The sequence below is a fragment of the Amblyomma mixtum genome, chromosome 2 (genome assembly GCF_055824585.1).
Source record: "Amblyomma mixtum isolate Tamu chromosome 2, ASM5582458v1, whole genome shotgun sequence".
In the NCBI taxonomy this organism is placed as follows: domain Eukaryota; kingdom Metazoa; phylum Arthropoda; class Arachnida; order Ixodida; family Ixodidae; genus Amblyomma; species Amblyomma mixtum.
This window is the reverse complement of record NC_143013.1, coordinates 105,217,405-105,361,583: the sequence shown is the minus strand read 5'-3', so window position 1 is coordinate 105,361,583 and position 144,179 is coordinate 105,217,405. Positions and strand designations below refer to the sequence as shown.

The 144,179-nt window shown below is 47.8% G+C and overlaps 3 protein-coding genes and 6 pseudogenes across 3 annotated transcripts; 8 read left to right on the top strand and 1 right to left on the bottom strand.

The window, feature by feature from the left end:
* Positions 1-42,006: 42,006 nt before the first annotated feature.
* On the top strand, positions 42,007-44,429 carry LOC149360421 (uncharacterized). Its single transcript, XM_089572305.1, has one exon. The coding sequence runs from the start codon at positions 43,301-43,303 to the stop codon at positions 44,330-44,332; it is 1,032 nt and encodes a 343-aa protein (XP_089428431.1). The 5' UTR covers positions 42,007-43,300; the 3' UTR covers positions 44,333-44,429.
* A 260-nt stretch (positions 44,430-44,689) lies between these two features.
* LOC149360420 (uncharacterized) lies at positions 44,690-49,113 on the top strand (annotated as a pseudogene).
* A 1,397-nt stretch (positions 49,114-50,510) lies between these two features.
* LOC149360419 (uncharacterized) lies at positions 50,511-65,669 on the top strand. Its single transcript, XM_089572306.1, has 2 exons — positions 50,511-52,148; positions 64,951-65,669. Exons 1-2 carry the CDS (start codon positions 52,094-52,096, stop codon positions 65,310-65,312), a joined length of 417 nt encoding a protein of 138 aa, XP_089428432.1. The 5' UTR covers positions 50,511-52,093; the 3' UTR covers positions 65,313-65,669.
* Positions 65,670-77,408: 11,739 nt separating this feature from the next.
* LOC149360417 (uncharacterized) lies at positions 77,409-107,374 on the bottom strand. The gene is made up of 4 exons (XM_089572304.1): positions 95,468-107,374; positions 85,837-87,828; positions 82,339-85,682; positions 77,409-78,715 (listed from the first exon to the last, which is right to left on the bottom strand). The coding sequence occupies exons 3-4, from the start codon at positions 82,359-82,361 to the stop codon at positions 78,373-78,375; spliced, it is 366 nt and encodes a 121-aa protein (XP_089428430.1). The 5' UTR covers positions 82,362-85,682; positions 85,837-87,828; positions 95,468-107,374; the 3' UTR covers positions 77,409-78,372.
* LOC149360418 (uncharacterized) lies at positions 104,922-105,607 on the top strand (annotated as a pseudogene).
* Positions 107,375-112,955: 5,581 nt separating the features above from the next.
* LOC149360416 (uncharacterized) lies at positions 112,956-117,057 on the top strand (annotated as a pseudogene).
* Positions 117,058-120,356: 3,299 nt separating this feature from the next.
* Positions 120,357-121,897, top strand: LOC149360415 (uncharacterized; annotated as a pseudogene).
* Positions 121,898-126,612: 4,715 nt separating this feature from the next.
* Positions 126,613-127,464, top strand: LOC149360414 (uncharacterized; annotated as a pseudogene).
* Positions 127,465-129,814: 2,350 nt separating this feature from the next.
* LOC149360413 (uncharacterized) lies at positions 129,815-130,728 on the top strand (annotated as a pseudogene).
* The last annotated feature ends 13,451 nt before the right edge of the window (positions 130,729-144,179 follow it).

Genomic DNA, 144,179 nt, shown 5'->3' with positions numbered 1-144,179 from the left:
ACAAAATGCACACGGGCACCAACACAACATCACGCAAAATGCACACTTAAATACACACAGTGGCATGCCTGCCGTGCGCCGTAACACAGCGTCCAAGTTGGTGCGTTGCACCCAGTTCGCCTGCATGCACGCCGTCGTCCTGCTCGCGAATGAGCACACAGACACAGACACTCGCGACTGGAGCGTTCACAGCACTCGCCCAATGCCCACGTGAGCCTCCTTAGTCGCACTGAGCGTCCCTGTGTACATTCGAGCCACCACGTGTTGTCAGTAACACAACGCCTAAACGGTAACTCACTCATTAGGCTGGCGCCACAACGGGGCGCGAACTGAAAAGATGGTGCCCTCCAGGATCAAAAACGTCCCGGGTTTTGATGGGTCCAAACCCCTCACTACACGACGCACCTGAGGGCCCGCTCTCTCTGGCGCGCCGGTACGAACCGCGTGCTGCGTAAGGAACATCTCTCTTGCCGAGTTCAGCTGTAACAGTGCGGCCGGCTTTGCTGAACATAATTTGGCGTACCGCAGCACGGAACGTACTGTTCCACACGCCGACATTCACTGTGAAGGCTATGCGCCTGTCCCCTGGTACTTTGGAGCGTTTGGAGCTATTTGCACCGTTCCTGCACGGGCAAACATTTAAATCGCCGCTCCCTGCTTGATAGACGCTGGCCGGCTTCGTGGCATCGTCTGCTGCACGAGCTGACTCGCCGTCGCTTGACCCGAGCTTGCCTTGCGGCAAGTCGCCACTCATTTCCGGGTACTCAAATGACCTGGCCAGACACACATCGGGTGCGTTCCACAACTGTGTGGCGCTCTGCCCGGTCGGCCCAGCAAGCCCGCCTCCGTTCCCTGGCTCGCATGGAACGCTCTTTCCATCAATGACGCTACGGGGCCCTTCATGCCCTATGACCGACACAGTGTGCGGTTCCAGCAACGCTAGACTTTCTCCTGTCACTAGGTCCGCGATCTGACATCTGTCGTCGCTGGCCGTTCCCTGCTGAGCTAAATGCTCTTTTCCGCAGCTTGCTTGAGACTGCGTTTTTGGAATTGTGAGACTCACTTCCAACAATCCTGAGCACGCGTCCGCGTCCCTGGTGTCATTTGGGATTGAGCTAACCTGGGCGGCCGTGTCGTCGGCGTGCGCGTTCACCGCCTCTGATACCGCGACGCTGCGTTCCGTCAGGCTGCTTTCTTGAACTGCGACTCCAGCTTCGCAGAAATCTGGCTCACCCTTTACCTCTGCCCGGCTGTCCTCTTGACCTGCGCCCGGCAGGCATATGCCGTTGCCTTCCCGCACTGGCGACCTCTCTGCTCGTGACTCGGAGCAGTTCTCCCTGGCTAGTTGGCTAGCTCTCCTAGACTCCTTGATCTTAGAAATCTCGAGCTCTACCTGCTGGCGTCTCGCTTCTAATACCCCCAAGACATACTTAACATCCTGAGGTTCTTCCTCGCGAAGCAGCGCCTTTCCGCCATTCACTTTCGCGAGTTGAGCCTGAAGGTCCGTTAAGCGCGCCTTCGCTAACTCAACCTGGTACCTCACATCGAGTGAGGGCCGGCATGGATAACACTCCATAACGCCGTCTGTACCCCTCAGCTGTCCTACCGGCTCGAACACTGGGACGTGAACAATGCGACCAAGGAAACTCACGGTTTCGATGCGTCGATCCGCATTGCCAGCTCCTTGGCGTCGGAGTACACCGCCACTTTCCCCGGACGCTGCGATGAGCTGTCGCACGCCGCTGCTCCGCCGCCGGTGACCGTCAAGTTATCGACGCGCTGCTTTTCTGGACCGTATGCAGTCCCGCGTCGCTGGACTACTGCCGTGGTCCTTGCGTCCTTGCCGCCGTCTCTCCACAGGTCCTGCCTCGAACGCTGACCTGTTGCCTGACCGTCGCCTTTCACCCTGCCTTCAAGTCTTCTTCCTGCGCCGTCTTCCGATGGCCGCAGGATCCTGTCGACTGCGCCAGTAAATTTCAGGTTCTTCTTCTTCTTTGCACTATAGGTACCCCGCCAGAGACGGGTGGTTTCAACTTGGACTTGAAGACACAGGGATAACAAAAAGGAATACTTGAAGTTTTATATACAAATATTTACAGCGTATAGAAGTTTAGACACTCGAGACAAATCAAACGGCAAAAGGACAAAACAAGAAAAGGGTGGAACTGGCTAATACTAGGGGAGGCCCCTACTCGGCGTGGCCGAAGATGCGTAGCATCTCACCTTAGCTCAGAACCCCGCTTCCGGCTCCGGGGCCCAGTTTTAAAGACCTAAAGGCCCGGCCCACATTCGGTAACTTCCAATCATGCTGCGCCCTTAACATGGTTGGTTCATCCAGGGCATGGCCAGCCCTCCAGCTTCCGCAAGGTAGAGCGCTCTCTCCACCACAAAATAAAACAAAAACACAAATATACATTCGTGCCAGAACGTGCTCTAATCGGTTCCGCGGGGCGGGTGGACACCCGTACTTCCCGGCGCGTTCGCGAGCGGCCGTGTTCCAAGAAAGGAGACGCTCCGCTTTGAGTGCCCCCAGCCGCGTTCCAATGACCCCCGCGAACGCTACCGATACCTTACAATGAGCTTGCCCCAGACGACGGCTCCAATCATTCTGCAGCAGCCCCGGGTGCCACCAACCTTCGACGCTTCGCCTGGCGCCGACCCCGAGGAATGGCTAGAGCAATTCGACCGTGTGGCTGTCTTTAACAACTGGGACGACGCCATGAAATTTAGGTACGTCTTCTTCGCCCTGGAGGGACCCGCAAGAGTCTGGTTCGAGAATGAGGAAGCCAGCCTTGCCAACTGGGAAACCTTCAAGGAGCAGCTTCTGAAGACCTTCACAAACGTCGTGCGAAAGGAGAGAGCCCAGCAGCTGCTACAGTCTCGCATACAACACCCAAACGAGACCGTTGCAGTGTATACTGAGGAGATGAAGCGCCTCTTCCGGCGTGCCGATATGAACATGAAGGAAGAAGAGAAGGTGAAGTTGCTTATGCGAGGAGTTAAAGAGCAACTCTTTGCCGGCCTTGTCCGCAACCCACCGAAAACTGTCGCGGAATTCGTAGAAGAGGCATCCACAATGGAAAAAACTCTTGATGCCCGAGCCCGCCAGTATGACCGCCAGCACGTTTTCTCAGCAAGCTGCCTCGACACCGCTGACAACAATGACCTGCGGGAGGTTATGCGTCAAGTTGTACGAGAAGAGCTCAGACGATTGCTGCCAAATGGAACGCAGCCGCATGTTACATCACTTTACTGACGTCATCCGGGACGAGATTCAACAGGCCTGTGACGCCGACCACCACGCAGCCTACGGAGCCCCCAGCCATGACTTACGCCGCAGCAGTGCGCCGTCCTGCACCTCGACGACGGGACCCAAGCCCCTATTGCCCTCAGCCAGCTGCGTTGGACCGCCGCCCACTCACCCAACCCGCCCGTCCTACGATCGACGCGCGCAGCCGAGGAAATGCGACGAGTGGAGAACTCCCGAACAGAGCCGCCCACTATGCTTCCACTGTGGTGAAGCCGGTCACGTTCTCCGGCACTGCCTATACAGAAGACTGGGCATCCGAGGGTTCTATTACGACGCTCCATGACCCCGGCCCGGCCAGCGACCAGCCGAAATCGAGGAGTTTTTGCGTCGGGAAGAATACTCATCGCCCAGCCGCCTATCACGTTCTCCGTCGCCATCGTCACCGCGCTTTGTATCTCCTAGCCGAGGATACGCCCTGCGTGGTCGCTCCCCAAACCCCCGAAGGTTAAACTGAATAAAGCAGCCTCTGGAGGTGAGGTTGCTTCTAAGCGCAAGGACAAAGATCTTCCACCGACGACACCTCCGACGACACCTACGACGACAACTTCGACGACAACACCGACGACGACGACGACGCGGCCAGACTTGACGCCTTTACCGCTGCCCATAGCAGTAACGTCGGAATACGCCCACCGCAGCCTCAATGCCCGATGTAGCCGAGATCGGAAACAACGTGCAGTACAAAAACGCGAACAAGTGACCTTGAAGTTACGGTCGACGGTCACGCGGTTACTGCCTTCATCGACACGGGAGCTGATTACTCCGTCATGAGCGGGCCATTCGCTGTTCGAATCAGGAAAGTGACAACTTGGGATGGCCCGCTGATCCGCACCTCAGGTGGTAACCTGATCACGCCGTCAGGACGCTGCACCGCGAGAGTTACAGTAAATGGGCGAACCTATGCTACAACCTTCCTGGTCCTACAGAAATGCTCGCGGACCCGCCGCGGTGGCCCAGTGGTTACGGCGCTCGGCTGCTGACCCGAAAGACGCGGGTTCGATCCCGGCCGCGGCGGCTGAATTTCGATGAAGGCGAAATTCTAGAGGCCCGTGTGCTGTGCGATGTCAGTGCACGTTAAAGAACCCCAGGTGGTCGAAATTTCCGGAGCCCTCCACTACGGCGTCTCTCATAGCCTCAGTCGCTTTGGGACGTTAAACCCCCATAAACCAAACCAAATGCTCGCGAGACGTGATTTTGGGACTGGACTTCCTGAATGAACATCGGGCGATCATCGACCTTCGATCCAAGTCGATCAAGCTTTCCACGGACAAAGCCATATCTGCAGCGACGACAGCGACTCATCGCGTTGCCTTAAACGTCCTCGACGAAGCACTGAGCGTGCCGCCCCGATCAAGTGACGTCGCCTGCATAGGTTCAGGAGACATCGAAACTGCCGAAGGCGTCGTCGAGGGAAACACCCAGTTACTCCTTGATCTAGGACTGGGCGTCGCAAGGGGAATCGCCCAAATACGAAATGGCCAAGCCCAGGTGCTGCTAACCAACTTCACCGAAGAATACCGGCATGTAAACAAAGGTACGACGATCGCTTTCCTCGACGAGCTGGCAGACATCAGAGACATATTTGCCCTACCCGACCAACCCGTAGAACCATCTGACCAAGGCCATCAACCAACGTTTGATATCAACCCGGCAGCGTATTCGCCAACTGCAGCCTGTACAGCCACATGGCTTGAAACCACGGTGAATTGATCACGGTGACTGATGATTGCCACAACGGCTTACCTAAAAGGGATAATAAATCCTCTTAAACGGCGTTATATGCCACTAAGCATCACGATTTGCGACCTAAAAGGGAAAAAATTGGAAAAGAAATGAAATTAAAAAACAATAAAATTCCAGTACAGAGAGCGGAGTCGAACGGCCGACCTTCCAAACGCAACACGTGGCTCTAATCCACTGCGCCATAGCGGCGATGTCAAGCCGTCGTTCTGAATGAATATTTATAACCAGCCTTAATGTGGCTGCTACCTGCCGGTGGGCGGCGCTGTCATCGCTGGCTGTACCGGCTGCATTTGGCGAACACGCAACCCGGCATTACCACGGAGCAGACAAGACCAAATACGCAGTCTTCTTCAAAAGTACAGCGATTGCTTCTCATCAGCATGGAATGTGCGACGAACCCGGCTTGCCAAGCACCGCTTTGTCACAGACGAACATGCCCGACCCTTGCGAAAGAGCCCCTACCGCGTATCGCCGCTAGAACGCCAAACTATTCGCAAGCAAGTTGAGGAAATGCTTCGTGACAACGTCATCCAGCCATCGAGGCGCCCTTGGGCAGCTCCAGTCGTCCTAGTGAAAAAGAAAGACGGCACCCTTCGCTTTTGTCCCCGCAGGGAGGCGTCTGCAGCATGCAGACGTTGGTGAGTGGCGACACCACGGGGTTAACCCGAGCATCCGCAGGGACATCCCCGCAGGGGGATGATGGTGAACAATACGTCACTACGGACCCGAGCATCCACGCTTAGCCGTGCGTGGCATCGCCGTGTCCGGGGAAAAGGGGATCCTGGTGGTTGAGCCGATGCAGAGCGTTTGGACCCTTAAGGCCCCTCGGCGGAGGCAACACACCACTTTGGCCCCAGCTTCCTGTAGACGGCACCTCCGGCCTGACCCAACCGGAGGAAATTGGCAGTCGCCTTTTCCTGTCCGGCCCTCTATCTTTCACTTTCCTATTTCCTTTCTAACAACTTTCCTGTATCCTCCTCTCTTCTTCGTTTTTTCCTGTCTTTCCTGGCGGCGAGGGTTAACCGTGTGTGACCAACTACCCTGAGTTGAGTCGTATTAGGTTATAGTTAAGGTGTACAGCTGGCGTGGGCAGGACTTGCTTGCAAGTTCCTGTCCCGTCCCCTTGTTGGGCTGCATGGTGGGTGGCTGGCACCATGACCGAAAAGCATCAATTTTTTATGGCTCGCCCCCTTTCAAAACCTGATCGCTCTCTCAAGAGAGGGCGGAACGAAGCAGAGAGCTTTTTTTCTAAAAAGAAACCAACATTTGCCAAATTCCATGTCGTCCACAGTGAAGTTCAAGATAAACAAGCCAGAATTCTATCCCCCTTCATGGTATCGAAATGCTTAACAGAAGCTTTGGGCCCTGGCTACAAAGTATCCAAAATGACCAGTGGCGATTTATTGCTGGAACTCCGAGACAATGTCCAGACCACAAAACTCTTTAACATAGTGTCTATTGGGGACACGCCTGTCTCCATCACTGCACACCGATCACTCAATACTGTCCGTGGCGTCATCTCAGAAAATGATTTTCTACACCTTACCGAGAAAGAAATGCTGGAAGGGCTTTCCGAGCAAAATGTCATTGATGTATATCGAATCAAGATCCGCAAGGACAACAACGAAATAGATACCAAACATCTGGTTCTGACTTTCAACACAAGCACTTTGCCTGAAACAATCGACGTTGGATATCTTAAAGTAAATGTAAGGCACTACATCCCTATCCCCGAAGGTGCTTTAACTGTCAGAGGTTTGGCCACGGCTCACAGAGTTGCCGCGGCCGCAAAACTTGCGCGAAATGCGCGTCAAAGGACCACCATTCTGAGGAATGCGACGCAGCTCTACGCTGCGCTAACTGCGAAGGCGACCACGCTGCGTACTCCAGGGCGTGTCCGTCCTGAAAAAAGGAGAAAGAAATCATCACCATTAAGACCAAAGAAAACATTTCATTCAAAGAAGCCAGAAGGCGTTTTGCACTGACAAATACATTCTCTTTCACAGCCAAACCAAACTTTGCTGACGTGGCGCGCAGGGGCGGTGCACCACGCAGCACTCCGGCATCTGCCGCGGCCACTCCCACCGCGCCTGTGGCAGTGCCATCAACGCCCCAGTCAGAGACAGCGAAGGCTGCTCTGCCAACTCCAAGCCAGGCAGTGCCGGCCCACGGGTCAGCATCCCGCAGGACTTCCCCCCGTCGGGGGAGGCCCGACATCAACACATCCGCGGTTTCGCGGTCCTCCAGCACCCCTGGTGAGGTGATGGATACAACTACCACTCCGCCCGCTTTGCAGCGTCGGACCGGCTCGCACGAGCGAAGAAAAGATAGAACCCCGGTAACGGGCCCAGAACAGTAAAGTCCTTCCGTTCCATTCCCACCCCAAAAAAAACAAACATGACATTTGTGGTTCAATGGAACTGTAGAGGAATGTTGAGGAACTACAGTGATATAACTCATATTCTAGGGTCAGTGATGCCTCTAGCTCTATGTCTCCAGGAGACCAATCTTGGTCCACAACATTCAAATATCTTAAAACATTATGCACCTTTTAGGCGTGATCGCGAACATGCAAATAGACTCTCGGGAGGCGTCGCAATCATCATCCAAAGCGGCGTCCCGGCTCAAGAAATCAAACTGAAAACAAAACTTGAGGCGGTTGCGGTTAGCGTCATCAGCTACAAAACCATAACAATATGTTCTGTATATCTTCCCCCACACATCACATTAACATGCCAAGATCTAGAAGGCCTGATCGATGAACTGCCGGAGCCATTTCTGGTAGTTGGTGATTTTAACGCTCACTCTCCGTTTTGGGGAAGCGAACGCTGTGACTCTAGAGGCCAAACAATCGAAGATTTTATACTTTCGAATAATATCTGTCTTTTAAATACAGGAAAAGCCACATATTGCTGTCCAAGCTCAGCAAAAATGAGCTCTCTCGTTTTAGCTTTCGCATCACCATTACTTTTTAACGATTTTAAATGGGATGTTTTAAATGACCCCATGGGCAGCGATCAGTTACCTACCGTCATCAGGCTCTCATCATCCACTCCAATCATCCCCACAAGGCCACGGCGCTGGAAAATTCAGCTCGCCGACTGGTCACTTTTTACAAAAAGTGCTACTCTGGAAAAGGAATTTTGTGACGACCTTAGCACAGATGAAATTAATGATAAATTTACTGAATGCATAATATCGGCCGCAACACTCGCTATACCACAAACAACAGGACTTGCAGAAAAGAAACTCAAAGTGTGGTGGACAAAAGAATGCACATTAGCAAAAAAACAACAAAACAAAGCCTGGAGCGCTCTGCGTCGATATCCCACTGCAGAGAACTTACTTACCTTTAAGAAGGCAAAAGCCAGAGCGCGGTATGTGCGAAGAAATGGAGAGAAAACCTCTTGGCAGAAATATGTCTCCTCAATAAATAGTTCAATAACATCAAAGAAAAGGTGGGAAAAAGTTCGTAAATTTACTGGTGACCATACCCCTTTCACACTTCCTCTCTTGACAGCACCCGGGACACAAACATCTTTAGAAGAACAGGCCAACATATTGGGCGATCATTTTGCTGAGATCTCAAGCTCATCCAATTACACAAGCACATTTCAGAAACACAAAGCAATAGCTGAAAAACGAAAATTCCCATCCGGAGCGGGTATACATGAAGATTACAACCAGCCTCTCACACTACAAGAATTAAATAAGGTATTAACTTTTGGAAAAAAGACAGCACCAGGACCAGACAACGTGCATTACGCTATGCTTGCACATCTCTCCGAGGCGGCTGTAGAGGCACTGTCAAAATTCTTTAATAAAATCTGGATAACTGGACATATACCTGACGAGTGGAAAAAACGACACTCTTCATAGTAAAAATGAATTCCTTAGCTAAAGCAATACCCAAGTCCATAAATTCAGTTTATGTAGATGACCTACAAATAGCATGCACGTCCTCTAGCATATCAACCTGTGAGAGACAAATACAAATCACACTAAATAAACTAGGTGCTTGGGCAGACAGAAATGGGTTTAAATTTTCTCCTAAAAAAACAGTAGCTGTTGTTTTTTCATTGCGACGAGGCCTACAGGTCGATCCCAATCTATACCTGAATCACACTGCGCTACCAATTAAACAGGAACACAAATTTTTAGGCCTAACTTTCGACAAGAAACTCACATTTCTACCACACATTAACAACCTTAAAAAGAAAGCTTCTCAAACCCTCAATATCTTAACAGTGCTCTCACGGAAGCGGTGGGGGTCCGATAGAGCAAGCCTTTTACAAATATATCGCTCTCTGGTGCGCTCCAAGCTGGACTACGGGTGCATAGTATATGGCTCGGCAAGAGCATCCTACTTGAAAAGATTAGACCCCATTCATAATCTTGGTCTCCGCCTATCATCTGGAGCATACAGAACATCACCAGTAGCCAGCCTATACGTTGAAACTAATGAGCCCGCTCTTGAGGACCGAAGAATCGCACTAATATGCACATACGTCTTAAAAATCCGTTCTCTTCCGAAACATCTCTGCCATCCAGTTGTCACCAAGTGCCCATCTAAAAGATTATTCATCAACAAACCACATTCTATCAGACCATTACTACTGCGCTTTGAAGATAAATGCGAAGAGCTAACAGTACTAGATGCCCTACCGAATATTGCACAAAGGAATGAACGTTTACCACCATGGTACAGCCTGCCTTCAGTATGTGACCTCACAATGACACATTTAGATAAAAAGCAAACTCCAAATGAGTACATATTACAAAAATTCTTTGCACTACAAGAAAAATATGACACCTACATTGAATTTTATACCGATGGCTCAAAAACAGAAAGTCACGTTGGAAGTGCAGTAATCCAAGGAAAAAATAAACAGATAATGCGACTACCAGAATGCGCATCAGTTTTTACTGCTGAGTGTTATGCCATCTCTGTAGCTGTAGAAAAAATAGTAAGAGAGAACATCAAAAATAGCATCATTTACACCGACTCCCTGAGTATGCTTAAAGCACTGCACTCCAGAAATGCAGCTGAACCTATAATAGGAAACATCATACATAACATAGTTAAAATCACAGAACAAAAGCATAACATTAAATTCTGCTGGGTTCCTAGCCATGTTGGAATTGTAGGTAATGAGAAAGCAGATGTATGCGCTGCACAAGCCCGGAATGGCCAAATAAAGCAAGTGAACATACCGCACAGAGATTGTCTAAAGTTTATCTACAGTAAACTCAAAAATAAGTGGCAGGCTGCATGGCAAGAGCACGTAAACAACAAACTACATTCTGTGAAGCCAATTTTAGGGGAATGACAATCATGTAGGCATCAAGAACGTTGTACCGAAGTTATTTTATGTCGGCTCCGCATTGGACACACCCACCTCACGCACAGCTTTCTGCTAACCAAACAAAACAAACCTCTCTGTGAAATGTGTGGTGCCGAACTCACAGTGAACCACATTTTAATTTCATGTGTCAAACTAGAAGAACTAAGAAAGAAATATTTTACAACATTTTATAGGGAAAGACTCCCATTACACCCCATGTTACTTTTAGGCGATCGTGCACTGGTTGACATCTCATGTATTTTTAGGTTTCTCAAGGAAGCCAGCGTTTTAATTAAACTCTAAGTATAAAAAGCTTCACCTTTAACAAAAACTCCAACCTTGTGTTTGGCGCATCATAGCCTCAGTTGCTTTTGCGCCATTAAAATCAATATAACTAACTAACTAACCTTCGCTTTTGCGTCGATTACCGCCGCCTGAACAGCATTACGAAAAAGGATGTCTACCCGCTCCCCCGCATCGACGACACATTGGATCGGCTATGCAACGCTAAGTACTTCTCATCGATGGACCTGAAGAGCGGATACAGGCAAATTGAAGTCGACGAAAGAGATCGCGAGAAGACTGCGTTCATCACGCCAGACGGACTCTTCGAGTTCAAGGTGATGCCCTTCGGCCTCTGCTCTGCCCCAGCGACGTTCCAGCGAGTAATGGACACGGTGCTCGCAGGCTTGAAGTGGCAGATTTGCCTAGTCTACTTAGATGACGTTGTTGTCTTCTCCTCAAGCTTTGAAGGCCACCTCAGAAGGCTTCGGATGGTGCTGGAAACGATCAAGTCTTCAGGCCTGACACTGAAACCAGAAAAGTGCCACTTCGCCTAGGAGGACCAGCTGTTCCTTGGTCATGTCGTAAGCAAGGATGGAGTTCGCCCCGACCCCCAGAAGACGGCTGCGATCGCAGAGTTTCCACAGCCTAATGACAAGAAAGCTATACGCAGATTCCTTGGATTGTGCGCTTATGACCGGCGATTCGTCAAGAACTTTTCGCGCATCGCTCAACCTTTGACCCAACTTACCAAGGCTGACGTGCCTTTTAAATGGGAAAGGCCGCAAGAGGAAGCTTTCAAAGAGCTGAAGCGCCGCTTACAGTCCCCTCCTGTGCTCGAACACTTTGATGAAAACGCCGAAATCGAAATTCATACAGATGCAAGCTGTGTGGGCTTAGGAGCGGCCCTCGTTCAGAAAAATGGCAGACAGGAGAAAGTTATCGCGTACGCTAGCCGTTCATTGTCGAGAGCCGAAGCCAACTATTCGACGACCGAGAAAGAATGTCTCGCCATTATTTGGGCCACGTCCAAATTTCGACCCTACCTGTACGGACGACCATTCAAGGTTCTGAGCGACCACCATGCTCTGTGCTGGCTTGCCAATTTGAAGGATCCCTCTGGCCGCCTTGCTCGTTGGAGCTTGCGTCTTCAAGAATTTGACATAACTGTAGTCTACAAATCTGGCCGCAAGCATTCCGACGCGGACTGCTTGTCGCGAGCCCCCGTCGACGCAGCACCGGAAGAGGAAGACGACGACGCTTTCTTAGGACCGGTAAGCGCGAGCCGCGCAGCAGCAGTGCTCGGATCCTGAGTTGCAAAGCCTAGTTGCTTATCTGAAAGGAAAGACCACATCGCCTCCCCGAGGGTTCAAGCGCCAACTGTCGTCCTTCGTCGTTCACAATAATGTCCTCCTGAAGAAGAACTTCGCGCCCAACAGGACAGTGCATCTTCTTGTCGTGCCCAAAAATCTCAGGCAAGAAATTATGCAGGCATGCCATGATGAGCCGACTGCAGGGCATCTCGGGATTGCTCGCACGTTGCACCGCATCCAGGAGAAGTACTATTGGCCGCGGCTAGCCGCCGATGTTTCCCATTACGTGAAAACGTGCCGTGAGTGTCAGCGACGCAAAACGCCTCCGACAAGACCAGCTGGACTCCTGAACCCCATACCACCGCCAACTAAGCCCTTTCAGCAAATTGGGATGGACCTGCTCGGCCCCTTTCCGACTTCATCATCGGGTAAGAAATGGATCATTGTGGCCACCGACTACATGACCCGATACGCCGAAGCAAAAGCGTTGCCTAATGGTACCGCAACAGAAGTCGCTAAATTTTTTGTCGAACAAATTCTCCTGCGACACGGCGCCCCCGAAGTGCTCATCACGGACAGAGGAACGGCATTTACAGCGGAGCTGACGCAAGCCATCTTAAACTACAGCCAGACAAGCCACCGGAGGACAACTGCCTATCATCCACAAACCAACGGACTCACAGAGCGTCTGAACAAGACCATCGCAGACATGCTCTCCATGTACATCGACGCCGAACACAAGACGCGGGACTCCATTCTGCCCTACGTGATCTTCGCCTATAATACTTCCGTTCAGGAGACAACCAGGTTTACCCCATTCCAGCTGGTATACGGCAGGAAGCCCACGACAACACTCGACGCAATGCTCCCGCACGTTTCCGACGAAGACAACCTCGACGTCGCCGCCTACCTTCATCGCGCCGAGGAAGCCCGAAGACTTGCGCGGCTTCGCATTCAAGACCAGCAGCACACCGACGCCCGATGCTACAATCTGCGCCGACGAGACACGCATTACAAGCCAAGTGATCGTGTTTGGATATGGACGCCAATTCGCCGCCGTGGATTGAGTGAAAAGTTGTTGCGACGGTACTTCGGCCCGTACAGGGTTCTCCGTCGCATCGGTGACCTCGACTATGAAGTCATCCCCGACGGCACGACAGCGTCTCAGCGACGCCGCACACGCCCGGAAGTCGTACATGTCGTACGCCTGAAGCCATATTATGAGCGCTAAAGGACTTGAAGTTTGCATTCTCCGTGTTTATTTTCATTTTAAAGCATCGAGACGATGCTTCTTTGGGACGGGGGTAATGCCACGTATCTTTCTAGCGTCCGTTCGTTCGCGCAAGGCCGCAGAAAAGGGGTGTTATCATTTTTGTTCGTGAAGCGAGAAGCGACCGGTCTAATCTCGATTGTTCGCAGCCATGAACAGCTGCATCTACGTGTTTCCAGATTACTCTAGATGATCTCGACCTGTTATCTCGGTTTCCTTGCCGAGGGAAATAACTAGAGAGAAATGAGAGGGAAATAACTAGAAGAACAAGAACGAGGCGAGGCGCATATGGGAGGTTCTCTCAGATCATGAATAACAGTTTACGAATATCTCTCAAGAGGAAAGTATACAACAGCTGTATCTTGCAAGTACTCACCTATGGACTAGAAACGTGGAGGCTAACAAAGAGGGTTCAGCTTAAGCTAAGGACAATGTAGCCAGCTATGGAAAGAAAACTTATACATGTAACTTTAGGAGACAGTAGGCGGGCAGGGTGGATAAGGGAACAAACGGGGGTTAATGGCACTCTAGTCGAAATGAAGAGGAAGGAAGGGCTTTGACCGGGCATTTAATGCGAAGGCAAGATAACCGCTTGTATCTAAACAGACAGAGGAGAAATTGAAGTTGGCTTGTATAGATAGAATACTTACTCCTAAACACAAAAACACCACTCTTTTAGAAAACAAAACTCATGTAGGTAGGAAAGAGCGAGAATTAAAATGCAGGTACCGCCGCCACACGGCAATCTCGCATGTACAATTTTGATTATGAAATAGGAGAAAACACACTATGTGTTTTCTCCAGATCTCTCCAGACTACAGATCTCTGAGGCTGACAAACGTGCATGAAGGTAACGCGTTTGATCGATACTGAAGTACGTAAGTTTTGTTGTGAAACCACCAGGGTACTTTTATCACACGAGGAAGACTGAAAAAAGACAAACCTGAAAGTTCGAAGTCAAAGATAACCTGCGATTGGCGGCGCAACAGGTGGCCAGCTGATTTTCGGTATGTTTGGGGTGCTTCGCGGCTATGCGTTCTGCGTGCCCCGATGGTTTCGTTATGCGCCTCGATTTACAAGGCCAGAGCAGCAGAAGACCCCCAAGTGCCTAATTGCTCCTCTTCCGAAATTTTTGCAACGGCACGCAACTGCGACAAGGAAAAAGAGCTGTGCATGGCCAATGTTAAACGCGTCTCCACGTTCGCAAACCCACCGCTCGGCGTGTTCGCTTCGTCAACGTACCATGATGCTGGGCAGCATAACCAGCCCTACGAGGACTATTATTACATAATTTAAATATGCCCGCACGTACCAGTCACTGCACATCAGTCGTTTGGAGGCTCAGCGGTGACAGCGACGCTGCCGACTACTCGGTGCTAGGAATTTCTTGCCCGACCCGCTGCCTCAGCCACTCAAAAGCATTGTATAGTGCGTGGGGCTGAGGTCGCTGAATGCAGGAGGCCGTTCTTTGCGAGAACTTTGTTCTCGGAATCGGGAACGGGATGCACCGCAACGTTGGTGTAAACGTTTAACGGCTGATCGAGGCCTTCAACGTCCATCCGCGCGCAGCAGTTTTCATTTCTGCTGCTCCTTGGAGGCACCGCAACCCTCGGGGCAAGTAATGACGGAGTCCCGGCTTCCGCCGCTTTACGTCACTCTTCTTCTATTTCGTCATCATAGAGTCCCGAGTTCGTATCGTAGCGGCGGGAAGAAGTTTTCAACTTCGCATCCAAATCTCTTAGCAATAAATGCACCTTTCGCTGTCGGACAAGCTGCAACGAGGCCACAAACTGCGGAACTATCGGATTTTGGTGACACAAAAAATTTGATAGCGTTGCCGTCACTGTCCTTTTAAGGGTAGCGGAGTATATTCCGCGAGAAGGCAAGCGTAGCAGGGGGCGGCAGAAAGTTAGGTGGGCGGATGAGATTAAGAAGTTTGCGAGGATACGGTAGCCGCAGCTGTCAAGCGACGGGGTTAATTGGAGAGACATGTCAGAGGCCTTTGCCCTGCAGTGGGCATAGTCAGGCTCATGATGGTGATGACGACGTGTTCATTATGTGGACGCCCGCTTTTAGCTCTCATTCCCGTCAAACTGAGGCGTACCTCCCAACCGCCGCGTATGTGAAGCGAAAAATCAGCGCCGATGCTCACTCCGAAAATAGCAGCCTCGAAAACGAAATGTTCTGTATGAATGGTGTCGTTCTGTACGAAACTTTCTCAGCAATCCAAGCTAGATTCCAGCCAACGGCAGCGAAAAGACCAACACTGTTCTCCCCTGCATCAGGGCAATTGGTGACGGTCGCAAACACTAGCCACGTGTTGTAGCATGCTCTACACGTTGAGAAAAGCAATATTTTCTTTACTCGTTTTCTGCTCCACATAGACACCGAAGGATATCATGCGCAACAACGTTCTTGGCTGCCAGTGGGGACGGGTGTATTTCATACAATTTTGGCTTTCAAGAGGGGCGGTAGTTGCCATGAATCACAACAGTAGGTTTTGAGCACTCAAATATGTGGGAAATATTTGAGATTGCTGCTCACAGCGTTGCACGGATAGTTGCTTAAGCTCAATATAACGCGTTCTTTTTCTGAAGGACAAACACGAAAGCCACGTGACGCGAAACCAGGTTTGGAACTAAGTGACTTTTTGCGTGTCCTTTACGCTTACAGTGTAGGGGGCGGCAGAAAGTTAGGTGGGCGGATGAGATTAAGAAGTTTGCGAGGATACGGTAGCCACAGCTGTCAAGCGACGGGGTTAATTGGAGAGACAGTCACCTCTCGAGCAAATTCAAATTCATGCCGCGCCTAACGCTACCCTGGTGCATTTAAAGCGTGCGTGGTGTGCCACATTGTCCTGTCTTGCTTACTGATGAGCCCATCCACAGAAGGCACCTACAGACAACAAGAGGACTTTGAAGCGCTGTTACTGCGGCCTTCCTGCGTACTTTAGACAGTCGTTCAATCTATCGAGGCTATCTTCTTCTTATTGGCTTATTACTTCTTTCTCTTTTGCGTATTCTTTCGAGATTAACTTGATAGCGCAGATACCTTATTATCCTGCCAACGCGGCATTATATGCGATACACGCTATTCGCAGCCATGTGCAGAGTGTACGCGCATATGCATGTGTGCTGTGAGGGCGTTGCTGGGGCTAGAGGACCACAGGCCAGGCTTCGGTACTTTAGAAGACAGCCTTTATTGCTGCCAACACATATTTGCAATAATTACACTGGGCCTGAGCTTTGCAGCTGAGCTCGAGAAGGGCTAGGCAAGCGCACCGCATGGCGGGCAGGCTACTACCACACAACACACTACGCAATTCGTCGGTCGTCTCCCTTGCTCCGAGCGGCAGCGGGGAAGGCGTCGTCACTGGGATGGTGGCGCCATCTGTGAGGTAGTCGGCGAACTGGGTGCTTGAGAGGAGCTGGTACCTCACATCCGGCCCCACTTTTTCATCAAAGTCCCTTTTGATGAGCGCAAAAAGGAAAGTAAACTCTGGGCAATGTGGGAAATGGCAATGTGGCAAATGGCAACTAACAATAGGCCTGGCAGGTTCACAAAAGCACTACAAATTAAAGTCAAAGGCAAAGACGGGCATGAATAACACTAAACAAAGCCAAAAAAGTACAAGCACAGCACTTTCAAAGGTCCACTTCATAGTCCTGGAGATAGGTGGGCTGGGCCTGTGAAGGACGATGCGAACACGAGGATGTCGTCCAAATACACTCTGACACCCGACCTTGCAGGAGGTTGAAGGTCTTGAAAGATGAGTTGCATGGCACGTTGAAACGTTGAAGGGGCGTTCTTTAGTCCAAAGGGCATACGTGTCCACATGTATGTCCCACTATGTGTGATAAACGCTGTCTTGGAGTAGTCTGCCGGTCGTAGGCTGACTTGCCAGTAGGCAGATTTCAGATCCAAACATGCAAAATAAGATGCTCCAGCGGCGTCTTGCATGATATCATCAGCATGGGGCAACGGGTGTGCAACACTTATGGTGAGTTTGTTCAGTGGAACATAATTGACGCAGAGGCGCTTCTTTGCCCCTCTTGACACAACGATGACTGGAAAGGCCCACGGCCCAGTGGCAGGCAGGATGATGCCTTTACGCAAGAGCTTGGTTGTTTGTTCATCTAAGAACTTGCGGTCCTCTGCACAGTATCGGTATGGGCTTCTGCTGTAAGGCACAGCATTGGGCACTAGGTCGATGCAATGTTCCACACCTTGGAAATGGCCAATGTCATCCTCATCACGAGCAAATGTGAGATGATGATCAGAAAGAGCAGTAGCCAGTTATTTTCTGTGTCTCTGAGAGATCCTTTGCAACTAAGGCAGGAGGCAGGTCAGGATGAACTGTTACAGCTACTGTACCCTTCGGTGCAGTAGTACCTTGTTCTGGCAGGTTCTTGCACAAGGGTTTCCAAACTGGCTCCATTCCTGGGCGGGGCACGTCCTGGAGAGCCAGTGAAGATGGCACTTCAATGCATTGAGCCAGGCAGGACTGCCGAAGGATCACTGCACATGAGGCACGTGGATAGAGCTTCTGCTGCGCCTTTATGACAGTACCCGAGGCAGGATGGTGAAGTTCGGCTGGATTTGGAGGCTCGAACACAAGTCGTGTGTTGCTGGCACGAAACCAATCTTCACCCAGTATCACAGGCAAGACATTGTTGCTGATGACGGCGGCTTCCACTAGAGCTGTGATGGGGCCCGCTGTAATCTTCAGGCAGACTGTACCTTCAGGATACACACTTGATCCACCAACGACTGCTAAAGGCTCATGTATCCAAGGTATCAGAGGAAGATCTTTGACTGCTGACTTGGTAATTATAGTTACCTTGGACCCTGTATCCGGAAATGCATCCTAGGATCCCAAGAGTCCGATGCTAGCTGTGAAGAATGAGCATTCCAGCTGAGAGCCATAGATGTCTTCGGAAGGGCTAGCATGCAATGCAGGGGCTGCTGCGTGAAGTAATGTGGCGGCTGTGGCCGGCTGTTGTGTGACAGTCTTTTGTTTTGTGGGGCACTTTGATGCTAGGTGGCCTTTTTCATGTCACTTGAAGCAAACAGCTTCACTCAATGACTGTCCTGGACGAAAGGCTGGAACACCATAACGTTCTGACAGGGCTGAGTACCGAGCTTCCTTTTCAGAAGGCGACAGATCCGCTATACGAGGACGATTTGGAGGGCTGGCAGCACGGGATGTAGGCGCACGGCTGGGCTTGGGATTGGAGACAGCTGGAGGTGTCACTTCAGATATAAATGGCATCGAAGAGACTTGTCTGGAAGGCGGGCTGCCGTTATTGTGACTGTGAACGGTCTGCCCGGGACGATGAGCAGGGCTCCTTGCGATCTCCATATGTTGTATTGCCCGGTCAAACTGTGTGCATATGTCAATGAACGTCGCCACTGACGACGGACGTTGCGCTGCTATGCTTGTCGCTGTGCCTGGGCTCAAAATACCTTGCAAGAGATATTCAATTTTTTGAGGCTCGGTCAGCGGCGCTGGACATTTTTCGATGACGCGAAGTTTTGCGTAGGCATAGTCGCGGAGAGACTGAGGGCTGGTCTGCACCAGGGACATAACTTGCTGCTGCCATTGCAGTAGCGTCAGTTCCTCGGGAAATGCGTCGAAAAAAGCTTTACGCCACGCATCCCAAGTCGGGAAATGCGCGCCAAGAGTCAGGTGCCAATTTTTTGCTGTCCCTCTCAACTTACTTGCGGCGATGAGGCGGGTTGTTTCTGGCGACCATGAAGCAAGCTGCTGCGTTCGTTGAATTTCTTCGATCCACATACGCGCACTTTGCTTGTGGCAGTTCTCGAACAATGGCAAGGTAGACGATACGTCAGGCATGGTTGTCACGTGTATCTGCGGCATGTAAGGAACTTGGTATTGCGGTGACGACGTTGGAGAAAATGGCATTCCAAATGGCGTTTGGGAGTACTGTGGCTCCGTTGCAAGTCCAGGTGTTGCTACTAAAGGCTGCGGTTGCCGCGGCGGCGAGAAAAGTTCTTGCGCTGGCATGGCTGCGGCATTGTCAACGAGCGGCTGCGCGGAAAAGTACAATGGCGGAGGCATGACGCACGAGGCTGCATTTGGGGCTGCTTGAACCTTCGTAGTAGGAGGAGAGGCACTGAACTGCACTCCAGGCGAAGCACACATATAATGTTCATAAGACAAACTGTTCGAAGCAACTGGCGCAGAGGCAGGTCTGGGCGCTTGCATGGGCAAGGCTGCACAGGCGTCCTCCAGGCACGCTGTGAATCTTCTCTTGACCCAGTAGCGTCGATTCCACGGCGCATGAGCTCTCTCTGAATAAAGTCAGAGCTGAAGCACGCGACTGTAGCGGCGTCGACTTCGGCCCAATTGATGCCCGGCATGGCGCTATACTTCGTACGAGTAGACAAAGGCGTCGTCTAGACCAGCATGGCGAACATGGCGGGGGCCGAGAAACAAAGGCTGCGTCTATTCAGGCATGGCGGGAGCGGCGTGCTCGAATGGCGAGGCTGCAGGTTCTGTCGTCGACTGCGCCAAATGTGAGGGCGTTGCTGGGGCTAGAGGACCACAGGCCAGGCTTCGGTACTTTAGAAGACAGCCTTTATTGCTGCCAACACATATTTGCAATAATTACACTGGGCCTGAGCTTTGCAGCTGAGCTCGAGAAGGGCTAGGCAATCGCACCGCATGGCGGGCAGGCTACTACCACACAACACACTACGAAATTCGTCGGTCGTCTCCCTTGCTCCGAGCGGCAGCGGGGAAGGCGTCATCACTGGGATGGTGGCGCCATCTGTGAGGTAGTCGGCGAACTGGGTGCTTGAGAGGAGCTGGTACCTCACAGTGCTGCATCTATTGTGATCCATATGAAGTATTCGTCTGTGGATATATGAAAAAAACTTTCGGCCATAGACAAGCGGACCCGGAATAGTAACAATGCAGACGTTATATGAATTCTCTGCACTAAAATAACGCATCATGTTGCACGCTCAACGGCGACCATTTTCACGGACATGAAGCGTATTTCTGACTCACAATCGTTTGGCGCAAGCTAGCCCCGTGCGCTAATCTCCACGCTCCACTCCACTCGACGCTAATCTCCACTCATGTCCGTCATAAGACCCCTTCACTGCTACTCCAGTCATGCCACGCGCTCATCACTGCTCACCATGCTCTTCAGTGCTATGCTTTAAACGCAGCAACAATCGAAAAGCACACACAGGAAAGAAAGGAAGAAATGCAAAGAATATGACTAATGACGTGCAGCTGGCGCAGGGTTTCTGAATATTTTTCCGCAGGGGGGCGTCTGCAGCATGCAGACGTTGGTGAGTGGCGACACCACGGGGTTAACCCGAGCATCCGCAGGGACATCCCCGCAGGGGGATGATGGTGAACAATGCGTCACCACGGACCCGAGCATCCGCGCTTAGCCGTGCGTGGCATCGCCGTGTCTGGGGAAAAGGGGATCCTGGTGGTTGAGCCGATGCCGAGCGTTTGGACCTTTAAGGCCCCTCGGCGGAGGCAACACACCACTTTGGCCCCAGCTTCATGTAGACGGCACCTCCGGCCTGACCCGACCGGGGGAAATCGGCAGTCGCCTTTTCCTATCCTCCCCTCTATCTTTCACTTTCCTATCTCTTTCTTACAACTCTCCTGTCTCCTCCTCTTTTCTTCGTTTCTTTCCTCTTTTTCCTGGCGGCGAGGGTTAACCGTGTGTGACCAACTACCCTGAGTTGAGTCATATTAGGTTATAGTTAAGGTGTACAGCTGGCGTGGGCAGGACTTTCTTTCAAGTACCTGTCGCGTCCCCTTGTTGGACTCCATGGTGGGTGGCTGGCACCATGACCGAAAAACTAGAATTTTTATGGCTCCCCCTTTTTCCAAACCAGATCGCTCTCTCAAGAGAGGGCGGAACGAAGCAGAAGAGTTTTTTCAAAAAAGAAAAGTCAGTTTTCCTAAGTACCTTGTGATCCATAGTGAAGTACAAGATAAGCAAGCTAGAATCCTGTCCCCCTTCCTAGTGTCAAAGTGTTTGACAGAAGCCTTGGGCATTGGCTACAAGGTATCTAAAATGACCAGCGGTGACTTACTGCTCGAACTGCGTGACTACGTCCAACAATCAAAACTCGTAAACATTGTATCTGTTGGGGGTATTCCTGTCTCCGTGACGTCACACCGATCTCTGAACACCGTCCGAGGCGTTATATCCGAAAATGACTTTGTCCACATCACTGAAAAAGAGATGCTCGAAGGTCTGAGTGACCAAGACGTGATAGATGTTCACAGAATCAAGATCCGGAAGGATAATAAGGAAATAGACACAAAACACATGATCCTGACGTTCAACACCAGCACACTGCCCGACACAGTCGAAGTAGGATATCTGAAAGTTAACGTAAGACCATACATTCCCAACCCTCGCCGATGTTTCAACTGCCAAAGGTTCGGTCACGGCTCACAAAGTTTCCGCGGCCGGAAAACGTGCGCGAAATGCGCCTCGAAGGATCATTCTGATCAATGTGACGCAGCCCCGCACTGCGCAAACTGTGAAGGAGACCATGCAGCGTACTCCAGGGTGTAGCGCCTGTGATGCCTCCCCTCCTGCCTAAGTGGATTAAGGCATCGAGCGCGCATGCGGGAAGGCGCACATCGACAAGAGCGTTTGGTCGGAGAAGCTACTTCCTCTCCTTCCGGGCGAGGCGGCCGAAGTGGTGGCTCGTCTCTCACAGGAAGAGTGCGACGACTACGAGAAAGTAAAGAGCGCACTGCTTAGAAAGTACCGGCTTTCTGCTGAAGCCTTTCGGCAGCGATTCAGGCGGGCAAAGAAAGGCGGAGAGTCGCACACTGACTTCGCGTACCGGCTGAAGGTCAACTTAAAAGAGTGGCTTAAGACCGCTGAGGTGCACGGAAACCACGACAAGGTGCTGGAGTGCATCGCATTAGAGCAGTACTACAGCGCGATTCCAGAAGATCTGAGGGTATGGCTGCAGGATAGGCTGACGGATACGGACCTAGACAAAGCGGCGCAGCTCGCAGACGAGTATTATGTTCGCCGAAATCTCCAAAGCAAGGCAGGGCACGATAACAAGTTAGGAAAGGGAGAAACTTTTTCAAGAAGGATCCCTGACCGAAGGGTGCCGCCAGCACGCCGGGATCACCGAACAGAGGATTTGGGATCAAAAGGGGGAGATAGCGAAAAAAAGACAGAGTCGACCAAGTCTGTCGATTCTCCAAGGCAGCAGGGACATGCAACTCGCGCGTTTGAAGCGCGAAAGCCCATTGTCTGTTATAACTGCAACAAGGAGGGCCACTTATCGGTGAACTGCAAACAGCGAAGGATTGTGTTCGCGAGCATGCGAGAATCCGAGGAAAACCTGAAATTGCTGGAGCCCTACATGCAGGACGTAGTAATAAATGGGAGGAAATGTAGAGCACTGCGTGATTCAGCAGCTACCATGGATGTTGCACATCCGTCCTGTGTTTCCTCCGCGGACTATACCGGCGAATGCGCCTGGATTAGACAGGTCGCCGAGGAACAGAGCGCGTGCCTGCCAATAGCGAAGGTGACCCTAGAGGGGGCTTTTGGCAGACTAGACACAGAAGCGGCAGTTAGCGCAAACTTGCCGACACACTTGCCCTACCTTTTTTCGAATAAATCTGAGCAGCTGTTGAAAGACAAAGGCCTCTCTTTCACCACGGGTTTAGCTTGCATGGCGCTAACACGGTCTCGAGCGCGAGAGCTCTCAAAGAAACTTGACTGCGTCCCGATAAGTGAGCAGGCACTGAACCGTTCTCCCAACCAGCCGGGGACTTCTTGCGAGAAAACTGATCCGTCAAAACCGCATGACCATGAAGCCGTTCCCGAACCAGCAGTAGTTCCCGACATCCAAGGAACGGTCGATTCCGCAGGGAATGGGGAAACAGAGACTGACTCGGAAGGTTTGACAATAACACCTGCTTCGGCTTGTTGGGAGGAATTGACAAAAGTGGATCGAGAAACACTTATAGCAGAGCAGAAAAGCGATCCATCGTTAAGAGCTCTAGGCAACAACGTGAGGGAGGGAGTAGCCAGAAAGAACATCAGCTTTTACGCAAAATCGGGCCTTAAGTATCGGAGATACTGCGACTCAAAGGGACGCGCATATGAGCAGCTTCTAGTTCCGGAGAAGTACCGGCGGCAGCTCATAGAACTCGCGCACGGAAATGCCTGGGCGGGCCACCTGGGCATAAAGAAAACTAAAGCTAGGTTAGCACTCGAGTATTACTGGCCTGGCTGCTGGAAAGACGTTGAACGGCTCGTTAGGTCTTGCGACACCTGCCAACGGGTCGGCAAGTCGACGGACAAGTGGAAAGCGCCAATGACACTTGTTCCCATCATTACGGAGCCCTTTCGGCGTCTTGTGATAGATGTTGTCGGCCCACTGCCGCAGTCCAACTCTGGTTGTCGCTATATTCTAACCACATTGTGCGCAGCTACCAAATTTCCAGAGGCCGTTCCCTTGAAGGAACTAAATTCGGCATGCGTTGTAGACGCTCTCTTGTCTATTTTCTCTCAAGTGGGGTTCCCTGCAGAAATACAGAGCGACAACGGGAGTGTCTTCACGACCTGCTTGACAACAACGTTCTTTGAACGATGTGGCATTAAGATCATCCGCAGTTCTATTCATCACCCCAGTCAAATCCAGTCGAGCGCATGCACTCAGTGCTAAAGCGGATTCTGAGGTCTCTATGCTTCGAACATAAGGGGGATTGGGAAGGCTGCATTCCAGCTGCACTCTTTGCAATCAGATCTGCTCCCCACGAAAGTACAGGATTTAGCCCCGCTGAACTCGTTTACGGGCGAGACTTGAGGACCCCATTGCACATGCTGAGAGAGTCGTGGGAGGGTTACGGAGAGGATCCCTGTGTAGTAGAGTATGTTTTGAAGCTACTGGAGAGACTTGCGAAAACCAGGGACCTCGTGGAGGAAAATGTCAAGGCAGCGCAGTCACTTTCTAAGGTGTACTACGATAAATCTGCGCGTAAACGCACCTTTCAATCTGGCGACCAGGTGATGTTGCTGCGCCCGTCCAAAAAGAACAAGCTTGAGGTGCAATGGGAAGGGCCAGCTAAGGTAGTGTCCAAACTTTCAGACACCAACTACGAAGTGCAGTTCAAGGATCAGCACAATCGGATAATGCACAGCAATCTGATGAAACCTTATGTGCCCCGTCAGGCACTGGTCAACATGGCACTGAACATGGCAGAGGAAGAGATCCCAGAAATACCCTATTTCCCACACGAGGATGAGCATGCAGCCATTGAGCTGCTAGATTCAATCGACAGAGAGCCGCGTCTGACGGAAAGTCAGCGAGGAGAAATGAAGAACGTCGTCAGGGACTTTGAGGCGGTGTTCTCCAATAAGCCAGGAAAAACGAAGCTGATCGAACACGACATTCAGCTGTCCAGCGAACAGCCGATTAGGAGCAAATCGTACCGGGTCTCTCCAAGGCAAAAGGAAATCATCGAAACGGAGATCCGCCGTATGTGCGAACTGGGCATCATAGTGCCCTGTGAGAGTGACTACACGTCGCCGATCATTATTGTAGAGGTTCCTGGCAAGGATCCGAGGCCTTGCGTTGATTATCGGAGGCTGAATTCAATCACATTGGACCAGACCTACCCAATCCCAAACATCGAGGAGAGGGTTGAAACAGTCGCTAAATCAAGATACATATCAACATTGGATCTGGTTCGCAGATACTGGCAGGTGCCACTAACTGAGTGCGCCAGCAGGTACGCAGCATTTGTGTCTCCATTGGGCACGTTTCGCCCTGTAATGCTGAGTTTCGGCTTGAAGAATGCTCCGTACTGTTTTTCAAAGTTAATGGATCAAGTGTTGCGGGGGCTTGCAGATTTCGCCCTTCCCTATCTTGACGACGTGGCTGTTTTCTCACAAACCTGGGAGGAGCACATTGAACACTTGCGTGTTGTGCTGAGCCGACTGGTCGAGGCTGGTTTAACTGTAAGAGCCGGGAAGTGCCACTTGGGGTGCGCCGAAGTGAACTACCTCGGGCACGTGGTTGGACAAGGGCAGCGCAGGCCTCCCGAACTTAAAGTTGCTGCCGTGTTAGATTACCGCCGGCCAACCACAAAATCTGAACTCAGGGCTTTCCTTGGCCTAGCTGGCTATTATCAACATTATGTAAAACATTACTCTGACGCCAGCTGACCGACGCGCTCCGCAAAACTGAGCCTGCCAACCTCTCGTGGGACCAAGGGAAGGAGAAAGCGTTCCAGAGTTTAAAAACGGCTCTAAGCGAGCGTCCAGTACTGGCAGCACCAGATTTTTCAAAGGCCTTTATCATACAATGCGACGCCAGCAACCGCGGGTTAGGCGCGATTCTTTGCCAAGAAGGCGACGACGGCCACACGCGGCCTGTCCTATACTTGAGCCGCAAGCTCAGCACGCGGGAAGAGGCGTATAGCACGTCTGAAAAAGAGTGCGCATGCCTCGTTTGGGCTATTGACAAGCTGTCGTGCTACGTCTCTGGGTCACGTTTCACGGTAGAAACGGACCATTGCCCTTTGACTTGGTTGCACAATATGTCGCCCAAAAATGGTCGTCTACTGCGCTGGAGCCTTGCACTCCAGCACCACAGCTTCGTGGTCCGCTACAAGAAAGGCAAGCTCCACACAAATGCCGACGGGCTAAGCCGAGCTTTTTAAGTGCATGGTAAAGATTTTACAAAAAAAAGGGAGGCGGGGTGCTCGCCAGTTTTTCTACTTTTAAATGTTTTTTTTTTATTGAGAGCATACCACCCACTTTCTTTTCACTCATTTCGTTTGTAATCCGTGTAGCATAGTTAGGAGTACGCTTTCCTTCTTTTCTGCCACTGATAAGGGAGAGCTTATTGTGTATTGTACCTTGGCTGTGAGGTCTTAGGGGACAAAACTGAATGCCTCGTCGGCCAAAACCTGTCGCCTACCGCTTTCCGCGTACCCTCTGAGCACCAGCTCGATTCCATTTAGCGGATTCCCTCCCGTTTGTTAAGTGTACCTCAGGCGGGACCTTACGCCTTCGGGCAGGTCCGCGTTTAAACACTTCGTCGGGCAGACACCATGTGTTCATTCAGGCAAAATGATTATTCTCTTCATGTTTTACTTGTAGCTTATTAGCTAATTGTAGTTTTGGCTTCGAGTTCTGGTCTGGCTGGATGGGTGGGTTCTGCGGGCACTTGTTTTGCCGGGGGTGTGGTTTGGCGTCTGTGAGCCCCTTTGGCTAGCCTTGCAGATAAATCCCTAAAACGGCCATCTAGACGAGGAGAGGCGATGCTGGAGACGCAGTGCTGAGCGTCGTCCGAAGACTCCAAGAGAGAAACTTGTTCCTGGGACGTCCAGTCAGCCGAGCAGCGTAGGAGCGGCTCATCTTCAGGACGCATTGTCTGGCGGCGGGGGTGCTGTAGCGCCTGTGATGCCTCCCCTCCTGCCTAAGTGGATTAAGGCAGCGAACTTCCAGGACCGTGGGACCATGGTGGCAGCGGCGAAGGTCAAAGACCGCCGAAGGCCGAAGATGCGGCGACGATGGCGGCGTTCCGTGGCCGAGTCGACCCTCGGGTCAACGAACAGAGTGGTGGTGTGCTGAGTGAAAGACAGCAGTGTTTAATTACTGAGCCTCTACTCTCTCCCATCAACCGAGCTGCGGGAGAGCCCCACGGCCCAGCGCCGCCCTGCCGTGGGCGGTATCAACAGTATCCACAACGGTCCGTCTGATTGGACACGTCATTCTTCGAACTGTTTCCCCAGACAGGGATCTGGGGAATCCGTGCGTTATTTAACGGCTTTTGTTTTGAGACTCCAGTGCACTCCCGCTAGCGAAGGAGTCCTCATCCACTGAGAGTCCCTCTCAGTTGCTCTTCTGTAAATCATGTAAATAGCCGGTGTAAAGTTTTCTTCGTTTTCATCTTATCCCCGCAGGGAGGCGTCTGCAGCATGCAGACGTTGGTGAGTGGCGACACCACGGGGTTAACCCGAGCATCCGCAGGGACATCCCCTCAGGGGGATGATGGTGAACAATGCGTCACCACGGACCCGAGCATCCGCGCTTAGCCGTGCGTGGCATCGCCGTGTCCGGGGAAAAGGGAATCCTGGTGGTTGAGCCGATGCCGAGCGTTTGGACCCTTAAGGCCCCTCGGCGGAGGCAACACACCACTTTGGCCCCAGCTTCCTGTAGACGGCACCTCCGGCCTGACCCGACCGGGGGAAATCGGCAGTCGCCTTTTCCTATCCTCCCCTCTATCTTTCACTTTACTATCTCCTTTCTTACAACTCTCCTGTATCCTCCTCTTTTCTTCGTTTTTTCCTCTTTTTCCTGGCGGCGAGGGTTAACCGTGTGTGACCAACTACCCTGAGTTGAGTCATATTAGGTTATAGTTAAGGTGTACAGCTGGCGTGGGCAGGACTTGCTTTCAAGTTCCTGTCGCGTCCCCCTGTTGGACTCCATGGTGGGTGGCTGGCACCATGACCGAAAAACCTCAATTTTTTATGGCTCCCCCCCTTTCAAAACCTGATCGCTCTCTTAAAAGAGTGCGGAACGAGGCAGCAGACTTTTTTTCGAAAAAGAAACCTACATTCACAAAGTTTCATGTGATACATAGCAACAGTGACGAAAAGCAAGCTCGAATAATATCCCCATTCCTTGTAACCAAATGTTTAACAGATACCTTAGGGCCTGGCTACAAGGTATCCAAAATGTCCAGTGGCGACCTACTCCTCGAACTCCGTGAGAGCATCCAATGCTCAAAACTCTCAAACATCGATTCCATAGGGGACATCTCTGTCTCCGTAACTCCCCACCGATCCCTCAACACAGTCAAAGGCGTAATCTCAGAGGCTGACTTCATCCATCTAACAGAAACCGAAATGCTTGAAGGACTTTCCGATCAAAATGTAATTGAAGTGCACAGAATCAAAATCCGTAAAGACAACAAAGAAATAGACACCAAACACATGGTCCTCACGTTCAACACCAGCAGTTTGCCCGAAACGATCGATGTTGGATACCTGAAAATCACCGTAAGGCATTACATACCCAATCCCCGTCGCTGTTTCAATTGCCAAAAGTTTGGCCATGGCTCACAGAGCTGCCGTGGCCGCAAAACCTGCGCGAAATGCGCATCGAAGGACCACCAGTCTCAGGAATGCGACGCAGCACTACGCTGCGCAAACTGCGAAGGCGACCACGCTGCGTACTCCAGGGCGTGTCCGTCCTGGAAAAAGGAAAAAGAAATCATCACCATTAAGACCAAAGAAAACATTTCATTCAAAGAAGCGAGGAGGCGTTTTGCGCTTACCAACACATTCTCCTTCACAGCGAAACCTAACTTCGCTGATGTGGTGCGCGGGGGCGTAGCACCACACAGCACTCCGGCACCTGCCGAGGCCAGTTCTACTGCGCCTGTGGCAGGGCCACCCACGCCCCAGGCAGGGACAGCGAAGGCTGCTCTGCCAACTCCAAGCCAGGGAGTGCCGGCCCATGGGTCGACATCCCGCAGGACTTCCCCCCGTCGGGGGAGGCCTGACACTCACCCACCCGCGGCTTCCCCGCGGTCGTCCAGCACCTCTTGCGAGGTAATGGACCAAACTCCCAGCCCGCCTGCTTTACAGCGGCGGAACAGCTCCCTTGAGCGGAAAAAAGACAGGACCGTCATAACGGCCCCAGAAAATAAGTAAACTCTCAATCACTCCTATCCCAAACATAAATATGGCTTTTCTGGTTCAGTGGAACTGTAGAGGAATGTTGAGGAACTACAGTGACATAAAAGATATTCTAGGGTCAATCTCGCCCGTAGCTTTATGTCTTCAGGAGACCAATCTTGGTCCACAACATGCAAATATCCTGAAACACTATAAAACTTTTAGACGCGATCGTGAGCAGGCAAATAGACTCTCTGGAGGCGTCGCGATTGTTGTGCAAAGCGGCGTCCCTGCTCGAGAAATCACACTCAAAACAAAGCTTGAAGCTGTTGCGGTCAGTGTTGTCAGCCATAAAACAATTTCTATCTGTTCTGTATATATTCCTCCACATTTTACATTAACAGTCCACGATTTACAAGAACTTGTCAATGAACTTCCAGAACCGTATCTAGTAGTTGGGGACTTTAACGCTCACTCCCCTTTTTGGGGAAGCGAGCACCGTGACTCTAGGGGTCAAATATTTGAAGATTTTATCCTCACAAATAATGTATGTCTTTTAAATACAGAAAAAGCCACATACTGCTCCCCTGCCTCGGGGAAAATGACCTTTTTAGATTTGTCTTTTAGCTCACCTTCTGTTTTTAATGATTTTTACTGGGACGTCATTGACAATCCATACGGCAGCGATCACCTCCCTGTACTAATCACTTTAACATCCCCACCGGAAATAATCCCCACAAGGCCACGTCGCTGGAAGCTCCACCTCGCCGACTGGTCACTTTTTAGAGCAAAGGCAACTTTAGAAAATATAGTTTTAGAAAATCTTACTATCGACCAGATAAACGAAAAGTTTACTAATTGTATCATAACTGCCGCACTCACAGCTATTCCTCAGTCGTCAGGAGTGACACGACAAAACCATAAAGTATGGTGGACAAAAGAATGTAAAGAAGCTAAAAAACAACAAAACAGGGCTTGGGGTAAATTCCGTAGGTATCCGACACATGCTAATCTCTTAATTTTTAAAAAGGCAAAAGCTAAAGCTCGGTACGTCCGTCGCAGTGCCGAGAAAGCTTCATGGCAGAATTATGTTTCATCTATCAACAGTCAGATCCCATCTAAAAAAATGTGGGAGCAGGTTCGAAAACTAAACGGTAGCTTTTCACCATTCACAATTCCGCTTTTAACAACACCTGGCACACAAACAAGCATAGAGGAACAGGCAGACATATTGGGGGAACATTTCACTGCAGTTTCAAGTTCATCACACTACACACAGTCCTTTTTAAAATACAAAAATACGGCTGAAAAACAGCGGCTGCCAACAACTGGAGGTGCAAATGAAAAATACAATAGTCTAATTACCCGCCAAGAAATCAACAGAGTACTGTCTGCCGGAAAAAAAACTGCTCCAGGACCCGACCATATACATTATGAAATGCTTGCACATCTTTCTGAGCCTGCCATAGAAGCACTTTTGAGATTCTTCAACACAGTTTGGATGTCAGGGAAAATACCTGTAGCCTGGAAGAAAGCTATTATTGTACCGTTTCTTAAACCTAGTAAACCCCCAACCTCTCCTAGCAGTTATAGACCCATAGCCTTAACCAGTTGCCTCGCCAAATCCTTCGAAAGTGTCCTAAATATAAGACTAACCTTTGTTCTTCAATCCTGTGAACTGCTTGATATCCATCAGTGTGGATTTAAAAAAGGATGCTCCACTACAGATCACTTAGTCCGCCTTGAAAATACTGTCAGAGAAGCTTTTATACACAAACAACACTGTCTTAGCGTCTTTTTTGATTTAGAAAAAGCATATGATACAACCTGGAGGTTCGGGATTCTCCAGGACTTAGCTGAGCTCGGCATCCGTGGCAGAATGCTCAACTCCATTAAAGACTTTTTGTCTAACCGCTCATTTAATGTCCGCCTAGGCTCGACCCTTTCGAGGGACTTCATTCAGGAAAATGGAGTTCCTCAAGGGTGCATTTTAAGCACAACTCTCTTCGTTGTAAAAATGAATTCTATTAGAAAAATAATCCCAAGGTCCATTATGTATTCAATGTATGTTGATGATCTGCAGATAGCATGTACATCTTCCAATATATCCACATGCGAACGACAAGTACAGCTTACAATCAACAAAATGGCAACATGGGCAGACAAGAATGGTTTCCAGTTCTCAACACAGAAAACAGTGGCCTTACTTTTTTCACTCAAACGAGGCTTGCACACAAATCCAACATTACACCTCAACCAAACCGAGCTGCCTTTCAAAAACGAACACAAATTTCTAGGCATCACCTTCGATAAAAAACTTACTTTCCTGCCTCACATAAATGCACTGAAAAAGAAGGCGTCGCGAGCACTGAACATATTGAAAGTCCTATCACGCAAACGCTGGGGTTCTGATCGGGTATGTCTTCTACACATTTATCGCTCTGTAGTACGTTCCGTTTTAGATTATGGTTGCATAGTGTATGGATCAGCAAGGCCATCGTACTTGAAGCGACTGGATCCTGTGCACAATTTTGGATTGCGCCTTTCAACTGGTGCGTACAGGACGTCACCCATAAATAGCCTGTATGTCGAAACCAATGAACCACCACTTGCAGACAGACGAACAATGCTCACATGCTCATACATTTTAAAGATCCGTTCCCAGCCTAAACACATCTGTTACCCACTCGTTACAAAGTGCCCATCCCGAACACTATTTACCAACAAACCTCTAGCAATCAGACCACTTCTTCTCCGCTTTGAAGAGAAATGCCAAGAACTAGACATAATAAACGTATTACCTAATATTGCCTGCAAACCTGATCCACTCCCGCCTTGGTACTGCCTACCATCTGTGTGCGACTTCACATTAACACAATTTCAGAAAAAACATACTCCACATGAACAGATATTACAAGAATATTTAGCACTCAACGAAAAATACAGAGAATACGAAGCATTTTATACCGATGGATCAAAATCGGCGAAATACGTGGGAAGTGCTGTAGTTCAGAATAATTGGGAAAAAATAGTACGGCTACCTGAGTGTACATCCATTTTCACCGCCGAGTGTTACGCAGTCTTGGTGGCTGTAGAAAAAATAATAAATGAGAACATTCAGAACAGTATCATTTACACTGATTCTCTGAGCATACTAACCTCACTTCACCATAGCAATGCAGTGACACCACTAATCGGGGATATCATACATAACATAACAAGCGCCACAATACAGGGACAAGACATAAAATTTTGCTGGGTTCCCAGCCACATTGGAATCGCTGGCAATGAGAAAGCAGATGAATGTGCAGGAAAAGCTCGAAACAAAGAAATAAAGAAAGTGTACATTCCCTACAAAGATGGTATGAAGTTGGTACAGTGGAAATTAAGAAATAAATGGCAGTCGCAATGGAATACCGAAAGAAATAATAAGCTACATTTAGTAAAACCCATTCTAGACGAATGGAAATCATGCTCACACCAAAAACGATTCATCGAAGTTATTTTATGCCGTCTCCGTATAGGACACACACATCTCACACACAACTTCCTGCTAACAAAGAAAGACAAACCTGTTTGCGAGCAATGCGGACATGAACTTACCGTAAACCACATACTACTATCATGCACAAAACTTGAATCATTAAGAAAAAAATATTTTGCTACATTTTACAAAGAACATATCCCATTTCATCCAGCGTTGATTTTAGCTGAATATGCACTCGTTAGTATACTTGATGTTTTTAGCTTTTTAAGGGAAGCCGGTCTCCGCCAACTGCAAGTCAGGCTGCGCAGACCCCCGGGTCGGCGGGCCTCAAGACCACTTCCCACAGGTCGAGGTCAAACTCGAACGCGAACGTGCCTCCTGCACGGTCGTCCAGCGCCTGCGCAGAGGCGATGGACACGGCCCCGGGCAGCCCCGCGCCGTCCACGTCGGACGGTCGGCGGAGCTCTCTGGATCGATCAAAAAAGACAGGCCCCGAGTCACGGGGCCAAGAACAACTTGATCTACCTTTCCACCCTATAGAGACACAGAATTAAGATGGCTTTCATAATACAATGGAACTGTAGAGGACTTTTAAACAATTACAGTGACATAAAAGACATACTAGGAGCACACGCTCCTGTCGCCTTATGTCTACAAGAAACAAATTTAGGTCCCCAAAAAAATAACTTTCTAAAGAATTACGCTGTTTTCCGCCGCGATCGGGAACAGGCGAGCCGACTATCGGGAGGCGTAGCCATCATAGTGAAAAGCGGCGTCCCGGCTCGAGAGCTTAAACTAAAAACAAGACTTGAAGCTGCCGCAGCCACTCTGGTTGCCCATAAAACCATCACAGTGTGCTCACTATATATCGATCCGCACTTTAATTTAACACTACATGACTTAGAGGATCTTTTAGAACAGCTACCAGAGCCATACCTGGTAGTTGGAGATTTTAACGCACATTCATATTTTTGGGGAAGTGAGAAAACTGACGCTAGAGGCCATCTCGTAGAGGATTTTATTTTATGCAATGACGTCTGTTTACTCAACTCTAATAAACCCGCATACTGCTCCCCAACCTCGGGGAAAATGAGTGTTTTAGATTTGTCTTTTAGTTCACCGTCTGTTTTTAACGATTTTAACTGGAGTGTTTTAGACAATCCATATGGAAGTGATCATCTCCCTGTTATAATAAGTCTCTCATCATCGCCAACAGTTAGTTCGTTATATTGATTTTAATGGCGCAAAAGCAACTGAGGCTATGATGCTCCAAACACAAGCTTGGAGTTTTTGTTAAAAGAAGTTTTTTATGCTTAGAGTTTGTTTAAAACGCTGGCTTCCTTAAGAAACCTAAAAATACAAGAGATGTCAACCAGTGCTCGATCACCTAAAAGTAACACGGGGTGTAATGGGATGCTTTCCCTGTAAAATGTTGAAAAATATTTCTTTCTTAGTTCTTCTAGTTTTGTTGTGTCCCCTTATTGCTTTTGTGTGTGTGCGCCCCCGCATCCTCCTCCTAACGACCACTCGCATCCTCCTCCTAACGACCACTCGCATCCTCCTCCTAACGACCACTTGCCCCTCGTCGCACGCTGTCGCCAGATGCCCCCCCATGGTGCGCCCCCGCATCCTCCTCCTGTTTTGGGAAGCCACTCCCTCCCGTGGACGCTTCTCCGCTCCCTCCTTTCTTCGGGCGGCCAGTTCGGCTCCTGCCTCGGTCGACGCTGGTCGCACCCTCATCGGCTTTAAATAAACGAAGTCTTAAAGTACCATGTGCGTCTTTCGCTGCATTCAACACAGCGACCGGACACGACAAGTTTGATACATGAAATTAAAATGTGGTTCACCATGAGTTCAGCACCACACATTTCACAGAGAGGTTTGTTCTGTTTGGTTAGTAGAAAGCTGTGCGTGAGGTGGGTGTGTCCAATGCGGAGGCGACATAAAATAATTTCGGTAAAACGTTCTTGAAGCCTACACGATTGCCATTCCCCTAAAATTGGCTTCACAGAATGTAATTTGTTGTTTACGTGCTCTTGCCATGCAGCCTGCCACTTATTTCTGAGTTTACTGTCGATAAACTTTAAACAATCCCTGTGCGGTATGTTCACTTGTTTTATTTGACCATTCCGGGCTTGTGCAGCGCATACATCTGCTTTCTCATTGCCCACAATTCCAACATGGCTAGGAACCCAGCAGAATTTAATGTTATGCTTTTGTTTTGTGATTTTAACTATGTTATGTATGATGTTTCCTATTATGGGTTCAGCAGCATTTCTGGAGTGCAGTGCTTTAAGCATACTCAGGGAGTCGGTGTAAATGATGCTATTTTTGATGTTCTCTCTTACTATTTTTTCTACAGCTACAGAGATGGCATAACACTCAGCAGTAAAAACTGATGCGCATTCTGGTAGTCGCATTATCTGTTTATTTTTTCCTTGGATTACTGCACTTCCAACATGATTTTCTGTTTTTGAGCCATCGGTATAAAATTCAATGTAGGTGTCATATTTTTCTTGTAGTGCAAAGAATTCCTGTAATATGTACTCATTTGGCGTTTGCTTTTTATCTAAATGTGTCATTGTGAGGTCACATACTGAAGGCAGGCTGTACCATGGTGGTAAATGTTCATTCCTTTGTGCAATATTCGGTAGGGCATCTAGTACTGTTAGCTCTTCACATTTATCTTCAAAGCGCAGTAGTAATGGCCTGATAGAATGTGGTTTGTTGATGAATAATCTTTTAGATGGGCACTTGGTGACAATTGGATGGCAGAGATGTTTCGGAAGAGAACGGATTTTTAAGACGTATGTGCATGTTAGTGCGATTCTTCGGTCCTCAAGAGCGGGCTCATTAGTTTCGACGTATAGGCTGGCTACTGGTGATGTTCTGTATGCTCCAGATGATAGGCGCAGACCAAGACTATGAATGGGGTCTAACCTTTTTAAGTAGGATGCTCTTGCCGAACCATATACTATGGACCCGTAGTCCAGCTTGGAGCGCACCAGAGAGCGATATATTTGTAAAAGGCTTGCTCTATCGGACCCCCACCGCTTCCGAGAGAGAACTTTTAAGATATTGAGGGCTTGAGAAGCGTTCTTTTTAAGGTGGTTAATGTGTGGTAGAAATGTGAGTTTCTTGTCGACAGTTAGGCCTAAAAATTTGTGTTCCTGTTTAATTGGTAGCGCAGTGTGATTCAGGTATAGATTGGGATCGACCTGTAGGCCTCGTCGCAATGAAAAAAGAACAGCTACTGTTTTTTGGGGAGAAAATTTAAATCCATTTCCGTCTGCCCAAGCACCTAGTTTATTTAGTGTGATTTGTATTTGTCTCTCACAGGTTGACATGCTGGAGGGCATGCTATTTGCAGGTCATCTACATAAACTGAATACATTATGGACTTGGGTATTGCTTTAGCTAAGGAATTCATTTTTATTATGAACAGTGTCGTACTTAGAATACACCCCTGGGGTACGCCGTTCTCTTGGGTGAAAGTGATGGAGAGAGTTGCTCCCAGGCGGACTCGGAATGTGCGGTTAGCCAGGAAGTCGCTCAAGCAGTTCAGCATCCTGCCGCGGATACCTAGCTCTGCTAGGTCACGGAGGATGCCGAACTTCCACGTAGTATCGTAGGCCTTCTCCAAGTCGAAGAAGACCCCAATACAGTGCTGCTTTTGGATGAACGCCTCCCGGATGGTGTTTTCTAGACGGACAAGGTGATCTGTGGTCGAGCATGCTTTTTTGAACCCACATTGGTGTATATCTAAAAGTTGCCGGGACTGACGTATGAAGGTTAGTCTGATTTTTATTACACTTTCGAAAGATTTAGCAATGCAGCTGGTGAGGGCTATTGGTCTGTAACTGCTAGGGCTTGTTGGTGTTTTTCCGGGTTTGAGAAAAGGTATTATGACTGCTTTTTCCCACTCGTCAGGTATATTTCCAGTTATCCAGATTTTATTAAAGAATTTTAACAGTGCCTCTACAGCAGCCTCGGAGAGATGTGCAAGCATAGCGTAATGCACGTTATCTGGTCCTGGTGCTGTCTTTTTTCCAAAAGTTAATACCTTATTTAATTCTTGCAGTGTCAGAGGCTGGTTGTAATCTTCATGTATACCTGCTCCGGATGGGAATTTTTGTTTTTCAGCTATTGCTTTGTGTTTCTGAAATGTGTAGTTGGATGAGCTTGAGATCTCAGCACAATGCTCGCCCAATATGTTGGCCTGTTCTTCTAAAGATGTTTGTGTCCCGGCTGCTGTCAAGAGAGGAAGTGTGAAAGGGGTATGGTCACCAGTAAATTTACGAACTTTTTCCCACATTTTCTTTGATGTTGTTGAGCTGTTTATTGAGGAGACATATTTCTGCCAAGAGGTTTTCTCTGCATTTCTTCGCACATACCGCGCTCTGGCTTTTGCTTTCTTAAAGGTAAGTAAGTTTTCTGCAGTGGGATATCGACGCAGAGCGCTCCAGGCTTTGTTTTGTTGTTTTTTTGCTAATGTGCATTCTTGTGTCCACCACACTTTATGTTTATTTTGTGCAAGTCCTGTTGTTTGTGGTATAGCGAGTGTTGCGGCCGATATTATGCATTCAGTAAACTTCTCATTAATTTCATCTGTGCTGAGGTCGTCACAAAATTCCTTTTCCAGAGTGGCACTTTTTGTAAAAAGTGACCAGTCGGCGAGCTGAATTTTCCAGCGCCGTGGCCTTGTGGGGATGATTGGAGTGGATGATGAGAGCCTGATGACGGTAGGTAAGTGATCGCTGCCCATGGGGTCATTTAAAACATCCCATTCAAAATCGTTAAAAAGTAATGGTGATGCGAAAGCTAAGTCGAGAGAGCTCATTTTTGCTGAGCTTGGACAGCAATATGTGGCTTTTCCCGTATTTAAAAGACAGACATTATTTGAAAGTATAAAATCTTCGATTGTTTGGCCTCTAGAGTCACAGCGTTCGCTTCCCCAAAACGGAGAATGAGCGTTAAAATCGCCAACTACCAGAAATGGCTCCGGCAGTTCATCGATCAGGCCTTCTAGATCTTGGCATGTTAATGTGATGTGTGGGGGAACATATACAGAACATATTGTTATGGTTTTGTAGCTGATGACGCTAACCGCAACCGCCTCAAGTTTTGTTTTCAGTTTGATTTCTTGAGCCGGGACGCCGCTTTGGATGATGATTGCGACGCCTCCCGAGAGTCTATTTGCATGTTCACGATCACGCCTAAAAGTTGTATAATGTTTTAAGATATTCGAATGTTGTGGACCAAGATTGGTCTCCTGGAGACATAGAGCTAGAAGCATCACTGACCCTAGAATATGTGTTATATCACTGTAGTTCCTCAACATTCCTCCACAGTTCCATTGAACCACAAATGTCATGTTTGTTTTTTTTGGGTGGGAATGGAACGTAAGAAATTTACTGTTCTGGGCCCGTTACCGGGGTTCTATCTTTTCTTCGCTCGTGGGAGCCGGTCCGACGCTGCAAAGCGGGTGGAGTGGGAGTCGTATCCATCACCTCACTAGAGGTGCTGGAGGACCGCGAAGCCGCGGATGTGTTGGTGTCGGGCCTCCCCCGACGGGGGGAAGTCCTGCGGGATGCTGACCTGTGGGCCGGCACTCCCTGGCTTGTAGATGGCAGAGCAGCCTTGGCTGTCTCTGCCTGGGGCGTTGATGGCACTGCCACAGGTTCCGTGAAGGTGGCCTGGGCAGATGCCGGAGTGCTGCGTGGTGCACCGCCCCTGCGCGCCACGTCAGCAAAGTTTGTTTTTGTTGAGAACGTGAAGGCGTTCTTTGCGTGGTAGAGTTGTCTTGCTTCCCTGAAAGTTTTCAAGTAGCCTGCTTCGATGGAGTCTGGAAGTGTGCTAGAGTTGAAGGTCAGAACAATATGTTTCGTCGGGATTTCCTTGTCGTCTTTCCTTATTTTAATACGATGCACGTTTGTAACATTCTGGTCCCTGAGACCCTCAAGGATTTCTTCCTCAGTGAGGCAGACAAAGTCTGCTTCGGAAATGACACCACGGACACTGTTCAAGGAACGGTGTGGAGTTATTGAGACTGGGGTTTCCCCGACTGACAATATGGTGGAGAGGTTGGAAAGTTGGCCGTTGTCTTTAAACTCCAGAAGGAGGTCGCCACTAGGCATTTTTTTTAGCTTGTAACCTGTGCCCAAGGCATCGGTCAGGCTTTTCGCTACCAAGAATGGAGATATCGTTCGGGCAGTTTTTTCTGTCGCTTCGCTGTGGAGCACATGGAATTTCGTGAAAGTTCGTGACCAAAAATTTCAACGAGACGAGACAAAAACCCTCTAAGGTCAAGCAAGCTGCACTGAATTTGCTCGAGGAGATGGACCTTCAAGCCCTGCACAACCAAGTGAAAGCCATGAAGGCAGATGCCCTGTCTGTGTTCTTTTCTGCAAAGACGCATAAAGACTCGTGCCCTCTACGAACCATCGTCACCGAGAAAGGCAGCTGGCAGGGTGTCCTAAGCAGGTACCTCATGAAGCACCTCAACAACCTCAGTCCTGAAGATCCGTTCAAGGTTGCGAGCTCGGCTAGCGTGACAGCTGTGCTGCAGGAGAGCGTCATCGGCGCGAATTTCAGCATTTCTATTGACATTGAAGATCTCTTTTATTCCATTCCGCACGAAGAACTTTATTCCGCGGTCAGCGAGCAGATTGATCTTTTAGGTGTTGTATCTTTCCAAAACGCTTGTGGTGTCTCCAGAGACGGGTTTTTAGAGTTGCTAAAGTACTACCTTTGCGCAACCCTTGTTAAATTTGAAGGGAACCTGTACACCCAGAAACGGGGCATCTGCATTGGATCCTGCGTTGCGCCGGTCCTGTGTGAAATTTTCCTTGCTAAGTTTGACCGCAAGCTTCAGCTTCAGCTTGACGCTGCCAACCTTGGTGTTAAAAAAGTTTTCAGATATGTGGATGATTTCTTAGTCCTTTTAAATGTTGACCACGAAGCCTGTCATGACACAGTCGCGGGGGACGTTCTCGCGGTTTTCAAGCATAGTTCCCATTCCTTAAACTTCACCCTTGAAAAACAGCAAGATCAGTGCATCCAGTTTTTAGACTTGCAGCTTTCTTTTAGCGCCAATGACCACGTGTGCTGGGCCTACAGGCCGCGTTCAAAAAAGGCCGTGTTACCCTTCTCTTCCTGCCACTCCAAACTAATTAAGAGAGGCATAGCCATGACCTGTATGAGGTCAGCTCTCTTGAAGTCATGCCAGCACAAAGCTGCAGGTAGTTTTCAGGGCCAAGTGGATAAGTTGCTGCAGTCAGGCTTTCCACCACCCGTTCTCCAAGCAGTGGCGGAATCTCTGTTGTGGAAACTGCGGAACAAGGTGCGTGGCCAAGAGGAGGCGATCCCTCTGGACAAAAGGCCGCTTGAAGTTGTGCCCTATGTGCACAAGATGGCCCATAACCTCAAGAGGGTGGCAGGTAGGCAAGGCATTCAGGTTGTTTTTTCAGCCCCTTGCAAGCTATCGCAGCTCTGCGGGCGCGTGGCGGAAGGTAAGCGCAGGGTCGCGTGCACGACGAAGCATGAGCACAGATATGTCAACTGTGCCACTGATGTGGTATACCAGTTCCCGTTGCGATGCGGCAGAGTATACGTTGGCCAGACGGGTCAATGTCTAAACGATAGGCTGCGACAGCACTTCCGCTCCTTGAAACCTGATAATGGCGCAAATCTGCCGAGACACTGCAGGGAATGCGATGGCTGCTACCCACAGTTCAACAAAGCCACCATCATCAGAAGGGGCCGGTCGAGGCTCGAAAGGGAGATTTTAGAAGCGGCACACATGCGCAAACTTGGGCTTGATATGTGTGTGAGTGAGCCTTCCGTGGCGCTTTTAGATAAAGAGACCCGGTTTCTGTTAAACCTGTGACGGGCATTTCTTTGTTTTTTGTTCGTTTCTTGTTCGTTTGGATGTATATCATTAATTATCTTGTATGTTCCACGTGTCACTATCTTAGTTCCCGTACGCTATGCGCAGATGCAACCTTTGCTGCAACATGTCTTTTTTCAATAAACTTCAGTTGCTAGTTACCGCTCGTCCTGTCCTGTTCTCGATCTTCAGTCCTGTCAAGTTTGCGGTTATCCCTCCTCCCCAACGTTTCTTTAGATTTTTGGATGTATTGAGCTGTTACATCGGTCCGCACTCTTTTCTGAGGGCGATCTTGTTTGGAAAGGGGAGGAGCCATAAAATTTGATGTTTTTCGGTCATGGTGCCAGCCACCCACCATGGAGTCCAACAAGGGGACGCGACAGGAACTTGAAAGAAAGTCCTGCCCACGCCAGCTGTACACCTTAACTATAACTTAATATGACTCAACTCAGGGTAGTTGGTCACACACGGTTAACCCTCGCCGCCAGGAAAAAGAGGAAAAAACGAAGAAGAGAGGAGGATACAGGAAAGTTGTAAGAAAGGAAATAGGAAAGTGAAAGATAGAGGGGAGGACAGGAAAAGGCGACTGCCGATTTCCCCCGGTCGGGTCAGGCCGGAGGTGCCGTCTACAGGAAGCTGGGGCCAAAGTGGTGTGTTGCCGCCGCCGAGGGGCCTTAAGGGTCCAAACGCTCGGCATTGGCTCAACCACCAGGATCCCCTTTTCCCCGGACACGGCGATGCCACGCACGGCTAAGCGCGGATGCTCGGGTCTGTGGTGACGCATTGTTCACCATCATCCCCCTGCGGGGATGTCCCTGCGGATGCTCGGGTTAACCCCGTGGTGTAGCCACTCACCAACGTCTGCATGTTGCAAACGCCCCCCTGCGGGGATCATCATCGCCAACAGTCGTTCTCACAAAACCACGGTGTTTGAAGCTACATTTAGCTGACTGGCAACTTTTTAGTGCAAAAGCCACATTAGAGAAAATAGTTTTAGAAAATACTGACATCAATGAGATCAATGAAAAGTTCACAAATTGTATCTTAGCTGCCCCACATTTAGCTATTCCTCAATCCTCTGGAATAGTAAAACAAAATCACAAATACTGGCACACAAAGAATGTAAAGATGCAAAAAAGAAACAAAACAAAGCCTGGGGCATTTTTCGGAGATATCAAACACATGAGAATCTCATAAACTTTAAAAAAGCAAGAGCAAAAGCACGATACATCAGACGCAACGCATTAAGGGCATCATGGCAACAGTACATATCCTCGATAAACAGCTCAATAACATAAAAAAAAAATGTGGGAGCAGGTGCGGAAATTCACTGGAAATTTTACTCCTTTCACATTTCCAATGCTAACAACACCCGGTACTCAAACAACATTAGAAGAGCAGGCCAACATATTGGGTGAGCATTTTTCTACAGTTTCAAGCTCATCCAATTACACACACTCCTTTCAAAAGCACAAAACAATAGTAGAAAAACAAAAACTTCCCTTCAGAACATGCATACATGAAGACTACAATCAGCTTATTACAATGCAGGTAAAAAGACAGCAATGCAAAAAGACAGCAAAGACAGCAAAGTAAAAAAGACAGCAAGGTAAAAAGACAGCAAAGACAGCTTATTACAATGCAGGTAAAAAGACAGACTAACATCCGGTAAAAAGACAGCACCAGGCCCAGACAATATACATTATGCCATGCTTTGCCGCCGCGGTGGCTCAGTGGCTATGGTGCTCGGCTGCTGACCCAAAAGACGCGGGTTCGATCCCGGCCGCGGCGGCTAGAATTTCTTTGGAGGAGAAATTCTAGAGGCCCGTGTACTGTGCGATGTCAGTGCACGTTAAAGAACCCCAGGTGGTCGAAATTTCCGGAGCCCTTCACTACGGCGTCTCTCATAGCCTTAGTCGCTTTGGGACGTTAAACCCCATAAACCATTATGCCATGCTTGCTCACCTCTCTGAGACTGCCATAGAGGCTCTCCTAAAATTTTTCAATAAAATATGGATGAGTGGAGAAATCCCCCAAGCATGGAGAGAAGCAATCATAGTACCCTTTCTAAAACCTGGCAAACCACCAACTAGTCCCACCAGTTACAGGCCAATAGCAGTCACTAGCTGTATAGCAAAATCATTCGAAAGCATTCTAAACATCAGACTAACCTTCATACTTCAGTCCCGGCAACTTTTAGATATACACCAATGCGGGTTTAAAAAGACATGTTCCACAACCAATCACCTTGTTCGCTTTGAGAACAAAGTCCGGGAAGCGTTCATCCACAAGCAACACTGTATCGGGGTCTTCTTCGATCTGGAGAAGGCTTACGATACCACGTGGAGGTTCGGTATCCTCCGTGACCTAGCGGACCTAGGTATCAGCGGCAGGATGCTGAGCTGTTTGAACGACTTCCTAACCAACCGCACGTTCCGAGTCCGCCTAGGCGCAACCTTCTCCAACACTTTATTACAAGAAACTGGCGTACGCCAGGGGTGCATCCTCAGCACGACCTTATTCATCATCAAAATGAACTCCATAGGAAAAGTAATCCCAAAATCCATAATGTAATCAGTTTACGTAGATGACCTCTACATAGCATGCACGTCTTCCAACATACCTACTTGTGAGCGACAGATACAAATAACAATAAATAAACTGGCTACCTGGGCAGATAGAAACGGATTTAGATTTTCTCCTCAGAAAACAGTAGCGGTTCTGTTCTCTTTGAGACGAGGCCTACAGGCCGACCCCACACTATATCTAAACCAGACCCCATTACCTGTCAAACAAGAGCATAAATTTCTAGGAGTAACTTTCGATAAAAAGCTCACTTCCTTGCCACATATAAATAGATTAAAGAAAAAAGGTTCCCAGGCCCTCAATATACTGAAACTACTGTCAAGAAAACGCTAGAGGTCTGATAGGGCATGCCTGGTACATATGTGGACGCGGCGGCAGTGGGCGCGGCGGCAGTACCAAGATGAGGGCTACAAACCCTTTTGTCTTCTTCGTCCAGGTTTTTCTTGGATTGCTGCCTTTGCTGGTGGGGCAGCCACCGACGCACTACTACGCATCTTTATCGGACATTGCGGCTGTTTGCATCGATCCCGTCAACACGTCAAGTCATCCGGCCGTATTCCAAGATTTCTACCACAGCCTTCCCAGCGGCGCCACTGCTTCGTCGACGGAAGCAGCAGGAGCATCGGCATCAGCAACACCGGACTTTATAAAACAGGCGTGCCACGAAGCACGCGGCAGCGGGCGCGGCGGCAGTACCAAGATGAGGGCTACAAACCCTTTTGTCTTCTTCATCCAGGTTTTTCTTGGATTGCTGCCTTTGCTGGTGGGGCAGCCACCGACGCACTACTACGCATCTTTATCGGACATTGCGGCTGTTTGCATCGATCCCGTCAACACGTCAAGTCATCCGGCCGTATTCCAAGATTTCTACCACAGCCTTCCCAGCGGCGCCACTGCTTCGTCGACGGAAGCAGCAGGAGCATCGGCATCAGCAACACCGGACTTTATAAAACAGGCGTGCCACGAAGCACGCGGCAGCGGGCGCGGCGGCAGTACCAAGATGAGGGCTACAAACCCTTTTGTCTTCTTCATCCAGGTTTTTCTTGGATTGCTGCCTTTGCTGGTGGGGCAGCCACCGACGCACTACTACGCATCTTTATCGGACATTGCGGCTGTTTGCATCGATTCCGTCAACACGTCAAGTCATCCGGCCGTATTCCAAGATTTCTACCACAGCCTTCCCAGCGGCGCCACTGCTTCGTCGACGGAAGCAGCAGGAGCATCAGCATCAGCAACACCGGACTGTATAAAAGAGGCGTGCCACGAAGCACGCGGCAGTGGGCGCGGCTCCAACCCCGCTATTCCCCCCATCCCCAACCCAACCCGGGAGGACTGGGAGGCGACCCTGCTCGGCTGCCACGACTTACAGGCCCAACAAGCCTTAGTCGGGCGCGCCCGGGCGGCGGCAACCGGCACTGGGGTCCCATACTAGGGACCTCCACCTAGTGTTTGTAAGGATCGGTCCCTTACGGGCTGATCCAAACATACCTCCTGTTCATTCGTAATAAATGTTTTCACTACCACCAGTACCAAGATGAGGGCTACAAACCCTTTTGTACCGCCGCCGCGGTGGCTCAGTGGCTATGGTGCTCGGCTGCTGACCCAAAGGACGCGGGTTCGATCCCGGCCGCGGCGGCTGGAATTTGTTTGGAGGAGGAATTCTAGAGGCCCGTGTACTGTGCGATGTCAGTGCACGTTAAAGAACCCCAGGTGGTCGAAATTTCCGGAGCCCTCCACTACGGCGTCTCTCATGGCCTTAGTCGCTTTGGGACGTTAAACCCCATAAACCAAACCAAACCCTTTTGTCTTCTTCATCCAGGTGAGCAGACACTACGGAAAATGCTTGCGTAGCAACAATGTTTGCCTTCTTTTGCTGCCGTGCCCACGGCCCGTGCTTGATTTGATGTGTAGTTTATGTGTTTCACTGCGATTCTTGTTGCTCCTGGGGGGCGCCATCGAGGTGAACCCCGGACCAGATAGTGCGATTTCGGAGCAATTGAAGTTGATTGCGGCAGACATGCAGGAAATAAAGAAAGGAAAAAATGTAACAAACCAGAAGCTCAACGTTATTGAGAAGAAGCTGGAAGAGATGGGAAGCCTTCAGGAAAAAGTCATGCAATGTGTAGAAAAAGTAACTGAATTGGAGCAGAAGCTGTCAGTAATGACAAAAAAAATTGATGATTTAGAAAATAGAAGCCGACGATCAAACCTGATTGTTTTTGGCATAAAGGAGCAAGAAGAAGAGTCTGACGAACAACTTCAGACAATAGTAACAAAAGATATTCTTGAAGATAAGCTAAACGTGACGGTATCAGGTATTGAAAGAATACATCGACTCGGCAGACGAAAGTCAGACAATGAAGGCAGATAGACCGGTGATCTTTAGGTTACTAGACTATCGTGATAAAGTGAACATTTTAAAGCAGTGTTCTAAACTTAAAGGATCTACCTATTCGATTAGTGAAGATTTTTCACAAAGTGTCCGAGAGGTGAGGAAAAAGCTGTGGAATCGAACCAAAGAAAATCGTGACAGGAAAGAAAAAGTGAGGTTGACGTATGATAAAGTTCTAATTAATGGTTGTCTTTTCGCCTGGGACAACGATAGCAACGACATCGTTGAACTAGAACCAAAAAACGAAGAAAGCGAGGTAGAGCACAGCATGGAACTACGGGCCACTCGGTCAAGGGGCCGCAAACGTTGATCAATCTAGACGTGCGCAGTCTTATCAACGAATACGACGGTCCAGAATCTTGCAATCAGGTCATGATGAATGAAGTAAAATGTAACGAAATATTAACAAACACGTCTTTTCGTTGTCTCCATGTGAATGCGCGGTCTGCCGTGACTAAAACTGCTGAACTTGAGTATCTGTTTAACAAACTAGACAAGTTTGAAGTGTTTATGATTACGGAAACATGGTACTCTTGTGATGAAGAAGTAATAATATGCCCGGGTACAACTCGTTCTTCATGAACAGATCATTAAATCGTGGTGGCGGTGTTTGTGCTTTAGTAAAAAAGTGTATAAATTGTGACCTGGTGCCAAGATTTTGTTGTGTCACTTCTGACTACGAAATGGTTTGCTTAAATTTTGACCGTACTATTATTGCGGTTTGTTACCGGCCTCCTGATGGCCGCACTGCAGAATTCTTTTCTTTAGTTGACGTATTTTTGAGTTTTGTGAACTCTAACAACTTCTGTGTCATTCTTGGCGGCGATTTTAATGTAAACCTGCTTTCCGATAGCAACACAGCAAAAGATTTTATTTTGCTGCTCTCCGCAAACGGCTGCATTAACACAATTGGTACGCCTACAAGAGTTACTATGCGTACAGAATCACTCATTGACCTCTTTATTACTAATTTTGATGAAAAGAGCGTTGTGTCCGCTGTCTTTCATTATGACCTTAATGACCATTTCCCAATATTGCTAGGGGTGAAACCAGGTATGAAGTACAAACCAGCGCGTGCTTGCTTTCATCAAGCGATTACTGAGAAAAACCTTGCTTCTTTCAGACAGGCTGTTTCAGATGTAGCTTGGTCTGACGTGCTGTCTATGACAGACGTGGAAGCCACTTATGAAAGCTTTCTTGATAAATTTAAAGCACTTTACACCGCACATTTTCCGTACAAGGCGCACGTAAGACCTCGGAAAGGGCGCAAGGAGTGGATGACGTCACAATTGCTCAAGGAGATACAATCTAAAGAAAAAATGTACCAAGACTTCATAAATACACGCGACCTCGATCTATTAGCAAGATACAAAGTCCTCAGAAATAAGCTAAACAAAAAGTTAAGGCGTGCTAGGGATTCGTATTACTACGGCAAATTCGAATCATGCCACGGTGATTCTCGAAAGTTATGGAACCAGATTAACAACGTTGTTTTACGCACACCCCAGACTAGCCCTCCTGAAGAAGTACTTATTCAAGGACGAAGTGTAAATGGGCAGGAGCTAGCAGAGGCGTTTAATCAATATTTCGTCACGCGAGAATACCTAAGTTCGTCAAACATTCCATATGATGCCCACATAAGTCAAAGTAGCGATTCTATGTATCTAAGTCCAACTACATCTTCCGAAGTATTCACTACATTCATGAACATGAAGAACAGCAGATGCCACGATGCGGATGATTTGCAGATACGGCCTGTGAAGCATGTGTTAGATATTCTAGCACCAATTTTAGCACATATATTTAATTTAAGTTTGGAATACGGAGTGTTCCCACAGCGCATGCAAATTGCTAAGGTGACAGCTTTGTATAAGAAAGGTGATAAGCTTTGCGTTTCAAAATATAGGCCAGTTTCCGTGCTGCCAATCTTTTCTAAAGGACTGGAAAAAGTTATCCACACGCGAATATCATGCTTTTGTGACAAACGCCAAATAATAACAGATTCGCAGTTTGGTTTTATCAAACATAAATCTACAGAGACAGCATTACTAAGCCAAAAAGAGTACCTCTTACAGTGTTTCGAGGAAAAGAAACTTGCCCTTGGCGTTTTTATAGATTTTTCGCAGGCTTTCGACTACATCAGCCACAACATACTTTTGACAAAACTGTTCGACTACGGTTTCAGGGGTCGTGTTCACGCGCTTCTTACGTCATATCTTGCACATCGCTTTCAGTTTGTTGATATTAATAGCTGTCGATCCTCAGTAAAAAAAGTACCTGCTGGCGTACCTCAGGGAAGTATCCTTGGACCGCTTCTTTTTAACTTATATATCAATGATATCGTTAATCAATGCCTGCATGTGAAGTGCGTTATGTATGCAGATGACGTCTCACTGTTTTTCTCATCAAGCGCATGTGAAGATGGGATAAACGAGGCCAATAGGACACTAAGTACACTCCGTCAGTGGTCCCTTAATAATCTGTTGAAAATTAATGTAACTAAAACTAAGGCAATTATGTTCAAACCAAAAAATAAAAACGTTATTCTACCATGCGATCTTAAGCTAGGTTTGGAAACGATAGAGATTGTAGATAATATTAAGATATTAGGGGTTCATTTCAACAGCCAGCTAAGCTGGGACAATCATGTTAACGCTGTCATCAGTAAGCTTTCTCGTGTCACAGGTATCATTAACCGACATCGTCACTTACTTCCATGCAAAGTTAAACTTCTCCTATATAATTCGCTCTTTATGTCCCAAGTGAACTATGCGCATTCAGTTTGGGGAACAACTACAGGTACCAATAAAAATAAGATTTATGTTTTACAGAAGAAGGCTCTGCGTGCAGTACTTAACGTCGGTTCTCATATAAACACATGTGATTTATTCCACCAGTTCAATGCCATAAAAGTATCTGAAATGTATAATGTTAGGCTAGCTGAAAGATACAAGAAGGACATAAAACAAAATATGAATTACTTGCGTGACACGGCACATCTTTCACTTAATGTACAAGTTTATCTTATCAGACACAGCGAACTGTGGCATATTCCAACCTTCCGCACAATATATGGTACACATAGTCTAACAAACACGTTGCCCCGTCTTCTAAATAAGTTTCAAACTGCACAAGTTGATCTTTCACGTGCATGCCGCCAAGTTATACACGATGTATGTGCCACTTTATAGATTCATTGCTTCTTTATCCCTTCACTGCTTCTTTATCTCTTTCGTTTCCGTATAGTGTTGACCTAATTTGAGTAACCGAATTTCCTGTTGTTCGATGACGTGTATTTTTCTGTTTCCTTTTTTTTACCATTTTTTGTTGTACACTTCATTCCTTGTCATTTTTCTAATAATACGCAAAAACATTTTTGATAACTATTGTTTGCATTTTGAGATGCTATTTAAAACATTTATGTTACCTGCTGGCCTGCAATGTAGGGGCCGAGGGGCACGTCAAGCCAAAATTTCTGGCTTTTTTCCCTCGGCCCTCACCATGTGTACATGGGAAATAAATTGAAATTGAAATATATATCTTTTCTGGTTCGCTCTAAGTTAGACTATGGGTCCATAGTATATGGCTCAGCAAGACCATCCTACATAAAACGACTGGCCACAATCTTGGTTTAAGGTTGTCTTCCGGTGCTTACAGAACTTCACCAATAGCAAGTCTGTATGTGGAAACGAATGAACCTTCCTTAGAAGATAGAAGAACTGCACTAACTTGTACATACATCCTCAAAATCCTTTCTCAGCCCAAACATCTCTGTTACCCAATTGTGATGAAATGCCCATCCCGAATACTCTTCAACAACAAGCCCCATGCGATTAAGCCGTTGCTGTTGCGCTTCGAAGAAAAATGCCCATCTCTGAACATACTAAACGAAATTAAAAATATTGCCCCAAGATACGAAGCGCTACCACCGTGGTACACTCTCCCCACAGTGTGTGACGTCACACTAACACGCCTCAGTAAAACCTGTACGCCACACGACCATATAATACAAGAATATCTAGCACTACAAGAAAAATACAGAAATTACACTGCATTTTATACTGACGGGTCAAAAACTCGTCCTCATTTAGGAAGTGCAGTAATACACAGGAAAAAATGAAAATGCAGTACGACTGCCCTCATGTGCTACAGTTTTCACCGCGGAGTGTTATGCTATTAGTGTTGCGGTACAGAAAATAACAAATGAAAACATCAAAAACAGCATCATTTATACAGATTCACTGAGCGTCCTTACAGCATTAAACTCCAAAAATTCCACGGAGCCACTGATTGGAAGCATCATACACAATATAGTAAAGGTCACGACACTAAAACATGTTATAAAATTCTGCTGGGTTCCCAGTCACATTGGCATTAGGGACAACGAGAGAGCCGACATGTGTGCTGCACAAACCAGAACCATGGAAATTAAACATGTGAATTTGCCTCCTAGGGATTACATGAAGTTAGTGCATAGTAGACTGAGAGCCAAGTGGCAAGCTTCTAGGGAAAATGAAGGACACAACAAGCTGCATACCATAAAGCCCATTTTAAAAGAATGGAAATCATGCCGCCATAAAGAACGTTTTATCGAAGTAATTTTATGTCTTTTATGCATAGGTCACACACACATCACCCATAACTTCTTATTAACAAAAAAAGACAAACCTCTGTGTGAAATGTGTGGTGAGGAACTCACAGTAAATCACATTTTAATTTCTTGTTCGCATCTCGAAGAACTTAGAAAAAAAATTTTTACGGTATTTTACAATGAACACATTCCATTTCATCCCGCATTGCCTTTAGGCGAGCAAACACTTGTCGAGTTTTCACTTGTTTGTAAGTTTCTAAAAAAGCCAATGTTTTAAATCTATTATAATGTAACCTCTGTACACTTGACATATCTCAAACCTTGTGTTTGGCGCATGATAGCCATAGTTGCTTATGCGCCATAAAACCCCATATAACTAACTAACTAACTAACTAACTTCTGAATATTATAGGCCACATGAATCATTCTGCAACATAGCACAGCCAGGAAGGCTTGTTATTAAGGCAGCCGGGCGAAACGATAAACTCAAGAAAAAATAAATACTAGAGAGTTTTAGTATAGCGTTAGCGTGATAGCGGACCTAAGGGAAATTACGTTAGTGTGCCGCAAGCAACTTATCCCCACAGACAGTTTTAGTATAGCGTTTTGAAAACGTTAAACGCCATCTGCTTGACATGGATGCGAATGGTCCTTCTAAAATGTTCGACACGGCCGCTAACTTGCCAAATTATAATATTTCGGAGTTTTTTATACGAATTATTAGTGCAGTGTTCATTTTCGTCCGCAAAATGACCCCGAAATTACAATAAAATGAAATAAAAACGTAAAACAGTGGCGCCATCTAGTAATGGCGCTGTTAACTACAAGCCGTTGGAGCAAGAATATTTGCCATCACATGACGTCTAATGTTAAAACTTATGTAAATTAAATATAAACTCTTTTTACATAATTTAAGTCCATAAAACATCGCGAAAAACCTCCAAATCTATTTTTGTCTCGTTCCAGACGTTCTTGCTAGGTTTCTGCTGCGTTTCGGGCCGTTGCAGACGGTAGCAGTGCAGCTTGAGTTTCCATTAGGCTTGCGCGCTCCAGAATCGAGAGCGTATCTCAAAAACTGGGCTGAATTGCAGCTTAAACTTTATCGTCGAAGCAAGGTAAGTCATAGCGAAAACCAACAACACCAGTAGTTGCCGGTAAACATGCCGACCGGAATCGCAAGAGCTGCTGAATCGGCTGAAGCGGGCGGCTCTCGCTTGAAAGGACGCCGCCATGTTTCCACGCTAAGGGCGCAAAAGCCGCAACGCTAAATTCTGAAAATTGCGTGCGTACGCTAACGTTATTTCCCCGTTAGCGTTCTGCGCATGCGCACTCTGGACCCGCTATTCCGCTATGCACGCAATTACGCAAAGCCCGCAATACTAAAACTCCCTACTACCTTCCATGGTCGCCAGTAACAGCTGTAAGGTGGGCGGCTTTTGCGCGCGTGGAACCTCATTTCCGGCTCACTGTCGTGGTATGCAAGCTAGCTCAGTGCAGATTTTTCCATGCGCGTAGCCGTCGCTCAAACACTAGCTGCGTATTCGCTGTGTTCTGGAGAACGACAACTCGCCCACGCGCGGCAATTCGGCGCTCGTGTGGGTCATAATTCATCCTCACTGCTACCCGGCTCATCGCCATGTGCATATCATTGCTGCAAGAAGGGAATGATAAGATTGACGTCAATATTCAACTCTCTCTCCGCGCAAAAGCGAATAGGAGGAACACACGATATTCGAGAGAGAAATAAAAAATATGCCAGCAAGTGCATAACGCTGGCGCAATATTTCTCTCTCGCGCGACATGCAGATGTTGAGAATTGGAGCATACACGATAACGCTTGTTGTTAGTACAGGTGGAAATTTTTTCTTCCAAACTTCATTAAAAAACAACAATGCAACATCTGATACCTCCTGTAGTCGCTTGCGTTGTGAGAGAGAAAAAATCGAAGCACTCATTTTTTTCATCCACAGGGTTCTGGTTAACAATATCCAGGATACGCTGCTTGAAAGCCTGGCCGAGTACAGCCCTTTCTCCTTGACTAGTCGCCCTTTGTTCTTTCGCTTGCAGGGCTGCATGTTAAAAGTAAGCAAAAAATATATAAAAAGCTCCAAAACTGGGTATTTAAGCAACGCGTGGCGGACTGAAGACAGCACTAGACCGTCCTATTTCCTACTACGCGGAGAGGTCTCCTCTGCTCGTCACCAGCTGCCATGACTGCCGTCATCGTCTTTCTGGCTCTGCTGATGCCGGCTGCTTCGAGCTCTTGTGAGAATCTTTACTTCTGCTGACACACCTTCAGTCAATTGTTCGCTGGTTTATCGCAGCCATTGTTTTGTCGCAGTAGACCGCAATGCTCGTGATATTCACGTCCAGCGATCTTGGACAACAATTTTGAGTATTGGAAAACTGTAAGGTATTGGCTCAGAAATACTGAAGATAACAGTGCAGTCTGAAGTTATGTTTCTCTTTTACAATGTTTCCACCGCTTGCACTGAGTAGTTGAGACTGCCATAGAAGAGCAACAGGGAAAGCTTTTGATGATCGCCAAACCGTTAATAGCAAAAATATCCCAGCCTATCGATGGTAGATCTGTGGATATATTGATTGTCACAGTGAAATCTTGAAATAAAAAAATATAAAATGAATATAAAAAATGTGTTGATAAACATTGTCCCGCTCAAAAATGCTTTTGTCCATAATTCTTGGACAAATTCCTCCTTTGTTAACCGGGGAGATCAGTTTGCATTGCGCTGCAATTTCTTTCCAGGTTTATAACCATTAGCCCTTGATTACAAAAGCGGCAAGTTATCATGACCAGCCGTGGTGCTCCCATGCCCGTTTTCTTTCAAGAACCCCAGAGAACTGAAATTAATTATTAGCTCTGTACTACGCCGCCTCTGATAGCCTATGATCAACCAGTGATGTTACTAGGCCGAAACGTGTTCCCGCAGCTTTATCTTTTGTCCCTTTTTTGTAGCGCGACTTGCACGTCACTGTTTTTGAGGAGCATAGCTCTCAGCATTGCTGGCGCCTTTCGTAATCAAAACAGTTGCGTAGAATGGCTGGCATCTTGCGCAAGAGTATTTAATCACCATACCTATTCGTCTAATTATATCTTAGCTGAAATCAACCCTAATAAATGGGTACGTGCAATAAGTAGATAAGATAACATGATCATGTAGGGTAACAGAGTGGATCCCAAGAGCAGGCAAGCGTAGCCGGGGATGGCAGGAAGTGAGTTGGGCGGACGAGATTAAAATTTTTCCGGCCTAAGCTGTCCGCAGCTGGTACAGTACACGATTAATTGAAGGCCAACTACGGAACGCTCTGTCCTCGAGTGGGTTACATGTTTAAGGTAAACTTCTTGACATCCAAGCCATAGTATATTAAGGAGTTACACATTCCAAACCACAATACTGACGGCTTATTTCGTCAAACCTTAGCGCGGAAATTGAATGAGTGGAGTCACTTCCTGTAGTCACTGTGACAATTGAAAAAAAATTGAACGTAATTGCCTACAACTATTAATCACTTTTTGTGCTGACGTTCTATTGCTCCTATTTTTTTTTACTGCCTTTACTTTACTGATCACTCCCTGTACTCATGCGCGACCATTCTAAAGATATATGAATGGGGAAGTTATGAAGAAAAATGTCATAAAGAGAAAATCTAGTTCTGCCGGAATCAAATGGAAGGATGAAAGCAGGAGAGCCCGGGCATAAGGTTTCAATATATCGATAACGGAGGTCTTTGTGCTGCGGACAACGCAGCTGTATTGGCCCTGATTCTGGGGATTTCAGCTGGATTACTTAGTTGTTATATCACTATTATTTTAGCGTGCATACCAATTATTAAGCATGAAATGCTTTTAGCTCCCGTTGTCGGCAGTGTGGTGACGTCACGCCGAGACCGAGAGCCATCATTCGGGCACTGAAATCCACTCATCCGGGCACTGAATTCCAGTCATCCGGGCTCTGAAACGAGAACATCCGGGCACCGTACGAGACTTAACGAGACTCTCTAAGCCCTCCTACGCGACCGGCATGCAAGCGCCGGTTGGTCTCCAAAGGAGTCAAAAAATAACTGCTGCCACTGCCTTCTCAATGTTTATCAAGATATCAGTCGAGCTGTGCGTTTGATAATGCACGGACTTATAATTTCCGATTTCTAATAACGCGTGCAAAAAGCACATAAATGCAAAGATACACTTAGTTGTCATACGTGATCTCTTAGGGGCTTCGCGCATCGAAGCAAAGCCGCGCAGGCGCACAGGGGCCCGGGGGAGATGCGCTGCGTTCAAAGGGCAAGGCATCGCGCCGAACGGGTGGTGGCGTTCCTCCCTTCCATTACGGTGCGGTTCGGGTGTCCACCGAGATGACATTAGGCCCGTAAACATTTCATGCTTACTCTACTTTCGGTTACGGGAGAGGCAGAGATTTTTTGTGACTCGTTTGTGTCTGTACTCTTGATGTTCTCCATGGCTTTTTTTTACACATATATCCAGTCGTAAGACGCGTGAGCTTTTTCGGTTGACATGTACTCTATGATCAGTTCGCATTTTGGCAGCATGCTGTTTCAGCAACTACCATCAACGCAGCACCATCCTTCGCGCTGGAAAGCGTGAGCATCGAACACAGGCCGCTCGTAGACGGTGATTGAACGCATCGCTCCACACATTGCGAGGCTTTGCTGCAGCTGTGCCTACCATTTACAAAAATAAATGTAGCTCCGACGCCGTATATTTCCAACCATGTCCTTTAATTACGCGCTGCACAGTTGTTCTAATGCACAGTTTTACTCTTTCATGAGGCGATCTTAATTGTTATATCAGTGTTATTTTAGCCTGCATAGCATCTTTTTTCTTGTGTGTTTTGGTATTCATGGTACAGTACAGGAATAATTTGGAGATAAACATGTCACCCGCTGCAGGACAGAGGGTTCTGTAGTTTAAGATAATCTTACCATCCCAATAACAGATTTCACTGCAGCCAGGTTGTCACGAGAAACTCGATTTTCAACCACACGCCAACATGGAAAAGAACTATAGAAGCGACTCTGAATTGAGGACATATTTGAACGTCGTCATTGCATGGGATGCATCTGAGCACAACTGGGAACGAAACTGTACATAAGGATTGTCGGGTTGCACAGAAGATTTCTTCACAAGACTATAAACACGTGTGACCCGCCGTGGTGGCTCAGGGGTTACGACGCTCGGCTGCTGGCCCGAAAGACGCCGGTTCGATCCCGGCCGCGGCGGTTGAAATTTCGATGGAGGCGACATTCTATAGAGGCCCGTGTACTGTGCGATGTCAGTGCACGTTAAAGAACCCCAGGTGGTCGAAATTTCCGGAGCCCTCCACTACGGCGCAACCCACATAAAGCGTTGTTTTGGAACCATCTGTATAGAATGCTGTATGATCACTGTATTTCTCGTTCAGTGCTAAGAACTCCTGTGTAATCTGTTCTCTAGGTGTATGTTTTTTACGAATGTGTGTTAGTGTGAGATCACATACAGTAGGGAAGTTGTACCAAGGTGGCAATGGGTCAGGTCTCTCTGCAATATCAGGTAGTGCATTTATTATGTTAATTTCCTGGCACTGCTCTTCAAAGCGGATTATGAGTGGTCTGATGGCTTGGGGTTTGTTGTTAAACAGTGTTCGAGAGGGACATTTTGTAACTATTGGGTAACAGATGTGTTTCGGTAACGAACGAATTTTCAGAATGTATGAACTTTTAAGGGTGGTTCTTCTTAAGTTAGTGAAGGTTCATTTGTTTCTGCGTATAGACTAGTCACAGGTGACGTCCTGTATGCTCCCGTCGAAAGACGCAAACCTAGGTTATGTACAGGATCTAGTCTTTTCAGGTATAATGGTCTCGCTGAACCATACACCACACGCCCGTAATCAAGACAGGAGCGCACTACTGCACGATAGATATGGAGAAGACGTCCTATCAGAGCCCCCAGTGTCTGCGTGAGAGCACTTTAAGTATGTTTAGAGCTCGAGAGGCTTTTACTTTCAAATTATTTATGTGCAGGAGGAATGTGAGCTTTTTGTCGAATGTTGCAACTAAAAATTTGTGTTCTTGTTTTATTGGCAGAACGGTTTGATTTAAATGCAGGGTGGGATCTGGATGCAGGCCTCTCCGTAGAGAGAAAAGAACGGCAACTGTTTTTTGTGGGGAGAACCGAAATCCATTTTTGTGTGCACAGTTACCAAGTCTGTTTAATGTTAGTTGTACCTGTCTTTCACAGGTTGATAAGCTGGACGATGTGCATGCAATCTGGAGGTCATCGACGTAAACTGAGTACATAATTGACTTTGGGATTGCTTTGGCTATGGAATTCATTTTTACGATGAAAAGTGTAGTGCTTAAAATGCATCCCTGAGGTACACCGTTCTCTTGAGTGAAGCTCCTCGAGAGGGTTGAACCGAGACGGACTTGAAATGTACGGTTTGACAAAAAATCGTTCAGGCAACTTAACATTCTACCGCGGATTCCCAGATCTCCCAAGTCGCGGAGAATCCCAAACCTCCAGGTGGTATCCATAGGCTTTTTCCATATCAACGAAAACAGCCAGACAGTGTTGTGTATGTATGAACGCTTCTCGAACAGTGTTTTCGAGTCGGACAAGTTGATCCAATGTCGAACAAGCTTTTCTGAAACCGCACTGGTGGAGGTCAAGCAGTTTGCGAGATTCTAGAATAAACATTAACCTAATGTTTACTGTGGTTTCGAAGGATTTGGCAAGACAGCTTCTAAGGGCTATTGGCCTGTAACTAGTAGGAGAGGTTGGGAGTTTCCCTGGTTTCAGAAATGGTACTATTACTGCCTTTTTCCAAGCCTCAGGCATTTTCCCCGACACCCAGATTTGGTTGAAAAATTTCAACAGTGCTTTTACCGAAGGTTCAGAAAAATGGGCTAGCATTTGATAATGTACCTGGTCGGGCCCTGGTGCAGTCTGTTTGCCACTAGCTAGTACTCTGCGAAGTTCATGAAGTGTAATCAAACTATTGTAGGGTTCGTTGGTGTAGCCACTAGTTGGAAGTCTTTGTTTCTCTGCTGTGTTTTTGTGCTTTAAGAAAGAGTCAGTATAGTGTAATGAACTGGAAACATGGGAGAAGTGCTCCCAAGTATGTCGGCCTGTTCGTGAATACTTGTTTGTGCATCAGGGGGGTTCAGCAAAAGGAACTGCAAAAGGAGAGAAGTTGCCATCAAGTTTGCAAACTTGCTGCCACATGTTTGTTGAAGCAGTGGAACTATTTATAGAAGATACATAACATTGCCATGAAGTTTTCTCAGCATTGCGCCGGATATAACGAGCTTGCCTTTTTGCCTTTTTAAAATTTGAAATTTTAAAACCCTTGCCTTTTTAAAATTTATTAGGTTTTCCTGTGTGGGGTATCGACGGAAAATTCCCCAGGCTTTGTTTTGCCTCTTCTTTGCTTCCCTACATTCCCATGTATACCAGACCTTTCGGTTTTTTCGCACAACTCCAGAGGTCTGCGGAATGGCTAGGTCAGCAGCGGTAATGATACATGTTGTGAAATTCGCATTTATGTCATCAACATCAAGGCCGTCTGAAAAAATTTCTTCCAAAGCGGCATTTTTTTTGAAGAGCGCCCAGTCGGCCATGACCAACTTCCAACGCCGTGGTTTGGTTAATGTGATTGATGGTGATGATGTTAGACTGATAACGACTGGAAGATGATCGCTCCCGTAAGGGTTGTCAAGAACATCCCATTTAAAATCTGTAAAAACACTTGGTGAACAAAAAGATAAATCTAGGCAGCTCATTTTTCCACTGCTTGTAGAGCAGTAAGTTTGTTTGCCCGTGTTCAGGAGGCAGACATTGTTGCTGAGGATAAAATGACAGGACAGGACGGGATGATTTTAAGCATATATTTGAATCAATTAAAGATGTATACCTTATTAAGACTTTAAAGTTTACATACAATAGACAATTATTGTTTGTACTTCTAATGCCACTATTGCACGATGATATTTTTGGAGGTGGTAATGAAACTGTAAATTACGAATACTGTGAGACGGGAGGCAGAGCGCAGGATGGAGCGACCTTTAATGGCACCCCCAAATATGGCGACCAACCCGTCGAAAAAGAAGATGAGCGATGATGATGGATATGTACAGATGAAAACGAAGGTCGCATATCGTGCTTACACTATGTCCCCTCGCGTACGAAAGCCACCGGCCCGGGCGCAGGTTATATAGCACAGGAGGGCGACGGGCGAAGGGCTTTAGGCGGGAAACATGAACAATCTCGGCACCTCGGCAACGACGATCATTAACAGGATGAACAGGGGCAACGCGATAGTTCACCGGGGACGTTTGTTCGAGTACAGTATACGGACCAATATAACGGCTCAAGAATTTTTCACACAATCCCGGGGTATGCACTGGGGTCCACAGCAGTACCTCATCACCAGGGTGAAAAAATATGGCACGGTGGGAGAAATCATAGGTGTTTTTCCGGGAGGCTTGGGAGGCGTCGGTATTCAGGCGGGCAATGGTACGGCAGTAGGTAAGACGAGAAGTAAACTGTTCGTGAGAGAGTCTGGAAGAGGTTGAGGGGGCGGAGAAGAAAGACGCTTCGAGGGTGAATGTCGGTTGACGTCCATACACAAGGAAGAACGGGGAGAAGCTGGTGGTTCTTTGCACGGCAGTATTGTATGCAAAGGTAACGAAGGGAAGCATGGTGTCCCAGTTGGTGTGGTCGGGCTGGATGTACGTGGCTAGCATATCGGACAGCGTGCGATGAAAGCGCTCTGTGAGCCCATTGGTCTGAGGGTGATAAGCTGAAGAGGTTTTGTGCACGGTTCTGGAGGCGTGAAGAACTTCGGCAAGGATGCTGGAGAGGAAGGACTTGCCGCGGTCACTAATAAGGACACGAGGAGCTCCATGGCGCAAAAGGAGAGCGTTCAGGAAGAAATGGGCGATCTCTGAAGCAGAGCCGGAAGGAACAGTGCGAGAGGTACGGGGATCGACACCCCGCACCTCCACCACTTGTGAGACGGGAGGCAGAGCGCAGGATGAAGCGACCTTTAATGGCACCCGCAAATATGGCGACCAACCCGTCGAAAAAGAAGATGAGCGATGATGATGGATATGTACAGATGAAGACGAAGGTCGCATATCGTGCTTACAATACAAAGAATGGCTACAATGGTCCGATGCCATGAACAATCAAATTCCAAAAACAATATCGGATAGAAGAGACGAGTACCTTAAAATATTTAACGCGATCTTACCAAGAGAATTCCATGCGACATTAAAACGAAGACGCGAACTACTCAAGAAACTAGAAGAATATTTCTATAATCGTGCAGATGAAATAAGCTTCAGCACGGCTGTGCAAGCGTACAATTTCTATACATGGACATTTAAATATGAAAACGAAAAAATGCTTTTTCAACGATATGGATACCACATACCTTCCATAACCATGCCCGTTAACAACCAGAGCATAATCGACAGTTCACCGCTACGCCACGCGTCCAATTGAAGATATGGGCTAGTTAGACTAATCCCAAATAAACATAACGAAACTTTGAGACGGATACATGCTAATAGGTTACGGGTCTGCGATACTGTCCACATTATATACTAATATTCAGTATTCCATACATTTGGATCGATTTATGAATAATTACGGTTACAAAATAACTGCAGACAATTTACACGTCATGACACACCTGTTGTCAATCCCACATGAATTCATAGATCATGAACACTACAATTTCCATGATGGAATATTGAAACTAGGCCACTTTTACATAAATAGCAAATTAGTTTATTCCATACTACCACATCACGTGAAGTTGTCCCGCATGTGTAAGGACACAAGTCCCGATGAGCAGGAGAGGAACGTCTGCTCTGTACGGCACCAGAACCCCTTTGTAAATTGCACCGATAACGTTGTTTACTGGTGGCCACTTTCATGTGGCAAGTTGTATACTGGACAGACAGGCCGGTGCCTGAATAAGCGACTCAGCGAGCACTACAGAAACGTTAGAGGTGAGGGACCAGGTAATTTGGCTCGTCACTGCCGCGGTCACAAGTGCACGCGTAAGTTCGATGAGTGTTCAGAAGTAGTTGGAAAAAAATAGTGATCAAAAAACGAGGGAGATAATTGAAGCAGCGGCGATGAAAAAAGAGGGATTGGAAAATTGTGTTAGTGATCCTTCGGTGTCATTATCAAAAAAGGACTTAGCTTTCTTGGATTCAAGGCAGCGGGCGATAGTGTGAAACGTGCTCACTGATTGGTGGCTTGCATTGTGTTTTTTCTCATTCCTGACACGTCATGAACTTGACAAGATAATCATTGTTAGTCATCTATACCTGTACCTTACGTGATCTTTATAAGGTGTCCGCGCCAAATTAAAATCGTTCAGTGGAAGTTTAGCACTTGTGTTGTGTCCCTTCAATTTTGTGCGCTATGGATCCTCATGTTGACTGCCCACTAGCCCGAACCCTGACTCTTGCATGTTAGACTGGCTAGAAAAAACACCCAGTGAAAATACTACAACAGGTGGCGAATCTTTTTATGCTCTGTTCTCAAAACTGGTGGCTGTGTGGGAGCATGGCCATGGTTATAAAGTGAGAAAGTCGATATCAACATTTAAGGGGCAGTTTCGCTATGGAACGTGTTCCATTTCTCGACCAAGCAGACATTTTGCAACGATAAGGGCTTTTCCCTGTGTTAAAAAGAGAATGAAATCAGGGCAGAATGTATCTCGCTGTCACTTGATAAAGAGTCCCTAAATGCCCATCTAATTCGGGCTTGCAGCAATAAGCTCAAAGTGAAACGAATCAAATTTAAACCAGGGAAATCGACCACACAGGGCAAATTCGAAGATTCCAAGAACGCTCAGAACGTGTAGGTCGAGTTCCGGCGGTAAAAAGACGACTTCAGATTCCTCTTCAGTGCACCCTTAAAGGGGCACCGCGATGATTTTTTCAGTACCGATTAATATCATTAAATAGATTCATCATGCGTTCCAGAGATCAGTGCAAGAAGAATTATTGAAATTGGAGCATGCAAACGAAAGTTATTCCACTCTGAAAATTCGAAATGAAAAGCTGAGACGAAAACGCGTTTCACTCGTCCATTTCACTCACCTAGTACCGAGATTGGGCGCTACCAATCAGAACCGCGCCTAGCGCACACGCAGCGGAAGCGTGCATGCAATTGTTGCTTTGTCGGGGCTGTAGACAGCCGCGCATTTTGACGGCGTCTTCCCCCCATGTACACAGGGCCGTAGTCAGGGAGTGGTGACAACAACAAAGGAAGCTCCCGGATGTTTCTTTTTTAGTCGGACTGGAAGGCTGTCGGCCGTACCCCCCTTCCCCCCCCCAAACACGACTCCCGTCTCCTGTCCGGCCTTTCTCTTCACAATTTTAGGCAAGGTGTGGACTGGCTTCTCTTTCGCTGCCATCTTGGTGTGGTTCGAGCCAACGTTTCTTGAACAGCGCTGGCCGCCACGAAGGTTTGAAGCGGAATGGAAAGTGTCTTCCTAGCTTTATTCCATGTTAGTTTTCATTCGCTTTCCCTGCTTCTTTCCAGTTCTTGTGGCATGCGAAAAGCTTTCAGTACTCAGAGACATAATATTTTGGATCCATTTCGCAAGTATAAAGGAACAATATGCAAACTGGACGCCCAACCAATGAGAAAGGCAGCGCCCAATCTGGATGCCACCTCATTTCCGCAGCCGTAAATGGCTGCTGCGTTGCGACACCATCGGCTCGAAACGAGCATTTCTGGCGAAGATTAAAATATCAAATATTACGATTTCGGTGATCTCATTGAGCGTTCAGGACTCCCAATGTCCCTTACTCTGCATACAAAGAAGACCTCATGCTTCATATACGTCGCAGGGCGCCTTTAAGATGCAGCCCCAGATGAAGGCAGAGGAGAAAAAAAAACAAGAGGAAATCAGGCCCGAAATGCACGAGGTGCATACAATAAGAGACAAAGGCAGCAATGTCTCCAGCACTTTGAAAGCGATAGTTAAGAAGAAGAGAAAAACTATACGGATTTGCGCTGCAGCGAAAATAATCTTCGAACATTAGAAACCGTGCCACCAAACAAGTACACTTCCCTTGGTAATTAAGTGAAAGTAAAAAATGCTTTAGAAACCATGCACAGGAGCATGATGTCAGGAAAGGTCCAAATGGTTGCACGTTTACTGAAGGGCGACGGATGAATTGTGCTTGGAAGGTTTGTGACCTTACGTGCACGGTGTCTCGTCATGTGAACAGCACCAGAAGCACGGATGGCTGCTGATGTAATACTACTCATTTGTAATAAGGGAGTAATTACTCATTGGAATCCACCCAAGCGCAGCCATACGGCTACAAAGGAAAGCTATACAGCTTTCTCAGAAACTTCGTTGTCAAAGAAAAATTCGTCCTGGTCCGGGGTTCGAACCCGGGACCACCGCTTCACCGGAGTACCACTTCACGGGTTCGAACCCCGGACCAGGACGAATTTTTCTTTGACAACGAAGTTTCTGAGAAAGCTGTATAGCTTTCCTTTGTAGCCGTATGGCTGCGCTTGGGTGGATGCCAATGAGTAATTACTCCCTTATTACAAATTTACTCCACCTTGGGGGATCCCCTAAACATTTGACCAATACTACTCATTTAAAAGTGATGTCAAAGGTCTGAACAGTTAGACTGGTGAACTTACTGTCTGCTGGTTGCAAGATTTTTGCTGAGGTAATTGTTTTTGTTACCATCAGAACAACGCAGGAATGTTGTGACCAAGCAATACTTTGATTTGAGCTAGTTGGTTGTAGCATGACATGTTTAAGCAAAAGGCGCACTGGCGCTAAAAATCGGAGACAACACACACAAAAGGACAGGACTGGCGCCAGTCCTGTCCCGTTTTTTAGCGCCAGTACGCCTCTTGCGTAAACATGTCATGACCAAGGAAGGGAGCAGGCTGGTTTTCGGCAAGGTTGTTCGACACTGGACAGTATAGTACGATATAACTTAAAAAAAAACAGCAGTTGCGAACACTGGGCCGCGGCTCCTGTATTACTTCGTTGGCAAGTTACAACAGTAAACGAAATCAGTCTTTTAATGTTTCACTATATCAAACAATCCAGGCATCAAAATACTGAAGCTCATAATTTTTTTCTTGTGATAAGCTTCTTGTTTAGGTAACAAGAAACGTTTAAGCAGCGGACTACTTTTTCGTCGTGGAGGAATCCTGTGCGCAGAGGCTGAATGTGAGCGGAGCTTCAGTGCAGACTTGAGATGTATCTGACTATATTAATGTAAATGTTTGTTTGTTTATGGGGTTTAACGTCCCAAAGCGACTAAGGCTATGAGAGACGCCGTAGTGGAGGGCTCCGGAAATTTCGACCACCTGGGGTTCTTTAACGTGCACTGACATCGCACAGTACACGGGCCTCTAGAATTTCTGCTCCAAAGAAATTCTAGCCGCCGCGGCCGGGATCGAACCCGCGTCTTTTGGGTCAGCAGCCGAGCACCATAACCGCTGAGCCACCGCGGCGGCTTAATGTAATGTAAATGGGATCAGGTTTGACTTGGTTTATTGGGGTTTAATGTCCCAAAGTAACTCAGGCTATGTGGGATGCTGTAGTGCAGGGCTCCGGAAATTTCGACCACCTGGGGTTCTTTAACGTGGACTGACATCGCACAGTACACGGGCCTCTAGAATTTCGCCTTCATAGAAATTCAGCCACCGCGGCTGGAATCGAACCCGCGTCTTTCGGGTCAGCAGCCGAGCGCCGCAACCACTGAGCCACCGCGGCACGGCTAAAATGGGATCAGGTTGTAGACGAATGCACCAAATATAAAAAAATGTATTATATAGCCTTCATACATATCGAGAAAGTATTTAATACAGCTGAAACTGCAGCACTAAATCAAGCACTGTGAGACCATAGCATGAGAGAAGGGAATGGATATTTGCTGGAAAAAAGTCAACTGGGCATGCCATTCGGAAAGAGTGGCAACGGGGGAGTACCATTTCTCTGCTGTTGTTCACTGCAGGTTTACAGGAGGCATTCAGTTGGTTGGCTTAGTGTAAGAATAATGGTATAAAATTTTATAAAGGACAATTTAATATTCTCCTAGTTGTTTGCATCAACCCCGTACTGAAGTACTTATTAAGAAAGTGAAACGGCAGGCTTGCAAATTAACATGAAGACAAATAATTTTCAACAATCCGGGTCGTGATGTAGTGGAAACACTAAGTGGGTGCATTTATTTAAGCCAAGTTGCAACCGCATATCCCTACCATTGGAAAGACATCTCCAGCAGGATAACTATGGGCTGGAGTGCATTTTACAGGCACCTATAGAACTTAACAACAATACCTTACCGATGTCCCCGATGAAGAGAAATAGATAATTGTTTCATCCTCTCGTGTACTCAAACTTAGGGCTGAAACTTGGGTGCTAACGAACGATTTCCAATTATGAAAAACGGAACAGGAAATGGAAAGAAAAAAAATTAACCCTAGGGCACAGAACGGGAGCGACACGAATAAAAGAACAGGCTAGAGTTCATGATATCCCAGTGGAAACCTTGGATTTGATATCCTAGGATAACGGATTTCAATCCAAGGGAAAGAAAACGGTAACCGGAGTCGGGTGAGTGTCACAACCGAACGCGAGGAAAGATAATCTACTGCGATAAGGTGGGCGCGGTTGGCTTAGCGAGAGGAAAATTAGAGATCACTGGGAGATGCTTCTTGTACCAATAAGTAATATGTCTGCTGTTGGCGATTGCAAAATGAAGTACAAAGTTTCTCTTCCTACACCACGAAAAAAAAAACAGCACTTACCGATCTGTTTCATGTAGGTCCACGTATTTCTTGAAGTCATTGAATTCCTTCGCTTAGTTCACACGTTTATGATACCAGTTTTAACCATCTCACGAGGACGCACGTTTACTAAAGAGCGTAAATTAATCCATCCATGCACTTAAAAGATGTTGTGGGGTGACTTTAGGTAAGTCAGATAATTCGGAGTGCTAAGCATGCTTCAGTTCTTCTTTTTTTATTAAACAGTTCCGAAGAAACGCACAACGGCCTATCTGAAGTTCTTGTTGGCTGTCTTCGTCATGACGTGCGCTGTAGCCGTGACGTCAGCGGCCGCACCGACCAGCCCCGGTGCAAACGTCGCCTTCGGAAGTGCACCGCCGGCATCGTTCGGGGCAGATGGTGTGCCGGCCGCGCGAGCCGAGGAGAGCTGCCCGGAGACCGACGGCATGGATCCGCTGTACGTGCCCGACCCCGACGACTGCACCAAGTACACGGTGTGCAATGGAGGCTTCGGCATAAAGCTCGACTGCCCTGCCGGACTGCACTTCAACAAGCTGACCAACGGCTGCGACTTCCCTGCGCTCAGCCAGTGCGAAGAGAGCGCGTAAACGCTCGCCGTGACAGCGGGCTGCCAAATGTAGTGCGGCAGCTACGCTGTGGATATGTCCACAAAGATGTCAAGACACAGAAGCACAGCATACATAGTACAAATATGCTGTGATATGCAAATCTGTATAAGCTTTGTTCGATATATATAAAAGTTGTCAGAAAATTGTTTCGCATATAAAAAGAGCACTGTTATTCTTGAACTATGCAACAGTGCACACGTACCGGCACATATACACTTACCGGATAGGGCATCGAATGTACCGGGATGAGCACGTCTCGGGAGAAGAAAACAGATACATACACATATATATACATGTGCAGTATCACATTTTTTATTACTAAAATATTTGACCATATTTTTGTCTGTTTTAGTCTTTTGTGTCATTGAGATTCACGGTCGCCTTTTCAGAATGAAAAATGAGAAAACAACTCCGCGGATGAATGGAGCGCTTCTTGGCACCGTCTACTTGAGGCATATGAGAAGGCCATACGGGAGTATTTCTCAGATGCGGCGTTTGCTAGGGCTTGACAGTTTAGCCATTTGCCAGAATACGGCCTCCATGTGCATGTTATAGGAATATAAGCTTTCCAACACGCTAGCAAGCTGGTACAGAAGCAAGCAATGCAATTAGAAGTTTGACTACTTCATTAAAATTCTTATTTTAGTTGTTGGGTCTCTGGGAAACTATTCATATAAGGATCGTTCCACGCCAAACACACCAAAGTTAGCGCTCGACACTTCCCGACACCTCTCAGGAAACTTTAATGTTGTGTCAAAAGACTTTTGCAGAAATATTTATGAAAAAAATGTTGCCTCAATTGACTTCTCCGAAGGGTCCAAAATTCGCTGTCATTAAAATTAAAGAAAAAAATTAATGTTGTTTCGTTCACGCTTCATATCTTTTTCTCAACAATACATAAACATTGCGCTTTCGTATCGGGCAAGAAGAAAACAGCAGTGCTCAATTTTTATGCACTCTTGGTCCATAAATTGAGTGCTGTTTGAATCATTTTTTTTTCATTTTAATTATTTATTTAACCATACTGCACGCCAATGCTTTGGCCCTAGCAGGAGGGGCATTTTACAAACAGTGCAAAGTAAAAAGGCTACACAAACAAAAAAAAAAGTCCAGAAATTCAGCACTAGTAAGTCTGGCAACAAATGAATACTTGTCCACAATAAAAGTTGGAAGAAAACTATACAAGAAAAAGGACATGAGTCCAAAATACAAAAAGTACAACGTAAAGAGGCATTACTATAGAAAGAGTGAGAAAATGACATGGTACATAAGTCATGGCAGGCAAGAAAAGAAAAAATCAAGAATACAGTGCAATCAAGGTGCCTTTACTTGGGAAAAAAAAGACATTCCAGTTCTGATAGAGAGTTATTCGATTCAAAAATTGTCGGTGGAAGTTTGTTCCATTCATTCACTGTTTTATGGAAAAAACTGTTCTGGTAAGAATTTGTTTTTGCAAAAATCGGAGCCAGTGTGTATTGTGTAGTGTGCCTTGTTCGCCTGGTGGTAGCTTTCTGAATGCACTCTGGAAGCTTAAACGGGATTGATAAAAATTTATGAAGAAGCAGAAGTCGATTTATTTTCCGGCGTATTGCTAATGTTGGAATTTTATGTTCTTGCATGAGTAGTGAAGGAGAATCTAGTCTTCTATATTTTCCAAATATAAACCCAACTGCTTTTCTTTGAATGCGTTCCAATTGTGATCCCTCTTGTGATCCTAGGCACCATACTGCCACCTAGTGGTGACGGCAGCGGAAGCAGCGAGAAAGGCAGCCAAAAGTTTTTTTTAAAGAAAACTGTTTATTGGGCTGACCTACACCCAGAATGGACTTATGGAATATTAAGAGAATGGATTATGAGTGCTGTTTAAAGCTTCTAACCCTGAAGATTCAAATGGCCTGGTCAGCTAGCCGGTTCCTGATGTAGTTTCTGCATGAGAGTCCGAGATCACGACTGCCTGAGGTTGGGTGTGCATGGCGAGGACTATGGCTACTTCCATGGCAGTCGCAACCTGTCTTGTTCTGATGGACGCGCGGCCTAAAAATCTTTCTCCTGGACCGGTAGCTACCGCAGCAGATATACCGTCAACTGGTCCGGCTGTGTCTGTGCATACTGTTTCTAAGGATGTATTTTTTCCTAGTGTATTTTCCTCTAGCTTCTCTTCTCTCCGATGTTTGGTTTTATATCTGCTCTCCCCATCGTACCCGCGGGTAACGGTATTCCCAGTCTCTCGAGAAGCTTCCTTTCAGCTGCAGTGAGGAAGACAGCCAAAAGTTTTTCCAAAAGAAAACTTTATCGGGATGACCTGCGCCCAGAATGGACTGAATGAGTCGGCTTGACCACTTGACTTTTTTGCGCCTCGCTTAACTCCTCCGCCTTGTTGTGGATGCCGAGCCTCATGAGACTCACTGAAGATGTTGCATATAGGGAATCCCAAGTCTTGTTTCCTGCCTTTCTTGGTGTTCGTATCCAGCTTCTCCAGATCCCCCTGTATGAGATTGAGATACGGTCTTACATGCGTGATTCTGGTTAGAACGAAGGCTTGGACTAGTCTTAATGCCCTGGTTTTTTTTCATTGTGTTTTCTGTTCATAACGCTCTAGATCATTTTGGTGATTTGTTCCGAATTTTTCTTGATAAAGTTTCCTTTGTTCGCCTGGACGAGGTTCAAAGGGAGCTCATGGTGATTATGATGCCGATCCGTCATCGTCACCGGAATCAATGGGACCTCCTTCAAAGACAGAAAAGCGCGATATTCCCTCACCAGTCACGATCGCAACAAATGCTAATGTGTACATTAGAGTAGCAGCATGACTCGGTGTATCACGGTTGTGCCTTCAATTTTTGTTGCGAAGGAACTACTACCCTCCTAACCAGGAAAATGCCGGCCTGTGGTGAAGCCTCTGAAGTTAAGTCACCTGATGCTGAAATTAGCGAGAAATAAAGAAGACTTTGATTGAGGGTGACCTTGACCAACCGGGAGAAATAAAATAAATATTGTCATGACTGGGTTTCGAGCACGCTGCGGCGCGAACAGATCAACTTCGCTGGCCTCTGCACGAGAGCACTATGCTATCGCCGCTGCCCGCCACGCCTCGTGGTGTTAAACTGCAACACACTCCCGCGCAGCGCGCATTGCACACCGTCGTCTTCAGTTAGCTTCCACCTGTTTGCAAGTCACGAAAAGAAAGGAAACGCGCTTTCAGGTACGTAGCCTTAGTGTCCGCGTGCAAAAAACTGCTTTCGCACATTATTTCCTGGTTTCAGTGTTAAACCGCCAGCAATCTTTTTCTTTTCGTGCCTCGAGCGAGCAGCGGCCAATCCGATGCCTTCCCCTGCCACATTGCCTCCTCATCCTCTTACAAGAAAATAATAAATGGCCCGCTTCGATTACAGGCACAGGCTTATCCTTTTTCGCTGTTTTTACTTTACCTCATTATGAAGGTCTTCTTTTATCAACGTCAACCTAAAATGGGTATTTCACCCCTCTGTTAGTCATGTCAGTCAGTCAAATTTCTTAACTAGCCGCCTTTGTGACTGGTTAGTGTAGTGGCTCAGATGTGAGAAAAGGTTTACCCGCAAGCTGGGGTTCAATACAACTTGCCGGTCTAGCCTGTTCATTTCGTCGCAATGTTTCTGCTGTACGCAAGGGACACCGCTGCTTGTACCGCGCTTGTGCGTGTCGTAAGTGTTCCTTCTCCGTCCTAGTTCCATTCGCGCAGCGAAAACATTCCGCAAGACCGCCTCCCGTGACACCGCTGAGGTGCATATGAATTATGTTTTGCAACACCGATGTTTATATTTCTTGTTTACACTGTTGTGTGAGTCGTTATGCTGCGGAGTCACAGTGCGAATTTATGGGTCAGGCAGGCGAAAATGAGGCGCGCCGTTTTCCTTCGCTGCTTAAATTCACATCTATCAAATTGATGGCGGATACTTACTTCTGTTCATATTAACTCAAATGCAGTAAAGTTGTGCCGGTGGTGTTGGTCCGGTGGTTTCCAGCAACTGGATGCACCGCTTGAAGGGCTTCTCGATGAAGTGACTTCCAGGCGAAGCGATTCAGAGAGAAACGATGAACTTTTATACAGGCTATTTACAGATGGGTACAAGATTCAGTACGGCCAAACTATCGCGGCCGGCCTAGCCGACCGCCTGCACAGAGGCGAGGGACACCACGTCCCAACAGTCGAACTGGCGCGCCTTGCACCAGCTCTCAACGGCCGCTACTCATTTCAATTTATTTTCGAATTTCTTTTACAGGAAATACAAACACTTTTTGGACCCATAGCCAGCGGCTAGTTCGGGTCCAAGTTCGGGTCCGCGCTCGGCCCGACCGAGCGCCTGACAGCTACGAGTAGCTCCTGCCAAAAGCCCTCGGGCGCGGGTCCCCTCGAGAGTCCACCACGATTTACCCGCGCCCCTTTCCACACGCAAAAATAAACAGTGCTACAGCTTCCCGCCTGACATCAGTTTTAACGAATAAGAAAGCTCAGAACTGATGTCAGGGTTTTTCCCTCACCCCGAAATTCCTCCCTACGTGGTTGCGCAATCCTCCGCCAAGTGGACCGGATACGCGCCAGACGTGTGGGGCCAACGGACACTTTCAGTTTCTAACCGAGCTGGCCTAGTATACCGCACGTCGCGTAACGCGACGAAACTGAGACCGTTCTCGCTTGTTTATGGCCGGCGGCTTCTCCCCCCGGGAGACAGGATTCCGGGAAGATGGGGGACAGGAGCACAAGGTCGATGTCGACAGAGAGCCCCGCCATCTGGAGTGGCAAGGGAAAACGCAAGAACGAACGGGGAGACCAACCGAAGAGCATGGGCGTTCGAGCCGCTCCTCCCCTTCCAACGGCACGCACTAAAACAAAACGAAACAAAACGGGACGCGCAGCCTAAGCCACTGCCCTCTCGCGGAATGTTCGTAACACATGTACAAAAAGAGGCGGCACCGTGCCGAACCCTACACCTTCCCCCCAAGACTCGGCTAATCTATTAAGAGATAAGCCGAGGCAACAAACAACAAAAAGGGTTCGGCAAGTATAGCAGTTCAGTACATCGGCACGAGTAAGCTGCAGGAGCATATGGGCCAGCATGCCGCGGCCTTTCGTCACACACTTCACAGATACATGCTAGAGAGTCCACTAAACAAACACACACAGAAAACTACCACTTTCGCTGGGTTGGATCAGGGTGTGTCTCTTAAGTCCAACGGGTCAGTGTGCACTGTTCCCTGGTCCAGTTTCCCAGCGGTCACTGCGGGACGTCAGCCAGTGTACTATTCCAACAAGCTTTGGGGATCCTAGACAAGGCATCCGCGTCACCGTTGTCGACTCCCTTGCGATGCTCAATGTTAACATTGTAGCGTTGGAGCGCCAGAGCCCAGCGCGTAAGCTTTGCACTTTGGGGCACGCTGCTTCTAAGAAATGAGAGCGGATTGTAGTCAGTGATGGCTGTCATGGTGGCGGCAAACACCTACGTCTCAAACTTTTATTTAATGCCCAGAATAACCCGAATTCCTCCCTCTCGATTGCAGCCCCCCGCATTTGCAACGGTGTGGCTGGAGAAGGCTCTCGGCGCCTCAGTGCCGTGGCCAGAAAGCTGCACTAAACATGTGCGCACTGCTACTGCCAACGCGTCTGTAAAAAGCAGATACGGCTTTCGCGGGTCCAGAATGGTCAGTGAAATCGCCTCGCGCAGAGCTTTCCTTACGGCATTCAAACATTTCGTAACAGGCAAACGCAGTTAAGGGTGGACTGGCCCCGGCCAACGCGACCGACGATTTCGGCGGTGTCCTCCCGGGTCGAACACCCGCACTTGCCGTTTACGACCGAACATCCCTGCGGCACCGGCAGTGCGCGCAGTGACGATATTCCCCTTTCGCAGCGCTGTTTTTGCTTCAATTGTGACACCGGCCGTCAGCGCACTCAGGCCGCGGGTTGTCAGTCTAGACGCACTTTTGTGCGCTGAGGGCCCTCTCACGCACAGCATTCTCAGCTTAAAGTGTGCCGGTGTTCCTTTGTTCTGGCCACTGTGACTGACGCATTCCCTGTCACCACTACTGCACTTCCTTTCATCTGGTAATCGCTCTGCTGCCTTATTGTCTGTACCTGCATCAGCTGTCTCAGAATCAGCTCTCAGCAGCTGCGACACGGGTTCCTCGTGCGCCACCGCTGCTACTGAGGTCGCTGTTTGAACCACGTCATCGCTGCAACACACCTGATGCACTGTTTCCACGTCGGTGGGCGACAAGAGCTCCCATGGGACACCAGCGCCTGTCCAGTCACTCGTGTCCTCATGCTCATGCGGTTCAGCGCAAATGTCTTCCACGCCCTCGCGCGTCGGCTACCTGGCCACTTTCAACGACATCTTGCATGTCACCCAGCACGCTCTCGGGGCTCATCTCAGTACAGGCAGGTCGGGATTGCTGTTCTCTTTCAACCTGGATTTCTGACTCAGCTACATCCGGCAACTCTGCGTCAACACTCTCTGAAGCACTTGACGGGACGCGCCATTCCACTCGCACGCTCTCAATTTCAACCGGCTTCATGCCATCGCGACCAGCCGGCTCATCTGCAGCCTTGCTCTGCGCCTTACTGACATCTCTATCTGAAGGGGATGATCGGCTCCGAGTTCGCTCTAGTTCATTACTGTCAGCCATCCGCTGGGGTAGGGTTTTGCATTCGAACGCCAAGATTGGCTCGGCGCCTTCGTCTGGCCCTGATTCATCCGGTCTGTCTTCAGATGACGGCGACAGAGTTCCAACCGCCTGCACGAGACCCTTGCTGTCCGTTTTGCGCGAGCTCTGCAGCCGTTTCCATGCGTCTGCGGAGATTAGACAGTCGGCGTGCGTGAGCTTGTCGGTGAGCGCACACGTCACCGGTGTCGCATCGTCCACATTTTCGATTAAAGAAGCAGCACGATACAGCTTCAACGGAACAACTGCCAGCTTCGCCTCTACTTTTTCTCCGAAGGCGGAGATGAGATCGATTGTCCCATGTGGGGACACAAACTCCTCAGGTACAAGGCTTTCGCGCACTAGGTGATATCTGCGCCGGTGTGTCCACAATGGCGCTGAAAACCGCTTCCCGACAGCTGATTTTAACCTCCCTGAGAGTTGGACGCGTGGTTTCCGAGGCATGGGTGGACACGCGTGCCGTTAACCTATCCTCGCGCGGCGGACGCTCTCGTTTGTCAGCTGGGTTCTCACGATCAAATGGGCAGTTCGCAACAACGTGCCGCCAGCTTCCGCATCGAACAGCCACCCGATCGCGATGCCTTTCTCTTTTCTCCTCCTGGCCTGACTGCAGCCCTTACGTCTCCTCGTTCTGCCCCAGGCTTCTGAGCTGGTGGGGCCTCAGTCCTCGGTTTTGAACGGTTTTCAAAACCCTTAAAGCTGTCGGCTTTCCGCTGTGCGCTTCCCTTCCCGGCGGCTTCCTCGTACGTCTGTAGCAATGCGGCTAACTCATCCGCGTTCAGCCATTTTTCCCCCTCGCGCAGCTTGACATATCTGAGTGCTTCCTCTGATAGCTCCTCCTTGAGCTGGTCAGCAACCAACAACTTAAGTAGTCCGTCCAAAGACGACACACCTCGAGACCTTAAATAAAAATTTAAGTAGCTCTGGACGCGTGTGACAAAACCCTTCCAAGTTTCTTCACGTCGCTTGGTGGCCCCAGAAAACCGCCTCTGGTACTCTGCGGCTGACAGTTTCAACTCGTCTAGGACCACCGTCTTCAACTTATCGTAGTCCCTGTGCTGTTCTGCGGTGAACCGAGTCGATAAGTAGGTCACCCGATCGGCCAGCACTGGGAACACAAGCTGCGCCCAGTGTTCCTTCGGAACGTTGTAAGCCCTGAACGAGCATTCCACCGACTCAAACCAGACGGGTACTTCACCATCTGCAGGCAATTTGGGGAACGCGCCGGCGAGTAGCTTAGCGTACTGTCTCAACCGCTCGTCCTCGGAAGGCGCAGCACTCTGGCTTCGAGCACGAATGATTTGCATCTCAAGGCCTTGTCTTCGGCGTTTCACGCCCGATGCTCCTCGCACCTTCGTACCCTTAGCCTGTCGTCCACTCGGTATCCCGCCTTGGATACCGAACTTCGTCCTCTCCTGGGGGCCGCTGCAGTGCACCAATCCTGTCGACTGCGCCAGTAAAGTTGTGCCGGTGGTGTTGGTCCGGTGGTTTCCAGCAACTGGATGCACCGCTTGAAGGGCTTCTCGATGAAGTGACTTCCAGGCGAAGCGATGCAGAGAGAAACGATGAACTTTTATACAGGCTATTTACAGATGGGTACAAGATTCAGTACGGCCAAACTATCGCGGCCGGCCTAGCCGACCGCCTGCACAGAGGCGAGGGACACCACGTCCCAACAGTCGAACTGGCGCGCCTTGCACCAGCTCTCAACGGCCGCTACTCCGCGCTCGGCCCGACCGAGCGCCTGACAGCTACGAGTAGCTCCTGCCAAAAGCCCTCGGGCGCGGGTCCCCTCGAGAGTCCACCACGATTTACCCGCGCCCCTTTCCACACGCAAAAATAAACAGTGCTACAGCTTCCCGCCTGACATCAGTTTTAACGAATAAGAAAGCTCAGAACTGATGTCAGGGTTTTCCCCTCACCCCGAAATTCCTCCCTACGTGGTTGCGCAATCCTCCGCCAAGTGGACCGGATGCGCGCCAGACGTGTGGGGCCAACGGACACTTTCAGTTCCTAACCGAGCTGGCCTAGTATACTGCACGTCGCATAACGCGACGAAACCGAGACCGTTCTCGCTTGTTTATGGCCGGCGGCTTCTCCCCCGGGAGACAGGATTCCGGGAAGATGGCGGACAGGAGCCCAAAGTCGATGTCGACAGAGAGCCCCGCCATCTGGAGTGGCAAGGGAAAACGCAAGAACGAACGGGGAGACCAACCGAAGAGCATGGGCGTTCGAGCCGCTCCTCCCCTTCCAACAGCACGCACTAAAACAAAACGAAACAAAACGGGACGCGCAGCCTAAGCCACTGCCCTCCCGCGGAATGTTCGTAACACATGTACAAAAAGAGGCGGCAGCGTGCCGAACCCTAAAAATGCATTTAATGAGTGTTGTAGTATTACAACGCGTAGGAAGAAATTTTCAGCCCCTATGAACCGTTGGATGACTTCCAGTCTATTAAATAGTTTAATAAAAAAGAGAATTTGCAAAAGAAGTGCGAAAAGCAGCCATTTAACTTAAAGGTATAACCACGGCCGCTTGATGCAAAGCGCAAAGCGAAGTGCGGCCAGCCACGTCGCGCAGAAACGGCGTCTTGGGCCTAGTTCTGCGTGCGCCTGCCGCGGCGCCACTGCTCGGGGGCAACTTAGGGACAACTGCTCGCCGGGAAACGCCGCGACAGCTGCGCCGGTACTAGGGTCCCTACCGGTACGCCCGGTGGTGACTGTCTGAGGACGTAAACAGTGCGCTTTTTAGTTCCTCATTAAAGACTGCATTTCTAAGTAGTCATTGAAAGCGCCAATTATGTCGCAAATCACCGCAGCAGGTGGGAATCCTCCTTCTAGTGTATGCCTGAACGCTGTCCATAACGGCCGCCTACACTTATGCACGACCGGACGAGCGGCTGTACCTCAGAATGTTGCGTTGATGCGCCTCAAGCTTTCAATCTACTTTTAAGGCGAAAGCCTCTTATCCCAGTAAACCATAAAACGTCCCATAGACATCAGCGAGATATTTCAGACATCCATTTTAGTACCGTTTATGAAAAATCTACGTACCTACAACATGAAAATTGGGGTCCAGTTCACGTTGTAGGTACGTACTGCAGACATCAAGCTCGACATTTATCAGATATTTGTGAACATGTAAGTACGCCCAGTCTACGTAGTCTAGACGTCTATACATAGAAATTTTCACCTGGGTATTGATCTAACTGGTTCCAGTCCAACTGTTTTAAGGGACACATTTCCAGTTGTTGCAACTGGAAATTTGTTCCTTAAAGGAGTTGTGACTGGAACCAGCTTCAATACGAGATGCAGCTGACACCTGTTACAATTCCAGATGGAACGGAGACCTACTGCATCCCAGCCACAGACTTCCCTATGGAGTCGTCGGGACGTCCAAGCACTCCAGCTAGCTCAAATACAGTTGAGTAAACGAGTACATGGCCATCACAGGAGCCCAAAACACTGCATATGACTTCTGAGTGCGTCAGTATTTTATTGCGCTCGGCGCTTTCACTGAATCTTCTCGTTGAGCATAATCGTCAGGTTTACAGCTGCGGTGGCATCAATACTCTTCTGCCGAGCCCAATAAGTCAGGGTTGCTGCAAAAGAAAGCATAATTGTTCACTTTTACAGGTGACAAGAGAATAGCACAGCAACCACAACAAACAAACCCAGCAATTTACGCCACTTTTACCGACGCAAGTCTATGAAGCGTCAAAGGTTGCCCTTGCAGCACTAAAAGGCAGTCGTGCTGAGCGTAGTGTGCTTGCACACGCACTTCGGCACACCATCCGAACGCATGCCCACATTTCGGTAGTAGATCCCCGCAGGGGGGCGTCTGCAGCATGCAGACGTTGGTGAGTGGCGACACCACGGGGTTAACCCGAGCATCCGCAGGGACATCCCCGCAGGGGGATGTCACCATGGACCCGAGCATCCGCGCTTAGCCGTGCGTGGCATCGCCGTGTCCGGGGAAAAGGGGATCCTGGTGGTTGAGCCGATGCCGAGCGTTTGGACCCTTAACTCTTTCCTGTCCGCGCCTATTCCCATCGATAGCCCGCTATCGATGGTTTAAAGTTCGTATTTTCCCGCTTTTTGAAGCGTTCCTGGACAACTAGCGCTTACCAGTGTGAAATAAAGGAACTCTTCTTTCACTTTCGCTTTTGGTTTGACTTTTTCCGCCAAGCGGTGATTTTTGAAGCCCCTCCGGAGTCAGCTGACCGGCGCTCCTTGTTTCCACCATGGCGTCGACGTCGCGCGCTGCTGCTGCGCCGAAACCGCGCGTTTCCACAGAAATTGATGCTCCTAAGAGTTCGTTTTTGGACGAGAATAGCAGCAGTGAGGATTCAGCAGACGACTTCGGCTCTTCAGACTTCAGCACCGACAGCGAAACTGCCTCAGACCGACCCGGAACGTCGACAGCCATGCCTCGGAAAGTTTCGCTTTCTCCCCGAAATGTTCCGCTTTTGCTGCGCGCTTATCGGAAAAGATCAGAGTGTTCTGAAGGTCATAACTCTTATTTGCAGGGTGTGAACGTCTTTCGGGCGGGATTACTTGCCGCCGGCAGCGCAGAGAGTCGTGTTTTCGGCTCAAAGACAGCCAGGGGTCGACCTCGGCGTTGCGCGCCGGAGTGTCGCACGGCGCTCGGCGGCGCGGTCAACAGCTTCATACTTTTTGACGCGCATCGCCAGGAGCATCCCGAAGCGCCAGAATTGTCGAGGACATCAAGATTTGATCAGTTCGCGTTCAGACTTGAATTGGTCGAGCAACTCCTCGGATTTGATGAGCCACATCCTGAGGACCCCAATGTTCGCTCTCTGTTTCCGCCTCGTGATTCACCTCAGGGGCTGCAGTACAAGCCGCAGAAAATGCAAAGTACCGGAACTGCAAATTGTGCTACGAAGAAAAAAAGGTGGAGCAAAAAACAAATGTTTTCTGTGAGACATGTGCGGCCAACCTCTGCTTCACGGCAACAAGGAACTGTTTCGCGCGGTGGCACGATAGTCACTAGGACTACTGTTTCCTTTCCTAGCCCAGCTAATACTGCTCACAGCAAATTAAAATTTGCTGCAATGTTGCATCGATCCCTGTTGTAAAAAATGTATATTCTGAAATTTTTTTGTTTTGTTTTTGCTACGAAACTTTGATATTTTTGTGTTTTTTCTTTGTAACTACAATTTTCTTTCCGATAATTTTTTTTTTCATCTCTTACTCAATAAACATGTTGACTGTGACTAATAATAATGTGAAGAGAATTTCCTCCTCTACAATTCGGTACTATACGCTCCTGTACCAAGCAAGTTTTGTTGAAGAAAAAAAAATATTAATGATATCACCTGAAAACCACCTTTTTCCCCGCGGACAGGAAAGAGTTAAGGCCCCTCAGCGGAGGCAACACATCACTTTGGCCCCAGCTTCCTGTAGACAGCACCTCCGGCCTGACCCAACCGGAGGAAATCTGCAGTCGCCTTTACCTGTAAGCCCCTCTATCTTTCACTTTCCTATTTCCTTTCTTACAACTTTCCTGTATCCTCCTCTCTTCTTCGTTTTTTTTCCTGTTTTTCCTGGCGGCGAGGGTTAACCGTGTGTGACCAACTACATTTTTTATGGCTCCCCCCCTTTCCAAACCTTTCCAAACCCCCCTTTCCAAACCTGAAAAGAAGGCGGACCGATGCAGGCGACTTTTTCCAGAAAAGATAACTTTCCCGAAATTCCATGTTGTACATAGCAATGCAGAAGAAAAACAAGCAAGACTGATATCCCCGTTCCTGGTAGCAAAGAGTTTGACAGATACCTTGGGCCTTGGGTACAAGGTATCCAAAATGGCCAGTGGTGACTTGCTGCTCGAATTGCATGACACCGTCCAGTACTCTAAACTCTCAAACCTCGTGTCCATAGAGGAGATTACTGTCTCCGTTACTTCACATCGATCTCTAAACACTGTCCGAGGCGTCACATCTGAAATCGACTTTGTCCACCTCTCTGAAAAAGAAATGCTTGAGGGCCTTACCGATCAAGATGTCATAAATGTTCAGCGAATAAAGATCAGGAAGGACAACAAAGAAATTGACACGAAACAGCTCATCCTCACTTTCAACACCAGCATACTGCCTGAAAGCATAGAAGTCGGATATCTGAAAATAAATGTAAGACCGTATATTCCCAACCCACGCAGATGTTTCAACTGCCAGAGATTTGGCCACAGCTCAGAGTTGTCGCGGACGTGAAGGAGACCATGCTGCCTACTCCAGAGCTTGTCCTTCATGGAAAAAAGAAAAAGAAATAATTACTCTCAAGACTACACAAAACATTTCTTTCAAAGAAGCACGAAGAAAATACGCTCAGACAAACAAATTCTCCTTCGCTGCAAAAACAAACTTCGCCGATGTGGTGTGTGGGCGCGGCACACCACACCAGGCTACGGCACCTGTCCAGGCCACACGCAGTGAGCCTGTGGCGGGGCCACCCGCGCCCCCGTGTGGAGTAGCTAGCGCTACTCCGCAAACCCCAAAGGAGGCAACGCAGACCCCCGGGTCGGCGGGCCTCAAGACCTCTTCCCACAGGTCGAGGTCAAACTCAAAAATCAGCATGCCTCCTGCACGGTCGTCCAGCGCCTCCGCAGAGGGGATGGACACGACCCAGGACAGCCTCGTGCCGTCCACGTCGGACGGTCGGCGGAGCTCCCTGGATTGGTCAAAAAAAGACAGGCCCCGAGTCACGGGGCGATCGACAACTTGATCTACCTTTTCACCCTTTAGAAACACAAAATTAAGATGGCTTTCATAATACAATGGAACTGTAGGGGACTTCTAAACAACTACAGTGATATAAAAGACATACTAGGAGCGCACGCTCCTGTTGCCTTATGTCTACAAGAGACAAATTTAGGTCCCCAAAAAAATAACTTTCGTAAGAATTATACAGTTTTCCGCCGCGATCGAGAGCAGGCGAGCCGGCTTTCGGGTGGCGTTTCCATAATAGTTAAAAATGGAGTCGCAGCTCGCGAACAAACTTAAAACTAGATTAGAAATCGTAGCAGCCATCCTACACACATTTAAAACAATTACAGTGTGCTGCCCTCATCATAAAATAACAACCCATGACTTAGAAGACCTTTTAGACCAATTACCAGAACCGTTTTTAATGATAGGAGATTTTAACGCCCATTCCTGCTTTTGGGGTAGTGAGAAAACCGACACTAGAGGTCAACTGATTGAAGATTTTATACTCTGCAATAACATTTGTCTCTTAAATACTGGCAAGCCAACCTATTGTTCTCCTAGCTCAGGAAGAATGAGTTGTATAGATTTATCTTTTAGTTCGTCCTCCATTTTTACAGATTTTAATTGGGATGTCTTAGATAACCCATATGGGAGCGATCATTAACCAATACAAATTAGCTTAGCACATTCACCCGAAATAATCCCAACTAAACCGCAACGGTGGAAACTGCACTTGGCCAACTGGGCACTGTTGTATGAAGAAGCCAGCTTAGATAAAATCGTTTCTGACGAACAGAGTATAGACGAACTTAACGAATTGTTCACAAACTGTATTATTGCCGCTGCACGCCAAGCTATTCCTCAGTCCTCTGGAATAGTAAACCAGAATCACAAATACTGGTACACAAAAGAATGTAAAGAAGAAAAAAAGAAGCAAAACAAAGCCTGGGGCATTTTTCGGAGACACCCTACACAGGAGAATTTTATAAAATTTAAAAAGGCGAGAGCGAAAGCTCGATATATTCGTCGCAGTGCTGAAAAATCTTCGTGGAAAAATTACATTGCATCAATAAACAGCTCGACCACGTCTAAACAAATGTGGGAGAAGGTCAGAAAGCTAAATGGCAACTACCCTCCGTTCACAGTCCCCCTTCTGACAGCTCCTGGTGTACAGACGAGTTTAGAAGAACAGGCAGATATTTTAGGCGAATATTTTTCTACCATTTCCAGCTCATCACACTACACAGCAGCTTTTCTAAAACACAAAAACACAGCGGAGAAGCAAAGACTGCCAACAAGTTGTGATACAAATGAACCCTACAATAATTTAATTACAATGCAAGAGATCAAAACAGTAATTCCTGCCGGTAAACATACTGCACCCGGCCCAGACCAAATACATTACCAAATGCTAGCCCATCTTTCAGAACCTGCCGTAGAAGCACTTTTAAAGCTTTTTAATAAATAATGGGTCTCCGGGAAGCTACCTGAGGCATGGAAGAAAGCAGTAATTGTACCTTTCCTTAAACCCGGAAAGCCACCAAGTTCCCCCGGTAGTTATAGACCCATAGCGCTCACAAGTTGTCTTGCCAAAACTTTTGAAAGTGTTCTTAATATCCGGTTAATGTTCGTCCTTGTTAATGTTCGTCCTCTAATCCCGTACACTGCTTGATATACATCAATGCGGTTTTAGGAAAGCGTGCTCAACAACCGATCATCTAGTCCGCCTTGAAATACAGTACGAGAGGCGTTTATTCACAGACAACACTGCCTGGCAGTTTTTTTCGATATGGAAAAAGCTTGTGACACCACGTGGAGGTTCGGTATTCTTCGTGACCTTGCAGATCTAGGCATCTGCGGCAGGATGCTAAACTGCATAAAGGACTTCCTCTCTGGACGTTCATTCCAAGTCCGCCTTGGCTCAACACTTTCGAAGAATTTTAGTCAAGAAAATGGAGTGCCCCAGGGGTGTATTCTCAGTACAACTCTCTTTATTGTGAAAATGAATTCTCTTGTGAAAATAATGCCAAAGTCTATTATGTATTCTACATATGTTGATGATCTTAAATAGCGTACACCTCCACGAACCTCTCAACATGTGAACGACAAATACAGCTCATGTTAAACAAACTGGCAATTTGGGCTGAAAGAAATGGATTCAAGTTTTTCCCTCAAAAAACAGTCGCCGTTCTTTTTTCACTGAAGAGAGGCTTACAGGCCGACCCCACACTCCACCTAAATGAAACAGTACTGCTTGTGAAACGGGAGCATAAATTTTTGGGCGTAACATTTGATAGAAAACTTACGTTCCTACCCCACATAAATAACCTAAAAAAGAAAGCCACTAAATCACTGAACATAATTAAAGTACTGTCTCGAAAACACTGGGGGTCTGATAGAGCATGCCTCCTACACATCTATCGCTCCTTGACACGTTCCATCTCAGACTATGGATGCGTAGTGTACGGATCAGCACGGCCATCATATCTGAAAAGACTAGACCCCACACATAACTCAGGCCTTCGCCTTTCATGCGGCGCTTACAGAACATCGCCCATAACTAGTCTCTACGTCGAGACAAATGAACCCCCGCTAGAAGTCAGAAGAAATGCCCTTACTTGTACATATGTTTTCAAAGTGAGATCCTTGCCAAAACACATCTGTTATTCCATCATAACAAAGTGCCCCTCTAGAATAATATTCGGGAACAAACCACAAGCTACCAGGCCTCTGATTTTAAGGTTCGAAGAGATATGCCAGAATCTTGACATAGCTGACACATTACCTAACATGGCTGATAGACGGGAGCCACTTGCCCCATGGAATAATTTTCACACCGACTGCGATCTCACGCTTACACAGTTCCGAAAAGCACAAACTCCCTCACAACACATCATCCAAGAATTCCTTGCACTCGAGGAAAGGTACAGTGGCCTTGAAACTTTTTATACTGACGGTTCAAAAACAGCCGATCGTGTTGGAAGTGCCGTAGTACAAGGAAGATGGGAAAAAATAATAAGACTTCCGCAGTACGCATCTATCTTCACTGCTGAAAGTTATGCCATCTGGGTTGCGGTAGAGAAAATATTAAACGAGAACATAAGCAACAGCGTTATTTTCAGACTCGCTCAGTGTACTCACAGCGCTTCACATCAGAAATGCAGTCACGCCACTACTCGGTGACATCATACACAACATAATAACAGTCACTACCCACGGACTAAACGTCAAATTCTGCTGGGTCCCTAGTCACGTCGCTATAAAAGGGAATGAAAAAGCAGATGTATGCGCAGCTCAAGCCCGGAACAAACAAATTGAGGAAGTAAATTTACCTTTTAAAGATTACATGAAATTAGTACATTCTAAACTAAGGGATAAATGGCAGGCAACATGGAATAATACGATAAATAATAAACTCCACTTGGTTAAGCCTGTGTTGGGCGAATGGAAAACATGTACTCACCAGGAACGCATTAAGGAAGTCATTTTATGCCATCTTCGCATAGGACACACACACCTCACACACAACTTCATACTAACAAAACAAGACAAACATATATGTTACGCATGCGGAGATGACCTCACCGTAAACCATTTGCTATACTCATGTCGAAAGCTCGAAACACTGAAGAAGAAACATTTCACACGGTTTTACAAAGAACAAATCCCTTTTCATCCATCACTGGTTTTGGGAGAGAATGCACTCGTCGACTTGTCCTGCACATTTAACTTTTTACAAGAAGCAAATATTCTAAGCAAACTACAGGTTACAACTGTAACACATAAATTCTAGAAACATGCATTTAACCCCGTGCTTTACAATTTATTGACACACCTCATCTTGCCTTACTTGTTTTTGAAACACATCAGCCACTTTCTCATTCCTGAGAAGACTGCTGAGGTCCCTATTCCATCGGGTGGGAACCTCGAGATCCTTGCCCAGCCAAGGATGGCTGCTGAGGTGTCCGACCCTCTTTAAAGCTTTTACCATAAGTCACTTCTAAACTTTTGTCTTAAGTTTTTACTAGGTTGCATGAATTAACTTTTTAGGCCCTTTACACCGCCGTTCATTTAGACTTTTGTATAACATCTATATAAAACAATTTTTATACCCTGAGCTTGGTGCATGATAGCCTTAGTTGCTTATGCGCCATTAAACTCAACTCAACTCAACCAGGCCTTTGCTAATGCAGTTTGAGGAGATCTGCCGAGAACTTGACTTATCAGAAACATTACCAAATGTTGCAGAACGCTGCGACGCATTTGCCCCTTGGTACAGTTTTCCATCGGTCTGTGATATAAGTCTTACACAGTTCGACAAGAGACAAACTCCAGCAGAACACATCATACAAGAGTTCCTTACACTAAAGAAAAAAATATGATAGCTACACCGAGTTCTACACAGACGGATCGAAAACTACAGGTTATGTTGAAAGTGCAGTTGTGGAAGGGAACTGTAATAAAATAGTAAGGCTTCCTCAGTGTGCATCAGTTTTTACACCCGAGTGTTATGCTGTGTTTCTTGCTACGGAGAAAATAATAAGCAAGAACATTGAAAACAGTATTATCTACACAGACTCCCTCAGTGCACTGAAAGCACTAGTCCAGAAATGCAGTCATGCCATCAATAGGTACTGTCATACACAACATAACAAGTATCATAACACAAGGACATAACATAAAATTATGTTGGGTTCCAAGCCATGTTGGAATTGATGGTAACGAGAGAGCGGACGCATGCGCCTCTGAAGCCCACAAGGAAATACAGAAAATGAGCATGCCACATAATGATTGTATGAAGCTAGTTCACAGCAGACTGAGAAACAAATGGCAGAGCATATGGAATAGTCAGATAAATAACAAGCTACACTTAATAAAACCAATATTAGGAGAATGGAAATCATGCATTCATCAGGAACGCTTCTTTGAAGTCATTTAATGTCGTTTACGTTTTGGACACACACACATTGCCCACAACTCTCTACTAACCAAACAAGACAAACCTGTTTGCGAAGAATGCGGAGACGAACTTACGGTTAACCATATTTTAATCTCGTGTTAGACTTGAAAAACTAAGAAAAAAGTACTTCAGTCAATTTTATAAAGAATGCATTCCTTTCCATCCAACACTGCTCTTACATGATAATGCCATTGTTAACATACCTTCTATTTTTAACTTTTTAAAAGAAGCAGGCTTACTCGAGAAACTGTAAACATTGAACCACTGGCTCGCTTTAATGCATGATACACCTCAGCCGCTTTCTCATTCCTGAGAAGGCTGAGGCTTTTATTTGATTGGTTGAGATCCTCGACATCCTTGGCCAGCCAAGGATGGCCGCTGAGGTTGCCTGCCCTTTTTTTAAAGCTTTTACCATTAGCCATTCTCACATCTCGTTTTGTCTGTCATTACTAGCTAGTTAAAATTTCTAGGCCCTTTACACCACATTTTTATTAAATCACACAGAAAACATTCCCTATTACCTTGTGTTTGGCGCATGATGGCCTTATATGCCTATGTGCCATTAAACACAACACAACAGTAAAGATGAATGTTTCATTTTTGCACTTCATGCGATTTTCCCCAGGCATGATCCACCGGGTTGTACAGCTACTGATGGAAGTCCGGGCTGACATTAAGGAGCTGAAAGGGAACTACGCAGCTGCGTATAGTGAAGGCCCATGCCAAGAAATCGGGCCGGCAACCTATGTTGAGGTACTGAAAGAAATCGAGGAGGAGCTTGCAGATCCCGACAATCGAACCTTTCTGGTAAGCTCCCTGTGGTAGCCATGAAGACGAGTTGGCATTGTGAGCTTGATTTTCCCCAGGCATGATCCACCGGGTTGTACAGCTACTGATGGAAGTCCGGGCTGACATTAAGGAGCTGAAAGGGAACTACGCAGCTGCGTATAGTGAAGGCCCATGCCAAGAAATAGGGCCGGCAACCTATGTTGAGGTACTGAAAGAAATCGAGGAGGAGCTTGCAGATCCCGACAATCGAACCTTTCTGGTAAGCTCCCTGTGGTAGCCATGAAGACAAGTTGGCATTGTGAGCTTGATTTTCCCCAGGCATGATCCACTGGGTTGTACAGCTACTGATGGAAGTCCGGGCTGACATTAAGGAGCTGGAAGGAAACTACGCAGCTGCGTATAGTGAAGGCCCATGCCAAGAAATAGGGCCGGCAACCTATGTTGAGGTACTGGAAGAAATCGAGGAGGAGCTTGCAGATCCCGACAATCGAACCTTTCTCGTAAGCTCCCTGTGGTAGCCATGAAGACAAGTTGGCATTGTGAGCTTGATTTTCCCCAGGCATGATCCACCGGGTTGCACAGCTACTGATGGAAGTCCGGGCTGACATTAAGGAGCTGAAAGGGAACTACGCAGCTGCGTATAGTGAAGGCCCATGCCAAGAAATCGGGCCGGCAACCTCTGTTGAGGTGCTGAAAGAAATCGAGGAGGAGCTTGCAGATCCCGACAAACGAACCTTTCTGGTAAGCTCCCTGTGGTAGCCATGAAGACAAGTTGGCATTGTGAGCTAGAAATCACTTGCATGGTGCTGGAAGCTGGTAGCTTGCATGGCTGGCCAATGATTTTTTTGCGCAACTGGTTTGTTCAACTTAACGGGACCGCATGATATCAGAAAGTTGGGAGGAGCTGCCAGTTCGAGTTGTTCATGTGAGGTGGGAAGATAAAATCGGAATAAGAATCAACCTTCCAGTTCTCTTGGATGTCGAGTCAAGCATGCTACTCCTAGGTTAAGAAGGCACGACCATACAACTTGATTAAACCAGTGCTTTATATGTTGGATTATCACCTGCATTACAGTGCAGTCAGCATTTTTTTTGTAATTTCTATTTAAAGTAGCTTTTAGAGAAATGAAGGCCTCATACTTTTTTGAGTATTTATTTATTTATTTATTTCAAGATACCCCTAAAGGTGTGTTGCTGGGCGAGTTGGTTGGGGAACATCTTGAGAACAAACAGCGCTTACAGGCTCCCTTCCCAAATAAAAGTTGTTAGTCAGCGCAGTTGTGTGTCCTTCTTGTTCTGGTCCTTTGTCTGTAAGCGCTGTTTGTTCTCAAGACCCCTAAAGGCCCTCTTCACGAGGGTATTACATAGGGGGTGGTAAACATTACAAATTGTATACATAGAAGGAACATTTAACATGAGTAACAGGGCAAAAAAAGCAAGAAAAGAGCAATAACTGGTAGTCAGCAACAATCGAAATGTGGCGGAACAACAAGACGCAAACAAAAGAAAAAAGAAAATAAAAACATCGGAATAAACAGAACGAGAAGCAAAACTCAAACACATTACGGTGAACAGAACAGAACTAGAAGAAAACTACACATCGCTTTGATTTTTTAAAAGTTCATGAAATGATGTTGCGTTAGTTTCAGTTGGGATTGTGGAAGGCAGCCGGTTCCAATCAATAATGGTTTTGGGTATGAATGATTTGGCAAAACTTGAAGTGTGACATGTGATGCGTTTGATCTTGAAAGGATGGTCACGGCGTGGAAACAGTGCTGTGGGTAAGTGAAAGAAATCGTCGTGAAGCAAAGGATGATGGTAAATTTTGTGAAAAAGAGTTAATCGGGAAAGTTTACGACGATGGGAAAGGCTGTCAAGACCAGCACGAGCTTTTAACGCCGTGACGCTAGTAATACGTGAGTAGTCGGAATAAATGAAACGAGCAGCACGGTTTTGCAGGGATTCTATGTTATCTTTGATGTAGGCTTGATCTGGGTCCCATATGGCGGAAGCGTACTCAATTTTAGGCCGAATTAGTGTAATATAAGCAAGTTTACGCACGTGTGCCGGAGCATGTCGAAGGTTACGTTTTAAAAGGCCAAGAGAACGGTTAGCAGCTGCTAGAATGAAGTTAATATGATAGTTCCAGGTTAAGTCTGATTGAAGGTAAACTCCTAGATACTTGTAAGTGGAAGTTGTTTCAACTGTTATGTCATTAAGAGAGTATGTGGTTGGGATGCGATAAGAATTTCTAGTAAAGGAGACGAGCTTTGTCTTAGAGGGATTTAGGGTCATAAGCCACTGCTGGCACCAAGTGTTAATAGAATCGAGGTCAGTTTGTAAAGATTGTCGGTCAGAGTCGTTTGCAATGGTTCGGTACACAACACAGTCGTCAGCAAACAGTCTAATTTGTGAAGAAATTTCATTGTGCAAGTCAATGAAATGGGTCTATAGTTTAGCGGATCAGAGAGGACGCCAGATTTGAAAATTGGAATTACTTTGGCTATACGCCAGTCGTGAGGGATGGAGCCAGATGATAAAGACTGAGAAAAAAGTGCAGACAAAACTTGGTCTTCAATCCAATCCAATTCAATCCAATCCCCAACCGTAGTTTTCATTGTGTTGCTGTTGTATTTGTTCTTCCCTTGTTTATCTGTTTTGTCTTTTGCACGGTGTCTCATCTCTAGTGTGTGATAAAGTGTGCATTGCCCTGTTTTGTACAGTATTTTAGTGAGTGTTTAGTGTGTGTACTGAGTGCACTGCAGTGTGCCATGACTGACATCGCAGACGGGTGGTTGTGTTGGTGGCTGGAGTTCACAAGCTGGTTTAAGCCTGTGCGGCTGCAGAGCATGCGGAAATCATGAGTAAGTGGGAAAAATACCGGCGATCGCAGCGAGAGGTCAATGACTTTTTTCGTGACATTTCACATGACCAAAATGAATCAGAAACATCCACTATGCGCGAGGCTACCGGGCGACATTGAACCAGCTGACCGTTCAGGCGCACGCATAGGCTTCCAGAGAAGTCCATATCTGGCACAGCAGTCTGCTCAGGAATATGACTGTGAAAGTTCTGGCTCAGTAAGCATCTCTGAACATTTCTCCGAAGACTCTGACGAAGAACGTGCCTTGGTCGCTGAAGAGCTCAGTGATTCGGACGCTGTCACTGACACTTCTGGCCCAGAAGCAAGTGGTTCAGGTGTTAACGTTCGTGATGAACTGACGGAAATTGCTCTCAAACACTCGTTGACGCACTCGGCCATCAATGATCTGTGCTTGCTTTTCCAGAGGCTTGGTCATCCAATGCCAAGTGACGCAAGGACTGTGCTGAAAACAGAGAGAAAAGCAAATGTGGAAGGAAATGTCGTATATTTTGATTTGAAACCACAAATTGAAAATCGCGTGAGATTAGGCCTCCGCCCTCAACGGAGCCCCAGCATTGAACTTCATGTAAATATAGATGGCCTTCCTATCTTCAAAAGTTCTTCTGTCAGCTTTTGGGTTGTGCTTTGTCGTGTATCAAACTGTGTACAGAACAGACCGTTTGTTGTTGCTGTTCACTGTGACAAATAAAAAACAGCTAACATTGAGGACTTTCTGCGGCCTTTTATTGATGAAATGAAGGACCTAGAGGAGTCAGGGATAGATGTTCATGGAACGCATTATAGCATCTCGGTAACTGCCATAATATGCGATGCACCAGCTAGGTCATATGTCAAATGCATAAAAAGGCACATGGGATTTTACGGTTGCGATCGCTACAGTCAAAAAGGTGAACGAATTGACCGTCGGCAGACGTTTCCGATATGCGCTGCCTTTCAGCACAGAACCGATGATTCATTTCGAGCTATGGCAGACCCTGGCCACCACCATGGAGTGAGTCCACTTATTGAACTCCGCATTGACATGGTAAAACAGTTTCCTGTTGACTATATGCATTCAGTGTGTTTGGGAGTTGTCCGCAAGCTCTTGCACACATGGATCTCACGACCATTGCCCCACCGTCTTGGAGCACAACAAAGAAGAATTTTGAGTGCGAAATTGGAGGCGAGTAAACTCCCTACTGAATTTGCCCGGCAACCAAGGTCTCTCGACGAGCTGGAGAGGTGGAAGGCCGTTGAATTTAGGGCATTCTTGCTTTACACTGGTCCTGTTTTGTTGCGTGACCTGCTGGAAAAAGACTGCTACCAGCACTTCCTCTGTTTACATGTTGCCATGCGCATTTTGCTGCACCAAGTGCTGTGCATTGAAATGAACTACACTTCACGGCTCCTTCAGTACTTTGCACAGCAAGCGGCCTCACTTTATGGTCCACAGTTCTTAGTTTATAATGTGCATATGATGTGCCACATTGCAGATGATTGCCTTTTGTATGGCCCACTGGACAGAGTTAGTGCATTTCCCTTCGAGAACAGTTTGTTTGGGCCAGTTAAAAGCACTTCTAACAACAAGCAGCAAGCCACTTGAACAGGTCAGTCGCAGGCTCTCTGAGCTGGCCCATTCCTCAGTAGAACCCCCACAATGTGTGCTGCCAACAGATGTCTCATCACTGAAAACTGGTGTTGAGAAAGACTCATGCTGTCTACTGAAAAACGACCACATTGTGACAGAAGTAACACCCGAGTTCTTCTTTGGCCATCAACACATTCAGGTTGGAAGTTTTTACACGATCCCCACATCTGAAAAGCTGCAGATTTTTCGTACTGAAGAGTGTCGCATGAACTCAAGAAGTGGCCTGCAGAATTTTTCTCTTCTAAATGTGTGAAACTTCTATGGAAATCAGGTTTTGTAGTGTTTCCTCTCATTCACCATGGTTAAAAAATTAGGGGTGCTAAGTTTGCACGTTATTTGGTTCCACTGAGACAAAAAGTGTTATTGAATAATTGGCGTGGGGAATGGTTCTGCCATAATTGCAGGGCATTCAGTGCAACACAGACTAGCTCAGTAGTTAACTCTCTTAGAATGGTTCTGGTTTGGTTTATGGTGTTTAATGCCCAAAGCGAGTCGGCTGACAGATGCTGTTGTGGAGGTCTACGGAGTAATTTCGACCACCTGGGGTTCTTTAACGTGCACTGACATCGCACAGCACACAGGCGCCTTGCTTTTCGCGTTTATCGAAAGCAACCGCCACAGCCGGGATTCAATCGCAATCGCACATCCTCGGGCACAGTAGCTGAGTGGCATAACCACTGCACTACCACGGCGGGGTAAAACTCAGTACTTTTAAAAATGCAAAAAACATAAAGCAAGCCTACTAAAGAAAGATATAAATGTACTGATGGCTTGTTTCATAGCTCATTGGTGCTTAGCATGTGAAAATGGGATATTTATGTGCAGCGCTGTCCATATAGCATTTGAAGCTAGAGTGACAAATGTGTCGCACTGTCATATAAACTAGTAATGCCATTGTAGTTGGCAGCTAACTTTATTTACTTTCCTGCACAATGCCAGAGTACCACTCTATAGTCGGATACAACTTAAGAGGGCAGCGGCTTTTCCCCCTCAAAGGACTCCCCTCCAGCCAATGCCCTCCCTAGAATTCTCCCAAACAGAGCCCGTATTTTGTTTGTATCTGTCCTCAAATACTCGACTAGGGACCGGCGTGGGAAGAATGCAGGCATACAGCTTTTCAGCCTCCCCGCAGGGGGGCGCCTGCAGCATGCAGACGTTGGTGAGTGGCGACACCACGGGGTTAACCCGAGCATCCGCAGGGACATCCCCGCAGGGGGATGATGGTGAACAATGCGTCACCACGGACCCGAGCATCCGCGCTTAGCCGTGCATGGCATCGCCGTGTCCGGGGAAAAGGGGATCCTGGTGGTTGAGGCGATGCCGAGCGTTTGGACCCTTAAGGCCCCTCGGCGGAGGCAACACACCACTTTGGCCCCAGCTTCCTGTAGACGGCACCTCCGGCCTGACCCAACCGGGGGAAATCGGCAGTCGCCTTTTCCTGTCCTCCCCTCTATCTTTCACTTTCCTATTTTCTTTCTTACAACTTTCCTGTATCCTCCTCTCTTCTTTGTTTTTTCCTCTTTTTCCTGGCGGCGAGGGTTAACCGTGTGTGACCAACTACCCTGAGTGGAGTCATATTAGGTTATAGTTAGGTGTACAGCTGGCGTGGGCAGGACTTGCTTGCAAGTTCCTGTCCCGTCCCCTTGTTGGGCTGCATGGTGGGTGGCTGGCACCATGACCGAAAAACTAAATTTTTTTATGGCTCCCCCCCTTTCAAAACCTGACCACTCTCTCAAGAGAGGGCGGAACGAAGCAGAGAACTTTTTTTTCTAAAAAGAAACCAACATTTGCCAAATTCCATGTCGTCCACAGTGAAGTTCAAGATAAACAAGCCAGAATTCTATCCCCCTTCATGGTATCGAAATGCTTAACAGAAGCTTTGGCCCTGGCTACAAAGTATCCAAAATGACCAGTGGCGATTTATTGCTGGAACTCCGAGACAATGTTCAAACCACAAAACTCTGTAACATAGTGTCTATTGGGGACACACCTGTCTCCATCACTGCACACCGATCACTCAATACTGTCCATGGCGTCATCTCAGAAAATGATTTTCTACACCTTACCGAGAAAGAAATGCTGGAAGGGCTTTCCGAGCAAAATGTCATTGATGTATATTGAATCAAGATCCGCAAGGACAACAAAGATATAGATACCAAACACCTGGTCCTGACTTTCAACACATGCACATTGCCAGAAACCATCGACGTTGGATACCTCAAAGTAAATGTTAGACACTATATCCCTAACCCCCGAAGGTGCTTTAACTGTCAGAGGTTTGGCCACGGCTCACAGAGTTGCCGCGGCCGCAAAACTTGCACGAAATGCGCGTCAAAGGACCACCATTCTGAGGAATGCGACGCAGCTCTACGCTGCGCTAACTGCGAAGGCGACCACGCTGTGTACACCAGGGCATGTCCGTCCTGGAAAAAGGAGAAAGAAATCATCACCATTAAAGGTGCACTGAAGAGGAATCTGAACTTGTCTTTTTGCCGCGGGAACTCGATCTACACGTTCCTAGCATTCTTAGAAACCGCGACTTATTGTCCTGTATGGCCGATTTCCCAAATTAAATCGAATTAACGCCCGGCTCCCGCCCTTTTTTTTTTAATTCTGCCTCGTACGATGGGCGGAGTCGACCAACGCGGTTAGTGCCTTTCACCCAGTCCCGTGGCGGCTTGCCGCTCTGCCACCGGCGGAGTAATACGTAGTAGTCCGTAGTAGCAAATAGTCCGCGCGTATTTTTATTTCTGCGGGCTTATTTTGCGGCTATATTATCTGCGAATGAAACTATTTATTCATGGAAACCTACAAACAAAATAAAGCGAAAGCAAAGCCTCCATGGAGCTGGCTGAAAGGAACTTCAAGCGTTGGTCGACTCCGCCCACCGTACGAGGCAGAATTCAAAAAAAAGGGCGGGAGCCGGACGTTAATTCGATTTAATTAGGGAAATCGGCCACACAGGGCAATAAGTCGCAGCTTCTAAGAATGCTAGGAACGTGTAGATCGAGTTCCCGCGGCAAAAAGACAAGTTCAGAATCCTCTTCAGTGCACCTTTAAGACCAAAGAAAACATTTCATTCAAAGAAGCCAGAAGGCGTTTTGCACTGACAAATACATTCTCTTTCACAGCCAAACGAAACTTTGCTGACGTGGCGCGCAGGGGCGGTGCACCACGCAGCACTCCGGCATCTGCCGCGGCCACTCCCACCGCGCCTGTGGCAGTGCCATCAACGCCCCAGGCAGAGACAGCCAAGGCTGCTCTGCCAACTACAAGCCAGGGAGTGCCAGCCCATGGGCCAGCATCCCGCAGGACTTCCCCCCGTCGGGGGAGGCCTGACACCAACACATCCGCGGCTTCGCGATCCTCCAGCACCTCTGGTGAGGTGATGGATACAACTACCAGTCCGCCCGCTTTGCAGCGGCGGAATCGCTCTCATGAGCGAAGAAAAGACAGGGCTACCATAACGGCCCCAGAACATAAGTAAACCTCTCGTTGCTCCTACCCCAAAACATAAACATGGCTTTTCTAGTTCAGTGGAACTGTAGAGGAATATTGAGAAATTACGACGACATAACACATTTTCTTGGGTCAATGCTTCCTGTAGCTTTGTGTCTTCAGGAAACCAACCTCGGTCCACAACATACAAATATCCTGAGACATTATAAAACATTCAGACGCGATCGCGAGCATGCAAACACTCTCAGGAGGCGTCGCAATTGTCACTCAGAGCGGTGGCCCTGCAAAAAAAATCAATCTTAACACAAAACTGGAAGCGGTTGCGGTTAGCGCCGTTAGCAACAAAACCATAACGATATGTTCTGTATATTTTCCCCCGCACATGACATTAACAATACAAGATCTAGAAAGCCTGATAAATGAACTACCGGAGCCATTCCTGGTAGTTGATGATTTTAACGCTCACTCACCGTTCTGGGGAAGCGAACGCTGTGACTCGAGGGGCCAAATAATAGAAGATTTTATCCTCTCAAATAATATCTGTCTTTTAAATACAGGAAAAGCGACATATTGTTGCCCAAGCTCGGGAGGGATGAGCTCCCTCGATCTAGCTTTCTCATCGCCATCTATTTTTAACGATTTTAAATGGGATGTCATTGACAACCCATATGGCAGTGATCACCTCCCAGTACGAATTAGTTTAACATCTGCACCACAAATCATCCCAACAAAACCGTTGGAAGCTGCATCTCACTGACTGGTCACTTTTTAGAGCTAACGCAACTTTAGAAAATATAGTTTTAGATAATTTAAGCATTGACCAGATAAACGAATTGTTCACAAATTGTATCGTAACTGCCGCACAGTTAGCTATTCCGCAGTCTTCAGGAGTGGTGTCACAAAACCGCAAAGTGTGGTGGACAAAAGACTGCAAGGAAGCAAAAAAACAACAAAATAGAGCTTGTGGTAAGTTTCGAAGGTATCCGACACATGAGAACCTCTTAAATTTTAAAAAGGCGAGAGCTAAAGCACGGTACGTTCACCGCAGTGCTGAGAAAGCCTCATGGCAGAGATATGTTTCATCCATCAATAGTTCAATTACAGGGTGACCGAAATATACTGTAACGTGCGTTGAATTTCATGTTATTTATTATTGTTTGCATTTTTGAGCATCGACGCTGATTTTTTCATGTAACTTGTGTTTTTCTAAAATAGAACTACTACTTTTACTGCCATTGCCGCAATATTTTCTAGGAAAAATGGTCTCTGAAGAATTGCGGTACTCATTGTTGCCCACCACAAGCTGGGGATGCCTATTACTAAAATTGCAAAGATGATTAAATTGCACCGAGTTCAAGTGCATCGTGTCGTCAAACAATTCCAGGAGACAGGAGGTGTCAAGGACCGGTTGCGAAGCGGGAGGCCTCGAACTGCAAGAACCAGGGAACTGAAATTGGCTGTCAGCAAGGAAGTCCAGCGAAATCTCCTGAGGAGCATGCAAAAACTCGCCCGCGAGCATGGAGTTGGCAACTCCACCATGCAATTACTTGTAAAAGAAGATCTAGGACTTCAGGTGCGCAAACCATCAAAGGACCAGCTGCTTACGGACCACGTGAAGGCCTCCAGATTGGAAAAGTGCGGCAGAATGAAGCAGCTGAGCCGCGGCAAAGCCGTCGAACGGGTTCTCTTCACAGATGAGAAGATTTTCACTGTTTAACCGGCCTGGAATTCACAAAACCATCGAGAATTGCTGCCAGTCGGGTCTCCTCGAAATGTTAGAGTGGAGAAAACCCATTCACCCAAGAGCGTCATGGTTTGGGGTGGGATTTCAGGGCCTGGGAAAACCAAGCTTGTTTTTGTCTCAAACAGAGTTATAATCAATGCCGAGGCCTACCATGAGCTCATTCTGGAGGGCGTCGTCATACCCTGGGCTGAAGAAAATGCAAAAAACGTTGACTGGCAGCTGCAGCAATACTGGGCATCTGCCCACGGAGCAAAGAAAACAATCCAGTGGTGTGAGGCGAATCACCCTGGCTTCTGGGGGAAAGATGTTTGGCCGTCCAATTCCCCTGATCTCAATCCTTTGGAGTTTGCTGTCTGGGGTATCCTGGAGCAAAAAGTGTCTTCTTCCAAGCACAAAACCATCGAATCCCTGAAACGTGCTCTGCAGAAGGCTTGGAACGAAATCACTCCAGAAGGCATCGAGGCTATTTTGAAAAATTTCCGAAAGCGTCTGGAGGCCTGTATAAAAGCAGGAGGTGGAGATTTTGAAAATCAAATGGCAACTGTTTTCGAGAATTTAGTGCGCTTACGAATAAAAAAAAGCGCGCCTCAATTGGTTTGTTTTTTGAAAAGTTATTGTTGTCTTTTCGCGTTACAGTATTTTTCGGTCACCCTGTACATCAAAAAAGATGTGGGAACAGGTGTGTAAATTACACGGCAAACTCTCTCCCTTTACAGTACCATTTCTAACAGGCCCTGGAACACAAACAAGTGTAGATGAACAGGCTGACATACTAAGACAACATTTCTCTGACGTTTCAAGCTCTTCACACTACACACAGTCATTCTTAAAACACAACTGAAAAGCAGAAACTTCCAACAACTGGCAGTACAAACGAAACATATAATACAATATTTACAATTCAGGAGATCCAAAACGTACTGTCCTCCGGTAAACAGACAGCACCTGGCCCGGATGATGTACATTATCAAATGCTTGCCCACCTGTCCGAAGCTGCTGTAGGAGCACTTCTTCAATTTTTCAACAAGATATGGGTGTCCGGAAAGATGCCGGAGGCTTGGAAAAAAGCAGTTATCGTACCGTTCTTAAAGCCTGAACAAGACGACACACATCATGCGCTTCACTGTGTGTGTGTCATCTTGTTCTGGCGTTTCCTAGCGCTTCCCACAACTTTGCAATTTTTTCTGTGTTAACCTGTGCGAGATATATAGATGAAACGGATGTTTAATGCTCATCTCTAAAGGCACTTACTTGGCTTCCTTGGGGAGATTTCAGATGATGCTTCTGTGTATTGTAATATGCACTGAACACTGTGATGTTGTTTCTATGTGGAGTGAAAAATGTGTGTCTGGTTGTGGTTTAGGCAAAGGCAGGCTGCAGGCTTTGCTCATCGAGCGGTCGAGGAAGAACTCCTCTTCCCTAAAGTCTCTCCCCAAGTCAAGGACCTGGAAGAAAAGGTTCGGCTTTTGGAAAGCAAGGTCAAGTCCCTTGAGGACAAACTGTCGGCAGAAGGTGGAAACGGACTCAGTTATAAAACTGAACCGGCAGCTGCAGGAAGCAATGCTGATGAAAATATTCAGAGCTGGTATGCTTAACCATTTTTTATTCTGGACTATCATTTGCCATTTGTTTGCATAGTCATCTTAGTGGTTATGCTTTCTAAATAAATTAGATCAGTAGCATGTCTTTCAAGGGTATTGCTTGTTTTGTTGTATTTTACTACTTGTAAACCAGCGTGTAATTTTAAGATGACACAGCACGATCAAAATGTGCATGCTGCCCAAATGATGTGACAGTAAGAACAAAAGCTGGAACCACTTTACTAATTGCCTAAGCAACTGCATTGGCACCTTTTGCTACTTCATGGTATGCAATAATTCTGTTCTTCTGTTTGCAGAAATGGTGCCTGCCACTGTAGAGGCGGCTGGTGTTGAAATTCAAGATACCACGGGAACTGACTCATTACTCTGCAAGACGACTGACTGCTTTTCAGTAATTTATACAGGCTGCTTATTCATCCGTCTGCTACTTGGCTTGCTCAACAGAACGTGCATTGTTCTACTAATGATGCAGCACTACTAATGACGCAGCACTAATGACGCAGACCACAGACGCTGCATTTTGCAAGCGCCTTGCTGTTGCCTTGTGGGCCGTAGAGGTGCTTGCAAAACCCAATGGCATACATTTCAGCGAGTTTCCTGCAGCGAATTTTCTTCAAAACTCTCCGCAAAATACTTGCATAAAAATTGCACAAGTGCTCAAGGAATTGTTTTACATGAAATTAAATTACATATCTAGAATCAGCGCACAAAAATACATGTGTCCTGAAAGTTTCATAGCTGACTAAATTAATAAAATTTTCATTTCAAGACCAGTGTCCCCCCTTAAAGGTGCACTGAAGAGGAATCTGAACTCGTCTTTTTGCCGCGGGAACTCGATCTACACGGTCTGAGCATTCTTAGAAACTTCGATTTATTGCCCTGTGTGGCTGATTTTCCTAATTAAATCGAAATAACATCCGGCTCCCGCCTTTTTTTGTAATTCTTCCTCGTACGTCGGCCGGAGTCGACCAACGCATGGAGTGCCTTGCAGCCGTGGAGGCTTTGCTTTCGCTTTATTTTGTTTTTTAGGGTTCCGTGAATAAATGGTTTCATTCGCAGATAATATAGCCGCGAAATAAGCCCGCAGAAATAAAAATACGCGCAGACTATTTGCTTCTACGGAGTACTACGTATTACTCTGACAATGGCAGAGCGGCAAGCCGGCCTGACCCGACCGGGGGAAATCGGCAGTCGCCTTTTCCTGTCCTCCCCTTTATCTTTCACTGTATCCTCCTCCCTTCTTGGTTTTTCCTTTTTTTCCTGGCGGCGAGGGTTAACCTTGTGGGGCCAACTACCCTGAGTTGCGCCATATTTGGTTATAGTTAAGGTGTACAGCTGGCGTGGGCAGGACTTTCTTTCAAGTTCCTGTCGCGTCCCCTTGTTGGACTCCATGGTGGGTGGCTGGCACCATGACCGAAAAACTAAAATTTTTAAATTTTTTTATGGCTCCCCTCCTTTCCAAACCAGATCGCCCTTAGAAAAGAGTGCGGACCGATGGTATAGCTCAGTACATCCAGAAATCTAAAGAAACTTTCACAAAATTCCATGTGCTCCACAGCGAAGCGACAGATAAAACTGCCCGAACGATATCTCCATTCTTGGTAGCAAAAAGCCTGACCGATGCCTTGGGCACAGGTTACAAGCTAAAAAAAAATGCCTAGTGGTGACCTCCTTCTGGAGCTTAAAGACAACGGCCAACTTTCCAAGCTCTCCACCATATTGTCAGTCGGGGAAACAAACCCCAGTCTCAATAACTCCACACCGTTCCTTGAACAGTGTCTGTGGTGTCATTTCCGAAGCAGACTGTCTGCCTCACTGAGGAAGAAATCCTTTAGGGTCTCAGTGACCAGAATGTCACAAATGTGCACCGCATTAAAATAAGGGAAGACGACAAAGAAATCCCGACGAAACATATTGTTTTGACATTCAACTCCAGCACACTTCCAGAGACCATCGAAGCAGGCTACTTGAAAATAAATGTACGTCAGTACGTACCGAATCCACGAAGGTGCTTCAACTGTCAAAGGTACGGACATGGGTCACAGAGTTGCCGTGGCCACAAAACTTGCGCTAAATGCGCCTCAAAAGACCATGCTTCTGAGAACTGAAGGAGCAGCAGTTCATTGCGCAAACTGCGCAGGTGATCATCCTGCATATTCTAGGTCATGTCCTTCTTGGACGGCTGAGAAAGAAATCATAACAATGAAAACAAAACATCACTTTCAAGGAAGCAAGACAACTCTACCATGAGAAGAACACCTTCACGTTCTCCACAAAAACAAACTTTGCAGGGGCGGTGCACCACGCAGCATTCAGGCATCTGCAGGGCCCACCTTCACGGAGCCTGTGGCAGGGCCACCCACACCCCAGGCAGGAACAGCGAAGGCTGCCCTGCCATCTCTAAAGCAAGTACCGGCCCACGAGTCGGCACCCCGCAGGCCCGACACCAACACACCCGCGGCGTCGCGGTCCTCCAGCACCTCTGGTGAGGTGATGGATGCAACTCCCAGTCCGCCCACTTTGCAGCGGCGGACTGGCTCTCTCGAGCGAAGAAAAGAAAGAACCCCAGTAACGGGCCCAGAACAGTAAATTCCTTCCATTCCATTCCCACCCAAAAAAACAAACATGACATTTGTAGTTCAATGGAACTGTTGAGGAACTACAGTGATATAACACATGTTCTAGGGTCAGTGATGCCCCTAGCTTTATGTCTTCAAGAGACCAATCTTGGTCCACAACATTCAAATATCTTAAAACATTATAAAACTTTTAGGCGTGATCGTGAGCATGCAAATAGACTCTCGGGAGGCGTCGCAATCGTCATTCAAAGCAGTGTCCCGGCTCAAGAAATCAAACTGAAAACAAAACTTGAGGCCGTTGCGTAGCTTCATGAGCTACATAACCATAACAATATGTTCTGTATATCTTCCCCCACACATCACATTAACATGCCAAGATCTAGAAGGCCTGATCGATGAACTGAGGGAGCCATTTCTGGTAGTTGGTGATTGTAATGCCCACTCTCCGTTTTGGGGAAGCGAACGCTGTGACTCTAGAGGCCAAACAATGGAAGATTTTATACTTTCAAATAATATCTGCCGTTTAAACACGGGAAAAGCCACATATTGCTGCCCGAGCTCAGGAAAAATGAGCTCTCTCGATTTAGCTTTCGCATCACCATTACTTTTTAACGATTTTAAATGGGATGTTTTAAATGACCCCATGGGCAGTGATCACTTACCTACTGTCATCAGGCTATCATCGTCTATTCCAATCATTGCCACAAGACCACGGCGCTGGAAAATTCACCTCGCCGATTGGTCACTTTTTACAAGAAGTGCCACTCTGGAAAATGATTTTTCTGACCACCTCAGCACAGATGAAATTAATGAGAAGTTTACTGAATGCATAATATCGGCCGCAACACTCGTTGTACCACAAACAACAGGACTTGCACAAAAGAAACATTGTCTTGCTGGCAGTAAAATGCTGTGCACCACATACTGGACGTTTGATATCCTATTGTCTCATCGAAACACATTCTCTATTTCAGCTTGCTCAGTCCAACCCCGACTGAGGCTGAAGCATCTTCCGGGTGAGCTTGTCTCAAGGAATGCTACATTGTATCTCTCTTACCAGATGATATTTTTCTTTTCATGCGTCACCAAGGTCCAACAGTGGCACAAACAGAGCTCAGCCGCCAGCGCAGCCTTCCCAAGTGCGACTTTCCTCGATACCACAGTCTCGGTAGCTCTGCTGTTCATTTTTCCTGCAAAACATTTTATGCGTGTTTAACTGCCCATGAAAACTGCGGCATTGTCATTAAAGTAAAAGAAGAAAGAATGACACAATCGAAGAAGCTGTGCAGGAAGCACTGGGTGGCTGCAGCAGCACACTAAACAGAATTTAGACTGCTAGGAAGCTTGCACTACCCAGGGCCGAAAGCCCACCAGACGATTGCCAGGAGGCAGCCAACTGGATGGCCACAAAGCTGCGAAAGCTTCCGGCAAGAAAACGCTCAGAGATACTGTTTAAGATTCATTCGCTCATTTTTGAGGCCGAAATGGAGCTGCCCAAATGAATACTGTGCTATATTCCAACAATAAAGAATGCTCTCAAATTTGTGCAGTATTATTGTGAATCCCCGCAGGGGGGCGTCTGCAGCAGCAGACGTTGGTGAGTGGCGACACCACGGGGTATCCCGAGCATCCGCAGGGACATCCCCGCAAGGGGATGATGGTGAGCAATGTGTCACCACAGACCCGAGCATCCGCACTTAGCTGTGCGTGGCATCGCCGTGTCCGGGGAAAAGGGGATCCTGGTGGTTGAGCCAATGCCGAGCGTTTGGACCCTTAAGGCCCCTCGGTGGAGGCAACACACCACTTTGGTCCCAGCTTCCTGTAGACGGCACCTCCGGCCTGACCCGACCGGGGGAAATCGGCACTCGCCTTTTCCTGTCCTCCCCTTCATCTTTCACTTTCCTATTTTCTTTCTCGAAACTTTCCTGTCCGCTCCTCTCTTATTGGCTTTTTCCTTTTTCCAGGCGGCGAGGATTAACCTTGTGTGGCGAACTACCCTGTGTTACGTCATATTGGGTTATAGTTGGGGTGTGCAGCTGGCGTGGGCAGGGCTTGCTTTCAAGTTTCTGCCCCGTCCCCTCGTAGGGCTCCATGGTGGGTGGCTGGCACCACGGCTGAAAAACACATACATTCTATGGCTCCCCCTACCCCACAAAATGATCGCCCTCATAAAAGAGGGCGGACCGAAGCAACTGCTCAGTTCATAACCAAAAAACAGGAAACGTTCCCGAAGTATCATGTGATACATAGCGAAGAAGCAGAAATGCCTACCAGGAAAATCTCCCCGTTCATAGTCTCTAAATCTCTGACTGACGCCTTGGGCCTTGGCTACAAGGTAACAAAACTAGCCAGCGGCGACATCCTCCTCCAGATCCGTGACCAAACACAGTATTCAAAACATCCAGATGTAACAAACTTTGGAAACATTGCTGTCTCTGTTAGTGCTCACCGATCACTGAACACAGTTAAAGGTGTCATTTCAGAATACGATTTCTTGAATCTCACCGAGGAAGAAATGCTGGAGGGCCTTAAAGAACAAAACGTCACTGAAGTCCGAAGAATAAACATCCGTAAAGATAATAAAGAAATACCCACAAAGCATATAGTCATCACTTTTACCTCTAGCCAGCTCCCAGAATCCATAGAAGTAGGATATTTGAAAGTAACAGTACGACCCTTTGTCCCAAATCCTCACCGATGCTTCAAATGTCAGAAATTCGGTCATGGCTCTCAGAGTTGTTGCGGCTGCAAAACCTGTGCCAAATTTTCATCACACGATCATGAGTCTGAAAATTGCAATGCAGCACCGCAGTGCGCTAAATGTGAAGGGGATCAACCCGCGTACCCGAGGTCGTGTCCGACCTGGAAAAAAGAAAAGGAAATAATAACCATGAAAACAAAAGAAAACATAACTTTCAAAGAAACGTCAACGATTCAGTCAAACACAAGGCACATTCCTCTTCACAGCAAGAACAAATTTCGCCGATGTGATGCGACGGGGCGGGGCATCACACCAGGCTTCGGCACCTGCCCAGGCCACACGCAGTGAGCCTGAGGCAGGGCCATCCGCGCCACGGGCAGATGCAGCGAAAGCTGCTCTGCCGCTTTCGAAGAAGGGCCCGCCGGCCTCCGGGTCGGCCGCCCGCAAGGCTTCCCCAGTCGGGAGAGGCCTACAAACCGCACACCAGTGGGTTCTCCGCGGACCTCCAGAGCCTCTAGCGAGGCGATGGACACAACGCAAAACTCGCCCCTGCTTCAGCGGCGGCGCAGCTCGCTTGAGCGAAAAAGAAAAGACAAGAGCCCAGAATGGCACCCCCTAATCCTCTACTGTAACTTCTTTACGACACTCCCAAAAATCATCCAACATGGCGTTCCTTATACATTGGAACTGTCGTGGAGTATTAAATAACTATTCTGATATAAAAGAACTTCTAAACACATTTTCCCCTGTGGCTTTATGCCTACAGGAGACAAACTTAGGTCCCAAACATCAGAATATCCTAAAGAAGTATCAAGTCTTTCGGTGCGACCGAGAGCAAGCTGATAGGCTCTCAGGAGGTGTTGCTATTATTGTGCAGAGTGGAGTTGCAACCCGTGAAATCAAGATTAAAACCAAGTATGAAGCTGTTGCAGTCACCTGGCCCTCAGTATGCGCCTGGCCCTCAGTGTAGCTGCTCGTCCGTATCCGACATGCCTGAGCGTGGTCGGCAGTGGCGCAAGAAAACACAGACACCTCCGATGGAATCGGCAGAACGGAGAGCGCGTTGTCACGAGAAGTATCGAATGGAACGAGACAGCGCCTGACTCCACGCGCCGTTGCCGCGTGCCGCAAAATGCGACTGTGGACTTGCCCACGCGCATCTGCCACGCGGGCGCTTGCCACGTGCGGCGTGTCGCGCGCATTTTTGTCGCAAGTGTGGGCGTACCATTAGAGTGCTTACATGAGGTGCCCTGTACAATGAGTCGTTCTGATTTAATACTTTCAAGGAGCCGACCTAGAAAACATGTAAATGGACTGTAGTGGCATGTTGCAATGTGAAATTATGGTTATTTCGATAAATGTCAAATTACAGGTACCACAGTCAACAAAGAAGGTCCGGAAGGAAGTGCGGCAGAAGCATGAGCAAGAGCTGCTGCAGGACCTGCAACATGATGAAACCTTAAAAGAAACCTGAGCAGCATTGAAAGAGGAGCTGCGTGCCATGCAGATAGAGCTAACTGACCACTCGCCTGGTGCAAAACACGTTCACCGATGCGGAACTGGAGCATAAACAGCCAACGAAGGTGCTACCAGCCATGTCATCTCACGTGCCTTTCCCTGCATTAATGGACATTCAGCGCTACAGCTCCTTCACAAGACTGATCAGAGTCACAGCTTGGGTGCTTCGATTCGTCTCAAGGCTCTTACCGGCAAAGGACTGGATCAGGCTGAAATATTTTGGATCCGCAACGAGCAGAGGGGGGGCTTTCACAAAGAGTTGAAAAGCATTCAGAACCAGCAGGCTGTACCCTCTGGAACTTTCCGGCTAGCAAACGACTTCGTCATTTCGGGGGGGAGTGTGTCGGAGACGAAAAGGGCGACAAGACGCGGCGCCATTCGACACGCGACTTCCCCGGCCAAGGACCCTTGTACATGTGTGTATGCGCGTGTGTGTGCGTGTGTGAGTGTATGTGCGCGAGCCGGCCAAGCAGCAGGCACCCGAAAGGAATTCCCGCGGCCGTCCCTGAACTGGGCGGCTGGCTTTGAGGTCGGACAGCGCAGTGCCCGTCGCCGTTTTCCAGGAACTCCACTGTCCAAGGTCGGAGAGGCGGGAGCGGCAGCAGAAGAGGGAGAAAGGAAGACTCGGCCCGGCATCCAAAGACAGTGCTTTGTGAGACGCTCAACGGAAGGGTAGTGCTTCCAATCTCTCTGTAAAGTTTTCTTGTTTTACCATTCGGCCAATTAAACCACAGTTGTTAAGTTTTACCACAGTTCCTTAATTGTGAACGAAACTAACGAACGCGTACGTAGAGCTTGTACCCTCTTACGTACAACCCTCTTACGTACCCTCTTACGCATGGCAGAAAAAGGTGCCATTGATGCTCCCCCTCATGACACCTGTGCGTGTACACAGGAGATGGAAGAGCTGAAGAAAAAAGTAAAGGAGCTGCGGGCTCTGAATGCAGACCTGCAGAAGAGTCTGACACAAAAAATATTTGCATGTGGTGAGTGCATTATTTGGTTATATTTTTTGGTTACCAACGTTAGCCATTTTGCGATGTGGACAAAATGTGCATTTACATAGTATGTAAATAGTGCCTGGCAGATGCTCCTGAGAGCACCAACAGACTCTATGCTCTGCCGCGGTGCTGCTCAGGTGTATTGGACACCTGACGAGCTAAAGAGCCGCAGCGTAACAGGCATGCTATCAAATAAGTGCCGGTCACTTGGCAGAACCGAGGCGAAACCGGCACTTACACCGGAAAAAGTCTGTTCTCTGAAAGGTGCTAGTGCTTTTTTTTTTCTTTGCTTTGAGTAACGCCTAGGCAATCAAACTTTGCTTTCAGCCAAATACAGTCGCGCTCACTTATAAAAAGCGTGACAGTCATGGAGATCCTGTTCATTTTATCCGAGGTTTGTAACAACTGCAATGTCCTAATTGCAGCCAAAACTGCAAAACTGAAAGTGCTCTATCACAGCACTTTCGGAGATCTCCACACTGTTTGTGTGGCTCTCGCTAAGATCCTTTCTGCCAGTAACCTGATTTATCTATTTGGTTGTGAAATTAGCGTTCTCAGCGACTGGTGGCAAGTCATTGTGCGCGTTCTCCGATCTTGCTGCGACAAAGCTAGTGCAATTGACATATCTGCACAGAATGTATAAATAAGCATTGCCGTTGTTTCGAGCAATCGCTGTCTTTGGATTTCATGCAAGCATCTCAATGCATCCAACAACACACAGCAGACGCGGAGTGGGTAGGCCCATGTGTCGTCAGCAATCAGAGGTTGCCAGACAAGCAGTCAGTTCGCAAAGGAAACGAAAATTGTTTTAAAGATATCTGCAGCACGGAATCAACTGAAAGTTTGGGGTATTGTAATTTAATGTGTTGGGAATGAAGTGCTACAACAAGGGTATGCACGAAAGTAGGCTTCATGGCCCCTTTAATGGTGAACATTTGTTTCTGTATTCTTTACAATGAGAGTGGTAATTCTGAATCTCACTTTTGCATTTATCGTGTATCTAGTTGTGTTCAAATGTGGCCTATTTTTGTTCTATTGTGCAGCTCTGTACCATATCTACATGGGAGACGTACCAAAGGAGCTGGCAGAGAAGAGACTGAAAGCTGTTCGCAAGCACCTCGCACAGAAGCTGGGGGACGTGCAACGAAAAATTGGAGGTCGTGATTGAGTTTTTTTTCAGTTTATCATCCAGTTGCATTTCTCTGTATAAAATTCATTTTTGTAAGTATACATAGGTTTCTTTATTTTATAATAAAGCTTTCCTTTGCCCTAAATCTGGTTGTCAGTATATATATCGTAGGGCATTACAGACCCTTTTGGCCAGCTTAATTGGAAAATCTTATTAGTAGCAGCCGCTGCCTTTCTCTACCTTGATCTGTTAGATCAAGGATGTCAGCAGCTGACATTAAGTTTTACACTGGGCTGACAGAGGACATGTTTCAGGGGCTCTCCAAAAGCCTACGACAGTTGTTGCTACCACCCTCACAAGTGCCACTGGAGGATCAGCTGCTGCCAACACTGATGCGCCTCAGACTTCGCCTTTTGTACAAAGATCTTGCTTGGAGGTTTTCAATTTCTACATCACTTGCTTGCAATATTTTCACTAAAATTTTGAGATGTCTACAGACAATAATGAAATACTTTGTCTGGTTGCCAAAGTCTCGCATAGCAAGCACCATAAAGTAGGCATTTATCAAAAATAGCTATGAGAATACCACATGCATTATGGACTGCACGGAAGTGCCTCTGCAAAGGGCCAAAAAACAAAGGCCCAGGGCTCAGACATACAGTTCATATAAAGCATGCAACACTGTCAAGTTTTTAGCAGTTATAGCACCGAACGGCATCATTTACGTGTCAAAATCGTATGGGGGCCGTGCCTCTGACAAGCATATTGTGACGGACTGTGGAGTGATGGAATACTTTATCCCAGGCGATGAGATCATGGCTGACAGGGGCTTCACATGGACCCTTACCTAGAAGCCCAAGGAGTAAAGCTCAACATGCCAGCCTTCACGAGAGGTAAGTATGCCGCATCCTAACTCAGCATGTGAACAGTGCCTTTCACATGGACAAGGCCTGTAAGGGATCGGTAGTGTACGCGGGGTCATTGGGACCGGTAACTCTCCCTCACCACCCCGCCAGCTGCCGTCTTCAATGGACGCCACCGGCGTGAGGGGGTCAGATGGGGCGCTCAAAGCGAAGCGCCTCATTTCTCGGAACGCAGCCGCTCACGAATGCGCCAGGAGGTACGGGCGTCCCTCGACCCGCGTGTATTTTTGTACGAAAGAAAGGATGTTTTACCTCGCACGTGCGGGCACGACTGGGTGTTTGCACTTGCTTTTCTTTTATTTTTTTTTTTTGCGAGGAAGAGAGAATGTTTTACCTCGCACATGCTGGCACGTCTGTGCGTGTGTTTGTTTTTACTGGTATTTTGTGGTGGAGAAGTGATTTACCCTAGGGAAGCTGGAGTGCTGGCCATGCTCTCGATGAACCAATCATGTTAGGAGTATAACATGATTGGGTGCTACTAAAGGTGGACCGGGCCTCTATATCTTTAAAACCGGGCCCCGGAGCCAGAATAAAGGGTCTGAACTAAGGTCAGATGCTATGCATCTTTGGCTATGCCGAGTAGGGGCCCTCTCTAGTGTTAGCCAGATCCACTTTTTTGTTCTTTTGTATCTTTGTTGCTTAATTTCTCTTTTTGCCGTTAAATTTGTCTACAGTGCCTAAATTTGTATGTGATGTAAATATCTGTATATAAATCTTCAAGTATTCCCTTTGTTATCTCTGCGTCCCAACTCGTCATAAGACCGTCTCTGGCGGGGCACCCCTGGTGCGAAGATAATGATACAGCCTCCTAGTCTACAAACCGTCGCTGGCGGTGCACCTCTGGTGCAAGGAAGATAGAGAACCTGAACTTTACTGGCGCAGTCGACAGGATCCTGCAGCCATCGGAAGACGGCGCAGGAAGAAGACTGAAGGCGGGGAAAAAGGCGACGACAAGGGAATAGGTCAGCAGTCGAGAACGGACCTGCAGGGAGAGACAGCGGCAAGGACCACGGCAGTAGTCCAGCGACGCGAGACTGCGTTCGGTCAAGGAAAGCAGCGCGTTGAGAACTGACAGTCACTGGTGGGTCACAGCAAGTGACGACAACGTGCACAGGACCAGCGGCGTGCGACAGCTCATCGCGGCGTGCGGTGAAAGTGGCAGTGGACTCCGACGCCAAGGAGCTGGCAATGCGGATCGACGCATCGAAACTGTGAATTTCCTTCGTCGCATTGTTCACGTCCCTGTCCATGTGTTCGAGCCGGTAGGAGAGTTGACAGGTACGGAAGGCGGTATGGAGGGTTATCTATGCCAACCCACACTCGATGTGAGGTACCAGGTGGAGTTGGCGAAGGCGCGGTTAGCGGACCTTCAGGCTCAACTTGCAGAAGTAAATGGTGGAAAGGCGCCGCTACACGAGGAAAAACCTCAGGATGTTAAATACGTCTTGAAGGTAATAGAAGCAAGACGCCAGCAGGTAGAGCTCGAGATCTCTAAGATCAAGGAGTCTAGAAGAGCTAGTGAACTAGCGAGGGTGAACTGCTCAGAGTCCCGAGAGGAGAGGCCACCTGTGCTGAGAGGCATTCTGCCGGTATGCAAGAACGCTTCTTTGGTAGGAGGGCGCCACCAGCGCCACCGTGATCGGCTGTGCGCACACCGAGCTCCAGCAAAATCACGTCTACGTCCAGGTTCCTGACCTCGGATCGCCACCAACCGTTCTACAGGAGCGCTACTTCATCGCCTGTACGCCTGGTGACCAAAATTCCAAGCGTTCTGCGCCGTTTTTTGGCACATCAGCATCTGGCTGGCCGCCCACGCCGGGCGCGCTAAGCCAAGCCTACATCTGCACCGCCGGGGCAACGCCCCCCGCGCTCGCCAGCATGCTCGCAGCCGGAACGGCGGGGAGCTCGCCTAGCCAGTCAGCAGCCCAGGCGCTGAATCACAAGCACTGTGCTCCCGCGGCGCCCCGGCAAGCCACCGCAGCCACGATCGTCATGAAATTTGCGAACCACCTCAACCTCGGCAACACTTTATTCCCTGTGCTCTGTCGGTCCGTCATGGATTCCGCCCGCCTAACCAAGACTGAACGTGACAATACCTACATCAAACTCCGCACCTCGCAAAACATCCTGGCCATCGATACCCACCGCCCAGCCGCTGCGGACAAGCTGCTCCAACTCAAGCAAGTTTCACTGAACAACATACAGTACGAAGTCACCTCGTACGTAGCTAACGACCCCCTTAACGCCCGTGGTGTTATACACGGCATCACCATGGACTTTACCGAAGACGACTTTGCCGCTAACCTTCGTGTTGACGGCACCCGACTCCTAAGCGCCCGCCGTCTCGGACGTACCAACACACTTCTGCTCACCGTCGAAGGGCCCCGTCTACCACGCTATGCCGTCTTCTACAGAGGAGTGTACCGCGTCTACCCGCAAAAGCCGCACAGCAAACAATGCACGCATTGTCACGCCATAGGACACCGTGCCGACGTCTGTCCTAACAAGCCTAGCCTTGTTCGGTGCTCGATTTGCAGCCAACCGTTTCCTCCTGACCAAGACCCAACGACTATCCCACACGAATGTGAACCACACTGCTGGAACTGCAAGGGCGACCACACACCGTCTCATCCTGAATGCCCCGCAAGGAAAGACGCCGACGCTGCAGTCCTAAAGTGGCACCGCGCCCAACGACGCCATCGCGCCCGCGCCGCCCCTCCACCCCCTAAAGCCGACGCGACCATCTGGCCGCCCCTGCCTACCTCGAACCGCTACGAGGCCCTTCAGCTCTCCTGCAGCAGCAGCAGCAACAGCCCGGGGCACGAGACCGCGCAAAGAAGTCAATCTCGAACCAAGCCCTCTGCCAAGCGGCCACCGTCCACCACTTCTGGTGCGGCAACCAGCATCTCCACCTCCTCTACTAAACCGCAAGCTTCCGTGATGCAGTCACAGACTCCACCAAGTCACCAGGTGAGCGGTCCATCTCCCACATCCATCGCACCCCCTCCCCCGTCCTTCCAAAACCGGTTTTACTCACGCCCCTCCACACCTACTCCACTTTCACCCCTCCCTACCGACAACGCTATTGCTCTCATACAGCAATCCCTTGCTCCCGTCCTATTGGCCTTACAACAACTGACGGCTCGCGTCGAGCAACTAGAGCACCATCTCCTCTCCCTCGCGTCCTCTGCCCCACCCTCTCCCGACGCAGACTCCAATGCTCCCCCTCGAAAGCGCGCAAGCGCCCCTCTAGTGCCTAACCTCGACACAATGGAGGAAGACCGGCATGATGAGTGATATCATGCGACACACATCCCCACCCCAAAACCCTCTAATTATTTGGCAGTGGAACTGCCGCGGTTTTCGTCGCAAGAAAAATGCCCTCTTGCAACACATGCAGATTACTGGCGTTAACCCAGACGTCATCGCACTGCAGGAAACGCACGGTGCCTTTTCTCTGCCAGGTTACGACCATTTTACTCAGCCAAGTATAGTCATGAAGAGAAAAGGACATCAAACGCCCCCTCCTCCGCCGACTTTGACGGTTACATACATACGGCGCACGATACCCACCATTCAGGAAGATACATCCCACCTCAACTCCGGGACGAAAGAGCATGTCCTGACACACTCCACCTATCAGGGTCACCGTATCACGATTTTAAACTGCTACTGGACTCCCTCCGACTCCAAAACCAGCATCCCACCTTTGCATACGGCCCTTCCTGCCTCTAATGTCCCTACTACTTTCGTCCTTCTTGGTGACTTCAACTGCCCACACCCTGCATGGGGATACGACCGTACTTCAGCCTCCGGACGAAAACTCGACCGCTTCGCCAGTATTCATCACCTCACCCTCCTGAATGACACGTTCATGCCTACACGTCTAGGATGTGGAGCACAATCCGACACAAACCCCGACCTCGCATGGATTCGCAGCGATCTCCGCGCTTCTTGGAGTAATACGGGTGACACGATGGGGAGTGATCACTGTATTCTTCAGATAACGCTCACGTCCCAGCGACCCTCCAGACCACCCGGAACACATCTACCTCCCACTATGCTCGTAGACTGGCCAAAGGCTCGGCCGGCCCTCGACTCCTTATCAGTCTCACTCGAGGACCCCGAAAAATGGTGTAGCGCCATTATGGAGACCGTCTCCCAACACACCAAACATATCCACCGATCTCCCGACTATCCATACATTGACACACACCTACTTGGGCTATGGAAACAACGTCGCCGGGCCATAAAAGCTTGGCGCAACTGTAGATCTAGCCACGCATTGAAAAGAAAAGTTACTGAACTAACGCAAGCAGCCCAAGAATACGCTGACCAACTAGCCACGAACAACTGGCTTCAGCTCTGTGATGACATGGTCGAGAGACTCCACACTCCAAAAGTCTGGCACATTATGCGCACCCTACTTGGACAGGGTAAACCTCGTAACACACTTCAAAAGCTACAGTTGGCCCTCTCCGTCTCACAAGAAGAGCTGGTTGAGCAAATCCGAAATCAATTTTACCCATCCTCTACTTCTCCTGCCAGCTCCCCGTCATACCCTCACACCGAAGAAGAAGCAGACGAACAAGGAATGAATTCCGACTTTACATTCGCCGAACTTCAGGCTGCTCTACGCTCCCTTAAGCGAAACACAGCACCCGGCCCAGATAAAGTTACCTATGGTATACTCCGTAATCTCCCCGATTCAAAACTAGACGAACTTATTCAGATTATTAATACTGTTTGGCGCTCCGGGAAAATTCCCGCTGCATGGAAAGAGGCACACGTAATTATGATTCCGAAACCAGGAAAATCCTCTGCGCTCATCACTAACCTCCGACCTATATCCATGACTTCTTGCCTAGGGAAGCTGATGGAGAAGATGGCCCTTACCCGCCTCGAATGGCACCTGCATACCAATCGCTGTCTTGCTCCCACTATGGTCGGATTCCGCGCCCACGTATGCACACAAGACATTGGACGGCAAATCTATGAGGATTTGTACGCCTTCCCAAGCAGCGCACAGCTTCGAGTTTTGACCGGCGTGGATATCAAAAAGGCTTTTGATAATGTCGCCCACTCCGCAATTCTCACCAACCTGGCAGACACTCGCCCTGGGGTCCGCATGTTCAACTACATCAAAGACTTTCTTACAGACAGGACCCTCCGAATCATTGGCCCCGACGGCACACCTTCCGCCCCCTTTCCCCTCACCGCAGGTACACCACAGGGATCCATTCTTTCACCTATGCTTTTCAACTTGGCAATGAAAGAACTGCCCCGAAAACTCGCTGAAATTCCTGGCCTACGCCACGCTATATATGCGGATGATATCTCTCTCTGGTCTACCACAGGAAACGCCGGGGAACTAGAATCCACTTTGCAGCAAGGCCTCGACGTCGTTCAGGAGCATGCACGCCGCATAGGTATGAGTTGTTCCGCCGAAAAGTCGGAATACATCGTGGTTTCTAACGCTCCTCAAAAAACCGCTTCTTCCTACCGCGAACTCATTCAACTCTCTCTCGCGCAAACCCCTATTCCCCGACGGAGCCACATCAAGATCCTTGGCTTCACTTTTCAACAAGATGGCAAGTGCAACGTGTGGCTTAGCCAACTCCTGCAACAACTGAACCAAATTCGCCACATGCTGTCCCGCATATCTCGTCAAAAGCATGGACTCAGAGAACACGAACTCCGTCGAGTTATAGAAGCACTCGTTTATTCGAGGGTCATGTACGCCTACCCCTATCAACGCCTCACATCCTCTCAAGTAAGCAAACTGGAAGCCTCTCTGCGTCGCTTCACTCGATTAGCCATGGGAGTTCCCATCTACGCCGCAAATGCTCTGATCGCAGACGCCGCCATTTTCAACTCCCTCGAAGAACGCGCAGCAGCACACCACCGAGCCCAGATACACCGTCTCTCTACCTCCGAGCAAGGCAGAGACCTCCTCAGCCTTTTCGGACACACCATTTCCCAACTACCCCCGCTTCAACCATCTGCTCCCCCGTGGAAAAGCCTCCCGCGTCTTACTGTAAAACCCATTCCACGCCACATGTCTCCAACGATAAATCCCGGGAGGCGTGAAGCACTGGCGAACCATTTACCCGTACTGGGCCACGACACTTACTATACCGATGCCCATATCCTCGAGCACCAAGTAGTTACTGCAGTAGTCGGCCCTCGAAGCACCTCCACACATCTCCACACAGGAGTGCCCTCCTCAACCGACGCAGAAACTCTGGCCATAGCAGAGGCGATTACGCTTCACGACCACCTGTCCTCCACCATCACCATACGTGCAGACTCTCAGGCTGCCATACGCTCATTCGAATCTCAAAAACTCCCTCCCCATATCCTAGACACTTTGCTGCAATACCTAACAGCCCACCCTACGCTCCATGTCCGCCTTGAATGGATTCCTGGTCATCAAGGTATACCGGAGAATGAGCTTGCTCATGCTCTGGCCCGTGAAAAAATACCACCGGGCCCTCCGACTGCCTGGCCAGCCCATTATAATCCCAAGGCAGACCGCGCTACACACCGACAGGACCGCCGCGAACACCTTCGCAATTTGCGGCACATGCGACGAACCCTTCCGTCACCCTCCCATTTCCTTTGCCGTGCTGACGCCTCTCTAATTCGACAGGCAGACTAACTCCCTTCCCTGCGAACTGTATTCCCACTATATCCTTCATAAACCTGGCAAACCCGCCTGTCTCGTGTGCGGAGAGCATCCCTCCAACATTCATACATATTGGTTATGCCCCCGCGCAACTAACTCTCCCACCATACCTTCCTCGCATACCTTGCCTCCCCCCTTTCACCTCACGTGGGCCCGATGGACCGCTCCACCAACCTCTCTGCAGCCCACCCTCTGGCCGCTCCTCGCCGCCCACATCCGACGCATCCAAGGGACACGTGGCCCTACTCTGCCACCGCCGATAAATAGCGCCCACCAAACGGGCAACTAAGAAGGCTCGGACTTGAGCTGAAAAATAAAAGTTATCTCTCTCTCTTCTTTGGTAGTAAAGGACGCAGAGAGCGCAGGAAGTGAAAAGATTCCAGAAGAGTGCGAGAAGGTCACAGCTTTTCCGCCACTGCGGGCGGCTAGCAATTAAAAAGGAGCAGCCTAATTGTGATGGTCTGGGGGCAATTGCAGGCTCGATGACGGAGGTTGTGACCTCCGACATATCAAAAGAACGGAAGAAAAACAGCCAGGCAGAAGTAAAAAGAGAGCCAGCTTTCCGCGAAACTGGAATCTGTGGTGAAGAAAGTATCGTGATGGAACGCAGCGCCGCGGTATTAGAGGCGGTGATCTTGCACTCAGATGATCCAGCCGCCCAGGTTAGCTCAACCCCCGATGAGACCAGGTGCGACAATGCAAGTTCAGGAATGCTGGAATTGAGTCTGACAATTCCAAAAACGCGGTCTCGAGGAAGCTGCAAAAAAGAACATTTCGTTCAACATGAAAGGGTCAGTGACGACAGATGTCAGAGTGGCGAGCTCGTGATAGGAGGAGGTCTAACGTTACTGAAACGGCACACTGTGCCGGGCATAGGGCATGAAGTGCCCCGTAGCGTTATTGATGGCAACAGCCTTTCATCCGAGGCAGAGAACGGAGATGGGCCTGCTGGGCCGACCGGGCAGAGCGTCGCGCAGTTGTCGAACGCACCCGATGGGTGTCTCACCAGGTCCTTTGAGGACAAGGAGATGCGTGGCGACTTGCCACTAGACAAATTTGGGTCAAGCGACTGCGAGGAAGCTCATGCAGCAGACGATGCCGCGAAGCCGGCAAGCGCCTATCAAGCAGGGAGCGGCGATTTAAATGTTTGTCCGTGCAGGAACGGTGCAAATAGCTCCAAACGAGACAAAGTACCAAGAAGCAGGCACATAGCTTTCACACTGAAAGTCGGCGCGTGGAACAGTATGTTCTGTGCTGCGGTACGCCAAATTAAGTGTAGCAAAGCTGGCCGCACGGTTACAGTTGAACTGGGCAAGGGATGTGTTGCTTACGCAGCACGCGGTTCGTACTGGCGCGCCAGGGAAAGCGTGCCCTTAGGGGCGTTGCATCGTCAGGGATTTGGACCCATCGAGTGCTATGACGTTTTTGATCCTGGAGGGCACCAGCTTTTGAGCTCTCGCCCCGCTGTGGCACCAGCCTAATGAGCCGAGTGGCAGTTAGGCGTTAATCGTGTCGATTGAGACATGTGGTGGTTCGAACGCACACTGTCACCGCACTGTCACACTAGCAGATTCATGAGAATCAACGGACGCCATTGGCTGGAAGGGGTGGCACGGGAAAAGCGCTTCGTTCTTGAATTTTAAAGGTGTTAATTTTAATGTGGCATTTTTTGTCTTCACTTGCCATGAATTTCAGCGGGAGCTGAGCCAGAAAGAAAAGAATAGCTGGAAGAAGATAGCAAAAAGAAAAAGGCTTATGGAAATTGCTATCGACAGCAACTCATCCGGAGAAGAATGTGGACAAAGCCTTTCTCCAAAAGAAAAAGTCATCAGGAAACTCCAAAATGAAATTTCGGTGTTAAGAAAAAAGCTCGCACAGGAACGCCAAAGAAATGACAACCTGCAACAGCAAGTTATGTGTTATTGTTTTGCATCCATAATGGTAAACACACAAGTGTTTTGAAACACTTTTGAAAACACACGTGTTTCCAAAAGGGAGGGGGGGCGGCACTAACAGCACATTTAAATTCCTGCCTTGTGGGAGAAACAGAAGAAAATGCAACAATATTTGTTCCTGCCCCTTCCACGTGCCTATAAGGGGACGCTTATGTCCCCTCATCTATGTGTGCATACCTATTGTCTGTAATGTTATGTCTGGGAAGGGACAAGTAGGGAATGCGGGATTCGATCCCCAGTGCAGCCAGGATGTGCAGATGTTCTCAAGAACAGCTAGAGGTATGCGCATTCCTGAACAATGGGGCTAGATGCGCATGTCTAATTACCTCCTGCTACACTATTTTTGTAGGGAGCAGCACCAGAAGATTCTGTCAAGCGCAGGCTCTTTGGAAAAGACCAAGCCACAAGTGGGACGTTGGTGCTTAGGGCTGTTGAGCCAAATCAACCTATCTCAGATGTTGAAATCTTAGTCACTGAAACTAGTGAGATGGGTGTGTCTGAGAATTGGTCTGGCCCAACCGAGACTGCTTTGACAAACGGGCAGTGCCTGCAAACAGCCATGGCTGAGCCACCACAGTTACAGGCAGATGAGGTAGGTCTTACATTGTTATTTGAAGCCACTTTTTGAATGAGGATATGTTTCTGAGGTAGAAGAAGGTGTTATATTGCTTTTGTTGAAACAGATTAGAAAATTGGCAGCCACTTACCAAAATTTCAAGCTGTTTCTTTAGCAGATGTCGCAATTCGATTAATGCCAACTTTCTCCAAATGTCCAGGAGGCCTCAGATTTTTGAACAAACTTTCCAATTGTACAGACGTCACCGCACCTCTCTTGATTGGACATAAGCTTTATTTGGAAATAAGTTTTGTTCACAACTCTAGTTGCCAGTTTGCCCAGTACAAACAGGAGCCAAGTGACTGAACACACTACAGCTGGAGCAGTCTCAGCAGTAACAGTTTGTTACTGAAAAAGGGACTTGCGTTGTGTCACTTTGATTGCTGTGATCTGCGAAGCCTCAGGAAGAAGTTTTGTGAAGGCAATTACTGGACATGCGCCTGAGGCTACCATGCTTGTGGAAGATGCATCCAAAAGGACCGCTATGTGGAAAACAGACTTACGTTTCCAGACCTGCAAGCACCGCATTGAAGCGATGAATCATTTCGTTGTCAGGAAGATCAGCAGCACCACACTGGTGTTTCATATATTCGCTAACTTGGATGTTGATATGGTGGCATGCTTTTCCACAGAATACATGCAGCTGGTCTGCCTCGGAGTAATGTGGCAACTACTGAGAAACTGGGTCTCCCCGGGGCACACTGCTCGACTGAGCAGAGAGAAGAATGGCTCAACAACAGGCTGCGAGAAGCGGCCACTGCTTTTGCCAGTTGTTTCCAGCGAAAACCCAGAGGAACTGATGGACTGGACCGTTGGAAAGCAACCGAGTTCAGGACGTTTTTACTCTATCTGGGGCCAGTAGTTCTCAAGTTTCTCCTGACTGAAAAACAGTACAAGCATTTTCTTCAGCTCTATGTGGCTTTAAGGATAGTTACCTCCCCTGAGCACCATGTAGCTCTGAACAGTTTTGCCCGAGACCTGCTGAGGTATTTTGTTCAGGAGTTAGGCAGGTTGTATGGCGCAAAACAGCTGGTGTACAACGTTCACAGCTTGGTGCACCTGGCGGAGCAGTGTCTAGAACATGGCCCTGTTGATGAATTCAGCGCCTTTCCCCTTTTTGGGAAAAGTTATAGAAAGTGCTCCAAAGTACAAACAAACCACTGGCACAGCTAAGCCACAGGATGTCGGAAGCGAGGCAGTGTGCACAGATCAATGAAAGAGTTGAGCAATACGTGAAAGTAGGAGACTGCGTTTTAGTAGACAAGTCTGCTGTTGTCATTGTTGCTGTGTACAAAGAAAGCGTCAAGGCTGGCATCTTGCCAAATGGCAGACTCCTTTAAGACGCAGATTGACAGCTCAAGGCTCAATATAAGGTGTTATAGCGGTCTTTGTGAAGAAGCTAAGATGGGGCCTCTCTCGAATATGAAAGTCCAAGTTCGATGCCTGAAGCTGAATTACAAGCGAGGGCATGTTAGATTTCACTCAGAGTGGAGAAGAGGAAAAATGAGCGCTGTTTGTTTGGTTTAACGTCGCAAAGCAAGGTCACTGCGAGTAGAGCCTGTCCATGCCTAACACGTACACGAAGCTTGGACAAGGAACCTCGGCCCCACAACCTACGTGGGACTGTCAACCTAGTCCTACAGTCATCAGCATTCAAGAGCTCTGCCATGAAGGGGAGGGACTTCGCAAAGAAGTGGAGGCCAAGACTTTCTATATTTCTAACCTTCGGAAAAGTGGCCATGCTGCATCTTTTGCAGATGTGGGACTCACCATATTCAGGGAACTGCCTATTTTTGGGGCACCACCTGATCGTGTAGTCACATTTGACTGTGAATAATGTAAGGGTACTGTTTTGAGTCCTCGAAGTGACGTGCACTTTGCAAGTGAAAAATTCATTTAAGGACTTGAATGAAAAGAAGCCAAAGTTGATATACCAAACTAAGATGAACGTCACAATGGGCATTCTGAATGAACACTCCAGAGTGTGACTTCATTGTCTACTGCAACAAAGACAAAGTAGCAACAGTAACCATAAAGTACGATGCCATAGGATTCAATGAGTTCCTGCAGGCAGTGCAAAAATTGTTTATAGAGTATCTGTACCCTGCACTGCAAAGTGAATGCACTTAATTGAATGTGGATTAACTGCTCGCTTTATCGGATCATAAACCTGTCAAGTTAACCCTATCACACGCCATTCTGTTTCCACCGAAAACAAATATTTTTCCACGTAAATAGCATTTACAGGTCGTAAGAAAGACAACTGGTTGGTTTCGCAGTGCCAAATACCAGCAGATAATTTTTTATAGGGACGTGTAATATTTTGTGGAAAGTGTCATAATTAACTGAAATCATGACATCCAAATTTCATGACCTATCTGGAAAACACCTGAAGCAGCCTGAAATCAAGTTCTATTTCAAAACAGGGCTTTACTTTTGAAAACGTGCTAAAAAAACATTCGTTTAGCCAGGGCAAAATGTGTCTGCAAAAAAATGGCTACCACCACCACCGCCAGGGGATGGGCGCATGCGCAGTCCCGTTATGAAAAAGGCAGATTAGAGGCTTAAAAATGCAAAAGCATTTCAAGGCTATGTAGGCGAGGTCGTGCCACCATAACGTGTCCGCAGCAGTAGTGTCGTTCTGAGAAGAGATAGCTTCAAACAAATGGTTGCAATTGATAGAGAACGATGTGAGGATCATGCGCAAAAAATTTGATGTCAATAGGAATAGTAGATTAATTTCGAGCCAAAAATGTCGAAAAACCCTCGAAATAGCGTGGATTTTCATACAGTGAGTGGACCGGAAAACAACTCTTACTACTCACTACTACCACTTAATGAATGCAGCAGTTGTGCGTAGGTATGAAAATGGTGTGGAGCATTTGATAGGCCAACTTGACTTCCAAAGTCGAGCTGCCAATCTGCTCATATTCAGCGCTGAAGAGCATAGAGCTTGAACCAACAATCATCTGCTGGCCGCCTAAAAAAGGTGCTCCACGATGTTTCCTTTAAAAAGAGGTTTGATGACGGCCTGCCTATGCACAAAAGCAGCCAGACTGGTTTGTGGCCGATACTTTGAGAGTTACGAACTTGAAAAATTCGGTACCATTTATGGTGAGTGTATACTGTGGCACAGGGAAGCCAACATACCTCCAGGAATTTCTTGCCCCCTTTTTAAAAGTGCAGTCTCAGCAGTAACAGTTTGTTACTGAAAGGGACTTGCGTTGTGTGACTTAGACTGCTGTGATCTGTGAAGCCCCGGGAAGAAGTTTTGTGAAGGCAATTACGGGACATGCGCCTGAGGCTACCACGCTTGTGGAAGATGCATCCAAAAGGACCGCTATGTGGAAAACAGACGTTTCCAGACCTGCAAGCACCGCATTGAAGCGATGATTCATTTCGTTGTCAAGAAGATCAGCAGCACCACACTGGTGTTTCATATATTCACTAACTTGGATGTTGACATGGTGGCATGCTTTCCCACAGAATACATGCAGCTGGTCTGCCTGGGAGTAATGTGGCAACTACTGAGAAACTGGGTCTCCCCGGGGCCCACTGCTCGACTGAGCAGAGAGAAGAATGGAGCCAGCTCAACAACAGGCTGCGAGAAGCGGCCACTGCTTTTCCCAGTTGTTTCCAGCGAAAACCCAGAGGAACTGAGGAACTGGACCGTTGGAAAGCAACCGAGTTCAGGACGTTTTTACTCTATCTGGGGCCTGTAGTTCTCAAGCTTCTCCTGACTGAAGAACAGTACAAGCATTTTCTTCAGCTCCACGTGGCTTTAAGGATACTTGCCTCCCCCGAGCACCATGTAGCTCTCAACAGTTTTGCCCGGGACCTGCTGAGGTATTTTGTTCAGGAGTTTGGCAGGTTGTATGGCGCAAAACAGCTGGTGTACAACGTTCACAGCTTGGTGCACCTGGCAGAGCAGTGTCTAGACCATGACCCTGTTGATGAATTCAGCGCGTTTCCCCTTTTTGGGAAAAGTTATAAAAAGTGCTCCAAAATACAAAGAAACCACTGGCATAGCTAAGCCACAGGATGTCGGAAGCGAGGCAGTGTGGAAGAGTTGAGCAATACGTGAAAGTGGGAGACTGCTTTTTAGTAGACAACTCTGCTGTTGTCATTGTTGATTTGTACGAAGAAAGCGTCAAGGCTGGCATCTTGCCAAATGGCAGACTTCTTTAAGACGCAGATTGAGAGCCCAAGGCTCAATATTACGCATTATTGCGGTCTTGGTGAAGAAGCTAAGATGTGGCCTCTCTCGAATACGAAAGTCCAAGTTCGATGCCTGAAGCTGAATTACAAGCGAGGGCATGTTAGATTTCACTCATAGTGGAGAAGAGGAAAAATGAGCGCTGTTGGTTTGGCTTAACGTCGCAAAGCAACTTGGGCTAAGAGGGACGTCGTAATGGAAGGCGCCAGAAATTTCGACCACCTGGAGATCTTTAATGTGCACTGACACCGCACAGTGCATGGGCGCCTTGTTTTTCGCATCCATCAAAAAAGCATCCAGAACTGAACTTACATCCTTGGCCACCTGAGCCACTGTGACGGGTGAGATTGCTATTTCAGCATGAAGAAATATATACCTGTATCAAGAGGCAGCAGCCCGATGTATCTCCATGTGTTTCGCGTCCATTGAAATATAGCCGAGAATAGACCTCCAGCCTTGTGTTCAGCTGCAGAACACTGTAGCCATTGGTGCTGAGTGCATCAGCTCCTACAATCTCACCCGGGGAAAGCGTCAGCTTTGAAGATAATGACCCTTTTCAGGGCCATCGAAATGTGCTGGCAGGGCCGCAGCTATGCCTCCAAAGACCACCTGTTTCCATCAAAATTGATTGCTACTTGACATTCTAAAACAGACTACAAGTTATAGTATGCAGACAATATAGTATTGAGCACACAAGGCTGCATTTACATGAATTGATGTAAACATCACGTTAGACTCATTGGTACATGCAGCATAACAATTTTAAGAATTATGTAATATGAGAATGTAACTTGATAGACCTCGCACCTCTATGCTCAGTTTCATACATGTTCTGCAACGCTGCCAAAGATAGTGCTCTTGTTTGCGCTGTCTACATCCATAATCAAAAAGTATTATATGTTCCTTGTGGTGAGCTAAAAGTAATAAATGCTTTGCCTTCAGGCATGATACAACACATTTGTTATGAGCTTGATTAAATGAGTTCTTATTGCTGGTGCATGCTGTCGCTTTCTCGTGTGTTAGACCACTCAGGCTATATAGTATAGTGTTATTTTGGGACGTTAAACCCCAGAAATCACAAAAATTTAAGTTTGCCTGTTCTATTTCAATGACAGGTTACTTTGACTTAAGATAGCGCTTTTTATATGCTAGAAAACATAAATGAAATGGTACAGGTATAACTGGCAGTGGCCGCTTTCATAACCAAAGTGCGATGCATCAAGGCAATGCAGATGTCTGAGGCTATGATGCTCTGCAATTTGTTCTTAAACAGTGAGAAAAATGGCGTAAAATAATACTGTGGCTTCTTCAAATACAGGAAAGTTAGAATGGAGGTGCTTATTATTTATCATGATATTAAAGCACTCGCCAAATAAGCCTACTGCTCAAACATCAGTGCCAGTTTGGGCAATGTAAAATGTACAGCACAAAGCTTACAGTACACAAAAGGTAGGTGAAGTTCACTGGTCACTGACGATGGTCAGCTCTCTTCTTCACAGTTGTGAAGAGGTGTAGCACGCCCGAATCATAATTTGTTCTTGACCGTGGTCAGTGACCAGTGAAGTTCATCAACTATGATTCCCGACCAGACAGTATGCTATCAAACCACCGAATACACACAATAGGATACTTTAGGCTTCTCTTTTGACAGCTTTTTCGCTGCAGTGGGAGTACACTTAAGTGTTTTTGCCAGTATTTTTTTTCATGCTTTAAAGAGTTCAGAGGTCGCATCTCTTGTACCATGTGGACTGATATGGCAGAAAATGACTAGTGTTAGAGTTATGGTGGTCGTGTAAATTATACTTTGGCCGGAAGTTTTCCGTCATGATTACATGGCTAAAAGAAAACCTCTGAGAATCTTTACATTTGAAAAAGGCTGTACGTAAGTTGTTTCTCTTTGCTGCAGCACACCAGGGTGTCCCAGCCCTCATGGACCTAATTAAAGAGCACCGCCAACTTACAGGGCCCGAATGTCTAGCTTACCTTAAGCAAGCCTACGCAAGGGAGAACACTGCTCAAATCGAGGAAAGAACAAAACTGCAGTCCCTTTCATTACAGTGGATGCTCTACAGGCAAGGCATGGTCACTGCGAGTAGAGCCTGTGAATCACGGCCCCACAACCTATGTGGGACTGTCAACCTAGTCCTACAGTCATCAGCATTCAAGAGCTCTGCCATGACCGGGAGGGACTTCGCAGAGAAGTAGAGGCCAAGACTTTCTATATTTCTAACCTTCGGAAAAGTAGCCATGCTGCATCTTTTGCAGATGTGGGACTCACCATATTCAGGGCGCTGCCTATTTTTGGGGCATCACCTGATCGTGTAGTCACACATTTGACTGTAAATAATGTAAGGGTACTGTTTTGAGCCCTCGAAGTGAAGTGCCCTTTGCAAGTGAAAAATTCATTTAAGGACTTGAATGAAAATAAGCCAAAGTTGATATACCAAACTCAGATGAATGTCACAATGGGCATTCTGAATATTTCAGAGTGCACTTAACTGAATGTGGATTAACTGCTCGCTTTATCGGATCATAAACCTTTCAAGTTAACCCTATCACACACCGTTCTGTTTCCACCGGAAACAAATATTTTTCCACGTAAATAGCATTTCCAGGTCGTAAGAAAGACAACTGGTTGGTTTTGCAGTGCCAAATACCAGCAGATAATTTTTTTATAAGGACGTGCAATATTTTGTGGAAAGTGTCATAACTGAAATCGTGACATCCAAATTTCATGACCTATCTGGAAAACACCTGAAGCAGCCTGAAATCAAGTTCTATTTCAAAACAGGGCATTACTTTTGAAAATGTGCTAAAAAAACATTCGTTTAGCCAGGGCAAAATGTGTCTGCATAAAAATGGCTACCACCACCACCGCCAGGGGACGGGCGCATGCGCAGTCCCGTTATGAAAAAGGCAGATTAGAGGCTTATAAATGCAAAAGCATTTCAAGGCTATGTAGGCGAGGTCGTGCCACCATAACGTGTCCGCAGCAGTAGTGTCGTTCTGAGAAGAGATAGCTTCAAACAAATGGTTGCAATTGATAGAGAACGATGTGAGGATCATGCGCAAAAAATTTGATGTCAATAGGAATAGTAGATTAATTTCGAGCCAAAAATGTCGAAAAACCCTCGAAATAGCGTGGATTTTCATACAGTGAGTGGACCGGAAAACAACTCTTACTACTTACTACTACCACTTAATGAATGCAGCAGTTGTGAACGCCTGCATTGTGCGTAGGTATGAGAATGGTGTGGAGCATTTGATAGGCCAACTTGACTTCCAAAGTCGAGCTGCCAATCTGCTCATATTATTCAGCGCTGAAGCAGCATAGAGCTCGAACCAACAATCATCTGCCGGCAGCCTAAAAAAGTTGCTCCACGATGTTTCCTTTAAAAAGAGGTTTGATGACGGGCCATTTCCCGAACAATTGTGACCAAAAGCATGCCAGGTGCTGTCGAAGTGTAGCCTGCCATGACCAGATAAAATACCTGTGCTGTCGTTGAAGGGTCCCTTATATCCTGAGAGCTTCTAGTTGGCACAACGTTGACGCAACAGCAGATGAAGGAGATGGAACTTTCCATCTGTGTTCTTGTGAAGCTGTGCACTAATTTGGTACAATGCACAATTTATTGTGTTTTTACATTTGGGATCCTCTGGCTTCTAGGCCAACGTCAAGGTGACAACAAATGATGGAGCTGGAAAGTCTTCCGGGGCACATGAAGAGGTAAGCTGTACCATGCATCGTCATCTATGTGTGCTTGTTAAACAGTGTGCCAACTCATCATAACGCACAGTACACTGCATTTTGACATCTGGCTTCCTATGGTTTCCAGGCTAACACTGACACAAGTGATGACGGAGTCAGTATACTTTCCGAAGAAGGTAAACCTTTTATGAAGCACCATCATTCATCCACTTGCATTTGACAAGTCGCATATTCTGCATCTAAAAATTGCGCATGCCAGAAATGCAGATGAAGAACCAAATCGCAGACTTATCTCAGGCCTCTCCAATTGCTTCCAGAAGCTCAGGAATGGAGACAGATGCTCCACAGGGAGCAGCTGTACAAGCATCTAGCTGTGTAGCCTATCACCGGATGTATGCTGGCTCTTACTGTGAAAACTAAAATGATTACAAGTTTTATAACAGAATGGTACACGACTGTTTAACCACATGTCGAAGTGGGCCTGGCAACGAGAAATTCAGAACCGCGGCAGGCATTCACAAGCTAGCCTCAGACAGGACATCACTTGCATATTGATATCCAGCGTCGTTCCTACAATACATGCCAACATTCGAAAGAATAGACCACCACAGAATGATACTTTAAGCAGAAGGCTGGTTTGCTTCAAATTCTGCATGCGTCCCTCAATTTGAAATCCGCATGATTAGCACTGATTTCCCATTCTCGCAGGTATGATGAATAAATGGTGCCAACTGCGGAAAAAGCTCTTTTTTTCCCCCTTAACATCAGATAAGGTGTTGAAGGGGTACCTCAGCATATTTAAGTCAAAGTCAGATTTATTTGCGCCATTGGTTATAATCATGAAACAACCAAGTTTATTCATCGTACATATTAAAGGCTCAATTACCCTTAAATTTCACTGCAACTTTGGGATTTATGGCAAATGGAGCTAGGGCACCTGTGTGCATTTTGCAGTTGTTTGGACCATTTCAGCCCCAAGCAAAAGTGTGAAAATGCGAATGTCAAAATAGAGGCGAAAAACTTTAAAACAATTTGTTTTTTTTCTCACCCTTCTGTTATTCAAGGCTCGACTACACTGGTTCGGCTATAAGTACGAACGCAGCTGGATCATACGGCGCTTCATACCTTAAATACACAATTTCTAAAAGTACAAGTGAAATACAAGTGAAAGAGGGGAAGTTAAAACCTAACGCATAGAGATGATTCACAGACTACGCAGTTTAACTGATAGAGCGCTGTCACTTCAATTACAGCATAACATGCAGCGAGTATGTAAAGCCCAGGCTGAAGATCTATTGGCGCAACATGCTCCATTCTCACCAAGAGATGAATGGCACTACGGCGCCGATATCGTGCACTCCGCGATCGGCTCAGCAGTGCACATTTGCATGGCATACTGACCATGATCGTGTGACCACTGACACTACACACACATTCAAGCCCGTGTGCCACCAGCAAACGACCTTTTCACAGTCCGTGCAGTTGCGATAGGCGCTGCGTCCGTTGGGGCATATGTGTTATGGATGCCTGGTCAACAACGATAATGAGGTCAGCAGTGCGGTGCCGTCGTTTGACGAGTCGGACCTTTCGGCCAATTGCACAGCTGACATCGTTGCAAAAATGCCTGGCTCATAAGCAGCGACAGTGGCCATTGTTTCTGGGGTGTGTTTCGATTACAAGACTGCACCCTTCTACAGTGTGGCTTCTTTGGGAACTTATTCGGCGATGTGCTTATTATGCCTGCAATGTCTGTGGCTGTCAGCTCAAACTGTCTGCCTGCGAGCGCTACCTTCTTTTGTGTTGTATATGGTGACAGGACACTTATTGCCTGTGGTCGGAGTTTATAGCAACAGCGAAGAGTGTTTTGTGTGAAAGTTTGAACAAGTGCGTGCGTCAATCTGGACCCTTAGCAAGTCATACGAGATGTGACATGCAAAAGTGGTCCACCAGTCACTTCAGCAGAAAGTGCAAAGGTTTTGTACTTTACTTCAATCGAGAACTGCCCATGCAAATATTTCAACTAGTCTCTCTTGCCAAAACAGCATAGTAAAGGAGCTAAAGCAACAAAATTGCTGTTTTCATGCTGTATATTGATCCTGCACTGGTGCTAGAGGTGGGAAATATGTAGCAGTTATTGGCAGAATTAGAGGCTATGAAGCATGTGCAGCTTTATGCAATGGCAGGTTAGGATATGAGCCTTACTTGGTATCGACTTTGTGACCAGACATAGACATCTGTCACCTAAAAGACATTTCCTTGCTGTAGGATTCTGCAGCATTATGTAAGCTTCTGGACACTGAATACTGGGCGCGTCATCTCTCATGAAAACACTCAGATTTGTGTACTAATATACTGCCAAATATTGCCCGGAGCCACCTTGGTACAGCTTTCCCTCAGTATGTGATCTTACGTTGATGCACATCCACAAAGAGCAAACTCCACAAGAATATATACTGCAGGAGTTTTTGGCAGTGAAGGATAAGTACAAGAATTACATAATTTTTACACTGATGGCTCGAAAACCACACACTATGTTGGTAGTTCAGTAGCACAAGAGAAAGAAGAAAATATAGTCAGGCTACCTGAGTCCACATCAGTTTTCATGGCAGAAAGTTATTGCTGTCGCGATTCCAGAAATAATCACGAAAAATATACAAAATAGTGTCACCTACACCGACTCCCTCACCATAATTACAGCACTAAACTTCAGAAGTGCAGTTCAACCCATAATAAGAGACATAATGCATAACATGGTGAAAGCTGGAACAAAAAGATTTACAATAAAGTTTTGCTGGGTGCATAGTCACGTGGGAATCGGGGAACGAGAGCGCTGACGCATGTGACTCACGTGCCCGTAATGTACAAGTAAAACAAGTAGGTATACTTCATAAAGACTGCATGAAACGTGTAAAAAATAAACTTGGAGGAAAATGGCAGGCTTCATGGGACAATGAAGTTAACAACAAGCTACATTTAGTAAAGCCTGTCCTTGGTGAATGGAAAACCTGTGGGCACCAGGAATGTTTTACGGAAAACTCAAGATCGCTGGGACCCCACCACGTGGTTGCATATGCTACCGATCGCATGCCAACCACGGCGGCCGTTGCTCTGAGGGAACAAAGCAACCGACACTGCGGTTGACACAAACAAGGCATTTATTGCTATAGCAACAGTAACGCCAGCTAGCAACAAAATACGCTAAGGAATCGAGGATGTCCGACTCACCAGCACGGTTTCCCGTTGCCCACGCTAGGGCAGGGGGAAATTACAAGGCCGGACGGGACGAGCTGGCGGGAGAATGTTCCCATGACAAGGCCTGCCCCGCTGGCAGAGAGTGTAGCTCGCGTCGATGCGTTCGTATGCGGCCAAATCTTGAGCCAAAGAGGGTCATCTCCCTTGTGCACGCACATAGCAATCCCACCATCCGTGGCGCTCATGTCAGTGCGATGCCGGCACCCTCCCTTGTTAATGTAACTAACATGGCTAAGAAGGGTACAGCGCGGGAAAGTCAACCACAGGGGGTGAGTAAGGCGTGCCCCCACAAATGACTTCGCTGCAATACCATCAGCCTGGGTGCGTACGAACAGCGCCTTATGGCCACCATTCAAGAGCAGCCCGCTGGCTGCCAGAAAATTGGCTCCTGACAGGAAATCATGTCATGGTCAAGTGAACTGGCAGCCACCGGAAACCGCAAGATCAGTTTTGAGGAACCAGCTCGCGCGTCACCATCTAACTGCATTGTCTGCTGATCACGTTCATCATGTCTAGCAAAGAGGTAGCTGCTCTTGCTACGCTCACCGATGCTGTTCCGGAGTGAGCTCTTTGATAGTGAGGATGACGACAGTGACGACTTTGTCGTGCTTCTCCGTGCGGTGTAGAGAGGCAGGACCGTCACAGGGTTCCGCTGTATGTGGAGCGAGTCGTGTCCGCATATCTGGAATTCGAATTCAGGAAACTGTTTCGCATTTCAAGAAAGTTGTGCGCAGACTAGACTAGAGAACTTGAGACGACGGCTTTCTATCCGGAAGGATGTTGAGGGCGGATCCAGATATCTGCCCAGAAAACAATGCTCGTTACCCTCATGTATATGGGAACGCAAATGACGATGTACCAGACTGCCGACAAATTCAATGTGAGCGAGCCGACGGTGCACGCTGCAATCATTCAGATCCTAGATTTCTTGTTTTCAGTAAGTGAGAGAGAAATATGCTGGCCAGATACAGATGAGTGACAGCACAACAAGACAGCTTTCTACCAGCTCGACCGTCGCGGACGAGGGCTGCCGGACGTCATCAGGGCGATCGATGGATGCCACGTCCACATTGCTCAACCGCACAACTCGGAGTTGGAAGAAAGTTTTTCTATCGTATTTCAGGGGGTCTGCAACGCTGACATGGGTTTCATCGATGTCTTTCCCGGCAGCACGCACGACTCCAGAATTCTCCACGCGTTTTCACCGCTAGTGTCAGGCGGTGTGTTGTCCCCTCAGAGGATGGAGATGATTCTCCCGAGAGCAAGCAGAGGCACACTGTACGCATTGGAATGTTATGCTGAAATCACTATCATCATGCACTAACTACTTGCATTGTGTCAGTCATATTAACCGCATATTTTATTTGCAGGTACAGCATCCTCCTGCTTGTCCTTGTGGACCACCGCTACAGGTTCCTTGTACATAAGAGTTGGATCACCAGGCCGCTGCCATGATCCGCATGTTTACAATGGCTCCAAGCTGGAAAAAGCCGTCAATGGCCCTCTGTTTCGTCAGCCACGTGCCATCATGGGTGGCACAACAATGCCTCCAGTCATATTGCATGATCAGGCATTCCCGCTGTCCACCAACTTGATGAAACCGTTCAGCCACCGCGCACAAACATGACCGATGACGAAAGGCTGTTCAACTACCACCTGTCCAAGGCTAGGAGAGTGGTTGAAAATGCCTTCAGCAGGCTGAGGGCCTAGTTACACTTTATCTTGAAGCACATGGAATGTTCAGTAGAAAATTCCCGCCTGGATATTCATGCATGCTGCATTTTGAACAATGTATGCGAGGAGTTCGGAGATGCTGTCCCGCAGCAGTGGCTGACAGAACTGGAAGACAACAATGATGGCCTCCAGCAACCACAGCACAGCAGAGGTGTTGAAGAAGGCACTGGGTGCGAAGTTAGGACGGCAGACCGCCACGGCCAGCATCTAAAACTTGCAGATCACAAAACTTGCAGTAGTCAGTTTTCCTCTATTTTCTAGCTCTGGTCAAAATTCTGCGGGAACTCGAGCTAATCAAAGTAGAGCAAGCTCAACAGGCAGCTGTACTTTCAAAAATAACAGCAAAAATTATCAGTGAAGCACAGTCTGCGCACACAGTTGCGCCAGATGACATGCCTGTATACCCAGCGAAGACACAGGAAGAACTTGATATCCTGGAGGCAAGCACAAAAGATGCAGCAGCCTTCATCTTACTCTTACTCAAAAATAATTGGTGGGTTGCATTCTGTTTGCTTCCTTACTTTCAGGTGAACACGCTAGGGCAAATTGGTGGAACAGATATTGCCAGTACAACAAGGCGCAAGGCGAGTGTTCAGAAAATTAGTTTCTGATGATGTTGCCGTTCACTACAACTGGACAGGAAGGAAACGAAAGAAAAGAGCAGAAAAGCTGGCCATCATGCGCCTTGTATTCGGTAAGAGTATATACCCAGACTGCACTGACACTGTTCTTTTTTTTTCTATAAAAAGACTATACTTAGAGTGGCAGTTATGATCATTGCAAAGATTGCTTGCAGTTGCTGTCTGTGTAACGCGCAGTGCAACAGATGACGAGATGGCACAAGCACTTGCTGACTGGCTGTGCATTAGCAACTCATTGTTCACTGCAGCTGAGGCAAGCGACAATCTCACTTTTGCATGCATACTAATGTGGCAGTATAAAGCAGGCGCAGACATGTGGTTTTGATGACTGGCAGAAATAGTTTGGAATATTCATATATGGGCCATTGTTCTCTGCATTTTCAAGCTCAGTGTACACAAATATCACCTGGCATTTTTTTTTTTTTCGCAAAAGAAATTTTTTTGTCCTGAGTAAAATGCGACACCTGTGCTTTTTATCATTTTGACATATCTTTTCAACAAGAGACACCTTCATCGCTGACAAGGCCACAGTGAAAACTGGCATATTCAGATTCACTCCTGTTTTCAACTTGCACATGGATGCTTTAGATGACTGCACTTGCATCTGTGCTTTTAGATGAAAAAAAATATACTGCTGTGCTCCTTTCTATAACCATGCTTGGATGCAAATATATAATTACCTTCACATGCAGGTCGCTTAATGAGGGCACTCTCGAAGACATCGGCCGTGAGAAAGGACAACACAGTGTGGATGTCACCAGGTCATTTCTGTGGATGTTTACAACAAGCATATAAGAGGTGCCAACCACATGGACTCCTGGGTTGCAAGGTACAGAAATGACGTCTCAACAAGAGGGGTATTTGAGAATGTTCTTCCACCTAATGAATGCAGCAGTTGTGAACGCCCGGATCGTACGTAGGTGTGAGAATGGTGCGGAGCATTTTATAGGCCAACTTGACTTTCAATGTCATGTTGCCGAGCTGCTCATATTCTGCGCTGAAGCAGCATAGAGCTCAAAGCAGCGAGGCCGCCCATACAACAATCATCTGCCAGCAGCCTAAAAAAGGTGCTCCACAATGTTTCCTTTAGAAGAAGTTCAATGACAGGCGCTATTTCCCAAACAGCTGTGACCAAAAGCACGCCAGGTGGTGTTGCCAAGTGGATGACTCGGCACTCAAGTTTTCCCTTTTTATGGGTTTCTGAAGGGTTTTTCTAGGGGATTTCAGCAACTCATTTCAAGCACCGTGCGGGAGCTTGGTTGTAGTTTCCTGTTTTCTTTCTAGCACGCCCTGCGGGAGTTGGCTACATCTGTGTCGACCTTTTCCCCAACGCAGATGGAGAAGCAGGCTCCGCCAAAGCGGCGCCGGTCGAGGGCGACCGGCGGTCGAGGCCCCCAGCATCCATCGCCACAGCGCCACTACCAGGCAGCCACCCCACCAGGACACGGGCGCGCTCCCCCGCGGCACCTGGGCCCACCCCACTGGCCATCGCCGCGCCACGGCCAGCTGACCCCGCCCGGGCCAGGACCGGCCCCCTCAGGGCCCATGGGCCCCCCGCCGGCTCTCTCGCCACTCCGCCTGCCGTCAACCACACCGACCTGTAGCTCGGAGCCCCCGGCCCCGGTGCAGCCACCCGTACAGCGGTCACCACCCCGGGATGTGGCGACCTGGCCTCATCAGGAGGGCCGGGACGCGCCGGTGGGATACATCTCGTGGCGGCCGTGGAAGCGACAGGAGCGAGCCAAACGAAACATGACCCCGGGGAGGCTCTTCAACCTCTTTCGGGGGCGCACCATCGCGGACGCCGACGAGAGAGCAGGGGGTGCGTCCCTGCCCCTGCCTCCGGACGCCCAGCTGAGCCCGTGCGGGGCGGTGGTGATCCACCAGGGGACCCACAAGGCCGGGGCCCTGCATTATCGCAGGGCACAGGGGGCCCCGGCAGAAGACCGGCGGGCGGCCCCAGCGAAGCGGCCTGCCGGATGGTAGAGCGAGCAAGCCAGGACGCCGGATTCGCGGAGTGGCTCTTGGCCATCGCCACCCGCCGTGCCAGCGCCACCCCCGCTCCCTGCACGGCCCCACCACCCTTGCCCGCGAGGGCTCCCTCGCCTACGGCGGCGGCGGCCACGGCCCGGGACACCTCGACGCTGCCCCCAGACCCCGAGTCCGCGGCCCCGGTGCTGGTCGTCCAGTCGTCCAAGTCCAGGGCCCCAGTGCTCCTGGACGACTTCCGGTCGACGACGACTTGGTAAGCTGCTGAACCTTTTTTATCGGATAGAACATTCTTCCGCAGTGTGCTTTGTCTTGCGCTAGGTAAATAAACTGTTTCCTAGCGTACTCTGTTGTTGCCTATTTCGACCGAACCCGCTGTGGACTCTGCGCCACGGGTTGGGGACACGAGTCGCGTACGAGAAACGCCTGCGTGTAGCCGGCACGGAAGCTCGCCTTCCCGGCCGGCTGGACGTGGAGTGACCCCACGTTTTAGACTACTTATCTTGTTTTTTTTTTCCTTTATGTACAGGGCTATATTCATTGTTGTATCGCGCGTGCATATAGCTAATTCTGTTTCAGCTGTGTGTAATCATTCAAATCTATATATCTATTGTATAAATACATAGGTTCCAAATTAGTTTATTTCTTCATACATTTTTTCCTTTTACATATTCTATGGCTACCTTATAAGTGCGAGTTTGCTTATGTGCATATATAACCAATCTTGAACAGTTGTATTCCCCCCCCCCCCCTTTGTAATGCCCGAAAAGGCCCTTAGGGTAAATAAATAAATAAATAAATAGAAGTGTAGGCTGTGGCAAGCCAGGACGCCAGATAAAAGAGCTGTGCTGTTGTTGGTGGGTCCCTCTTTATCCGGAGAGTTTCTAGTTGACACAACAGCAGATGAAAGAGCTGGAACAACTTTCGAAGGACAGGAGGTAAGCTGTACCAGACATTGCAACTGTGTTTTTACATCTGGGCTCCTCTGGCTTCTAGGCCAACGTTAAGGTGACAACAGATGATGGAGCTGGAAAGTCTTCCAGTGCACATGAAGGGGTAAGCTGTACTTCGCATCACCATCTGTGTGTGGTTGTTAAACAGTGTGCCAGCTCCTCATAATGCACAGTACACTGCATTTTGACACCTGGCCTCCTGTGGTTTCCAGGCTAATATTGACACAAGTGATGACGGAGTCAGTATACTTTCCAAAGAAGGTAAACTTTTGATGAAACACCATCATTCATCCACTTGCATTTGACGAGTCGTATATTTTGCATCTAAAATTTGCGTATGCCAGAAATGCAGCTGAAGAACCAAATCAAAGACTTATTTAATTACCTCAGGCCTCTTCAATTGCTGCCACATGGAACAGCTGTACAAGCATCTAGCCATAGGATTCTGCACGAGATAGGTAACTTTGTTTTCATTATTACAAGTATAGAATATATAGTCGTGTGCCTCCTGTGTTGTATCCTATACCTATACTACAACACCTATGCCCCTAGCAGACCTGTTTCAGTACTTCAACAACAGGCCTGACCAAAAGGTCAGGAAAGAAGTAACGAAGTGGCAGCAGGTAGAGGTAAAGCAGGGTAACTGGATTTTTACGTGGACGTGTAGGCCAGGAGACAAGAGAACAGGCAGTTCAGACAGATCAAGCCACTTGTCAAATGTTTACATCGACACGTGTGAAACGTCTCCATCTCTATGTTCGACGAGAGTCCAGCCCTTTGGTGTCACCTCATATGTCACCGATACGTGTCACAGGTAATGACAATGACATGTATGAGCCAAATGATTCAACATGGGACATTAGACGAGACATTGGGAGATGAGTAAGTACAGTAGACTGCCTGGACAAGAATATACCATTTAGACGGCTCTCTGTGTTCAGCAGTTAACTGACTGAAAGGAAAGAAAAATGGCAGAATGGGCAAGTTGGTGTTCCTTCGTAATTTTCCAAAAGCGATTCAAAACCAAGGCAGAGAATGAGAAGTCACACACACAATGCCGTGTGTGTGTTCCCTCTCATTCTTTGTACTAGTTCTGAAGTGCTGTTTGAAAATTATGAATGAAAAGACAAACTGCTGCCTGACTTTAGAACCACATTTGATAAATTGGTATGTGTCACGACAAGTAGCCACACGAAGAGAAAGAAATGCTCTCAACAACCTTACAAAACAATTGCATTACATAGAGTGCTATAACCGAGCTCTGCGGGGAAGCTCTCAATGTTAAAAGTGCCAATTATTCTATGTCATCTTGCCTCAAGAAATAGTTCAACAGGGCACATCACTGCACAACTTAACACAGTGGACAAAATGAACTCATTTTACGGGGACACCGATGATAGGACATATACAGCTTGGACATACAGCATGTCCGCAGTATTCAATAAATAAATAAAAATAAATAATATAGACGCTGCTGGGTTCACATGGAGAACAATAGGACAAAGTTTCAACTGAGGTTGCACCCTGCATTCCCCACAGGCCTGGCAAGAGCACCAAGAAAAACTGCTCGCATCCGTAGCTGACAGTGAGGTGGATCAGTGTGGTGATGGACGCTGCGACTCGCCTGGCTACAATGCAAAATACCTGACATATTCATTTCTGTGCCCCAGATTGGAAAAAATAGTACACACTGAACAAGTGCAAGTGGGAGAGGCAAGTGCAAAAAGGCATTGCTCCAAACTGTGAGCTGAATTTATGACGGTGCTATAATTAAAGCTTAATTGCATGATTAAGAAAATATTTTCAGAGTGCATGCGAATGCAGTGTAGGAACATTGCATAAACTCTATTATTACATGGCTTTGGCCCAGTGATGGCAGCTGTTTACAGTCACATCAACTCCTATGCTTTTAAGACAGATGCAGTGAAGGCTAGTGGCCACATGGAGAAGGAAGACCTAATCAGAGGCCTTGACTTCTTTTCAAGTGTAGGAATTCGCATCATATTGACAACGGACAGGCACCCAGGAATAAAGAAACACATGCAGCAGTACCAGTCAACAGTGCGCTACTTTGATGTTTGGCATGTAGCAAAAGGTATGGAGATTTTCACCTTCTTCAAATTAATATGTAAGCACATCATGTAACGTGGAATTTACTAATCAGCTACGGTAATTGTTCATGCTTTTCTTGTGGTATTGTAATGACTCATTTGCGCCTTGAGATTTTCAGGAGCAACCGCACACAAATTATCTCATCACAAGCATGGGCGTCCGGAGGGGGGGGCAAGGGGGGGCGCCTGCACCCCCCTGGAAAATCACTCACTCGAACCGTGAGTGATGGCCGCACGTCAGGGGCGGCGGTGCGCTCAGCCAAAAGAGTAAAAGCGGCCCTGATTCCACGCTTTGGGTCACATCTGCAAAGTGCCGCGTCCGGGGACGCGTCGTGGACGCGTCGTTGCAGACATACAGCGGCACCGGCGAGCATGTGTTTCGAGCCGTCTTGAGATGTGTGCCTGTTTCTTTGATCTCTAGAGAGATAGCGACACGGAGGCAGACAGTGCACACCCCGGCCACCGATGAATTCTTCAGGAGGGAGGGACAAATCAGCCGTGTCCATCACCGCTTTGTCGGACTGCTCAGGGGCAAGCGGGCGATGAGTTGGCGCCGCCGCCGCTCGCTGTCTCCTCCGATCCACGGGAGAGCGCAGTTCGGTACAAGCGCCGCTTTCAGAATTTTCGGCAAAGGGGATTAGCTGCTTTTGTTCACGGCGACGCAGTCTCCAGAGGCGCCCCCACACCAGCGTTCCTTGCGTCTTCTCCGGAAACCAGCGCCTTTGGTCAAGGCAGCCCGATGGCGCCTGCCTGGCTCGCCTGTCACCTCTGGCTGGGCCTCAAATCCCAACAGCGCCCATGTACTGTGCGATGTCAGTGCATGGTAAAGAGACCGTCCGTCCCTCATAGCCTGAGTCGTTTTGGGGCTCTGAACCTCATAAAAACACACAAAACAAATTTTCCGACCGGAGTGGCGAGTGTCCCTTCCCCTCGGAAGTCGCGCGGCGTTCCTTGCGTGTGCGCGCCTCTTTGTTTGTGCTTCGGTGTTTTTAGTGGCCGGTTGTCAACGAAGCTGAGAACAACCAAGACAGCGGACGAGAAAACGACGAGCGGCGAGTAGTGTGTGTGCAAATACTCGACTGTGCGGTTGCGCGAGCAAGATGGAGCGAGGTGTATGAAGCTGCGAGCGTGCATTTATCTTGTAAATAAGTTTTCGCTGCATACATAGTCATTTTTTGTTTTCAACGTACGCATTCAACCGTTTTTCCAATCAATGTGTATATATTTTTAACACTACCAACCCCGAGGAACTCCATAGCCAGCTTTGTCTCGCGCGGTCCCGAATGATGGATATTCGACGCTTCTTCAAGCGTCAGCGGTTGTCTGACGAAGCATTATCCAAATGCGCCCCTGCAGATTCTGGTGTGACATGTGACAACGGTGTAGCATTTGAACAGAGTGATGCAAGCTTTTATCACCGGACAGTAGCTGATGTCGTCGACTCCATGGAAGGGACTCTGTCAACAGTGAGTTCAGGTGATGCAGCAGGCCGAGATGATTCCATTTCTCCTTTCTTGGGATTCAAGTCCGGATTTGACCAGAGCGATGCAACCTTTCATCACCGGACAGTAGCCGGCGTCGTCGTCTCCATGGAAGGAACTCCACCAGCGAGCTCCGGTCACGCAGTAAGCCGAAACGATTCCCTTTCTCCTTGCTTGGGATCGAAGTCCGGAGACAACATCAAGAAAACAAATAACTTGCCTCAAGAATATGACTTAGGAGAGTTTCTAGGCAAAGCTAAACTCACTGGCATACCGGACTTTTTGAAGTTACGTCTTCTTACTAAGCCATGGTCGCCAAATGTCACATATGATTTTAAGAAGGATGTAACACCTGGAAAGAGGCCTTTTCGACATCAGTGGCTGGGAGATTACGCCCCCTGGCTTGCGTACTCAGCGACAGCGAAAGGCGCCTTTTGTCGTTTTTGCGTCATTTTTCCTCCGCGTGTTCACCGGGGTACTCAAGGTAGTTTTATCGTGCGCGCTTTCAGTAACTACAGAAAAATGCACGAGGCGTGCAGGGATCACGTAAAATCCCAATGGCACCAGGAGGCAATGACGGCCTCACAGAACTTTATGGATGTGATGAAAGGCAAGCAGCTACCCGTTGTACAGCAGCTGAACAGAGCACTGCACGCGCAAGTTGAAAGGAACCGTGAGAAACTATTTCCAATAGTTTCCACCATTGTCTTTTGCGCGACGCATGACTTGCCGATTCGCGGCAAGCAGTCCGATAGTGGAGTCTTCAATGATCTGCTTGACTTTCGTGTAGAAGCTGGAGATACTCTACTTCAGGAGCACTTCGCTTCTTCTGCTGGCAATGCCAAGTACACTTCTGTCCGCGTCCAGAACGAGATCATCACAATCTGTGGCGACATCCTGAGAGAGCAGATAGTTACCGAAACTAACAAAGCGTTTGCTTTTTCCGTTCTTGCTGACGAAACTGCAGATATTTCAGGAAAAGAGCAGATGTCTATAGGCGTTCACTTTATTGACAAGGCGGAAGTCGAAGTGTGCGTTCGAGAGCAGTTTTTGGGATTTGTAGAGCTGGAGCAATTAAACTCCGCTTGCATCGCCGCGGCAATCTTGAAGCTTTTGACGAATGTCGGACTGATTCTTTCGAACCTCGTTGGACAGGGGTACGATGGATGCTCTACAATGGCTGGAAAAGAAGCTGGAGTGAATAAAATTATACAAAAACAGTTCCCGAAGGCACTATTTTTCCACTGTGCAAGTCACAAACTAAATCTCGTCGTCAACGATTTGAACGACGTCTCTGAAATTCGAAACACAATTGGGATAATCAAACAAACCATAAACTTCTTCCGCGAGAGCGTGCTCCGGAGAAAATTGGTGCCCAACATTCCGATGCTGTGTGAGACAAGATGGTCTGCAAAGTACAAGTCTATTAGGATCTTCTCTCAGCATTACGTGGCCATAGTCGAAGCACTCGAGCAGCTCGCGTCCACGGAATCATGCTCGAACGCTGCAACTAGACAACGAGCTCACATCCTCTACTGCGCAACAACAAGCTCATCTTTCATCGTCTGCTTGCATATTGTAGCGAAGTACAGCGCTCGGCTCGAACCAGCTACGAACATTCTGCAAGGTGTATCCATGGACTTCCATTCTGTGCATGGCCACATCACTGAGCCACAACGTATTTTTCGCGGCCACCCGACAAACGCTGTAGAGGAGTTCTCTAACATCATGAATGCAGCAAGGGAGGCAGCCAATCACTTAAATGTGGTGATATCTGTACCAAGACAAGTCTCTCGTCAGGCCCACCGAGACAACTACGGGATTCAGTCGCCAGAGGAATACTACCGTGTGGCAATATATGTGCCGTACTTGGACTCCCTCACTGCTTCTTTAGCTCAGCGCTTTTCTGAAAGCAATGAGAGGAGCTTCAAACTTCTCCAGCTGCATCCATCAAAAATGAAGCACTTGAGCCGTGTTGAGTTCGCTGTTCTCGCCGAAGAACTCCAGTGCTTTTACGGCATCGACAACTTCAAGGAAGAGGCCATCTCTTGGTACGAGATGTGGTGCAACAAAACTGGGGACCCATCAGAAATAACTTACTGCGAGCTTCTACATCAGGCCAAGACATTCTTCCCTGGTGTTGCAAAAGCCATTGAGGTGGCTCTGGCTTTGCCAGTTGCTACCTGTACGGTCGAACGCTCTCCTTCAGTACAATGAGGAGAGTGAAAACGTGGCTACGCTCAACGATGACAAACGACAGACTGGACGGCCTTTGTATGATGAGTGTGCACCGAGAGCGTGTAATGAAGCACAGAAATGAATTTATCACCAGTGTCATCATGCAATTCGCCCAGAAAAATCCGAGGCGTCTACAATTTCTGTTCAAGCAAGACTGACTGAGTGACTGTCGTTGCGTGTTTGTGAACATATTGTGCTGTGTGCTGGTCATCAATCCGGGTGTGTCGAGAACCCGTATGCAGCAAGACTGAGCACTCTTCTCCACGAAGTGATAGTATCTTTTTGCATTTTTATTAATTTTAATTGTTTCTTCGTTGATAAACTCCAATGTATCTCTCCTAGCCTCGCTTTAATTTGCTGTTTGTAATTTTTCTTTCATGCGTGTATTTTACTTATTTATTTTATTTGTATATAAATAAATAAATTTACTCCGCAAATAGTGCCTTTTTGCTACGAACATACCCCCCCCCCCCCTCCGGCGCCAACAACCAATGGGGCCCCCCCCTGCAAAAAATTCTGCGGACGCCCTTGAACACAAGCCTTACTGGATTCTAGATTTACCTAGGCATTCCTAACAGTTTTTAGGCATGAATTAAGTGAATCTATAATGTGAACGAAACTGAATATGTGCACATATTCAGTTTCCTAGCAGTAACATTCATTTACAGCTGGAATCGATACAAAGGTGAGCACTCCCAGACAAACCTACTAGGACAAAGAACCCTACCATAGCTTATATTCAGGAGAAAAGCAAACAGAATAGATGAGAATAGCTGGCTCCTTCGTCCCCAGATACTTCACTACCACTTTTTTTGTTTTTCTCAGAAAATTAGTCATTATGCCAGAAAAAAGTTTTGTATAGCCGCAAATCTACACTTATCTACGTATTGATACTGACTATCCTATGCACAGCTGTCTCCATCAGTGAAAGGTGTAGAGTGGAGACGAGAAAAGGGAGGATGAGGAAGCTCTTTAGGATTTATGATAAAAAGCCATCAGTCTCTGAGACCAAGGAAGGCAGAGGGAACTATCACCTTTTTTTGCTGTTAGAGGAAAGGTAACACTTGCCTAACAGTGTGCTTCCAGCAACAAACTTCCTTTTCTTGCCCTCACCAAAATAGCTATGAAATACTATTCTGCAGCTCTAAACGAACATGTCGTGCACCATGTGCATAAAGGCACCTACTCGCTACCATTTCGTGACAAAGAGGAGCATTGCCTTCGGTAGGACAGCTCTGAAACGTGCAGCTGTGGTGGCAAAAGTTTGACAGGCTATGGGAAGAAGAATACTGACAAACTGTACGTGCTCTGTACATTTACTGTTTTCCTATACATGATACACTCAAATTTATCACAAGCTCCTTCTCAATCTTGTGTCTTTTTTTTTTACAAGTTTTCACCATTGTGCTTTTCCTACTGAATGAATCGTGCAGCTAAAAACACAGATGAAACTCCTCCTACTAAAGAGCAATTTTGGACAGTTTTCCAGGGACCACGAAAAAGCTTCACCACTTCAAAAAAATTTTACTGCAGTGATACAGAAAAATGGAAGCAAGCTATTGTAAATCACTTGTACTGGTGTGCTTGTGGTGGGGATGGTGATCTGCTTGCAGAAGCATGGCAGAGTTTCATGAAAAATGACTGCAACATCCACGGAGGGAACAACAACCAACTCTATCCAAGGTGTCCGCATGTGCCTTTGAGCAGCTCTGCGTCGCTAAGTCTTGGTAAGTGCTGTTAAGTCCTCTACTACTAAGCTTTCTCAGGACTTCAGTGGGCTTTTAGAACAACAATAGTCTACCAGCAGAGATCTTGCGCGCCTGCCGAAAGTACGCAAAGAAAATAATACCACTGTTACCCCACACCACTCCAATAGAAATAGCACTACATCATGCAGTTGCATAACAGCACTAAATGTTGTGTGTGCTTTTTTTCCAGGTTCCCAAGGAAGTGGAAGCCACTGTAAAAGCAGCAGTGCTTCTAAAGGATATTAGGTGGCTGTCATCACAAGTACAGACATATGGCCTGGAGCCGTTCCACAGCATGTGGAATGGGTTCGCCCCCAAGTCAACCGCATTTACATATGAAGGCATGAGGGATCGCTGAGTCTGCATGAGGATATATGCAGAATATTATCCATCATGTCAGAGCAGTGCAGCGCATAAAGCAAACGGATTTTTTTCAACGTTGCAATGATTTTTAAAACTCTTGGGTCATATTTCTTTACCAGCCGTTGGTTGCAAAACAAGTCATCAGCATTCACAACTCGTTGACGAGCTTTGTTTGGTCCCACACGACAGAACTAGTCAGGCTGTAGTTGTCGCAGACTGTGGAAAAAAAAGCACATGAAGTCAATCACTGAGCGACCAATGCATTCGTTTACTGCAGGGTATGCAGAGGACCTACAAATGATGGTCATCGACCTCAGATTTTTGTATCCTAGCTTCAGAGATGCCATGGATCAGAGTACGAAAAAAATGTGCAGTCCAGGCCAACCATGGCACACCTGGTGGAAGCCAACAAACACGCTTTGCAAAGCTGGGAAATTGCTGTTGCACTGAAATAGCTGTGAAAAAGAATTGGAAAGCCTTCAACTCATCTCAAGTATCTCGTGTCATGAAAGAGTGCAAGGATACACCTATTCAAATCATTTGAGTGTCTAGCTACCATAAATCAATCCACGAAAAATGAAGCATTTTTACTACTTGTGATTTCACGTATTGCAACCTGCCAGTCACAGCTAGAAAGTTGCTCTACTTTTTAAAGCTTTTAAGCCTCTTTTCACACTGTACGTGCTAAGGCATATGGTGATGCAATTGTGTACCCTGTGTAAATCTTTTAGACAGTTTAATTTACCAAGAGTTGGCAATGCTTATGCCCTCAGTGATTGCATACTGGGAACCACACTTTGAATGCTGTGGGGCAATGTGCAAGTTTCACTAAAGTAAACATTGCACATTTCTTTATTTCAGGGCACCTTCTCAAACGACAGCAACTACACGTTTGTTGTTGGCGATGTTGGAGCCTACGGAAAGCAGAGCGATGGGGGGATGCTTTCGGAATTCAGTTTTGGGAAGCGCCTTGAAGCAGAAAGTCTGGACCTGCCTAGCGATATGCGTCTGACTGAAACAACTCTTCCTCCACCTTGTGTTCTTGTCAGTGATGAGGCTTTCCAGCTTCGCAGACTTTTTACGACCATATCCTGAGCGTGGATTGGAAGCCAGCTAACGTATCTTCAATTACCGCCTCAGCAGGGCAAGCTAATACGAAAACAGTTGGTACTACTAAAACTATCATGACCTTATGTATTTTACTTAGTCATAATAATAAACAATCATTTAGTGCAGGGGTTCTATTAGCCTCAGAGGATCTTAATGGCTTCAAAAGCTGCTGGGCAACCACGTACATCTTGGCTTACGTTCTTTCCTCCCTCACATAAATGAAAAAAAAGGGCACACAGGTGCTAATGACTGCGCATCTGAAGCATATCTAACCATGTTTTCATCGCGCTGCGACTGACCAATGGAAAGCATCGTGACGTCATGTCATGTGTGGTCGCATGTAGCAGAAGCGGATGTAGCGGCAAACACAAAGTGTGTTTTGGTTGCTGCGCGCGTACGTGGGCACAAGAACATGTCGGCTCCTCGAGGTCTTGAAGGCACGCGCGCATTTTAATGAGCTTCTTATCGATGAAGTGGAGAGGCGGCCACTTTTGTGGAACGTTAAATCCAACGACTACCGAAAGAATGTAAACAAGACTGGACTGCGGGAAAAGGTTAGAGACGCCATGTGATCAATCGACCCGAACGGTGAGTACCACTTCTTTTGGTCCATTTTTATTTTAGTATGTTTTTTCTTAGCGTTGTTAGCTGTAATGTCGAAGTTCTGATCATGAGTGATTGTGCCGCCCATCGTTTGACAATAAACGACAGCCGGCTCGGAAGGTCGACGCAGGCAACATGTTGAATGCACGCTGTATATGTTTGCAGCTGCACGTGCAGATTCTCGGTGTTTCAAACAGTGGTACTCTGCACTGCTTTGTTTAGAGAGAACATAAACGCCAATAAACCATACTATACTGTGCTCTGCTCAGAAAAAAAATACTGAAAACGTCTTTTCCACTCGTATCTTTTCAGGCCTTATAATTGTTTACACACTGCGAAGGCCAACCCCAACTGGTTGTGCGGGTGGAAACCGTCACGTAAAACTTTCCGAAAACAACATGAATGATGTCACAGAAAACCAACAAGCTAGACGAAAATCAATCTGTTTCTCTACAACTGTGCCAGGCACACTGGGCACAAAGCCTACCAGAAGTGATGAGCGTGAACGCAGGCGAGCTGCCGTGCTTGGATCAAATGGTCTCCCAATCCATAGCGAAAACTCCGAGTGATATAACGCTGTGGAGTTGGGGTGACCCACTAGGACTTAACATCCTCAGCTGGACTGTGAAAGATGCGCAGGGAGCAGATGTGCAGAAGTTATCGCATCTTGAGTGGATCCCAATGAGGTTCGTCCGCATAGACCGCCAGATGCAGGCGGGTGTCAAAGGTGTCAGCGCAACAGACCGTTTTGATGCCATATCCTCGATTCTGGCGAGGACGGTTGGCGACTTCCAAGCCAACAGATCCTTCTCTTTCCCTGCTACACTCGACACCAAGGCCTTGGGCATCCTGGTGGAGTCAGTGAGAACTACAACTGGCTCACAGAGAGATGAGGCTGCCTTCTTGAGGTGTATGTTGTTGAGTGAAGTGATGGTTGACCAGGAGGGGATGAAACGTCTAACACACATTGGAAGCAGGGTTGCCTTGGACTGCCAAATAACAAGAATGGTCCGAACTGTGGGTGCTTATGGAAGCTCAGCACCTGACGGAAAGGTGGCCGCTGTTGACTTAACCTTCTTTTCCCATCTGATGACGCGCAAAATGAGCTTGGCCGTGGAAAGGAACGGCGAATTTGGCATCGATACATGGGGCTCAAGAACAGCAGTGGTGCCAATAAAGATGGAATACAGTGGTTCAAGAGCGTTGGCCCCGTATGCACTGAGCTTTGTCACCACTGCCTACTGGACTCAAGGAATAGGCTACATCGCTGAACTAGAACAACTTGGTTCAGAAACTCCCCGAAAAGTGAAGGCCTGGTGCATTCCTAGAGCAGGCGAAGTGTTGGTCGGTGGGCCAGTGAACATCCTCTTTGTCGTGATTGACATCGATGTACACACTGCCGATGTGACTGAAGTTGAGATCGGGGGGCAGAAGGTGATGGTGTTCGCCAAAGACGCCAAAAAGAAGTACAAAGACGAACTGACGGTGAGGAAAGTGCTGGACTACTGGGCAGGTGAGGCTGGGGTAAACGGCCGGGTGCTCGGCAGGCAGAGTGATGCTTATTCCGCTTTGCAGATGCTGAATGACATGATTGGAACATCCGGTGTGTCTGACACGGCCCTCAGCCTCACAAGCGAGCTCAGTAGGGTCATGTACTGTGGAGGAACATCATCCCCAAGACAAAGCTGTGGATTAACAACAATCGGAAACTTCACAGCGACTGGAAACGCGCTGTTTGGCACAGGCAGACCATACTCCAAGCCGCTGGGGCCATGGGAAGACGAAGGAGCCGTTGGCCCACAACTTGAATGGACGAGGTTCTACTTCTTGTCGCCGGTGGGGATGCTGTGTGAAGGGTACGGTAAAGTGGAGAGCTACGCCGAAAAAACGTGGCCAAGTTTGGAAGGATACCAGTGCACAGCTTTCTCGGTGGCGGTGAGTGAGGCGGACTACGAACTAAGAATGGCTAGGGCACTGGAACTGATAGCGCCGGGGATTCCATCAATCCGGCCAAGACACGAGAGGAGCCTGTCATACTGGTTGAGTGGAAATGCAGTGTTGTTGGCTGGTGCGACATATGGTGCATGCATTGCATTCGGCCTCGACTGGGCAACATTGAACGGTCTCATCTCTTTGTCGGGTGACATGACAACGTCACTGAAACAGTTGGTGCCCGTGTACACAGATCACCGTGTGCACAACGCCATTGACCAGAAGAGACGTCTGTACCACGAGGGAGTAAAGTGGACTGGGTACAGTGAAGTGACAAAGAATGTGTCCACTGATGGAGAGGCCAGACACTTGAAGAACGTGGAGGGTTTTCCACTGCCAATGTTCATCATCAAGGCAGTGTTGAGAAAGTTGGGAGCGGAATTGTCTCGGCCACCCATCGAACATACCAACTTTGACCTAGATGAAAGCGAAGACTCGACACCAATTGGGGTTCTGGTGTCGAAGGAAAGGAATTGGGTGTTTGCTTCGTGGGTGTGTGACACGATCGACTTCGTCCGTATGCGCTTCAAGGTGTACACAAATGCGCCAACAGGGCGTGAAGAGCGCGAGGTCGAGGTTGGTGTGTGGCCATACGCATGGAGCGACAACGTGGCATGTTGGGGAACGGACACATGCAAAGTGCCCCTGTCACCACGGGTGCGCTTATCAACAAATGCTGTGTCAGGGAAGTTCTACGCTGAGGCTTTCCATCGAAGACCAACATTCACCTACGTTACCAACACTGCCCCGTCCAGTAGAAGTGGTGGGGAGCCCCAAATTGACATGACATGCCCAGACCCTGACGTCGGGTTTTGGCAGAAAGCATGGAGCTTCCTGAAAGGCTGGGTACCGAAAGTGATTTCGGACGTGGCGCCACACATACTAACTGGTAATCTGCCAGGTGTCGCGTTCAAGATGGCTAGGAATGTGGCAGAACCACTCCTTGACTGGTTGAACGAGAAGGCCAACCACATGCACAATGTGGGCTCTCATTTCAGTTAGATTTCTATTCTTTAAACAAGAAAACTGACAGTAACACTACGCTTAATGACGCCCAGTCTTGTTCACGAATTGGGACTGCACGCCTGTGCCAGGTTAGGTGCCGTAAATTT

Coding starts and splice junctions, on each gene's coding strand:
- LOC149360421 (XM_089572305.1), top strand. CDS start 43,301: ATGAGGGCTACAAACCCTTTTGTCTTCTTCGTCCAGGTTTTTCTTGGA.
- LOC149360419 (XM_089572306.1), top strand. CDS start 52,094: ATGACTGCCGTCATCGTCTTTCTGGCTCTGCTGATGCCGGCTGCTTCG. Junction 52,149..64,950: donor GCCGGCTGCTTCGAGCTCTT/GTGAGAATCTTT, acceptor TTTATTAAACAG/TTCCGAAGAAACGCACAACG.
- LOC149360417 (XM_089572304.1), bottom strand. CDS start 82,361: ATGAGTATAGCAAATGGTTTACG. Junction 78,716..82,338: donor AGTATAGCAAATGGTTTACG/GTGAGGTCATCT, acceptor TGACCAATCCAG/GGAGCTCCGCCGACCGTCCG.